Source organism: Polypterus senegalus, chromosome 14 (genome assembly GCF_016835505.1).
Source record: "Polypterus senegalus isolate Bchr_013 chromosome 14, ASM1683550v1, whole genome shotgun sequence".
NCBI classification, from domain to species: domain Eukaryota; kingdom Metazoa; phylum Chordata; class Cladistia; order Polypteriformes; family Polypteridae; genus Polypterus; species Polypterus senegalus.
Genome location: NC_053167.1, coordinates 29,634,787 through 29,778,965, shown reverse-complemented (window position 1 = coordinate 29,778,965; position 144,179 = coordinate 29,634,787). Strand labels below are relative to the sequence as shown.

At 39.4% G+C, this 144,179-nt stretch overlaps 3 protein-coding genes and 2 long non-coding RNA genes across 10 annotated transcripts in view; 2 read left to right on the top strand and 3 right to left on the bottom strand.

The window, feature by feature from the left end:
- Positions 1-24,132: 24,132 nt before the first annotated feature.
- Positions 24,133-50,874, bottom strand: irf10 (interferon regulatory factor 10). The gene is made up of 8 exons (XM_039735794.1): positions 50,047-50,874; positions 46,518-46,707; positions 45,595-45,689; positions 38,096-38,198; positions 36,566-36,673; positions 36,049-36,435; positions 25,294-25,412; positions 24,133-24,395 (listed from the first exon to the last, which is right to left on the bottom strand). The coding sequence occupies exons 1-8, from the start codon at positions 50,218-50,220 to the stop codon at positions 24,264-24,266; spliced, it is 1,308 nt and encodes a 435-aa protein (XP_039591728.1). The 5' UTR covers positions 50,221-50,874; the 3' UTR covers positions 24,133-24,263.
- Positions 50,875-58,063: 7,189 nt separating this feature from the next.
- Positions 58,064-90,539, top strand: LOC120515077. 2 transcript variants are annotated; one of them, XR_005630580.1, is made up of 4 exons: positions 58,064-58,301; positions 71,062-71,239; positions 73,544-73,705; positions 90,414-90,539. It is a non-coding gene; the product is annotated as an uncharacterized LOC120515077 (long non-coding RNA). The 2 variants fall into 2 exon arrangements; XR_005630579.1 differs by lacking the exon at positions 90,414-90,539 and having other exon boundaries at positions 58,066-58,301; positions 73,544-73,808.
- LOC120515076 lies at positions 90,539-109,654 on the top strand. Of its 2 annotated transcripts, none has more exons than XR_005630577.1 (4): positions 90,539-90,580; positions 101,319-101,444; positions 107,637-107,784; positions 109,315-109,654. It is a non-coding gene; the product is annotated as an uncharacterized LOC120515076 (long non-coding RNA). The 2 variants fall into 2 exon arrangements; XR_005630578.1 differs by lacking the exon at positions 90,539-90,580 and adding an exon at positions 97,080-97,153.
- Positions 98,432-118,241, bottom strand: LOC120515074 (dual specificity protein phosphatase 15-like). Of its 3 annotated transcripts, none has more exons than XM_039735798.1 (7): positions 118,048-118,241; positions 116,620-116,653; positions 110,805-110,887; positions 110,371-110,420; positions 110,066-110,140; positions 104,704-104,875; positions 98,432-99,923 (listed from the first exon to the last, which is right to left on the bottom strand). In XM_039735798.1, exons 1-7 carry the CDS (start codon positions 118,066-118,068, stop codon positions 99,861-99,863), a joined length of 498 nt encoding a protein of 165 aa, XP_039591732.1. In that variant the 5' UTR covers positions 118,069-118,241; the 3' UTR covers positions 98,432-99,860. The 3 variants fall into 3 exon arrangements, with proteins under 3 accessions (XP_039591732.1, XP_039591733.1, XP_039591731.1); XM_039735799.1 differs by lacking the exon at positions 98,432-99,923 and adding an exon at positions 100,326-100,499 and having other exon boundaries at positions 118,048-118,239; XM_039735797.1 differs by lacking the exon at positions 98,432-99,923 and adding an exon at positions 100,326-101,633 and having other exon boundaries at positions 118,048-118,238.
- A 23,011-nt stretch (positions 118,242-141,252) lies between these two features.
- bmp7b (bone morphogenetic protein 7b) overlaps positions 141,253-144,179 on the bottom strand; it is an 83,328-nt gene continuing 80,401 nt past the window's right edge. For both annotated transcript variants that reach the window (XM_039735795.1, XM_039735796.1), the window contains one exon: positions 141,253-144,179. This exon is cut by the window's right edge and continues 597 nt beyond it. The gene's annotated coding sequence lies outside the window, so the exon portion shown is untranslated.

The following is a 144,179-nucleotide window of genomic DNA, read 5'->3' as shown; positions in this document are numbered from 1 at the left end:
TGTGTATTTGAGTTGTAATTCCCACAACTAACAAAGAATTTTCTCCTGTCGGTAGGATTCAAACCAATTTAAGACACTGCCAGAGAGGCCCACCCATTGACTAAGGTGATTTCTAAGAATATTATGATCAATGGTGTCAAATGCAGCACTCAGATCTAAAGGGATGAGAACAGATAAATGACCTCTGTCTGCATTTACCCGCAAATCATTTACTACTTTAACGAGTGCAGTTTCTGTGCTGTGATTTGTTCCAAAACCCGACTGAAATTTATCAAGAATAGCAGGTTTATTGAGGTGGTTATTTAACTGCATAATGACTGCCTTCTCCAGAACTTTACTTAAGAAAGGCAGGTTAGAGATGGGTCTAAAATTTTCAAGAGCCAAGGGGTCGAGATTATGTTTCAAAATGTTAGTTGATCATGGGCTGCTTTATTACCAGACAAGCAGCCCTATGCCTAAATTTTATCCTATTTTACCAAAGGTGAATATACACAGAAAAAAGACATAATTTGGTAAATTACTTTGAATAAAAACATCTGTGTAATTTAGTCCGATAGGTTTCCCCTGTAAAGGGGCATATTTTTGTTTCAATCCGATGTGAACTATCCCAATTGTTTTGACAGCGGTTTGGGGAGTGTTGTTTAAAATATTGGGCCAACTTATCAGCACAAAATGGCCCACTGACGTTAATTGAAACATTTTAGATAAACCAAAGATTATATACAATTTAAAAATATTGTATTTAAATACACATCAATATTAAAACCATTCAGTTGCCTGGATCTTATTAGTGCACTTATTAATTCTTTGGAGACAACACTTCTAGATCTACGGCATCTGTACTGAGAAGCAAAATTTTCTACAAATGGTCTGAAAGCAGCAGTTTTAAACTCGACCTAATTAGAGGAACCCCAGTGGAGTTTTGATGCTGGGTGTGAGGGGGCTGTCCATATATTTTTTTCTTTTAAGCTGGCCCTAATACGCTTCCGTAGAATGGGTAGACAGCGGGTGGGTTCCGATTTTTTACAGTCAAATGTTTGTTGGTGGGCAGCGAGGTGGCGCAGTGGGTAGCACTGTTAGGAGCCCCGGGTTCGCTTCCCGGGTCCTCCCTGTGTGGAGTTTGCATGTTCTCCCCGTGTCTGCGTGGGTTTCCTCTGGGTACTCTGGTTTCCCCCCACAGTCCAAAGACATGCAGGTTAGGTGCATTGGCGATACTAAATTGTCCCTAGTGTGTGCTTGGTTTGTGTGTGTGCCCTGCGGTGGGCTGGCGCCCTGCCCAGGGTTTGTTTCCTGCCTTACGCCCTGTGTTGGCTGGGATTGGCTCCAGCAGACCCTCATGACCCTGTAGTTAGGATATAGCGGGTTGGATAATGGATGGATATATCAGTACAGAGTTACAGCAGCTATCCCATTAGTACAGAGTGCAAGACAGGAAACAATCCTTTGTAGGTCGGGCTCATTCATTCAGCATATTCTGCATGTTCTTGGGATATGATATGAAAGGAAAACTAAATAACAGTGGACATACACACATTGACATGTGGTGAACCTACACCAACGCTCACTAAGCTGGGAATTGAACCTCACATTTTTAAATTGTAAACTATTAACCATTACACCATCATGAACCAAACAATGGATGGATGGATGTTTGTTGGTGCTAAAGTTTGCAACTTCGAGTAACCAATTGTAGACGAAAGTGCTGCTATTGTTTAGCAGCAGCACCACCATTGGGTTTGGCGGTGAAGGCATGTGTCTCCAAACAGTGGAAGCGGTTGCTTTAATAGTGAAATAACCTCCATTCATACTGGAAGAATATAAGCAATCTTAAGTGTATCTTTTTCATTTATTATTGCCTAGCTATCTACAGAACAGTGGCAGCTATTCAGATCTGGGCATCAACAATTTGGGTAAGTATTACTTAACTATCTCATGAATTCCTGTTTTTTAATGTTTATAAAATAACGGAAAGCTGAAATTTGATGCCCTTTTCACCCCTACTAATTTCACATTCTTTTCAACACTGTTACTTTTAACTGCAGTCATTGCTTAGCAATATGGCCTTTTTATTCTTCTCTTTAAGGAAATCCTGCAATATTCATATTTTTGCCAGAACTTGAAATGTTTAAGTTGATTTTACCATTTTCTATACTCAGCTCAATAGAGTTTAGAGTTTATACAGCAATTGTTCCAAATGTTGACAACACTGAATGCTAAAGGACAGCTGTGGCCTGAGTGCCACATTCACTTGTCTGCTCATTTGTAAAAAAAAAAAATCTTGAAGGAACACTTCAACCGAAAATGTTTTGATATTTTACTTAACCTGTGACTTATTGACTTGAAGACCCCAAGCATTTGCTTTGACCAGATAACTGACATGTGGATTATGCAAAACAAGTAACGTGAGATTTTTTTTCGTTTTTTCATGGATTTTTTTACATTGTTGCCATTGTACAGCACTGGCCACTATTGAATTTGGCTATGTCATAAACTTCTTTCTCTCCATTCTGCATGAAAACATAAGATTTAAAATATAAAATATTTTTGAGAGGCGTATTTCTTTAAGAAGCAGACAAGTGAAAATGGTCATTAATAGTGATCAGCATTTGGATGCAATTAAGTCAGCAAACTCTATAGAAAAGAATAAACTAAAAAGAAAATGGAAAAAGAAACATGAGTATTTGCATTTATGGCAAAGCATACAAATATTTAGGAATTTCATAAACACATTTGTAAGACAGACAACTAAAAACAACAAGATCAATTAAATGTAAAAATGACACAATGATTTTGAAATTGGTGGGAAGAAAAACCTCAAGGACTGAACTAGAAAACCACTCGCGTAGACTACTTTGCTAGCAATTCCATATCACTACAGTTCTGTATGTAAAGAAATGCTCATTTGAAGCAAATGAGTTGTGGAAATTTCTTTTACCATGAACAGGGGTGTAACTATGTAATTTACCGGTCTAAACGTCAAGCAAGTATTACCATACATAAATTAGAAAACAGTGTTGAAATAATAATATTTTATTTACAACACGTCTTCAAAGCATAGGTCTAAGGTATAGAAACAGCCAAAAATGAAGAATTAATAAATAAATAGAAGTAAAATATAACAAATCAAATAAAAATAGGCTATCACAAATATATATGTTTTAAATTTGCTTTTATAGGTTTATGGAGTCATTTTTGTCACGTGTACAGTGAAATTCTTACCTGAATGAGGCAAACATGCAACATGTCACCACTATCTGGCGTCGTGACTAGTGAGTGTAACAACTTACCTCCAAACCTTTGTCTTTGTATCTGAAAATTCACAGAACAATATCAGCATTATAGGATAGAAATCCAAAATTGCTTGAATTAGAAGACTGAGAATGGTTTTTTTTTTATTTTTGTGAATAAACACAGGGGAATTTAACTCTGATAGGACCGTACATTAAGAGTTTTGTGTAAAAGTAAAGGTATATTCAAGTTCATTATTAGATTTAATTTGAATTATTGTTTACTAACTATTCGTGACATTTTGAAGAGTTTGTAACTACAGAAAAACTACAGAAAAAGAAAGCTTCTTCACTGGTCATTCTACTCTAAATTTTTAACTAAAGGAATACCAAGGTTAATTGTCAAAGACAAAAATGGTGTACAAACATCAATATATATCCTTCCATCACTCCTAAGGAGTAAAAGTTATTGTGCTTGTTCGCAGCTGATGTGCGAAGAACCTTGCTGAAGGTAAACTCCAGACAGCATACAGGGCAGAGCAGTGAGGGATATCTTCAACATTTCCCTGATGCAGGCATTCATCCCCAAGTGCTTTAAACCTGACACCATCATACCCATGCAGAAAAAGTAATCTGTCTTGTGCCTTAATGACTGAATTGCCATACAGCACTCATACTGATCATCATGAAGTGCTTAGAGATTCTAGTCTTGGAACACCTGAAAGCCATACTTCACACATCACATGACCCTCTGAAGTTTGCATATCACCCAAACTGTCCCACTGAGGAAGCTATATCATCTGCTGTTCATCTGACCCTGTCCTATGTGGACAAAAGAGACACTTAAGCTAGAATGCTGTTTATAAACCTCAGTTCAGCATTCAACACCATCATCCCTCAGAGGTTTATATGGAAGTTGAGTCTGCTAGGCTATGACACTTCTCTATGAATCTTGATCCTGGATTTCCTGTCAAGGAGACCTCAGATGGTCTGCATTGGAAACCTCATCTCCAGCATATCACACTGAGTACTGGCTTCACCCTCGGCAGCCAATTTAATCCACTTCTATTTTCTTTATGACTATACAATTGCATACAGCTCTAACATCATCTCCAAGTTTCCTAACAACACAATGGTGGTGCTTATTCTCATCTGCAATGGGGATGAGCTAGCTCACAGAATGGAGATACCTTTTATTGGCTAACTAAAAATATTACAATATGCAAGCTTTCGAGGCAATAAAAGGTGTCATTTTGCTTGGTTTTTCTCTACATTCATAATGGCTAACACAGTACAACACCCTAGTACCACAGAATGGAGATACAATGATTAACAGACTGGTGTAAAACCAAGAATCTGCCTCTTAACATCAACAAGGAAAAAGAGATAAATATTGACTCCAGGAAGGCCCATGTTGCCCGCACCAGATTGCACATTGAGGATTCTTCTATGGAACTGGTCAAAAGCAACAAACTCCTGGTAGCTAACATTAATTGGACAATTAATACTAACTCTTCAGCTAAGAAGGCACAGCCGAGTCTCTATTTCCTTCGGCAATTGAGAAAGTGAAGCCTACCTCCTCTCATTCCCACCACATTCTACACGGATACCATCAAAAGCCTTCTGACCAGCTGCATCACCATCTGGTCTGGGAACTGCAATGTCTCTGAATGTAAGATGTAGCACAGCAGTAAAGAGCATTGGATCCTCTCTAACTTCTTTTAAAGACAACCTTTTCAAGTGTTACACCTGCAAAGCTTATAGCATTGTGACCACCCCTCCCACAGTCTCTTTGTCCCAGTTCCATCTGGCAGAAGGTAGTGCATCATCAGAAGTAGTGCTGCCAGATTCTGCAACAGCTTCTGCCCTTTGGCTGCCTGGACCCTCTCCTCAGAGCTGCTGCTAGTGGTTTATTTATTTGCAGAATATTTGTTACATTCGCTACTACTGTTGTTTTTTTAATAATAGTTGTTGCCATTTATTTCTTTATTACTATCTATTCTTTTACCTTGTATTTATTTATGTATTTATTTATTAATCTATAATGTTATAGTATGGTTTGTTACCTGCCTTGCACTTGTAGTGTGTTTATGTACGTAACCCAGCGTTTCTCAACCTTTAAGTATTTGCGACCCGAGTTTTCATAACAGTTTGCCCCCCCTAACATTTTTTTGAAATGTAGATGCATATTTTATTATACCTACTTAACTTTTATCGACATTTATCTAACTCTATATTTATTGTTCTTGTTTCAGAATGTAGTTTAAGTTAATTTGTTTTGGTTCCAACAGATATTTTTTTCATATTTTTGATACTTCGTGCCCCCCTTTTTGTTACTTTGTGCCCCCCTAGGGGGGCCCGCCCCACAGGTTGAGAACCACTGACATAACCATATTTCATACTACTTTATACTGCACTATTTTATGCTGCAATACTGGATGGTATGATAATAAAGCCACTTGACTTGACTCTGAAAACTGCAAGTGAGTTGACTTTGCAAAGGCTTTGAGGAAGAGATCCCCAAAAGGTATCAGCAGAGACACACAAGTCTCTATTTCCATATAATATTTCTTTCTTTTAGAACAGTGAGTATAGAACCAGATTCCAAAGTCAATAGTTGGCTGGCAGGAGCATAAAAGTGTCAGTTAGTCAGTCTGGAGCCAATCGAAGCCAGCAAGGCAGGAACAAATTCCAGCCCACCACAGGGAACACACACACAAACCAAGGGACAATTTAGGATCGCCAATGCACTTAACCTGCATGTCTTTGGACTGTGGGAGGAAACCGGAGCACCCAGAGGAAGCAAACCCAAAACAACTCGGGATCACTCACACCCACCCTCCGAAAAACAGTTTGCAAAGGGAGTATCTTAAGGAAAGAAAGTAAGACACAGATAGTTGAAAAGCAGAATCAGAAAAGGCAAGAATTAATAGCACAACATGGACCACTGCTTACCAGCTCCCCACCAGATCTCTTTACTGCGAGGCAGCAGCGCTACCACTGTGCCACCTTGCTGGCATAAAAGTGTAGAAGATCCAAAAGATAGCATCAAGCTCGATCTTTTTAAGGCTTTGTAAGTTAGCCAAACATTTTATAACGAGCACATGATTTAACTGGCAGTAAATGTACTTCCCTTCTGAGTTGGCGTGATGACTTGGTGTGAGTCAGAACCTTAGCAACAGAGTTCTACATATACCACAGTTTATTTAGAACTGACTTTGGAAGTCCATACAATAAACCATTACAAGAGTTAAATATTCAGTATCTGCCAAAGTTAAAGATAGTGTGAGATGAGTTAAATTTCTTACACGAAAAAATGATGTTTTCACTATATTATTAACTTTTGGAATAAATTACACAGAAGAATCAAATGTAAATCCCTGACTTCCAACTACAGCTGAAGTCTGGACAGAAATGCCATTCACCTCTTCTGTAAAATGACGTCTCCTAGTCATCTGAGACTTATTGAAAATAAAGAATATTTCATTTTTTTACTGTTTGATTTTTAAAACAGATTTCAGCCATAGCTTGATAGCATGCATGCATGCAGGCCATAATATTAGGGGGTAGAAGAAATGTGGATGTTCTATACAACCCTGAGTATATTTTTAGAGAATATTTCTTTTGTTTGACTTTAACAATAACAAATTACAACCCTGAAAAAAATAACAGCGACAATAAGCAACAACCCCCACAGCACTCACTCACACCAAGTCAAGTCAAGTTGGGGAGCATGCACTGGTACAGTGTGTTGCCGCAGCCACTACATGACAAAACAACTCGGGATCACTCACACTCACCCTCCGAAAAACAGTTTGCAAAGGGAGTATCTTAAGGAAAGAAAGTAAGACACAGATAGTTGAAAAGCAGAATCAGAAAAGGCAAGAATTAATAGCACAACATGGACCACTGCTTACCAGCTCCCCACCAAACGCACAGTTGATTGCCAACAGGTATGAATATCAAATGAGTATCATTAGCATAGCAGTGACAATCAGCACACAGATGTTAAACAACAGAGGCTTCAGTGCTGAGACATCCTGGGGAATGGGTACCATGGGAGAATTTTGAGAACCCAGTACGATATACAAGACCTAAACCATTTTTCAGTAGTGTCACTACTACATCAAAGTGACTGCAAGCATTTAAAAGTTTACCTTTACACATAGCTGTAGTCACATCTAAAACAAAAAAGTCCAGAGCACAAACATTGACCTTTGGTTCAGCTTCTAGTTTAGAACACTATTTAGCAATGTCCTCTGGGAAGCCCAGGTGAGAGCAGCTGACAGTCATGACAAATGAAGTGAAGCTCAGATGCCTTCCTGACAGTTGGCACTATGACTTGACAGTGCAGATAATAGGGAAAATGGGAAAGGGCAGCATGGTCCACATAAATGTCTGTACATGATGTCAGGAGATAGATAGATAGATAGATAGATAGATAGATAGATAGATAGATAGATAGATAGATAGATAGATAGATAGATAGATAGATAGATAGATAGATAGATAGATAGATAGATAGATAGATAGATAGATAGATAGATAGATAGATAGATAGATAGATAGATAGATAGATAGATACTTTATTAATCCCAAGGGGAACTTTTCCAATGTTTTGTTATGTATTTTAACCAACATGTGAAGTGACATCAATCAGAACTAACATATCTGTCCTTAAATTTCTTAAGACAGTTTGGCAGATCATTCTTGAGCTAGCTCATTTAGAAGTGTATCATATGAGGAACTAGCACTACTTTGTTTTAAACAAAAAGACCAAACTATCAACTCGCTTTGGCTGCATCCAGAATTCATCTACAGTACTTTGATTTACTCCTACAGGATTCTAACTGTTTCTACTGATCTTTGTCTACATTCATTTGTTTTTGTCTGGTCACTTAGCAACAAGAAGTACATGCTGTGAGAGGTTTGTTCAGAAATGTTGAAGTGGTGCATAAGCTTTATCTGCAGGTTTTCAAACTGTTTTGTGAACAGCCCCCTAAGCAGAAAGAAAATGCAGTCGTCCACACAGAAACTACAGAGATACACGCTGCTCCATTTGATAGTATACAGTAGTGATATTGTTTATTAATAGGTCACATTTGTGTGTATTTAGAATAAAAATTAGATGTAACATTCTGAAAAATACATTAAATAATTATAATTGTTAGATACACCAGCAGTCAAAAGTTTTAGAACACCTCGGTTTTTAAGTTTTTATGAAAATGCATTCAGTTTAATGTCTTAATGTTTTGTGAAATCAAGGAATCATTACGTTTATAAAATTGTACTCACATTTTTGATTCATCAAAGTAGCCACCTTTTGCTGATATAACAGCCAATATGTGGTAATCCTTTTGATTCAGAATTCCAGTAATTCTGTGCCAGTCACCAACTCCAAGAAAAGAACTCCAGACCTTCTCTCCTCCTTCCCTATGTTTGACAGATGGCGTCACACACTGAGGAACCATCGTTTCACCTACTCAACAACATACAAACACCCTGCGTGATGAACCGAAGATTTCAAGTTTTGATTCATGGGTCCAGAAGACTTTCTTCCAGTCTGCAGTCATCCACAGCTGGTATTTCCAGGCCTTGTTTTGTTCTTTAAAGAATGGCTTTCCCTGAAGAAGGTCCATTTGTAATACTCAATTTACAGTTTACCTTTTCACCATTTTAGGTCATTTATTGCAGTTCAACTGATTACATTTACAGAAGAAATGGAAAAACTGAGGTGCTCTAAAACGTTTGAATGGTAGTGTAGATAGATAGATAGATAGATAGATAGATAGATAGATAGATAGATAGATAGATAGATAGATAGATAGATAGATGGTGTTCCAGATCTAATTATGCAGATCGTCTGGATGACTTTGATTTATGCGGGGACAATTCCAGTTCGGCGCAAAGACGGTTCTTCATGTCGTCAGTTCGCACACTTCTCGATGGTCCAGGATTTTTTAGTTGATTTTCTATGTAATTAACTTAATAAGTTATAGCATAATGAAAATTGCATAATTAGATCTAGACCACCCTATAGATAGATAGATAGATAGATAGATAGATAGATAGATAGATAGATAGATAGATAGATAGATAGATAGATAGATAGATATGCTTAACTTATCCCCAAAGGGAAAAACGTTCACATGACGTTAATTATGATTCCAATGTGTTGTGAGCAGGAACCCTTATAGAGAGCTTTCTATGAAGAAAGATGTAAATGAATACAAACTTACAACAAAAGTTTTTGTTAAATAAAGAACAAAGAATACTATGACATAAACAGCACCAAAATAACACACAGTAACAGAAAAAATCTCTCCCACCTGTCTGAACGTACCTGTACATTCACCTCTGTCTTAATTGGTGCACCACAAATTTCTATCTGACTCTCTCACAGTTCTGTTTTTCCTTCTGCTACTAATCCTTTGCTGAATTCATGCATTGACTCTGGATGTCAACAGGCTACCAGTTTCAGGTGACTTTAGACATTATCAAGGTTAGTCCTGGGATTGGAACTTGTTTGAGAAGCTTTGAGTTTCATCCTGGAAAAAAATAAGCAAGATAAATATATATGTTATATTTTTTTTATTCTTTATTTTATTTGAAGAAAGTAATATTAAATACAATAAAGTAAAAAATACACAACAAATGACTTCATAGTCCAACTAGAAAAAATAAAAATCAGCTATAAAGTTAAAAAAGAAAGCAGGAACAAAACAAGACAAAACCTAACCAAACTGGATTCAATTCCATTCCCCCCATGGGTAAAAATAGGAAATAATAAAAGCGGAAAATGTCCTTATCCCCGGATAGGAATGCTTATTATATAATTTTGTTGATTACAGTTGCTTTGGTGCATTTTTCACAAAAGACTTAACATTTGCATGACAGTGAATGCATTTATCAAAACACTTAGTGCAAATGGCAAAACATCATGGATGACCAGCAAAAGCAGGTAACCTCTTCAAAATCCTTAATCCATGCCTCAAAAGCAAGTATTTACATTGCTGAATATGTCAGTGCCATCAAAATGCCAAGTCCATGAATCATCGTCCACGGACATGACAGCCAAAATGTAAAGTCATGTTATCAATATCAAATTGGCACAATCTAAACATTTTCTGATGCACAAAACATCTGAATGACAAGGGCAGGAAACATAAAAATACAAAACACCGATTGTAGGAGATTGATTCAAGAAGAATATTTTATTGACTGCACAGGTATATGGTGACATACCATGCACTGTACTTGGAGTCTAGCAAATAAATGCATTTTAATACTTTATGCATAACATATGAAATGAAGGAAAAAAATTAAAACATTGAAAACAATATATACATACTGAAATGTGTTTTGTATTTTGATGATGTTTTGCCATTTGCACTAAGTGTTTTGAGAAATGCACTCGCTGTTATGCAAATGTTAAGTCTGTTGTGAGAAATGCACCAAAGCAACTGAGACTGATTGATCTAAGATCTCACACACCTGCCCCGAATAATGTGTCACCTGAGAGCAATTTGAGGTGGTGCAGGAATCATTAGTATTGTGAATACAAACCAAAAAAAGTTTTGTAGAAACCTATAAATTACACTTGACAGCCAATGATATCTTGTTGAACACTTTTGACTGCAATGACTTACACAATGAAAAAATGACAAGTTTGTCTGGAGTGTAAGACTATGCAAAAGAGGGCTACACAATGCATTTTGATCATCATGACATAAGCAACCGCTGATGTGTGATATAGCTGAGAATTGCACATAAGCTTCTGCCTGAGTGAACTAAAGCAATTGCAAAATGACGAAATTGCTGTTATGATGTGCACAACTGACTAAAGGTTGTGGGAATTGAACGAGCAGTTTTGAGAACTGCAATTCTGTTGTGAGAATCCACCAAAGCAACTGAGAAAAACTGTAACTCTTGATCCATCCATCCATCCTCTTCCGCTTATCCGAGGTTGGGTCGCGGGGGCAGCAGCTTAAGCAGAGAGGCCCAGACTTCCCTCTCCCCAGCCACTTCCAGCTCTTCCGGGAGAATCCCAGGCATTCCCAGGCCAGCCGGAGACATAGTCCTCCAGCATGTCCTGGGTCTTCCCCGGGGCCTCCTCCCGGTTGGACGTGCCCGGAACACCTCACCAGAGAGGCGTCCAGGAGGCATCCTGATCAGATGCCCGAGCCACCTCATCTGACTCCTCTCGATGCGGAGGAGCAGCGGCTCTACTCTGAGCCCCTCCCGGATGACTGAGCTCCTCACCCTATCTTTAAGAATACAAGCGGCTGAAATGAGTTTCCTCCGCAGGGTGTAACTCTTGATATATTTTAAAAACGTTTTGAACAAAACGTCTAAGCAAGAATTTGATTTTTTCCAATTTCAAATAGTATAGAACATCAGTTACCCAGGTGGGTTCGGATTCTTCCAGTTAAGCAGGATACTTCTTCGTGTTAGTAATGTGGTATAAGTAATTCCATTTAATTTGTTCTTCTCCACTTTAAGTCCATCTGGGGGTACACCGAATGCAGCTGTTAGTGGATTAGGAAAGATTGTGACACCAAGGCTGTCAGAAAGGCATTTAAAGATTTTAGTCCAGAATGATGTTAATTTGGTGCACTTCCAAGACATGTCGCCCATTGAGGCTAGAGCTAGATTGCAATGCTCTCAGGTTGGATCTTGGCCTGGATACATTTTGTACAATGTTAAATGAGATAAATGTGATTGGTGAAATATTTTAATTTGAATGACTTAATGTTTTATGCATATGGAGCTAGAGTGTATTCTGTGAAATGCTGCCTTCCACTCCTTTTCTGAGATGTTAATTGAAATGTCCTTTCCCACCATACTCTAGAAACTTTGAAAGGAAGATTCTTTAAGATGCTTTTATATATTTGTTGAGATGCTGTCAGAGTCTTCAGGACTGATCAGTATTTCTACTGGAATAGAAATGAGTGGGAGGTGTGAAAAATTAGTAGGTTTCCTTTAGCAAAAATACTAATTTGAAAGCAGTGGAAAATTTGTGCTGCTGGGAAGTTACATTTGAAGTGTAATTGTTCATAAGATGCAGAAACATTATCTGTGTACAGCTGTCTAAGTGTTTTAATCCTGGACATTTTCCAAAGATTGAATGCTGTGTACATCTGAGAAGGTTGAAAAGAGTAATTAGTGTGTAGAGGAGCAACAGAAAAAAAAATTGTCTGCCTTGAAGTGTATCCTGCATTGGTTCTATATTCTGAGTGACTGATGGTATGTTCACGATAATTAGTATTTACATGGGCAATTTTCTGTGTTCTAATTGGTAACTTTTTTTCAGACATTTTCAGAATTTGATTGTGGCAAGACACATCCTCTAGAGCCAATATGCTTCACTGTAATGTGCAGGGTCTAAAGTACAGTCATTCAGGTTTATAACGGACAGAGCCGGCCTAAATCAGGTCCCGAATTACAGAGTCAATAACACTGTCATACTTGGAAGATGGCAGCTTGTATGTTATCTTGCATATCAAGTAAATAAAAGACACACCAAACTTTGTCTTTTTCCCCCCTGTGATTCTTTATGCTACTATGGCCCACAAAATAGTTTTGGCCACATTTACTGTGGAAACTATGAAGTAATGCAGAAATGACACAGGAGGCACATGCTTTTCATGGAACTGCACATCTTTTATTTAAAGAAACAAATTATGCAACTCTATTTTTACATACAAGTTCCAAAATGTGAAAATAAAGATACCAAATAATAACTTGATATTAAAGGCCACTGTAGTATTAGTATTTGTTTCTAGTTATATTAACAAGTATTATTGTATTATTAGATGTTGAGAAATTCCAGTTAGAGTTTTGGCAATGTGTATAACCCCTTCCTGTTTTTCTGAACCAAGGATATTGATTTCATGGGAATCTTCCACCAATGACTACAGATGAGTAATATGTATTGAATGTTCAAGTGGGCAATTATTATTTACATAAATAAATCTGTCTGCATAGTAACTGGAGAACAGTGAGATCATGGAAAATCAAAGCATCACTTCCCAGGACATAAGCATTTGTGTGCACTATAAACTATCTACTGAAACATCAAGAATATCTGAGGAAATTGCCAGGAAGTCCACAGTACAATATTATCCCGATCCTTATGTCACTGATGTTTTTATGTTATGCAATATATTAGGTACTGCATCTCAGTTGCACAATAGTTTATTCTCTATAAACTATTAGTTTAAAAGTTGAAGTCACAGGCAAAAAAGGCCAATCTGTTACACCTGTTCATAGAAACCACTTGATGTTTAAACCATGGAGGTGAATTTCAGGCATCGAGTAGAAAACTCTGGGGAATATTTACTTACTGTACTTAATGCAGACATTGGTACATAATCTGTGCTATGCACTGGATAAATCCCTTTGAGACGAGAGATCTTGTTTGCAGGAGAGACATTTGAATATTTCAAATTTAAAATACTCGGGCCTACATACATGTACATTGCCATGCATTACTTAAAGAAATAATTAAACTTTCACACACAAGCAAAACATACTTACCATTACTCAGTTTTCAATTATTGATAACAATTCTGTAATAATTACCCATTATGGGAAACCAATCCTATGATGCCTTGCATCCATTTACCTTTTTATTTTAAGTATGCTTGCCTTCTTTTCATTTGCTCATGGAGCTTACTTTTAACTCAGGCAGAAAAAAAAATGCCATTCTGGACAGGAATGTGTGTAAGATACATCTTCTGGATGCCTTGGGACACATCTTCAGCAATGTTCCTGGGGTCAAGGAATGTTTTGGGTCTTTCAAAATCAGACACCATCACCCACGTGACCTCCAAATCCACTTACTGGCTTTCTCTGTGGCTTCACTCACGGATTTAATGGCCCTTCTCCTTGCCTCTCCTGTAACGCCCATTTGATTGATTACTTTGCAGAGTGGATGTTCTGCAAAACCACTACAGGTAACCTCTGTGGGCTCACAGAGCATTTTCCAGCCTCTGTCCCAACACTTCTCCACCAGATCCTGGTACTTTACATGTTTTTTTCTTGTTCACTTCTTAAATACGCTATTCCCAGGGCACTGTGATTTATAGCATGATCAAGTGTTTTGTAACCTCAGAAATTATGATCTTATCAGGCTGGAGTGATGTCATAACAATATGTTGCAGAAACTTCAGCTGTTTGTCCAAGTCAACATGCTGCTGCCAGTTGGGGTCCGTAGAGAGAAGGCCCTTCCTCATTTCTGGTTGTTGGCAGAGTGTCTCTCCTCCTTTCATGAAGGAGATCTTCTTTATGGTGTGATGGTACTTGCTGTACGGAATGGCAGTGGCAATACTCTTGGCAACCACCCGGAGCACTTGGCCATATCAACAGTGATAGCAGCCTTCCCCAAGAGCCTTTGGGGAGATGCTGAGGAGATGCTCTAAAGATATTCTTCCAGAGCACAGAGGATATGTAGGTTTAATGGGTTAGGTAGGGCATTATAGATAACTTGCACAGGGAATTAGGCACAATGGAAGTCTTCCCACTGCTAAATTCATTTTTTCCTTAGAATTCTACACACAACACCCCATAATGACAACGTGAAAAAAGTTTACTTAAGGTTTTTGCAAATTTATTAAAAATAAAAAAACTGAGAAATCACATGTACATAAGTATTCACAGCCTTTGCTCAATACTTTGTCGATGCACCTTTGGCAGCAATTACAGCCTCAAGTCTTTTTGAATATGATGCCACAAGCCTGGCACACCTATCCTTGGCCCATTCCTCTTTGCAGCACTTCTCAAGCTCCATCAGGTTGGATGGGAAGTGTCGGTGCACAGCCATTTTAAGATCTCTCCAGAGATGTTCAATCGGATTCAAGTCTGGGCTCTGGCTCGGCCACTCAAGGACATTCACAGAGTTGTCCTGAAGCCACTCCTTTGATATCTTGGCTGTGTGCTTAGAGTCGTTGTCCTGCTGGAAGATGAACCGTCGCCCCATTCTGAGGTCAAGAGCGCTCTGGAGCAGGTTTTCATCCAGGATGTCTGTCTACATTGCTGCAGTCATCTTTCCCTTTATCCTGACTAGTCTCCCAGTTCCTGCCGCTGAAAAACATCCCCACAGCCTGATGCTGCAACCACCATGCTTCACTGTGGGGATGGTATTGGCCTGGTGATGAGCGGTGCCCGGTTTCCTCCAAACGTGACGCTTGGCATTCACACCAAAGAGTTCAATCTTTGCCTCATCAGACCAGAGAATTTTGTTTCTCATGGTCTGAGAGTCCTTCAGGTGCCTTTTGGGAAACTCCAGGTGGGCTGCCATGTGTCTTTTACTAAGGAGTGGCTTCCATCTGGCCACTCTACCATACAGGCCTGATTGGTGGATTGCTGCAGAGATTGTTGTCCTTCTGGAAGGTTCTCCTCTCTCCACAGAGGACCTTTGTAGCTCTGACAGAGTGCCCATTGGGTTCTTGGTCACCTCCCTGACTAAGGCCCTTCTAACCTGATCGCTCAGTTTAGATGGCCGGCCAGCTCTAGGAAGAGTCCTGGTGGTTTTGAACTTCTTCCACTTACAGATAATGGAGGCCACTGTGCTCATTGGGACCTTCAAAGCAGCAGAAAGTTTTCTGTAACCTTCCCCAGATTTGTGTCTCGAGACAATCCTGTCTCGGAGGTCTACAGACAATTCCTTTGACTTCATGCTTGGTTTGTGCTCTGATATGAACTGTCAACTGTGGGACCTTATATAGACAGGTGTGTGCCTTTCCAAATCATCTCCAATCAACTGAATTTACCACAGGTGGACTCCAATTAAGCTGCAGAAACATCTCAAGGATGATCAGGGGAAACAGGATGCACCTGAGCTCAATTTTGAGCTTCATGGCAAAGGCTGTGAATACTTAAGTACGTGTGCTTTCTCAGTTTTTTTATTTTTAATAAATTTGCCAAAATCTCAAGTAAACTTTTTTCATGTTGTAATTATGGGGTGTTGTGTGTAGAATTCTGAGGAAAAAAATGAATTTAATCCAATTTGGAATAAGGCTGTAACATAACAAAATGTGGAAAAAGTGATGCGCTGTAAATACTTTTCGTATGTACTATATGTATATAAAATATATGTTGTCATACCTTGCATAACTGAATAACCTTTATGGCACAATAACAATTCAATACATTTATGGTCACTACAGTATTTGGATTTAATAATCTTCCTGTGGGAAAAGGCTGACTCGTATAAATAAGTAGAGCCGAATAATGCAGTCAAAGAGCTTTTGAATTCAGCCGAGTGAAAAATGACAGCTGCCCGATTTAACTGCGATTTTAGTTCCCTCTCTTTTGTCTTTTTCAGATCGCTTTTCAGAAGGAAGTCAGTTTCGTAGTTTTTATGAACAGTTCGAAAGTGCCTTTTCACATTTTCCTTCTTTGGAATAGCAATGATTGTTGGCGGGGGTGGGGATCGATCTGTTCTTAACTCAATTTTTCTTTTTGTAAAAACTTGATTGCTTTGTATGGATTGCAATAAAATTAATAAAAAGGGGAAAAAAAGGATTAGCAATGATTGACAGATCAGACAAACGCACTTCGATTGTGACATTGTGAGAAAAAACATCCTCTTCCAATTCCACATCCAGCCCATACCCTCCCCAAACATTTTTTTAAAATCCTTTCTTTAGTCGATATAAATTGGAAGGCTAACTAGATCACAGCCGGAGTTTTGCAGTAACTCGCACGTTTGATTATGCGTGCGTGATGATCAGCGTGTTAGAAGAAAGGAGATCTCAGACTGGCCGCCCTGTATGTCAATCAAGTGGCAAATGCCATAGGGAGGATATAAGAGACTAACGTTTAAAAAAAGATTTTTTTTAACGCAACGCGATCTACCTGCATTATCTGCATTGGGCACCCCTGTTTTAGTGCATGTGTTTGTTTTGAGCAAGAGCTGAAAAACTAACCTATTTTCTCCCACTTCAGCACTTTCTGTTAGCCAGCATAGGAAACAGAAAGATTTTGTCTTTTTGAAAGTCCTTCTAATATGTATGTGAATCTGTCTTCTTTATTACCTAATCATATCAAGCGTAACATTCTGGTTTTGTGTTAACACTGCACTTTAGATTAATCATTTAGTGTAATGTAGCTATAACACAAAAATATTAATTTATAGCTATAAGTCTCACATACATTCATGGTAGGTGCACCGTAATTAAACGGATATTTTTTCTTTTCTTTTTTACCTGTCTGTCGCAATTCCACAGAAAAAGGCAAAGTAAATATTCTGGTCAAAGCAATTTATAAAGAAAGACTATTAAAGATTGCAAAAGCACGTTAAACATTGCAACAAAATAAAAATCAATGAATGAGGTTCAAAAACTAAGCAAAACTGCAGTAATGGCTAGCAGATCGCATAGAGAGTGCACAGAAGCCTGCGGCAACCTATAAACTCCACTCAAGGTGCACATTCTTTAGTTTGAAATAGAAGGTGTAAAGTATTGCTTTAATGGCCTAACTCTGGCTTACATTGCTGGCAAGTTTGAATGTGACAGTTCAAACTGTGTTTACTTCATAAAACAGCAAGAAAACACATTTAAAAAATTACAAAAAAAAAAAAAACAAACTAGTGGACCTGCACTTTTTGCAAGTATATTAAGCATATTAAAATTTTACCTGATAAAATGTGCATACACACTGGTATGAAAAATTAAGTACACCCCAGGAAAAATATGTATTCTTTGACCAATTTGCATGTAAAGATATAGTATATGATTTTCATATACAATATATACAATAGTTTAGTTATCTAATTTAATAAATAACATTGAAAATTATTCATTGCAATCAATTTTTCAACATAAAAGTCAGAAATGTAATAGTATCTCATGGAATACTTTCAATAGAGGGTGTTTCCTCCTTTGGCAGAAATAACTCTTCATATCATGGGCTATCAGTCTCCTTGGAGAAATTCCTACCCACTCCTTGTCATGTTTGTGGGCTTTCTTGTGTGTTCACGTCCACCAGCAGTATTCCTTCTAGGTAAAAATCTGGGCTTTGACTTGGCCATTCCATAACCTTCTTCTTTGGTGGATTTGTTTGAGTGTCTTGGGTCATTGTATTGTTACATAGTTCTTCATTTAAGGTTCAACTTTTTACAGTTTGCCTTACATTCTCCATGCATACTCTCTGGTAAAGTGTGGAATTCATGTTTGAATCTATTATGGTAAGGTGTCCAGGCCTTGAGAAAAGCAGACTACAATTGTTTCCCCACAGTGCTTAACATTTAAGTTTTTACCAAACAGGACTCAGGAATTGACAGCATTGCCTTCATCTCATCCGTGCAGAGCGCATTATTTCTATTGTCCTGTTTTTCATTTAGGTGTTGTCTGAAAACCTCTAGTCTATGTATACACTACCTGCCAAAAGTTTTAGAACATCTCAGTTTTTATTCAGATTTAATCAGCTGAAATGCAATGAAGGATCTAAAATGGTGAAAAGGTTGCAGTAAACTGCCAGATTTTTAAATTTAAAGTTTAGGGTAGCAAAAAATTAAAGGAAATTTCAGAATACTATAAATGGGCCTTCTTCAGGGATCAACTAATAGGTTACAACCTACTGTGAACAGAACCCGGGCACAGACAGGCAGACTGTACAATATATACAAGTTAACAGGCCACACAACGCCTTACTCTCTTCAACGCCTCCTCCAGCAAGATCAGTCCTTCCTTCTCTCCCGACTCCAGCCTCGAATGAAGGGAGGTGGCCCCTTTTATTCACACCCGGATGTGCTCCAGTTGCTTCCCGGCAATCTCCCAGCGACACACCCCCGTGTGGAGGAAGTGCTGGCTGTACTCCCGGAAGCACTCCAGGTGTCCCTGCTTCTCTTCCCCCCAGCACTTCCTGGTGTGGCAGAAGTGCAGAGGTCCAGGGTTCCCAAGGCCTCGGGGCGCCCCCTGACGGTGACCACAGGCCCCTACAGGATTGGGCTTCCAAGCCCTCTACCCGTGGCCTCCAAAGCAACCACGGTGGCGGCCCCCACGTAGTCCAAGGTGAGTGCACGCCCTCTTCCGGTCCTCCAAGGCGTCCCGGCCGGGTCGTCGCCCCTGGCATCCCTGACACTACATATGTATATAAATCAAAACTTTGAATACAGGGTTGTACAATTAATGATTCCTTGACTTTTCCTTTTTTGCCATTTTATTTGTTCTATACCAGTTTAGTATTGTCCAAGTAATACTTCAGAGGGCGTAGTAACACAGTCTGTTTCAACTCTGCTTTAAGGCAGACGGGGTTTTTAAGTAATCAACAGAAGTCGGGACGCCTGTGCAAGTTGTTTGCTTCAACTTGCAATGCTTACTTTACTTTAATTGTTGCAGAACATCTGTAGGTTGTAACCTATTAGTTGTCCCCTTTGTAATATTCTGAAATGTTCTTTTTTTTCCATTTTTGCTAACCTAAGCTTTATATTTAAACCCCTGACAGTTTACTGCCTACCTTTTTTGCCATTTTAGGTCAGTCATTGTATTCCAACTAATTAAATTTGAGAAAAAAACTGGAACAGCTGAGGTGTTCTAGAAGTTTTGGCCAGTACTATATATACACAGTGTATGTTCAAGGATCTCATCTTGATACGTAATGGCAGTCAGGGCGCTGTTGTCTAGCCTGTACAGGTCTGTGCGGCCCTCTATGGATATGCCTCCCCAGACCATCACTGACCCACCACCAAACCGGTCATGCTGAATGATGTTACAGGCAGCACAATGTGTTCCACGGCTTCTCCAGACCCTTTCACGTCTGTCACGTGTGCTCAGGGTGAACCTACTCTCATCTCTGAAAAGCACAGCGTGCCAGTGGTGGACCTGCCAATTCTGGTATTCAATGGCAAATGCCAATTGAGCTCCACAGGGCTGGGCAGTGAGCACAAGGCCAACTAGAGGATGTTGGGCCCTCAGGAGGTCATTTTGTAGGGCTCTGGCAGTGCTCATCCTGTTCTTTCTTGTCCAAAGGAGGAGATACCGGTCCTGCTGATGGGTTAAGGACCTTCTTCAGCCCTATCCAGCTCTCCTAGAGTAACTGCCTGTCTCCTGGAATCTCCTCCATGCCCTTGAGACTATGCTGGTAGACACAGCACACCTTCTGGCAATGGCACATATTGATGTGCCATCCTGGATAAGTTGTACTACCTGTGCCAGCTCTGTAGGGTCCAGGTATCGCCTCATGCTACCAGTAGTGACACTGACTGTAGCCAAATGCAAAACTAGTGAAAAAACAGTCAGAAAAGATGAGGAGAAAAATGTCAGTGGGCTCCAACTGTTAAACCATTCAATCCTGTTTTGGGGGTCATCTCATTGTTGCCCCTCTAGTGCACCTGTTGTTAATTCCATTAACATCAAAGCAGCTGAAATTGATTAACAACCCCCTCTGCTACTTAACTGACCAGATTAATAGCCCACAAGTTTCATTTACTCTGTAATTTAATACTGACTGGGCCACAACTTATGTGTAATCTCTTACAGGGAGTTCTTGTTGACTTTCCATAGCATCTTTGGACAGTCTGGTCACAATTGATTGCCAAATTAAAATTTCCCCTATGTAGATAAGATTTTGGACATTGAATCCCTGGAAATAATTTTTAAAACTTTATAAATGTACATGTTTGAACAATCAACAATCTTTCTTTTGAGAGCTAGGAAAAACTCTGTGGACATGGCATAGCTGTATAAATCAATTGCCAAGACCAAACCACAGCACAGGTTTCAAATATTTACATCAGACACGGCCCTCCAAGTTACTTGTGAATGGTGTACCAGTCATTTGCAGCTGTCTGGGTGTACCGGAGTCTTATTTTAGTTATTTAAAGCAATTATGAAAGTATGGATGTACATTATTAAATCCTTCTGTACAAGGACATTGATTAAAATAATACTAATAAGTGAAAAATGGAGTTTTTTCATGTTTTTTTTAATTAAATCACTTTTATGTGTTAGTATTGTTGAAATGACAATCAAATAATCTTTTGCAATAAACTTTGAAAAAATGTTTAAAAAAAGACAAATATTTTTCATTAGGTATACATACTTATTCACATCATTGTACCTAAACTTGGACTTTAGTCTGCTTCTGAATCCTGTAGACATAATATAACATAATGAGTGAGAAACACTGAAAAGGTTTTGGATAATGCAAATGACTGTTTTAGAGGCTTCCAATTTCTCAAATATTTTTTAATACAGTAAACAGCATATTAATATATTCTGGACTGTTTTATTGCAGGGCTTTATAAGATAGTAGCAAATCCTTGAAAATGTGTCTGGGACATTTTTTCTGCTTAAGACATTATATGAAAAAGCTTTTTGGTATGTGTCAGGATTCTAGTAGTAATATCAGTATTGAAGTATTTCAAAGCACATTCCTAATGAAAACTGCAGACATGAGATGTTATATTGGACTTAATTACTCTGGTATTGCCTTTGCTTTAAACAAGTTGTATCTAAACAAGTCTTAAGCGACTTGAGTGCTGAAAATAGATTGAGTTTGCCGTAGTGGAAAATGTCTCATTTGATTTAGTTATCACATCATGTCACAAAGATATAGGGCAGCTCAGAAGGACAACTGGAGAACAGAGAGGTAAGACTTGTGGCAACACAGGTTAGCAGACTAATCAAGCAATATGTAAAACTAAAGAGTGAGCAAAGCCATGGCCAGGCTTCAGCACAAAATACACAGAAGCTCTCTGTGTTGTGGTAGACCCTGGACGTCTCAGTTAAACGAAAGACGATTCTAGATGCAGGAAAAAATATACTACAAACCCTTCTCTGTTCTCATTTTACCTAAAAAGATAAAACAAATAAAACAATAAACAAGTTTAAAAAGAACATTACACAGAAAGATTAAATATTTGCAGAGAACATTCATTATTGTTTAGATATTAACAATAAGCTATTATTCGCAACAAATGAGTAGAAAATTTATTTTCAAAAAACTAAATGTTTTATAATAATTGAAAAAATGAAAGAGAGAAATTTAGAGAGGGAGAAACTTAAACTGGAGACAAATATTAACTCTGTATTAAAATCTGTACACATTTCCACATAATATTAATTATGAATCAACATTTAAATATCATTATTATGAATTAACAAACTAGAAGTTAACATTTTATTTATTAAAGCATTGAAACAGTGTTGTGAGGTTCCAGACATGCCATCCATGAAACATTGATTGAAGTTCAGAGACTTCTTAAAAGAAAATGAGAATCAGAACACAACCTATCCCTCATTATTCACTATGCCTTATCGTTTACACATCAATGAAAAATAGGATATGGCAGAGCATATAGATTTCTTGTATTAACAATGTATACAAATTCACAGCTGATTTTGATTCTACAAAAATTCTAAAAGGTAAAAATATCAAAATTACATTACTGTCAGTGTTTTAGATAAGAACTGGTAAGCCAAAAAACAATACAATAAAATCCCACAAAGAAAACAGGAAGTTACTTTTAAATGAAATGGTCAACCTGATATTTATGAATATTTTTGTGTGTTAAATGAGAGAGATGAATGTAATCTTTAATTTCACTTTCGATTAAACAAAAATACTTTTGAATTTCGTGTGTTGGCCTGCTTTTCAAATGTGTCAAAGTAATTCTAAGCTAATGCATGATAAATATTCAGCACAATTTAGTCAGGATGATCTGATTTTAGGAATTATGACAAGAAATACTACTTTATATAGAAGACGTTAATTTTTCTTTCAGAAAGTAAAAGCATAACCAGCTTGTATGAGCACTTGAGGATCACTAAAGAAATACAGCCACTGTCCTTGTATATAAAGCTGGAGTTCTTGTTGTTTTGAACGAAAGACTAGATCAGTGCTCTAGAGATTCTGTCTTTTCATCTTTAACTGTGTTTACAGAAAATTTTACTTCTTCATTGTAAGCCATGCTGTTGATTTCCACTCCTTTACATGGGTCTGTAAAAATCTTCAACAGCAGGGAGAAACAGAAGCATTTCCAGGCCAAATAAACAAGTACACCAGGAAACATGCTCAACATCCCTGGATGCGTACTTCTTTTTAAACATATTGCCGAGACTATAGCATTTTCAATTTTTAAAACTAAAGTGGTTTTGATAACTGATAGTATATGCACAACTAATTTGTTTTCAATATACTACAGTACATTCTCTGTCTTCCACTCTTCACCTCTCTTATGGATGTTTAAATCAAAAACATACAATTTTACAGTATCACTTTTTGTTTAGTCAGTAACTAATTATGGTTAGTATTGCAATAACATTTTCTCCTGCTTCTAAGCAATAACTAGAAAAATAAGCAATGTAACACTATAACATTCACATTCTTGTACAGGGAAACAGGACTCCCAATATATAAAATGTTCACAGTAATTGGACAAGATGATTCCTCAATTTTTATTGGCATGAAAAGTGAAAGCTCCTCATGTAAATTCACTGTAGTCACAAAGGAAGGTATGCCAATAGCTGTCAACAAGGAGAACTTATTCATAACATGAATAAACTACTTTAATATTTAAATATTTTTGTTTCCTATTATTTTTACACCCTAAAACATTTAACTGTTAATATTACAGAGAAAACATGGGAAAGAAATGATTAAATAGAGCAGCTACTAACTATAATAGTTTAAGGGAGCTCCATGTGTTCTGCTGACTAGAAATTCTACGTTGAAATTAACATACTAAAATAAATGAATTATGGTTGTTACACTGCTCACAACTATTAAAAAAATACAAAAAATTAAAGCCAATAAAAAGGAAAAACATAAAAAAATAGATTTTCAATATTAAAGATGCAATAAAAAAATAGAATGTTATTTTATAAACTATTTTAAGTTATTTCAAAATTTTAAAATGATGTTCAGAAAAGAGTTTAACTGTCCAGTGATTTTGAGAAAGTTTTGAGTTATGATGGCTGTTAAATCCTGTTGCCTGGAACAGTATTTTATAAGCATGAAGTCTCACATGTTCCAAGCTTAAATGTAGTAGTGTTGGGATGATGAAGTTCATATTTGTGGTGCTGAGTTATATTACTGTTGGATCACACACTTGAGGTTTCCATGAGGCCCACTCTCGCCATTTGACTTTGTCAAAAACTGTGACCGGCCAGCACTAATAGATTTCCTATTCAGGTACAGTTCCCTTGCAAAAACAGGCTCAATCTGAAATATAAAAAAATGATCAAATAAAGTATCAGAATTAAAAACTAATTTATTTTCCTTTGATTCCACTTGAGTAAATGCTTATGATAAATAGGTTTGTGTGATATCCACATTTTATTAAAAAAAATAACATTGAAAACTAACACTGTATGCAATAATGCAGTATTACTATTTATTTGTACAGTACAATGGATGGTAACATAAATTATTATGGTATGCATGAGTCTACGCTGACAATACAGAAATATGTCACCCTGAAAAGGTCACAGTAGATTCCTAAACTAGTTATTCACCTATTACATTTAGTTTTCTACAAACCTAATAAAAATAACATTAACTTGTTCATTTCCCAGTGCACTAGTATTCATCCCAGTATTGCAAATGAAATAAACATCAAGCTAGTTTATGTAGAAGTCAGTGAAATAAGTTAAAATAAAATGGTGGGAAGAGTTAAAAACAATTAAATAAAAATAGAAGTAGAAACATCACTCAATATTTCAGGAAAGGAGTGGAAAGAAGCAATGCAGAGAATCCACTCGAGCTCCATATGCACAAAGCATAGAATTATTCAACTCAAAATTATATATCGAGCACATCTGTCTCGCTTAAAATTGTCCAAAATGTATCCAGGGCAGGATCCAACCTGCGAACATTCCATAATATTTTGTTTAATAATACCATGTTGTGTGCTACTCTTTATTAGCAACAGGTAAGTAAACTACATGTAATGGGTGCAGACAAAGATATGGCCAAAGGTGCGGTATTGGACATGTCTAATGTTGTTTCAATAATAGTGCCATTTTGCCCAAATCCAAAGAACAGTTAAAATTAGTGATGAAGAAAATTATTAAGCATGTTGTACTTGTCTAATAAGTAAAGCATAATAAGTTTCACTTACATAAGCAGTTATGAGCTTTTTAGATTTGTCTTGAGCTGGATCAGGGAATTCCTCTCCGAAGCACAGGATAATTTCAAAACGAGGACTTTGACGGCCATTTCTAAAATATTCTTGTAGTTCTTAGTAAAAAAAAAAAGGCTATTATTATTATGGTTAATAAAAAATAATAAATCTGAGACAGAACATATTTTATAACAGTTTGAGAATACAAAGAAAGATTGGCTGTATACAAAATTCACACAGAAAAATGCACAGTCTGTGTAACTGTAATTTGCCAAATAAAACTCCCTAGATCTACACGATGCTTAAATGGATAGATGGATGAAGGACTAAGTACTGCAATTAGTATTCAACTCTCGTTAGTTTTGATTTCTATATACAGAGTAGAAGATTTTTTATTTCCTAAATTGTAACACAAAAAAATAATGGTGTCATATTTTGGTAAACCTATTTGTTCCTGTTCTGTTTATGAAAATATAATTCAAAAACATAAATTATTCACATTTGAAATTGCAGTCCCCATGTTGTGATTATCCCCTGGGTTTATTTATTGGATATTAAAAAAACTTTCTCGATGCAGAAAAAGAACAAATAAGAGTTTACTCTAATTATTCCTTATAAAGTCAATAAACATTTGCATTTTAATAAATTATCGTGCTGATGAATTTGTTTAATAAACGATATAATTAGGAAGTTAGGTAATTGTTTTAACTGATATTTTGTTTAGATATTTTTAGTTAATACAGCCTTAAATTTATATTCAAGTAGGGGAACACATTGTATTGAATATTTTATTAAGAGCAGGAGAGATAAGCAAGCTTTTTTTAAGAGCTAAGCAAGAGACTTGTCACAGTCCTGAGTAGTTTTTTTTTTAACATGGAAGCTTATATTAGTGATTACCAAGACAAAAATACAAAACCAAATATTATAGTCTAAACTAAATGGATGTCAAAATGAGACTTTCCTTTTACATAATTATTTCAGTTGCTTGAACACTAGTATGTATCCAGGGTTTTTCTTCCAAGGGGCCTTAAAGTTCAGATACTTGACTAATGGCCATCTTACTGTATACCTCATGGCCACATACTGTCATGGGTCAAATGCCATTATCAACACAAACCCAGCAAATACACAGAATTATACTGACTAGACACAGAAAATGTCAGTACTTGTGAAAACCATATATACAAAATGGCAATATGATAACACCACAGAAACAAAGATGAAGGATATAACAAATGAAAATTAAATTAATGTTCCATTCATGATAAATATTATTTCTTTTTCTATGTGGAGATATACAGCATCAACAGGAAATGTGTTAAACTCTTAGAATGTTTTTTTTTTTACATATGAATATTCTTCTGTAACTCAAGCTACAGGGGATAACTGAAAAAATGTAAAAAGAACATTCAGCATTTAAGTGTTTTGTTTATTACAAACATGAAAACTATGAATAGTAGACTGGGAATCTGATTTCATGCTGTACTATTCACACAGAAAGGTATATTGGGGCTGTAATATATTTAGTTACAACTGCCCAAACGACTACTCATCTAGAGCTCTTTCATAATCAATTATTGATAGTGTAATGATAAAATATCTTTCCATAAAAGTCAGTAACATCTTTACATATTAAGGCAAATTTATTTTATTGTCACCAGCCAGGGATAGAGTTACAGGATGAAAACACACAGTCAAAATTAGACTTACTGTAAGTATAAAGCCCACATCAAAAATGCCTTGAAATAATTTTGTTAGTACCTCCTTTTCCACTGTAACCCTCTCCTTAAAATAATCAGGTTTCATATTTGACACAACATAAGCAGAGCTTCTATGTTAAACAAAACTGTCTTTCGTACAGTGGATTGCATGCCAGGTATGACCTTTTTGTATGGTCTGTTCCTAACTAGATGGAGTACTACCTCTTTCATTAACAGAACTAGGCAGGCAATATTTTTTTCCCTTGACTTTCCATTTCTGTCTCTACCAATCTAATATTTAGCTGAAGCACTATGTAAATTAGCCTGTCTCCATCATTCTAGAAAAGACATTTTTTCTTCTAATTTTTCTGAAACACTGTTTCGAAACCCTGATATTAATGTTTCTTTGATGCAATGGAGGTCTACATTCATGTTTAAAACCAATACAGTACAGCCTGTCTTTAAATACATCAATCTTTGTGAAATAACTACCCATCTTCTTTTATAAAAAAAAAAAAATTGAAAAAGGCATACCATTTCTACCAAACAGAAGCAGCCCAACTCAAAGCCTGACAAAATAATAATGCATTTTTGGCTCCATCTTGAGGTAATAAAAATATTGAATCATTTTAACTTTTCATATCTAAACTTAAAATTCATTTTTTTAAGACTGCCTTTTGCCTTTGATTACAATTTCTCTGTCTGACTTTAATTTTTGTATTTTAGTTTTGTTAATAACTTGTGTTTTATCTATTGTTCGGTGTCCTTGAGTGCTTAGAAAGGTGCCTACAAATAAATAAAATGTATTATTATTATAATAGACATGTAAAGTTCAACAGTTGTCTTCAAATTATTCAGTTGTAAAAATATTAGATGCCTCTGCTGCATCTCAACTTATAGAGTAGAGCTAGTTTAAGCTGATCATTAACTTAAATAGAACACTTAAAAAAATAAAACATTTAAGCAATGTACATCTGCCTAGAATCATTAAGCAGCCTCTGTAAATTTCCTAAATGTGTTTCCTTTGCAATGATAGTAAATTATAACGTGTCATTCTTGGATAGATCTCTTTATTTTTATTTTGACTTATGTCGAACTTTGTAAATTTTATTCATATTTGCACCACCTGAGGAAGTATTCTTCATAAACAGGAGTACAGTAATCCTAACTTTTACATTGAGGTTTCTGTAACAAGTTCACCTACATTTCTTAGTTTAAGACAACTAATCACATTCCACAAATGAAATACTAAACTGAATGTCATGGAAATAAAAGAGAACTTCTGAAGTGAGTGTGGGTGTGTGAGTGAATGTGACTTGCAGTCAGCAAGTGCTGACTGAATGGTTACTGCCTTGCACTCAAAGCTGCTGATATAAACTACTGACGTCCATGATCCTATTACTGTATTGGAATATATGGGTCTGACAGACAAATATGCTTTCTTACACAGAGAAGTACACAAACTATTTTTAAAGAATAATTCACTAACTCAAAAAGCAATAGAGTGGTCCAGATCTAATTATGCAATTTTCATTACGCTATAACTTATTAAGTCTATTACATAGCAAATCACCTGAAAAATCCCGGACCATCGAGAAGTGTGCGAACTGACGACATGAAGAATCGTCTTCGCGCTGAACTGGAATCATCCCCACTTAAATCAAAGTCATCCAGATGATCTGAATCTGCATAATTAGATCTGGACCACCCTATATTAATTGTCAGAATTAATAATAATTTCAGTAGCTAAAGATCAAATCAAAACAGATCTGTACTCATGTACTTCATTTTGCACTGTGCAATCTATAAATTACTGTAATTTAGCACCTAATAACTCAAAGTAAATTGAGGAATTGGAAATATATGGTCATATTTCTTTAGAAAGTATCACTTTAAATGTAGAGTAAATACAAATCAAGACAGTATTCTTGTCATTTTACATATGACTAATTACATATAGTGCCTTACAAAATTATTCAAACCCATGAAAAGTTTTTAAATGATGCTGTATTACACAGCACTGTACATTCTTGATTCAAACTGTGTTTTTACTGGAAACACATGATCTACAAGGAAATTTTCAAATACACTATTGGGTATCGTAAGTAAGAAACTGAAATATTCTTTTTAAGTTAGTATTTAAGCTCATGTGCTCTTCACATATGAATGAATATCCTTAAAGGGTATAATTGCCTTATCTTTGACTTCTGTCTATGCACAAAGTCACTGTAAGGTTTTATTGGCTAAATAATCCAACTGTGTATAAAATATTGGTGAAACACTGAATCTGTGGTAAATGTATCAGAGTAAAGAACATTCTAAGCAAGTCCACGGTAAATCGGTAAAAATGTATAGAAACTGACCTTTGTGCCTTTCTTGGACACCAATATTCCTTGTCAATTTCCAAAGTAATCTTCAATCTTAAACCTTCTCTTTCTTCTATTACTTCTAATACAGTATATCATTTATAAAGCAAGACTAAACAATGGAGGGAAAAGAAGTATCATAAACATTCACACCACTGCCTCATGGATTCCGTGTCCTGGGTTCAAACTCCCTCCCTTTAAGTGTCACATTTAGTTTGCACATTCTCCCCATTGGTTGTCAGTTCCAAATTACACCAATGTAGGAGTGTGGATGCACATGATTGAATCTTATAATTGACTTGTGCCCAGTCTGGGGCTGCCTCTTGGTTTAGGCCCAGCTCTCCTTCTAAGCACTTTTAGCTACATAATAAAGAAATGACAGCTGACTCACACTGCCCCAAGCCGGATGTCAGTTAACACTTAGCCTCAACAGAAAGAAAAGGATTTGTGAGAAAAGGGTTTAGGACCCGAGAGTAGAGTAAAAGTGTATCAGCTAGCTATATCAAAAGTTCTTTGTAAAAGTGGCTTGTACTAGATGATGGTTAAGAAGAAACCATTATTCATCAACTTAAGTTCTGTAGTTCTGCATAAAGCTTGAGCTTATTAGCATCATCACTATGTCACTCTCATAGAGGCTACTCTGCCGTGGCTACCCCACAAGTATAATTATCAAAGTTCTGTGATCATTTGACTCCAATCTGACAATGCGGTTACAAGTAAGGGAAAACCTTCTAAAGGCAGGTTATTTGCACCATTAAACCTAAACACAAATAACTGGCAAGTTTTATAAAACCTGATATTACATGTGTGCATTGTGACACTGAGTAATACAACACAGCAAAAATAGCTTGTTATCTACAGAGGAGCAAACCAGTGTGCATGAATTACTGTCATTCTGCAGTTTCACATGCCAAGACCATCTGCCAAAACTAATCAGAAATTACTGACAGGACCATCTATAAAACCCTAAACTTGTTTAAAAATTTTCACTGTCCCTGCTAAAACCCTGAGCAGTTTCAGAATAAAAAGAATATACTGTATAGGTGTCAAAAGGAAACAAATACAAGTTCAGAGGCATTTCCACACAATGCAGCCTCCCTCTACAAAGCATGGAAAGCCCATAAACAGTACAAGAAAGTGATATCAGGCCTTCCTTTGGAATCCTCTCTTCATAAGATCACAGTGCAATGATTCACAGACATATGCAGCCTCTGTGAAGATTCAAATAATGTGCCTGTGTCCATGGTATCATATTCACACTTTATTATAGAAAATGATTTGCTTCATTGTCTAGCTTACTACAAAAGAAAAGCTTCTTATATCACCCCAATCAAAACAGATTTTATACAACTAGTGCATGAGCAGTGAATAGCTAGTCATTTAGTAACTGAAAATACAGCTAAGTGGTTAATATTATAATTCTACTGACCAGGATTAAGAATAGATTATTGTGCCTGTTGTCCCAAGTGTCAGCCTACTTAAATTACTGATGTACCAAAAAGTTTCCCTTTCTTTAAGTTGATATTCCTTTAGAGTGCGTTATGAATTCCTTTTAACTATATGTTATGAAGTAACTCTGCAAAGGGTTTGGTATATATAGTAGAAGTGGGATGCAGGGGATTTTTGCTACAACTATGACCAGCCTTTTGAAGAAGATGTGAGTGAGTGGTCACTCCCCCCAAAAAGCAATCAAGTCCTTGTCAAATGCCTTGAAAAAAAAACAGCAATTGGATTTCAATTAAAAGGAAAGACAACAACTGGGCTGCAAGATGAAGATGGAGGGTATAGAACTGAGGGAGGTGTACCAGGGAAAACGTTAAAGAAGGAGGGTGCCCACCTGATGTTCTCAATGACGTACCTACCCTCATTGTCGCCACTCCAAGCCTAATGATACCACTGAGAGTGCCGACTTACCACAGGGCTAGGAACATCATGTCCTAATACCTTTACTACATTAATTTATTTATTCAATAAACCTAACAGAGAGCAGAAAAAGACAATTCTAAGTTTACATAGACATAGATAAGAAAGACAACCAGATAACAGCAAATCATCCTACCGACTGTGAAAATACACTAGGAAAGTTAGAAACTTAAAAGTACTCAACATATCACATAATTCAAGCTACAACATGTTTTAGGTAAATCCTTTGATCTGTAATGGCAAAATATATATGAGAATTATGAACAACATGCCTATGTATAAATCTTGTTATATATTTTATTTATAGTAACAGATAGATTACTTTGGAACCCAATAGTTTATGACATTAATCTGCATCCAACCCTGCAAGCAGGTCTTCCAACTTAAAGAGAAAACACTCTGACCACTGTAAAAAAAACTCACACTGTTCCCATGTGGTGCTGAGGTGTCACCTGCTGCACTCAGGTCCTAATCCAGGTGGGTTGATGTGTGGTGGGTGTGGCAACGTGCTATCAGAGCACCTAACCTCCTTCTCCTTCAATAAACCCTGGTTGCCCCAGTGTTTTTTTTCTCCCTGTGTGCTACAGTTTGCACACAAGTGCCACCTGCTGGCTCAGAGCAAGTGAAACAGCTGAACAGACTGAAGTCAGACTAGCAAACAAAATGACCAGAGCTTAACATTACTTACCCAGGCAACGTCATATGCTGCTTTTATCCACTATAATATAAAAAAGAGAATCATTTGCTCTTCCAGGGAGGTGTTGGGTGAGGCTTGATCAAGAATGGAAGTCCAGTGTAACACAAAGGAGAATTAAAAGGTTTTGTTTAACTCCTGCTTTGCCAGCATTTATTCATAATTTAACCACTACATACTGTTCACCTTGAACTAACAGGATGACTCAGACATGACAATGTTCATGGTTACAACCCAGCAAGGACGTACAGCAATTCTTGAACTCAATCAAACCCGAAATTCTCCATTCACTAGCGCACAGACATTGATAGAAAGGCAGTGTGGATGACGGATGGGAGAGCTAACAATAATAGCAAGGTCACGATTTAAAAATCACATAAAACTTTACATTCTTTCTTAGCCCATTCTACAATTATACCCAGGCAGCGCTGGGTACTTCATCTAGTCTATATAAACAGCTCAATGTGGGTGTATTGGTGTATGTGTGTGTTTATGCTTTATACAATATCAGACCCTTGGTACAATCTCAACAAAATTTTATATCTAATACCACTTTAACAGGAACAGACAATAGACTATTTGGAGCCTAAATCTTTGATGTTAGGGGTAGCTTTGGGGTTGTTCCTTTTAACTACAGCGAGTTTTAAGGACAGTGTCTTTTCATGGATTTTGAGCCCAGAAATAAATTAATATAGTTATCTCTAGGCGGATATACTTTAAGAAACAATATTTATAGAAGTTAGCACTGCCTTATATGTATAAATAAATAATATACATAATTTCCTTCACAAGGGAAATGCCCTGGAGGTATCAGAGCTTATTTTAAGACTGGTGTGTGACCACATGGATTATACTACCTAATATTCTGACACAGCCTCCTTAAAGACAACAAAAGTAAAAAACGGTTACTTTTCAGAGTTAATGCCAGGGTTGGCTTTCCTAAAGTGAGCCTAACAAATACAGGAATGCCGTTTATATTAAATCATGCTGAATTATTAAAAACTGCATTTTTGACTTGTCTATTTCTCATTACCAGTGTGATGAATTGGTGGAAACATTGAACATAATTTTAAAACAGCTGTAGAAGTGATTTATGGCAAAGAAAAGGGCCTGGGTCCAAATTTTCTTATTTAGTCTTACAGCAAGGTGCCACATGTTTTGGGTTTAACCATTTTTAGTTGCTATATGTAATGCAAAAATGAGGAGTCTTGGAGAACGACTGAAACTTGGACTAATATACTTGAGTGTGTCTCATTTTTTCCCTATGCACTATAGTGAAAGAAAATTTGGAGGCTGCTCAACACAAATACTTATGAAAGAAAAACTGTGGAACATCTCTCTGAGGAAATGATCACTGGTTCTAGTTCTCATCTCATACACACTGTTTCTAGTACACTGGAAAATCACAAGAAAGATTTAGTAAATTGTGTTATTTTCAATATACTAGAAATAATAGAACTAAAATATCACGACTGCTGAACCAGAAGATGCAACATTATTAATGTGAGTTGTCTCTGATGACCTAAATTAAAAAAGGGCTCCACCTGAAAGAAAGATTAACTATGTCTGTTAGTGATTCAAGAATGTAAACGGGGAACCACCTGGTTTCCAAACCCCTTTCCTGTGTCTCCTTCCAGATTCTTTTGATATGAGATAAGAACATTTCTTTTAAGTATATGTGAACAAGACTGAGCTTTTTCAGCCAAAGTATATAGTGTGGTGTGTGGTATATAAAATTTATAACACGTTCCATTCTTCAAGAAACAAGATCCTTATAGTGAAGTATTTTGGGAGCAGTGCTGTGCATTGGATGCATCTTTTCCATAAGAATTGCACAACATGTTTGAACACAAGATAAAGTGGATGGAAATGAGCAGTTGAAAATATTCTAAGCATGGGAAAGGTGCTCTATAATTAAAATGTATTATTATTAAGCAGTTATTTCACTCTGCTAAAATCTGAAGCCAGGGAAAAGATGTACCCTTTAGCATGTTATGATCAGATAGAGTGCAATGAAGTAGATCCCAGAAGGACACCAGCACAGTCCAGGTAAGAAAAAGGAAAGAATTTACTATAAAACATAAGCAGATATGGGCTGGTATAATAGAGGCAGTGAACACAATACAAAAAGATCGGAGAAATAAAACAATTATGCCAATGCTCCTTATGCTCCCCTGGGCCTACCTATATTTTTTGGGCCTATCTACACAAATACATAATGTCTCACCTACCAACTCCAAATTTATCTGACTAAGGAGGTGGAGGCAACAGAAATATTTGTACTTCAGGTATATCAGTATATCAGCTGCATCACTGTCTCTTATGGCAACTACAACATATCCGACCACAAGTGCCTGCAAAGGATAGTGAAGACAGCAGAGAACATTATTGGGGTGCCTCTCCCTTCACTACAGGACATATTTTACAAATGCAGTGTCTGCAAGGCCTGCAGCATTGTGCAGGACCTCTTACACCCCTCACTTGGACTTTTCACACTTCTGCCATCCAAGAGAAGATACTGCAGCATCAGAGCCAGATCTGCCAGGCTGCAGGATAGTTTTTACCCCCAAGCTGTCAGACTCCTTAACACCATGCTACCCCCTGGGATCTTCCACACTGCCTCACCTCTAAAAATAGACTTTTATACATGCCTGCCACTTTCCCACAAAGACTAGTGTGCATGTAGAAAAGAATTGAAAATCTCATACTGACCTATAAGTATTTTGACACTCTTGATATGCTTCTGCTGTGACACATTCTGACCTGTCATTGTTTACACATGTCTTAACTATTATCATACACTGATAATTTCTGTATTATCTATATATTATTTATTATATTACATATCTATTGACTATATTTATGTATCTAGATTGCAAATACCATACATTGCATCAATGTTCATATTGCTAACTACATGTCAATATTGCTGCTACTTCTTTGTCTTGTCTGCACAATGCCTTGTCTTGTTTGTGTTTTAATTTTAAATTTAAATTTTAATTCTGTTTTTAATATATTATTTGCACTTCATGTTGTTACACTGTGGACCCTGAGCTTCACAATTTCGTCTATCTGTATACTTGTATATGGTTGAGATGACAATAAAATTCACTTTGACTTTGTAACTTTCACTTCTAGGTCACCTCTCTTTCCATACTGACTTCCACAAGTACTACAATTCCCAACTCCTCTGCAGAGACCTTACCTCTTTCAGTAGAGGGCTGCAGCCCAGCAGCTGATTAAGATTCTATGCTCTAATACAGTACAATCCCAGGGAACCGTCTATTGTGGCTTTTTTGCTGAAATTTCTCCTACCTCACTATTTTTTCCATCCTCCTGCTCTCCCTTGAAATGTAAATGATCACAAGCGCTGAGCTAAAGCAAAACTGATGTGGCTCAAGGTCAAAAAGGGACAATTATAATACCAAATTTAACTCCATCAAGAATCTGTAGTATGATTTGAAATTGCCATTTCACACCTGCTTTTTTAGAAACTTCACTTAACCATAGCCACTAACTTGTAACCAGTGTGCAATACTGGTAAACACCTACCTCAAAAAAAGAAAAGATCTTATTATGACAAAGGGTTTCTCAATCAGATATTAACTTGTGGAGTATAATTATGCAAGAAGCATATTTTGGTTTAGGATTTATGACATCTGCATGCATTTCATCTTTAAACATTTATTCTTGATGCCATGCAGCTTTTAAATAAATATACTGTATTTCAGCAACATCTGAAAACTTTTAAAGGATGTCAATATTTTTTAAAGAATTCCATTTACAAATGATATTAGTATAAATAAAACATAATAGCATAAAGATACAACTGCAATTTTTCTTTTACAGATATTTTCTTTACAATGACTATAAATTGTAGTTTGCTTAATTTCTTCCTTAGGAAGAATTATACCAATTCAGTAAGAAACACAGTGGGCTGGAAGGAATAATTAATTCCACATGTTATCCGTCTAGAATGACTATTTATTGCTTGATTCAGTGACGACTCTGAAAATTTCAGTGATTTCAAGAATAGGTATTGTGTTTCAAACAAGTAAGTAAATGGTACCTTGAAAAAACTGTTGAACATCCAACAGCTTGCATGTCCTCTCCCGTTCTAGTTTATTTGGTCGATCAGAATGTTGAGCCAGTGGGCCGTTCCAGTAGACACGTCCTTGACAAAGACGTTTCACAAAGACGCCATCTGGAGCAACCCACAACAAGACCCCTCTCTCCAGGTGGGGCAGGAGCCGATTCATGGCATCTACAACCCTTTGACCAGCTCGTGACTGCTCAGGTGGGGGAAACTGAACATGCTCCATTGCTGATGGGCCATAAATTTGTTCATTTTCTATTGGTACTGTGCCATGAAGGATCCGACATCCATCGGCAGTACTTGTAGTAAAATCTCGAACCAAAATGCCTTGGTAGAAAATGCGCACATTCAGCCGAAAATCTAAACAACAATAATGAGAAAAATCACAGTATCAGAGCTGTTAGTTCTACAGCATTCGGAACTTGGCTGAATATTTAGGAAAAGTATGCTTCTGCAATGAAATTTTTATTTAACAACTATTCCTTAATACCTGATATCGGAATCTGTGTTGGCAAAGTCAAACTCTGTAGAGTTTGGGTCTGTGTAATTTGGGCTCCTGGTAGTGTCCAAGTGTAGAATGAACCTTTAACATGACCATCTAAGGATAAAAGAAAGACGTTGGTCAACAGCATGGCAAAATATAAGGTACAAAAATACAAAAGCATGGTAGAACACATTTATTGTATATGCTGAGAAGGTCAAGTATGACATAAAGTATATAATACTAGGTATAAGAAGGTTACTCAAATCATTATATAATTTATAAGTGCATTATTTTTATACATGATACGCCACATTTTTATGCAATCTTTTTGTTCAACCCACTGAATTAAAGCTGAAAGTCTGCACTTCAACTGCATCTGAGTTGTTTCATTTAAAATTCATTGTGGTAATGTACAGAACCAAAATTAGAAAAAAGTTGTCTCTGTCCAAAAATTTATGGACCTAACTGTAACTTGCCTTGTGATGACAAATTCCTTTGTTATATTTCCATTATGTTTTTTTAATATTTTTGTCCAACAATTCAATAACATCTGATTTCTTCTAAATTTCATATTATCATCATCATCATTCACTTCATAGTGGACTTTCAGATTAATACCCTTTAAATATTTAATGCAATATCTTCATGTCTAAATATTATCAAGTTGACATTTATGTAATTGTTCATAGTGTGTTAATTTAATTTATATTATATGTAAACTTATTATATAACATATCTTCAGTTCTTTGTTTGCAGAAACCCTTCGTTACATTTGGGCACAATTTACCACAGCGTACATCAGGCAAGATCAGGCCAGTGTGAGAATATTAAATTATATTATGTTATCCTTCTATATTAAGCTTGTTTCTTAAGTGCTTTACAGATTCAAAACTCTAATACAATTGTTTGTGCAGGGATATTTAAATAGTTTTTTTTTTTGGAATTTGAAAATGTTATATCTCTTTAAATAAAAAATTGATTATTGTTTTACAAAATGTTCAAATTGTCTACACCTTGATTGTCTGTATATCTGGGAGTAGATTACATGTTGCACAGAAGTGTGCATCTCAGACTATGTGCCTCCAGATTTTTGTGTCCTGCGTGGGCCTGTGTACAGTACTGTGCACACACATTGCCTGAGACCACTCAGTTTTTAAGTACAAATTTGGCTTTAGTGTGATCAATGACCTTGCTAGACTCCCAGCCTGAATGACTGCTACTGCCTCCAAGTCCTCCACCCACTTCAGAATCTGGACTGCTCACACAGTATTTCAAACTGAAATGTTTTATTATGTGTGATTTTAAATAAAGGATTATCACATGGTTACAATGATAAAACATATATATACTGGGGAAACAGGTCATAGCCAAGATGATTAGCACAGACTGGTAGGGCAGGATCACAAATATGAATACTAAAAACAGTACAATACAGATATTATGAAAGTCTGTCTTAATAAAAACGTGATCTATCACTATTCACTACTAAAATGGTGAAATTACTTTAATCTTTAAGGAGCACGTATCACTGCTTACCACTTTCCATAGAATGACTGGAATCTTGTACATGAGCTTTCACTGAAGCAACTGGACGGCACTGAACTTGAGAATCTTTCCATTCCGAATCCACCTGCATAAACTATGATTGAAGAAAATATTTTGATTGGAAGAGTGGCATAAAGAAAATATTACACCCTGGACTACATTTTACATTTCTTATCCATCTGAATGTATGTGCTTCTTTATACACATTTGTATCATTCGCTTAAATTAATAAGGGTATGACCAGGATACTTCTCTAATATATCTTTGGACAGTTTCTAAACAGCAGACACTTTCTTAGATACAGTCTACAAATCGCTACAAAATCTTTTTCTTTTCTGTCTGTTCAATTTCACAATTTGCACAAGAAGAGGTGGAACTATAAACTATCCTGGCAGCAAATGATTAAAAATAACAAAAGTTAATTTAAAAAAATGTATTGTTCTCTTTTAAAAGAGCTTAACATGCAGTGAGTTAAAGGACATGCTTTATTAAATTTAGCTAAAACCTGTGTAAACCAAGCCAGTGATATGATATGGGGTGTTAAATAAAAGGGACTATACAGTGTCTCACACACATGCGAGTAGGAGGAAGCTGTATGAACAAAGTGAGGGTAATTCCATGCCAGGTCAGGGGGTGGCGGGATGCTATAAACCTTCTTCTTTTGTCTCTGCAGACCAAAAACGGGAAAACCTGTCTGATTCAACCTTGAAGACGTCACTTCTGGTTTTGGTGCCTAAAAGCATGTCACTTCCAGCTCTAGCGCCCAGAAGAACGTCATTTCCGGTTCTGACACCCAGAAGAATGTCACTTCTGGTTCTGGTGCCCAAAAGCATGTCACTTCCAGGTCCATTACCGGTTTTGGCATGTAAAGCTGCCATCTTACCAACTGTTCATCAGTTCTTTCAGTTGTTTGGACTCCAATGATTGCACAACAGTGCCAGTTTTCAAAACAACTTGAAGCCAGGGATATTATACGGGTAGCTGCCCCAAACCTTTTTAAATGTGTCAAGTCTAATTATTTCACAACAGTCAGTAAGCTGCAGCCACCCACCTTGATTGTCATTATCTATAATCTTTATTCACCAGTCATACACCCACCAAACCTGCTTAATACAGTTTAGGGTCTCATGGTATTGGGTACATGACCGGAGTACAAACATGAATGAGCAGCAGGTCCACTGCATGCTCATGCATAGTGTGGAAGAAAAATTTTAGTGCTTTTGCCTTAATGGAAGTGATAGCATGCTTTAGCACAGTGCAGTAGCCCGCTAAGAAACTTTAAGGTTAAAAGGTAATGTCTTTGTAAATTGTATTGTTCAGCATAAGAAAGAGTGGAATGCTAAACGTGTTAAAGTGCACATACACAGTCTGGATTTTAACCCTTTAGAATAAAGACGATAAAGTGGACAACAGAGGAAATCAGTAAATAAACAAATCAATGAAGCATGATTAAATCATGCCTCTAAAAGGATCAATCAGTAAAATGTTAACTTTATTTAAGTGCTGTGCAAGCGTATTCTGATAACGAAGTGGTTTTAAATAAAATGTTCTGCCTCAGTTCAAGGACCATCCTACCCGATACACAGCTGCCACTGGGATTCTCCCTTCTCATGAGAAGAATATAATTACATGCTGACAAGCTTCCTCCTGCCTGGGATTTTGCCCAGCTCACTTTCTTCCACAATAGATCCACATTTACATATTAAACAATACATTATAAAGTCCAATATATCCAGTTCAGGATTGTGGGAGGGTGGAGTATTTCCTAGAATGTTTGGGTGCAAAGCAGGAAAAGGTATTATAGCACATTTGTGCCTAAAATCTGTCATCAGAGAGACTCACTATCTTTCTCCTATTTTGAAACAGTAGTTGTAATTTTCTTGACTCTTTCGTTAACAGTGGTTGAAGAATATCATGCTTCATGTTAATTTTAGGGTCTATTGCTGATTTTAACTGAAGCTAGAGCTGGATGGAATAACCTGACAATGACATCCCTAATAATAAAACATTTGAGTGGTACAAAACATACTGTAGATAATCCTTTGTTTTCATCTTAACAAAGAATTAAAAGAATTAATTATGAACTAAATTAGAATTACAACTAAATAAGAACTAGAACTAAAATAATTAATTATGCACGTAAATGAAATGTTTTATAAGTAATCAGTAAGAAATAATTCAATAGGTTAGAAAATAGCAAGTGTTTAAAAAAGAAAAATAAACAACATACCTTAAGTATTCATTTTTATACTACAAATTTTATTGCCACAAAATACTCCTAAAATAATACAGACTAAGGCTTGAAATTAACAAGTCTCCCAGTGACTACTTGCTCCCTGCTGGATTCTAAGCAAAAGGCACATTGAACCCATGTGGTTTCCTCATTTCTTCATATTGTTTTTATCTGAGGTGATGAAAACATTTATGGTACTAACACCTTTAATGGAAAAGAGATTTGAACAGTTTATGGATATTTCTGCTTTGCTATGCATGATATTTCTTAAGGTCCGGAAATTCCAAATAACAAATGCAACATTACTGTTTTTGTAGATATTTCATTCTTATGAAAAAAGGAGGGTATTATAAGTCTTAGATGAAGGGAAAATGTGTTTTTCTTGCTGCTGTGGTCCTGTTTAATCGAGTTCATAAGCCAAAACTAAATGTAACATTCTGAATTCCAGTTAATTAATTTTAGGGTCATGTTGTATTACAGTCTATCCAAACATTACTGAGTGTAAAGCAGGAAGCAACTTTGAACAGAGTGCTTGTCAGGATCACTCATGTATATACCCACAGCCACATGGGGTCAATTTAGAATCTGTATTTAACCAAACTCATGTATTTTTCAGTAGTGAGAAGAAAACCAGAGAACTTAGAGAAGATACCATTCAGGTTAATTATGTCAATAACACTAGTTATCCCCTTGCTACCTAGAGCAGCTAAAGGGTTATGATAAGTGATAATGGGCCATAACTAGATTAAAAAATATATTCTAGTTTTCCACCCAAATACCAAGGACAAGCATCTTGGCATCAAATTTCGAAATTAGCTCTATGTAACTGTGGATGCTGATTGGTACTACAATGGATAGTGCTGAATCCAGGGTTAGTTTCTGCTTTACGTCTGGTGCTTCCACGATAGGCTGCAACATCCGGGACCCAGGGTTGAGAATATTATAATTTACTTTTAATATATTTCTTCAATTGCAAAATGACATAATGTTTGAACTGCTTGAAAAACTGTTAAAGCTAAAATACATCTTTTACTTTTCATTAAGCAATTCCTGAAATCACCATAAATATAAACTTTTATTTCTATAGTGCTGCACAACTGCTAATCAGGAAATATCTGTTCTGTGATATGTTTGTTTTGTGCTAATACATTAAATGTTTCCTGATTTTGACCAATTTCAAGACTTAAGTGCTGTTTATGCAGAGGTCCATAAAACAGATAACTGAATGAGCACAACAATGAAGTGCATATATATTTACAAGTCTGGATTCTCACAGTGTAACTTACTGTGAGACATGTAAGCTTGGGGAGCGTTTTGTGGGTTTTGGGAAATAAAAACATATATGTGAGACTATATTGCTAACACATGCTCCTTTTCTGTCCTTAGAATGGAGCAGAAAACCCAAGAAGAGCCATAAAATCACTGCTCCTGCAACAATTTAAGCCCCACCCCTTACGGTTCTTCCAGTATTTAAGTCCTCATCTGACTGGAAGCCGGTTTATTTTATTATTGGACGTGCTTCTGTGTAAAATGGAGCTCCACCACCAGAAGCCTCCATTTCATGTAGCTATTGTGGTCATACCCCTGTGTTGCAAATTGATGCATTTTTATGTTGTCCTTTGAATGTCATTAATTGAATAAACAAAATTATTCAACTCTAACTGACACTGTGTGAAAAGTATCTGCTCCTTAATACTTAATGCTGTTTGTGCCACTTTCAGCTGCAATGACAGTAAATCCTTCCTTTAATTCAACATCAGTCTTTCACATTGCTGTGGAGAAAACTCTTCTTTGGATATCTGGATATCTTAATTAAGAAATACTAGGGGGCTTTACCCCTGCTCGCTTCGCTCACCAACCCCCTCTTTACAGTTTTGCCACTCACGTATGGGGATGTGGATGTACAATTTAAACAGATTTTTATTTTCATAGGAACTGTTAAAAATGCATCAACGCAACATATAACTGCTGATTGAATTTCGTTTCTTCCTCTCTATTGAATAAAGCGAGTTTTTCGAATGTTTGGCCCTGAGATTTGTTAATTGTCTTTGCAAAAGCTATTTTATCGGGAAACTGTTAACGTTTTAATACGAATGGCATATCAAGTACTCCTTTGTTGTCTAATGTTATCCACAGAAGATGTACTACAGTACCATTTTTGGATACATCCTTCTTTCTCCAATAATTCATGTGATGGCAGAACAGAAGGTAACAGTTGTAGTTATTCTTTGGGATATTGTAAGTTGTTCTCATTTTCCGCACGACCACCACCAACTGTTTCAGCATAGTCTATTGATATGCATGTACCCAATTTGCCGTGTATCTGATCGACATTTTTGGAATTAATTCATTTGACTTCCTCGTTTCTAAGTGCTAGAGGACCATGGTTTTGTTTGAAAATGCTTGATAGGAGGGCATGACTTGAAAAAATCTCAACGCAAAAGTCTTGTCTCGCGGGACTTGAAAAAATCTCTCTTCCAAAACGTCTCGTCGCATCAAAGGATTTTTTTTATATAACAGAGAGATTTCAGATTTTCAAGCATGAACTCATAATTTATAGTCCTGCCATCTCACAGTTTCTAGTCCTAGCATCTATATTGAGTTTAAATAAACAAATCTAAAATTTAAATTTTGCTTCTGTTCAGCCATTCAAATGCGTGTTTGTTTTTATAGTCTGAATCTTTGACTTACTACAGTTAAGCTTTAGTTTCAGCTGACAGCAGGATGACCACACATCCTCTTTAAGAATTTTTAATACAGAGATGAAATCATAGTTCCCTAAATTGGTGTTCATGCTATGGAATGCATTGTTAGCATAACACCATTCACAATGGAGCTCATGTCATCAAAAACACTAAACTATTGTCTTACCTATCCATAGAATATTCTCCCAAAAGGTTGGGAATCATCCATGTGCTTCGCGGCAAATAAGTGATAACTATTTGTGTTCTTCTTGGTTAGCAGTGATTTTAAAAGAAGCCAATTTTTGCCCAGTCTTTCTGATTATAAAGTCATGAATACTGCCCTTTGCTGATGCAGGAGAACCGTGGAGATATTCTGATTTTTTTGTGACTTCCTAGATCAGTGATGGCGAACCTTTTAGAGACCAAACTGCAACCCAAAACCCACTTGTTTATCACAATATGCCAACACGGCAATTTAACCTGAATACTGAGGTTTTAGTTTAGAAAAAACAACTCATACATTAACATCTTTTGTCTTAAAAGAAAAAACACAATAACAGGGCTTTCAATGATACAAACAACTTTGTATTGAAAGGTAAAAGTTTGCATTTGGCATGCTTTTGAACAATTAATGTGATTTTTGCTGATGTATGCATGCTAATAATTTATTTAACCTTGGCTCATACTTTGTAAGTTTGAGAGCAACACATGCAACACTCAGGTAATCTGCTGGAGAGGGGGAGGGGAGCAGCCCGGACCTGTGTCCCTCTGGCTTTCTAGTAACGAACTCTGTGCTGGAGTGATGGCGTGTGTGCCCACAGAGAGGGCTCTGAGTGCCCCCTCTGGCATACATGTCATAGGTTCACCACCACTGTCTTAGATGATTTTACACAGCACTCTTAAGAGTAATTCTGAAAAACTGGCCTCCACAGAAAGATTCACTACTGCTGCAAGTGTTTTCTGTTTGGGAATTATGGCTATTACTGTGCTTAGGTGAAGTTCCAGAGCCTCAAAAATTGCTTTTTAGATTTTTTCGGGCTGATAAATACATTTTTTTTTGATTACTTTATCTTTTTCCATGTTGCATTATGTGCTTACTGAGTGGTTGTGCTGACAACTTGACTCTGAGACTAAAGATTAAAAATAAGTTACTGTATATGTATATTGAACCAGGCAGGCTGTAATCACACATGCCTTTGCTAAATAAATTGACACTGGTTATCTCTTTAATTATAATGCTTTAAATGACGGCACTTACTTTTTCACACATTTCAATTGTTGTTAAAAAAGATATGTTCATTAGATAAATTAAAATAGTTTTTAAAAATATCTCATTTGTTCATTCTGGTGTCTTTTATCTGACATTAGATGTTGGATAAAGACCATAAAGACAACTCACAAACGTTTGCAATAACTGAGGAAATCAGGAAGAGGGCAAGTTATTTTTCAGAGTATTTTAATTACTAAATTATATTCAAATTTTCTCATATAATATTTTGGTGATGCTTGTTATTATTTTACCCTAAATCAATTTACTAACTTAAAAACAATTAACTATTATATTATAATTAAGACTTGCATCTTCTCAGATCATCTCTTAAAACAGGTAAATGTTATTTACTCATAGTATTAAAAACCCAAACTCCTAAAACATCTAACGGACAGATTGATGATACTAAAACTGTTTGGCACATGGCACAAAAATTAGAATGTTCTGATACAGCAGCAGAATCACTAGAATCTTCTGATAGATATTTCAGAATGCCTGATGTACCTCTCATCCATTTTACTCTCAGACCATTCTCAAAATTCATCTGAACACTGTGAATATAATTTGTGAGTTATAATCTCTAACAAAACTATCTATTTTTCCATGTCTCTCTTTTCTATATCCATTATGTATGAAAAAGTACTTTTGAAAGCAAATTTTTAAGCTACTGCTAATTTGTTTTAAGACTTATACTAAACATTTAATTTAGTGAACAAATAATGCACTCTGCCAAAATTATTTAAATAAGTTAGACTAATTAATGCATTATTTTGCATATTTATGTTGCTGTTTCCTCCAAATATAAGGTAGAATAAAAGTTTTGCAACCTGTCCTGGCATGGTTGTTTCAAACATCATGTAAACTACACAAAATTCAAAGACTTTGGTCATTCACAAGCCTATAATCATGAAAGAAAAAAAATGAAAGACAAAAATAACAAGTGGCTACTTGTCCATTCTATTACTTCATTTGTATGTTAATAATTTTGTGAATAAAAATAAACTGTGACAAAACTTCACAGGCTAAGGCTACCAAAGGTTCGTTACAATTCATCAGAACTCCCCAAACAGATAAAGCTCTTCACATGCTAACACATCAGAGCATATTGCCACCAACAGACTAAGAATCATTATCAAATAACAATACCTAATTTGAAAATTGGCCCATGTTTTCTGTGTACTGTAACCCCTGAGATCTACACAACCATAAACCAGACTAAACAAAGTGTGATGGGAGAATGATGCAAGGTGGGCACAAACCTTTACAAAAATGTAAGGAATTAAAAGGGAAAAGTGGATTTTACCTGAGGAGACAGAACAGGAGAGGCACCTTGAGAATTCTTTTGGAGGCTTGTAGAAAAGACTGTTGGCGTAGCAGTCTCTGGAGTGCATGGTTTATCTGTGGAGAGTAAATGAGAGCTATAAGTGTAGAATCAGTTTTGAAAATGCACATTTCTGTTTTCATAGCTACCAAAAATATGCGTACAGCATAACATCCTAAAGCACCCTTAAGCCAGTTCTGTACTGCAGAAGATCAGAACAATTCACAGCAAAAATGGATGCAAGGTAGGAACCAACACTGTAGAGGATTTTCATTTATTTAAGTTATTGTAAATGTTTACTTACATACCTGTCAGACTTTTTATCTGAATATTCCTCAGTTTACTACAGATGATTTATGATCTAAAGACAGCTACTTTAATAAAATTAGCCAATCAAAAGGCAAAAGAGCATTTTAACACAGATTCTGATGACTGCATACACATACTATTCTTTTTGGCAAAGAGTTATATACAATACTAAAAGATTCTTTGGAGGACAGCAGTAATATTAAAACATTCTTATAAAACTGTGTTTTAAAATCAAAATCACATATTTCTGTGAATAGGTATTGATATACAGCAAACCAGCAATCCCAAGCAGCTAAACATCTCCAGAAGTGATGAGAGAGAAGTCACTGCAGTATATTTCTACGTGTTTAACAAAATGTGTTAGATTTCTTTTGTTTATTCAATATTTGACACATACTGTAGTCCACATAATTCGGGACTTAGTAGAGTCACTCAGGATGTACTTACTTAAAGTATCAACAAATAAAAACCTGCAATAGTGGGACTACCCTTGGAAGAAAGCTTCTTGACTTAAACGATGTGCACTTAAACAAGTAGCAAAGTTATTCATGGTTTTCAAAGTTTGTCCCTACAATTAACTTTTTTGTCAGTCATACCTGTCTTTTTTCCACCCTCTTGCAGAATCTCATACACTTTGTAGGGTTCTGAGATATCCAGCTGACTTCGATCAGGCACTTCCTGGAAGTCAGTACTTTTGTTCAGAGCGCATCTCAACCTTGTCTTCCAGGCTGAAGGGTCTGCTTTGTCTTTCCCTTCTCGAAACTTGCCTTTGTATACAGCCCAGGCCTGTCACATGATAAGATGTACTTTAATTAATTTGTTAAGAGCAAGGCATCAAAATTTTATATTCATTGGTTTTGAATGAAAACAGTCTATGCAATTGCCTATAGTCTAGTATAGATAATATACAGTAATTAGCAATATAGTTATAAGTACTTAGACTTTTATCACGTATTTATAGACCACATATTAATTTCAATCCACAAGAAAAGCAGTATAAAACACATACAGCTGTTTAGGTTTAAATAGTGCTTTTCTACAGTAGGCACAATCCTGAGGCATTATGCAAGTACTTCACCACAGTTCTTTATGAATATTTTCTTTTTATTTTAGATCAGAAGCAAGTTAAGGCACTTTCTCAGGGTCATACAGTAGTGCAGACTTTAGAGACTGGTAATTTCATGGATTAAAATTAATCAGCTTAACCACCAGGCCTCAGTGATGCCAGGTTCAAGGAGCAGTGAGAAAGATATGTTGTAACACCTCTCATTTACTTCTTTTCTGACAAAAAGGATGATTGTCATGACTGGTTTTATGCCAAAGAAGACAGTGATGAAAAGGTTATGTTTTTATTAACAATTGCTTGATATATCAAGAACAGTTCATACAAAGGACAGATGTATGTGAAAACAAAACAGAACTGAAAAGAAGACTTGATGAACCCATAAGCTGATTTACTTCAACACCATTCTCATACAAAATGACTATAATATGCAGTAAGTAGGACTAGTCCACCTATAGACCTATAGAGGTGAGATAAGCAAGGAATATGATTTATAGTACACTAAACATTGACAGTATGTTGTTCTAAAGGTTTTGATCTGCCTGCTGTGCTTAGGTGGCAGGCATGAACCTTTGGAAAAGGAAATGTATGGCTACTATAAAATAAAAGCACTGGAAATGGCATAAATTGTTAATCTGATCCAATTAAAAACTAGATGCTATGTGTGTTTAGTTAAACTGCTCACAAATCAAACATACACAAACTGCTGGGATAGCTGTTAGTCTGCCATTAACCATTGTGTGTATGCTTCCAAATGTTTATGTGTTCTTTGAAAGGCATGAGATACTGCACTGAAGCTATGAAGAACATGTGTGCTCTTTTAATTCATCAGTTACTCTCACTTCAGAATATATACAGTAGACAGAAAACCAACTAGATATGTTTATCTTTCCAATTAGTATTCATTAAAATGGGTTCACTGGTTTCAAAGAGGGTGTTGGAGTGTTTAGTGCTTCCACCTAACAACTCATGGTGAGCAGGTCCAAATCCTGGCCTAAGCCCTGTTTGGGGCACGTTTGCACATCCCCATTTCTGCATGCATTTTTCTCCAGGTACTCTGGTTTTCTTGCTGTAGTCCAAAGACATTTGTGTTTTGTGGAGTAGTGACTCTAAACTGACCCAAAATGAGTGAGCCCAAGTTTGTGCTCTGAAATGGACTCTGGCCCATCTACAAATATAAGCAGGATTAAAAAATGGATGGATTATTTTACATGCAGTGAATGTGGACATGAACAGGAAGACATAATAAGTTTGTTTTTCAAGAAAACACCAATCCAGCCATATTCTATACTCATCTCTTTCATTACAGGATTATTTGTTGCCGGGGCCTGTTTACAGCATTTGGCACAAGGCAGGATCAAACTCTGAGAAAAAGTCACACACCAGTACTTACATATACTGTACATGTAAAACTTTGCCAATCCCTCAAAAATGCAAATCTTTGACATATAAGAGGTAAACATAGTACAACAAAACACCCTCAAAAAAATGAGAAGAACCTGAGCAAACAAGGATTCAAACCAGCCAGGGAGAGTGGTATACAAGTCAGAATACAATTCAGCCTCACAGCCCTAGAATTGTGAGACAGAAGCATTCAACAATGCGCAAGTGTCCTGTTTGTATTCCACAAATACCCCTTTCCTTTGTGAAGTTCAAGAAGCTGGGTTAGCACCTATTCTGCAAGCGCTGGTTGAAAGCTGGGCCATCTCAACAGCATCATAGGCTCCCGGGCAAAGTAGTGCACTAGGGCCCAAGTTTTGATAGTAAAACAGAAACATACATAGGCATCGGAAACATTGTGGGTCCCTTTGCTCCAGGGGACCCCTGCCAGTTCCCACTGTGCTCATAAATTAAGACGACCCTGGATGCAAGAAGCAAACCACCCTAAACTGGGGCATTAATTTTTTATGGGATAGGCTCACACAAACCTATACTTAGTCATACTGGGACAATTCAGATTGAAGAGAGGATGAGGATGAGGTTAGAAGCACACACTGATACACTGCATTGCTGTACCCACCGCACAACAAACCAACTCAGGATCCAGATTCGGGACCTGAGTGTAGCCAGGCAATAGGTGATACCTCAGCACCACACTAGTTCAGATGGAATGGAACAGTGCTAGGTTTTTATGGTGGATACCTGAAGAAATTCCCACACGGTCACGAGGAGAATGCAATATATTCAGAAATCTTTGGGCCTGTGTGTCACAACTACCCATGGAGAAAAAATACCAGCAGCAATAAAAGGGTCTGAACTAATTTAATTGTTTTGGGGATAAAACTCAATATGCCTATATATGCCAGAGTTCCTATTTTGCTTTTAAAATCCTTGTGTTAAAATAATAGATGCAGCATGTAAAACTTTAAAGCACTGTTTAGAAAAAATGGGTCATTAAAAATGAATGTTTACACTTGCAGCAGAACACTTTGTGTAAAAGCCCTGATACTGCGATCTTATCCCACGCAATAAAATACATTTTATACACTTCTAACGCCACTATGTAGACTCTTGTGGGTGGCTTATTAAACTGTATGCATTACCATAATTCTGTCATACAACCTAATTTTAAATTAAAATCGCTGATATCTAAATCCTACTCTGAGTGAGTTATATTAATAATAATAATACATTTATACGGCGTCATTCCCGTACTCAAAATGAGTCATAAATATTTACGATCGATAGTCCTTACTTTGAGTACAGTATTGACCTGGCCGGGTTCAAATAATGAATGAACGCATTCTGTAAATCTTAAATCTCTTCCGCACTAGAGCTGCTAAAACCACGTGGCCAGTCTCTAATCATAAGCAGACGCTGTACATGGGGTTCAGCCTAATACCTACCCGATTGTACATGGATACCATGAAACGTATGCATGTTTTTTACTCACTTGCACGCACACACAATCATCCTCAATTGTTTTTATTTTAATCGGAGCACTGAAACTTCGGCAGACATCCGAAAATGTCGACCCCGGGTGACCTGCTCTCCGAGTGGGGGCGCCCTAAGCGCAGTGCTTTGGCAACAGTTACAAACTGTGAGTACAAGAGAGATTTTACCTTAAAAAGCGCAGCGTCCTCGTTTTGGTTGTAGTCTTGTTTGGCAGCGTGTTTCCATGGAATCCTAAACATGGTCTTTTCAAGATTTTCCCAGCTTAATCCCGCGTACTTTCCGCTTTCTATCTGTGCAATGAGCCACTCTCGCAGTCTCATATTCTTGCTGTTGTCTTCCATCTCAAAAATGTGCAAAAAAGTGAAAAAATTAGAGAAAAGATAGTTAAACAAATAAAGAAAGCAATGTCCAGAACTCCTTAATGTCCGGTGAAACAGAACTTAAAGCGATACAAAATAAGTGCCTGGAAAAATCGCATAAACTGTCAAACCGTCTGTGCCCTTCAGACGTGCCAGTCTGCAGGGTTCGGACACCTGGAGCGTGCCAAGCAGCAAACCACGTTATGACTCGCCACCTTCATCGCAGAACACGGCCTCGAGAAGCGCCCACTCTTTGCAGGGTCTTTTGCAATGCGAACTGACCGAACGCTTGAATTCGAAAGTAACCTGGAACACGCTTTCGGTTTCTCAGACTCCGATATGAAAGCCGCCACCGTCGCCTTGTACTACTCCCGCCTCTCGATCTCGAAGTAACTATTAGACTCGCGCGCTCGGTACCTCCATCCCGCTTTAGAAATGATAAAGTGTCAAAAGAACAACAGTCGCGTTAAAAAAAAACAAACTATTAATTAAAAAAAAAGATCCGAGCGTCGCGCTATCGACTCGCAAGTGGATGGCTGAAATGTGACGTTTGCTTGGGACCTTATGAAAGTGAAACTGCAAGTTAGTTCCTGGATTTGATGCGTTGAGTGCGGCCCGCGTGGCGCAGGGCTGGTATGGAGCACTGAACGCAAGGTATTCTGCTACGATTAAAGGTTCAGTTAAACTTATTGCATAGGCGTAAAATGAGAAGCCTGGTAGGAAACAGCTCCCACTGGTTAGATACATACAGAAATGGTACCTTATTACAACCTGAATAGGACATGGGTGGAGATTTGTGTATTTTAAGAAGATGACTTACTGTCTGGTGACATGATAATTCATTATAGCGATGTGGGGGCTGTCAGGCAATTTGACACATTTTCATGTATCATATGAACTAGCATGTAGGGTACCTAGTGTCATAATGAGAGTATGGGACTAACAAAGTGTCATCCCAAGGCTCCAGATTGATGACAGTGGAAGGTTTCTGAACTTAAATGTTAAGCCACTTGTCTTCTTGGTTGAAACCTTGAATATTTATCCATCCACCCATCCATTGATTTGGATCCATTTAATACATATTAGGGCTTTGAGTAGCTTGTCTGGCAGAATTAGATGCAAGACAGAAGACAGCAATCTATGAGTTAAACTTAGAAAGCACTCTAAGTTAGAAGTGTTCTTTTTTTGCTATTATCTATCTAAATGTTGTAACACCTCTCACTATTTTATTTTCTGACAAAGAAGATGACTGTCATTAAAGATTTCATTCTAGAGAAGTAAATGATAAACTGGTACATTTTACATGACATTTTCTTGATACAGTACTGTATATATGAATAGTTCATGCAAAAGATGAATGCATGAGACAACAGAACAATTGAAAAATCAAGAATTGGTGCATCTATCTGTCTATCTGTTTTGTAGCTAGCTACAAAATGCATGGGTATCTTTGAGTTCATCTTAGTGAACAATTAAATTGACCTAATGACATAGATTCAGCAATTCTTCTAGAAGAGGTTCCCAAAAATCATGTAAACACTGCACAGTTTATGTTCCATTTGGCAACCAAATGACACCACCCACTGTGGTGCTCTGTCGTCATGTCATAATGATATGTTATGAGTCAGTCTGTGACCCTGACTCATTTTTCTCTGATTGCAGCAAACAAGAATCTACACAAGCAGCTTTGGGTGCAAAGCAGTTACCAGCACTGAAAGGAATAATGCTGATTAACTATTAATAACAACTAATTAATTACTAGGGTCCTCTAGTAATTAATAATTAGGAGTGCCCGCTATCTTGCAGCTGAGCCGCTCAAAGGGAGTTTTGGGGCGCCGCTCCGTTTGAGAAAGCAGTTGTATTTAAACAGTTGGTATATAGAAGAGTATGCGGAGCCTGAGAGGAAGTTTTGGTCCTTAATTATTATAGACAGAAAATCAGCTACTTGAGTATTTCACTACAACTATCTATTTTAAATACTAGTGCATAATTAAGCATAGTAGAAAAACAAAACATAGTAAAAAGTAAAAGTAAAAAAGCAAACCATAATAAAAAGTAAACAATAAATTAAATTAAATTAACGCCTCAACAAAAACAATATTATGAATTACTTTATACTCTAACTTGCATCCTATAAACATTGCATTTTTGTTCGCATATTGTTTGGGATTTTTTTTCTCTTTCTTAATAATTGGACAATTCTCTTTGTTCTTGATTTTTATTATATACAGCTCTTTTTTTTCCATTTTCTTTTTTCAACATTCATTATCAGCTCTTGCTGCTGTTTTTCTATTGCATTCTTGAATACATAATTTTGTGCCTTGCCATTATAACCAACAGCATTGAAGGGAGATTTAGCACTAAGAGTGTCACAGGATGGTACAGAGAGAGAATGTGCGCAGTAGGAGTAATTATTGAGAGAGTGGTGTAGAGGGGAGTGGTCAAGGCTGAATAATGCAGACACGATGGAAAACCTTTTTAATGCAGCTGTGAGATAATTCTAATAATTAATAATAATAATAATAATGCCAAAGGCATCCTCACATACAGTATACTCATACGGAGTTGTGTTCAGTTTTGAGTCATCATTTAACACAGCACAAAGGTGTTTGGGATAGTAGGAGAAAAAGGAGGGTCTAAAAAATCCACACAAGCAGGTGTACATTCCATGGGCCATGAGGCAGCAGTGCTAGGCATTGTGTCACACCATGAGGGGCATTCCATTATTTTAGAAAATACATATAATGATGTAAATTATTTTCAAAGCAATTGTAAAACATTCAGAACTATTGATTGAAAGTATTTTTTTTATCTCAAAAATAATTTTACTCTCAGATAGACTACCAAAGCTATAATATATACTGTAGTTCACACTGAAAGTCAGACTTAAATATTGAAATCTCACAAGAACAGAGCTAGGATTTGTGTATGTCAAGGTAATTTTCTAGGAAATAATATTGATGTTGCCAAAATGTAGTCAAATTATTAAGGAGAAAGCTCTTTAAAAAACTATTAGTCTTAATAGACATATTTTGTCCAAAGTACAGTATCTGTATACATAGAAATGTATTAAAATATGGACTACAATAAAAAGGCAAAAAATGATGAGACTAAAAATAAGCAACATATAAGTTAATATAAAATAAGAGTAACAGATAACAATGGTAGTATTAGTTTGGTAGTGTGTCACTGAAATGTTACAGTGCATTGATTGTTTAAAAGGTGAACTTGTGAGAAAATTTAGTTAAGAAAGAGACATGCCACATGAAGAATATCAACAGCAGGTTAATAACAAGCTCTACATTCTAGAAAAAGGTTGTTATATAGTCCCACAAAGCAATCAATGCTTAATTTGATTGAGTTTTAAAGAACAGTCCAAACATTTTGCATGTTTTTATCAATTGCAGTCTAATTCATCCTTTGCTTTGAGTATCAATGGCTGATATTGATCCCAGTAAAAGCCATAAATCCTTAGGATCAAAGCATGTGAGTGGATGGCCAACCAATCATATGAAGAGAAGTGTGGATGCAGTGTTTGTCAGTAACGAGTCTCTTATTGGAGTAACAATTAGATTAATTTGCAAAAGCCCACATTTGCACTTACTTGGTGAAACTGGAATAAACTAAGACTCAGCACACAATTGATTATACAGTAGAATCATGTAATATGTAGTTGATTCCATGACCAGTTGTTGCTGCCAAGGTACAGGTACAACATTTACAATCACAAAAAAAAAATCACTGTATCATAGACTACTACCACCTCTTATAGACACACAACACCCTGCATTGTGGTTTGAATGGTGCTAGGCTGCACGGAGTGTTGCGTTCATGGTCTGTACTCCTGTAGGAATTTATGTAGGAATTTCTGAAGGCTCACAAAATGTGTTATTCTCTGTGTTTCTGGCGGGACCACAGGCAGGGCCACGCGGAGGTTGCTTCTGGGCCACATGTGGCCCACTGGCTGCTGTTTGAATAGGCCAGGTATAGACCTTTGCATACCAATGTTTTGTCTTTTGCATGTACAGCAATTAATGGCATGGGTACAGTTCTGTGCTTAATGTTTCTGAGGCAAAATATTTTAGTTTAATTACAACTCATATATGGCTTTGTATTTATTTGCCGTTTTAGTGTTAGTTTCACAGTTTTTTGAAACTTTGCATTACATATTGATACATGTGCTTTACATTTTCTTTTATTGGCACTCAGTCTTGTGATTCTGGCCTCCACGGTCCTTGGTTCAATAACATATGGATTGGTTTTATTTTTAACCACTTTAAATATAAAGCAGCCTCATGGAATCACTTCACCCAAGAATAAAATAAGCACTTCTTTGTAACAATGTGGAATTTGTTGGTACTGTTTTAAACATCTAAGAATGAGTACAAAAGAGTAAGTCATAAACAAAAACCCTGCTGCCTCCTTGGATCCACCTTTACAAGTTATTACACCTTCTTCAGAAAGGGGTTTCCCATTTGCCTATCATTGTATGAAATCACCACTTTCTCACCTCCTTCTCTCTCTCTCTCTCACTCTCTTTTTGTTTCTTTTTCTGTGTCAACCTTTGCCGGTGAGCATTTGCACCAGACTTATTGTTTATCTGGTTTTCCTGGTAAATTCCAAATACAATTAATGTTAGGTTAATTGATAGTTCAAAGTTCCTTCCATGTAAGTGTGAATGTGTATGTGTGCAAGTCTTGGAATAGACTACTATTCTGTCCAGCACTCTTTCCTACCTCATATGTACTGCTGCTGGGATAGACTCCACAACCCTGAATTTGATTAAGCAAGTTTGATAATATTATGTTGTATCATGAAAAGAGTGAATAGATAAAAACTGTATCAGTTTACGTAGTCAAACTGAATATAATATAGAAATCCTTACTTTTGACAGTCGGAGTTGGATTGACAAAAATTTGTCTATGTAAGAACTGTCAGAGCAACTTGACCAGGGATGTGAATGTCAATTGAACTTTGGTCCTGCCTTTTCCTCCTCTTCAAGCTAAACCAGAGCACTAAAATAAAATTTTAAAAATAAATTTCAATTCCAAAATAAAGGCTGCAAATACAGTTTAGTAGCATCAGTAAATTCAGTCTTATCATTAAAGTAAAAAGCCTGAGTACAACAAAATCTCCTTAAACTGAAAATATATTATTGGCATCACCTCGGAATTTAATTTCTTTGTTAGTTAGTTTTGCCTTACAACATGCTGCATGCTGAGATGCAAAGACAGCTGGGTTTCATTGGGAGCCTACGTGTATTTTACTTGTTCCTTTATTTGGTGGTGGTTCTCATGTTATCATTTTGTTAGTTTGAGTTTTTTGTGATACAGTAAGGTTAAAATGCTTCTGTAATACCTATGTATTTTACTTACTTCTTTAGTTAAAATTTAACATAAACACTCTGCCTCAGATAATGTATTTACTTAGCACAATATTATCTGGAGCATTTTTACATTTGACTTCAACATAAGAATCATTTCCATTATTAAACTAGATAGTTATTAATTATAACAAAACATGGCAAGTGAACCACAGACAGAGTCACAGAGACACAGAGTCAGTCAGTTTGCAGGTAAATATTCAGAGAGCTTTTGTATTTATTAAATTCATTGGTTTTTTTTCTCGATATTAAAACAATCTGAATGTTTTAATTGTGATACCAATTAATCAAAAGCACTTTTTTTAAATTACAAGAATGGAAAAAGGTGAGTGTTAAAGCTGGGCATATATAGTCATAAAAAATTTGGGCACATAGTCATAAAACATTATCTGTGAGATACTAAACTAGTAAAAGTAACACCTGCAATGATTTCACAAAAAGCTTTCATATCCACATAAAAGAGCCACTGGGAAATTGTGTTATGTGCCATTGAGTGAAGTCATATCAGAACTTCTAATCTGAGGTGCATTAGTAACTTTATATGATTCATAAGTTTCAAGTGGAAATTAAATTTTAAAAAATTTCGGGGAAACCCCTATATGTACAAGAGCAAGAAATGTTTCTCTTTTTCTAAGAATAATCATGCAAAGGATTCAGAAGACAATGCTAACAGAAAAGAAGGTTGCTGCCACTAAATAACAAAAAACTAGGCTTATGTCCCATTTTATTATATTATAAAGAATACACTTTTAAACATCTCTGGATATTTTCCAATAAACACATTTTAAGTTAATTGAACACTTTGTTTCCCTATTCCTGTTTTATGGTAGATAGATAGATAGATAGATAGATAGATAGATAGATAGATAGATAGATAGATAGATAGATAGATAGAAATTCCCCGGGGGGTATTTGGCTTTTTACAGAAGCTTTTCAAATACACATATAAGACTAGTAACTAGTAAGTTAAAACAGTGGAAAATACTATTATGCTAATTAATTAATGATGTTTTACTTTTCTAAGGAATTACTGCTTTGTCATTCAATGTGCATAATCAGTTTAATTTTCCCTGGCTTGCTTACTGATACTTAGCTCTCATGTTTCTTTAAATTTAATTTTAAGGTAACTCTTATATGATCAGTGCACAATTCCAAATGAAACTGAAGTTAAATTGTTAAATTGTCATTCTTTTCGAATTACCAAAAAATCAGCCTTTAAAAACGGGATCAAATCTATTATTAGTGTTTATAACTAAAATTAAATTAGGTGTAATAAAATTATTTTTGAAGAAGCTCTGATTTGTACATTGTGTACACTAACTAACAGGAAATCCATAGCCAAAAATACATAGTATCCTGCAAAGTATATCTGAGTATAGAATGATAAACTGGTCATCAAATTGATCAAATTATTTAGTTAAAATAAATATTTAACCATTGATTAGGCAAAGGGATAACATGAAAATCAGCATCCATGCATGACCATTAGGATCAAGTCTGATGTACCAGTGTAAAAATGTATATTTTTTTATGGAATACTGAATTTGCATCACCTTTAACTGCTAACAACTAAAAGAAATCTGGTAATTTCTGTCTGTGAAAGATCTTTATTTCCAAATTTATTGCTTCTAAATTTTAATGATTACAGCAAGCCAAATGAAAGTTTAGAGCCTGTACAAGCTGATTTAATGGTATCTTCTAATGAATTTTAAATACTGTATACAATTGACACTCTTTTAAATCACACATACTGTACCCAGTGAGATGTGAAATCTGTCCATCCATTCATAATTGATTGTGTTTAATCCAGTGCAGGACAACAGAGGCTAGATCTTAGCCCTACAGCATTTGATTAAAGTAAGAACCAGCCCAGAAAGAATTGTTAATCTGTCACAGTGCACCGTAACACACACGGACCCACACTCACTCATTTCAGCTCAATTTAGGATTGCCAATTAACCTGTTTGGGTTTATAGAAAGAAAAACTGGAGTATTTGAAAAAACTCAAGCAGCCAAACCTTTCTCTCTGTATTACTTTATGATGGTAATAAATGTGGGGTTGTAAATTATAAAGTATTTTGGCTCATGACAGTTCACTTTTTAAATATGCCAGGATGCACATTTTATCATTCCATTATCACAGAGCTTTTTAGAAGTCCTAGAAGTCCTATAGTGCCTTTCTTCCATCTCTCAGTCTCTCAATTTGTGGTGATTATAATTTCTACTGTTTATGTGTCATATAAGTAAGTGTTATCATAAAACAACATATACACTTCTTCACAATTTATATGCATTTGTAAGCATCTGTTTATAGCAGAAATTAAATGAACTTGATTCTTGACAGAATGCAAATAAAATTGTGCTAATTATTAAACCAAATAGAAATTCATGTATTCATTTGTTCATTTTTATTCTGCATTTCTTGTAGCGGGCCATGGTAACTAGGCCTCCCTATTCTTGGAAACATCTTCCAGCACTTCCTGGGTAATACCAAGAGGGCTTCTAGGAAGTCTGAGAAATACTATTCCTCCAGCATGCCTTCATGTCCTGGGCCTTCTCTCAGTGGGCTATGTCTTGCACAGTCCCAGGAGAGACCACAATGGACAACCTATCTACCAGCCCAGAACGCCTCACCTCACCTCTTTCTACTCAGAGAACCTCCCAAAGCCAACTAGAAATGGTATGCATAATGTAAAATATGAGCAACATGGCAGACTGATGTTTTGTGGTTGATAAACACAAAAACAATTTTAGTACTGAATATAAATTTAAAGACAGTGAAACAGAATGGGCAATCGAATCAGTGTTATTAAGAACAATTCCATTAGCTCATGATAAATTTGAAATTAAATAGTAGTCTAGTAAAATCTCACACATGCTTCTTTATCATAGGCTTATAGTAATTCTGATATGATGTTTTAATGATGAACAGGAAAGTTTATAAGATGAGTTGCTTCTAAAACTGAAAGTAGAATGTATACAAATGTATGTATGTACAACATTGTTATAAGAGACATATTGAAATGTGATATGACAAGAATTTTAAAGAATATGGATAAAGCATCTCTTTGATGAGCAGGATTTTATTAATCATTTGAAATGAAATGAGACAAATCTACATTTCCAGATAGGATTATTTAGTAAGGTAAAACTAAAAATAGATATCATCAAGACAAAAAGATAATGACGACAGTAAGTTTAAGGGTTAGTTAAATTAATGAATCCATGTCCTACCATTTTGTTAACTTAACATTTATAACTGAAGTGTAGTTCCATAGGGGCTGATAGCTTTGAAATGCACGACTACCAACACAATGTAGCACTACTACTTCATTATCAACTTTCCATAAGTTGTAGCTAGGCTGACTGGAAACTCTTAAGCATCCTCCACATAACCTGCATTCACCTTTCCACTAATATTTAATTCAATACAAACAAGCCACATTTCAGAAAATGAAGAATCCTCTAAGTTTGTGAAACAATCCCCACATTGTAGAACATTACTCTTTAGTTTGATTATTGCTGTCAACAGTGCCTCAAAGCATGTAATGACAATGCATTTGCGTTTCTTCACAGTATGCTACAAGAAAATTGTTCATAGAAATTATTTGGTTAGCCTTTATCCAAAGCACCTTACCACACTAAAGATGCAATTGCTTACATTTCTTTTCTTGTTCCAATTGGAGCACCAGCACGTGAAGGGACTTAACCATGATCACACAACATGAGCAGCAGGAGTTGAACCCACAACCTCAGGGTTTAAAGTCCAAAGCCTTAACCACTATGCCACACTGACTACCTTTTTCTGAGTTTTGTAATTAGTCAAATATATTTTTATGGACCTTTTAAACTAGTGATGTACTTTATAACTGGATTCTATAACTCAGAATATTCATCCATCCTTCCTTCAATCCTGTGTATTGAAAAATGTTCACTGGATGAGGATAAAGCCTATCCCAGCAGGTAAAAACCCTATATGAAGTACCAGTCCATTTCAGGGCACACTGCCACACACTTCCATACTCCCTCATACAGGGCCAGTTTGGAATTGTCAGTCAGCATAACATGCACATCTTTGGGATGCTGCACAAAAACTAGAGGAATATATATGCAGACATATAGAAAGTATGCAGGCAGTGAATATGCCAGGGTTTGAGTCTAATCTCCTGTATGTGAACCCACTTGACCCAGTTAATGATTGGAAAGCAAATTTCATTTGACGTTTAGGCTAAATAGCAAAAGAAAAGAGAGGGATGACTGAAGAGAGAAATAAAAGTAACAATAAATAGAAGAATAAAGGAAACTCTGCTGCCAAAATGGTCATGGCTTTTTCTGCACAAACTGTAGGAGTAGATCATCTGACTTCACCCCAACAGGCTTTCATCTTTAGATTCTTGATTTAAAACATACTGATATGTGGTCACCATTTGTCCTAAATTTTACACTTAAGTTCAGGACCAGAGATTTTCAGTGTCTTACCATTAAAGAGCTGCTGTTAGTTTCTGTGACTACTTCCATAACAAAACTGGCAGCAACCCTTTAATTGTAAGTTCTTACCCTGAACTTAATTGCAAACCTTTGTATAAATGGTCACTACATCTCAATAAGTTTTAAATCAAGGATCTACAGGTAAAAGCCTTGTTGGGGCGAAGTGCTGAAGCTGACCACTGACAGCAACCTTTTAATGAATCATTGGACAGGAATATACTGGTTCCCCATGACACTACAGTATCTTTTCTCTAAATACTCATCCTATCTATGGTATTACATATGGCAACAGATTATGCCAACCCTTGCAGCACGTGTTCAGCTACATCAGTTCATGATTCAGTTTCTTTGACCAACAAAGCTTTTTCTACTATTGTAAAATACTTTCCCCTATATTAAGCCAATGTGAGGCCCATTTTAGTGCTGCTTGATTGTAAGTCTGTCAAAAATCATACAGTGTATACAAAATTAAAATATATATATACAGTAAAAATAGTTACCTTTCCAGTCAGAGAAAATACTGTACAACAGAAATTTTATTTTCTATAATAGCTAACAAAATCTCATTGATCTTTTTCGTGGTAAACCACCCTGGTGTTTTTTATGCAGATTTGTAGGTGGATTCTTAAGCAGCATAGCTTCATTTTGAAATTAGAGTTCACCCTAGGTTATCTGTACATTACGATTACTTTAGATTAGATAAAGTTTATTAGTCCCACTGGGAAATTTAGAGAACAAGAGAATTAACAAAGACCATACCATACCTATCAAGGTGTGAACCTGACTATTTTAAATTAAAACTAGATATTTACTTAGCTACATATTGGTGTCAACATTTCAACAAATGGAAGATTAAATGTTAAAGTGAATGAAATCAAGCACTTTTGAAAAAAACTATCTTTCAAGAAAATCAAGCTAACATACCACTGAGAGATCAATGCAGAAATTGTAAGCATTTTTGATATTTACACTTTCACCTTGTTAATTCTGTATTATAAACTGAGTCAATGAAACTCCTGTCATTCAAAATACACACATTTATCCAATTTCTTGTTGTTTAAAAATAGTGTGGTTGTGTATGTTTCTTTTTTGTCCTCCCTCTGCTGTCAGATTCATGTTCTTTTCTTACCAGAAGTCCACGCCTTATTATGATGGATGATTCTTGATTCAGTACTTCTTACTGCTGTAGACGTCCACTTTTTGTGAGCTGTAGGAAAAAAGTTTTGCTTCTTTATAGAGGCTGGGGAATTCCTGTTAGTCCACAGGAAGTATCATCATGGGGGCGATTCTGAGAACTGAGACTTTATTGCAAGCACGTGTTCACCTTCATTTCTTCAGGTCAGAACCCCCCTCCCCCTTCACTTAACTCTGATCAATATGCTCCATGAAAATGTGATGTAAGATTAAATTTGTGCAGGAATGAAACAACATGCAGTATACTCTAATCCTTAGTAATGAACAACAAATGTGACTAAGAACCTATGTGTTTAAATATAAATGATTATAGCTAAACATAATGCGCAATAGCAATGTTTTAAGGTAATATTTAATCAAATGTTATCTCTGTGTTTCAAATTTCAATAGCAGCCAAACAGATTAAGGAAAACTGAGTGTGTGTTGCGATAGACTGGTGATCTGTCTGGGGTTGCTTCATGCCTTGTGCCTCATCTTACCACATTAGACACTGGCACCCCATGATCCTGAAGTCAAAGAGCTGGTTGGAGAATGGGAAGGTGGATGAATGAATGAATGAATTAAATACGTTATAACTACCAATAATTACATACAGTATTTATGACATTGATATTGATATGTCCTTTTTTATTTTATTTTTAGTTTTGTAAATTAATTTTCCTGCTTCATAATACCAGCAATCAGACTTGCTTTCTTTTTTAGCAGTCTCTATTTCATTTTTCTTCATACCTACTGTTCTTTCAAAAATGTGTTGATTTTGTTTACTTGGTGACTATGGAAATGTGCAACTTTCATTTCTCCATTTGTGTTTGCAGATTATATATTATTAAAATAAACCCCTATCATCACTCAAGTATGCCAAAACATCAACTTTTACTAAAAGGAAAAAACTAATAATGGAGAGATGGTCATTGTTAAAAAACAGTACAAAATAACAAAGAAATAGACATGAAACAAAGTAAAGCTAGTATTCTAACTCAGCTTAGCTCAAAGGGCTCTTCCTTTGATTTGTGATTTAGTGTCCCAGTCCATTTCTCTTGTCTCTCTATTTTTTTGCCATTCTTTCTTGCTCCCTGGAACAATGGCTAGAGGGGACCATTAACTCCTCCTCAGAATTCTTCTACACCAAGCCTTATCCCTATTTCCAATGTTGGGCTTCCCTCTACTATTCAGGGAAATCACACTATAGAGTCCTCTGGCAGTGACTGGCGTCTTTGTACCACTGAGCCTCAATTAGCTTTTAAAGTTTTGGGTCTTCATTGTAGTTCTGTGTTACCTCATTTTTGATTTGGGTAGCATAACCTCACTCTCCTGGCTCCAGAGGGGGGCCCCGGTGACCCGCGTCCGGGCAAGGGAAAACGTTGTCCACAGTTTTTATTTTTCATTGGAGGTTTATTGAACCGCTCTTTGTCTCATCCCTCACCCAGGACCAGTTTGCCTTGGTGGTTCTACCAGGCATAAAGCCCCGACAACATAGCTCCTAGGATCATTGGGACACGCAAACCCCTCCACCACGATAAGGTGACGGTTCAAGGAGGAGCCAGGCCTGGAGGTGGGGCTCGATGGCGAGCGCCTGGTGGCCGGGCCTGCACCCCTGGGGCGGCCGGGCACAGCCCAAGAGGTAACGTGGGTCCTCCTCCCCATGGGCTCACCACCTATGGGAGGGGCCATGGAGGTTGGGTGCAATGTGAGTTGGGTGGTGGCAAGGCGGGACCTTGGCGGTCTGATCCTCGGCTACAGAAACTGGCTCTTGGGACGGGAATGTCACCTCTCTGAAGGGGAAGGAGCCTGAGCTAGTGCGCGAGGTCGAGAGGTTCCGGCTAGATATAGTTGGACTCACCTCGACGCACAGCTTGGACTCTGGAACCAATCTCCTTGAGAGGGGCTGGACTCTCTACCACTCTGGAGTTGCCCCCGGTGAGAGGCGCCGAGCAGGTGTGGGCATACTTATTGCCCCCACTGGAGCCTGTGCATTGGGGTTTTACCCCGGTGGACGAGAGGGTGGCCTCCCTCCGCCTTCGGGTGGGGGGAAGGGTCCTGACTGTTGTTTGTGCGTATGCGCAACAGCAGTTTGGAGTATCCACCCTTTTGGAGTCTCTGAGGGGTTGCTAGAGGGCATACCTTCTGGGATTCCCTCGCTTTGCTGGGAGACTTCAATGCTCACGGGCAATGACAGTGAGACCTGGAAGGGCGTGATTGGGAGGAATGGCCCCGATCTGAACCCGAGCGGTGTTTTGTTATTGGACTTCTGTGCTCACACGGATTGTCCATAACGAACACCATGTTCAAGCATAAGGGTGTTCATATGTGCACTTGGCACCAGGACACCCTAGGCCTCAGGTCGATGATCGACTTTGTGGTCGTGTCGCCGGACTTGCGCCATATGTCTTGGACACTCGGGTGAAGAGAGGGGCGGAGCTGTCAACTGATCACCACCTGGTGGTGAGTTGGCTTCATGGTGGGGAAGATGCCGGTCAGACCTGGTAGGCCCAAACGTGTTGTGAGGGTCTGCTGGGAACGGCTGGCAGAGTCCCCTGTCAGAAGTAGCTTCAACTCCCACCTCCGCAGAACTTCAACCACGCCCCGAGGGAGGTGGGGACATTGAGTCCAATGGGCCATGTTCCGTGCTCTATTGTTGAGGCGGCTGACCGGAGCTGTGGCCGCAAGGTGGTCGGTGCCTGTCGTGGCGGCAATCCCCAACCCGCTGGTGGACACCGCGTGAGGGATGCCGCAAGCTGAAGAAGGAGTCCTATAGGACTTTTTGTCCTGTGGGTCTCTGGAGGCAGCTGATAGGTACCGCAGGCCAAGCGAACGCGCTGCTTCGTTGTTGCTGAGGCAAAACTCGGGCATGGGAGGAGTTTGAGAGGCCATGGAGAACACTTTCGGACGGCTTCGAGGAGATTCTGGTCCACCGTCCGCGCCTCAGGAGGGGAAGCAGTGCAGTGTCAACACCGTATATGGTGGGATGGTGCGCTGCTGACCTCACTGACGCTAGGGTCGGTGGGAGGAGTACTTCAAGACCTCCTCAATCCCACTAACATGCCTTCCACGAGGAAGCAGAGCCTGGGGACTCTGAGGTGGGCTCTCCCATCTCTGGGACTGAAGTCACCGAGGTGGTCAAAACTCCTTGGTGGCAGGGCCCCGGGTGGATGAGATACCGAGTTCCTTAAGGCTCTGGATGTTGTAGGACTGTCTTGGTTGACACGCCTCTGCAACATCGCATGGACATCGGGACAGTGCCTCTGGATTGGCAGACCGGGTGGTGGTCCCCTCTTTAAAAGGGGACCGGAGGGTGTGTTCCAACTATAGAGGGATCACACCTCAGCCTCCCTGGAAAAGTCTATTCGGGGTTCTGGAGAGGAGGGTCCGCCGGATAGTCAACCTCGGATTCAGGAGGAACAGTGTGGTTTTCGCCCTGGTCGCGAACAGTGGACCAGCTCTTCACCCTTAGCAGAGTCCTGAGGGTGCATGGGAGTTTGCCCGACCGGTCTACATGTGTTTTGTGGACTTGGAAAAGGCATTCGACCGTGTCCCTCGGGAATCCTGTGGGGTGCTCCGGGAGTATGGGGTACCGGACCCCTGATAAGAGCTGTTCGGTCTCTGTACAACCGTGTCAGAGCTTGGTCCGCATTGCCGCAGTAAGTCGAGCCCGCTTCCAGTGAGAGTTGGACTCGCCAGGGCTGCCCTTTGTCACCATTCTGTTCATAACTTTTATGGACAGAATTTCTAGGCGCAGCCAGGGTGTTGAAGGGGTCCGTTTGGTGGACTCAGGATTGGGTCACTGCTTTTGCAGATGATGTTGTCCTGTTTGCTTCATCAGGCCGTGATCTTCAGCTCTCTGGATCGGTTCGCAGCTGAGTGTGAAGCGGCTGGGATGAGAATCAGCACCTCCAAATCCGAGAGCATGGTCCTCAGCCGGAAAAGGGTGGAGTGCCCTCTCAGGGTTGGGGGAGAGATCCTGCCCCAAGTGGAGGAGTTCAAGTATCTCGGGGTCTTGTTCACGAGTGAGGGAAGAATGGAGCGTGAGATCGACAGGCGGATCGGTGCGGCATCCGCAGTGATGCGGCTCTGCATCGGTCTGTCGTGGTGAAAAGGAGCTGAGCCGTAAGGCAAAGCTCTCAATTTACCAGTCGATCTACCTCCTACCCTCACCTATGGTCATGAGCTATGGGTAGTGACCAAAGAACGAGATCGCAATACAAGCGGCTGAAATGAGTTTCCTCCGCAGGGTGTCTGGGCTTTCCCTTAAAGATAGGGTGAGAAGCTCAGTCATCCGGGAGGGGCTCAGAGTAGAGCCGCTGCTCCTCCGCATCGAGAGGAGTGAGATGAGGTGGCTCGGGCATCTGATCAGGATGCCTCCTGGACGCCTCCCTGGTGAGGTGTTCCGGCACGCCCAACCGGGAGGAGGCCCCGGGAAGACCCAGGACACGCTGGAGGGACTATGTCTCCGGCTGGCCTGGGAACGCCTTTGGGATTCTCCCGAAGAGCTGGAAGAAGTGGCCGGGAGAGGGAAGTCTGGGTCTCTGCTTAAGCTGCTGCCCCCGCGACCTGACCTCGGATAAGCGGAAGAGAATGGATGGATGGATGGATGGATGAACCTCACTCTCTTATTGGAAGGTCAAGCACCCTTAACATGAGTTGGACTGCCTATTTTGTAATGTATTGCAGAAATAATGCACAGTTTGCCCCAGGCTCACAGATTTTCTATTTCTCACTGGTGCTGTTGAGTGGCTTGTTGTCATGGCACCATTCAGAAAAGCAAGGAATAATTCCCCCCAAGCAGCACCTTTCTACACAAACTAGTAGACAGTGAGCCTGGTTATCCGTGTGGTACTGTGGATTTTAGTCTCTGCACCCCCATCTCCCCATACAATCCCCCCAGGCTTTAGTTGGTTCCTACTCCGGACATGACCTAGACTGATCACTTGCGAGCTGCATAATGTCTAAAATACGCCCAGAACTCTACATATAACAGACTAAGAGACAGCTAAAGATTTGTCGAAAGGGGAGAGGAAAGAAGAGAATGGAAGAAAGAGAGCAATGTGATGAGAGACATTTCATTGACCATACTTCTCTAACAGTCTTCCTCTCAATTCCTTGTATTTGTTTCTTTTTCTCTTGTGCAGTTTAAATCAATGATGAGGTGTACATGGGATGGGGCTAGTCCTCTGTGGGTGTGCCTCCACTGAGGAGAGGACAGACCCAGCAATAATACTTCTTTGATATTTTCTGTGTTCCCTTGAAATGTGTCAGTAAGCAAGGGGCAGGGCCTTTGGCATGCTGCAGGGAGATATGTCATTTGCCAACATTGCCATACACTAAAGATTAAGACTGCAGTCAAGGTTTGTGGAGACTGACAGGAAAGATGACCATTCAACATTCAGTTGCTCTTGTATAGCCACACTGGAGGAGGGTGAAAACATCAGATTAGTCCATCTGAGACTATGTTTCAGATTTGTCACCCATATTGCTGATTTGCTGCCAGCTACTGTGTTACAGCTACATTTGTTTTTCCATAGCTTGTATTTATTTTCTATTTTATTGTTGTTTTTTATGTTTGAATGATTATTTTTAATATTTTGTACTACTAGGGCACTTTGCACCCTGCTCGCTTTGCTTGCCAACCAAACACACACACCCTCCCCCCACCAGCAGTATGCGCCTTTGTGAAGAGGGGGGCTGAACGCACCCTAAGGAGACGTGGCCGTTCCTCTGAAACCCCTCCTTAACGTTGATACAATTGGAAACAAATACAGTTTTTTTTACCTCCTCCTTGCTCGATCAGTTGCTGCCGTGCCACGTGATCTGCATTTCGTGTGGTGCTTCAAACGTTAAAAAGCCTCTACAGCACCTGTCCTTTTATCCTCAAACACTATGCGATCTCTTTTAGCTGTTCCGTTATTTCACTGAGTAATATTTTCCATTTGTTTGCACTAATGCGATCTTTGCTTTCATTTTTTGAGACTTTCAAATTTTCCTACTTCCATTATCTCTAACCTGCTCAGCATATGTATTACGTGACTTGAATCCAAAGGTTGTAAGTATGCCGTGACTTGACCGTCTCTCAGGACATGAAAGTGTTTCTCTGTCTCTCTTCAAAAGATCACGCCTCATTGCAGGAAAAATGTTTTGTCTTGTCGTAAGATTTTTTTTTTATAATAGAGAGATGTCAATAAACAATATCTTGTTTATTATTTGTTAGTTATGCACCATTTCTTTAAATTGGCATCCATGTGTTATGTGCATTGAAACCTGAAAGTGGAGCCACCCTGACATTCCTACTGCTATTTAGGTCAGCCAGAAGAAATGGTCCACTAGTGAATCATTGAATGTACTGGAGTCTTTTTGCGTAAGTATTTCTTTCTTTCTGGTTTAATGGATTTTACTTGCTTTAGTAAATTATATCAGAACTTGGTAACCTCAGATTGCCTTTTAGACAAATTATTGTTTGCTCTCTTGGGGATTTTGCTCAGTTTTTCTACTTGTCAAATAGATGTTCAATTTATAAAGATTCTTTCTGGGTTTTGTTTCTATTAGCCAGAGTGTGTTGGTTTTTCTCTATCATTGAATGTACTGGAGTCTTTTTGCGTATTTCTTTCTTTCTGGTTTAATGGATTTTACTTGCTTTAGTAAATTATATCAGAACTTGGTAACCTCAGATTGCCTTTTAGACAAATTATTGTTTGCTCTTTTGGGGATTTTGCTCAGTTTTTCTACTTGTCAAATAGATGTTCAATTTATAAAGATTCTTTCTGGGTTTTGTTTCTATTAGCCAGAGTGTGTTGGTTTTTCTCTATCATGAGGCATTTTTCAGTATATTTTAACTTTTAAAACCAGATCCCCTTTTTTGGTATGTGTAGGCCAAAACCAGCAAGTAGCAGTTGGGGACTGATTTTGGGGTGAATCTCTTCTGGGCATGTCAGTGAAGGTCCTGGTCTGCTTTATGGTGTTTTGGAAGCGTTGCTCGCCGTTGCATTGTGTTTAAGACTCCATCACACTGTACCAGCAGAAACAGTGCTTATATAAGTAATGGGATAACGTTTGGCAGGCTTCAGGCTGCTGGACTTAGAGCAAGATGGCCTATCATAGGCCTTCTACTCACACCATCGAGACATCTGACCCTAGAGAAGGACAATGCAAAGACAATATAGAAGGCCAAACACAGCTGCTGAGAAATTAATGCAGGTGTGCAGGTTCTACATTATCTCCTGACCTTAACTCTATAGAACAGCTTTGGGATATCCTGAATTATATTATTATACTAGCAAAATACCCGTGCTTCGCAGCGGAGAAGTAGTGTGTTAAATAAGTTATGAAAAAGAAAAGGAAACATTTTAAAAATAACGTAACATGATTGTCAATGTAATTGTTTTGTCACTGTTATGAGTGTTGCTGTCATCAAGAATTTGATTATCATTATTTCTTTTAATCAGGTTCGTATTTGGAGAACGTGTTGTGTTCAAGTTACATTCCGTGTTTGTCAACCGTTGTAAAGATAACAGGTTTCATTCATCAAAGTGTTCACTACCCAAATCACTACTCGTGAATCTAAGATGTTTAACAGGCATTCCCGGTATTAAGTTGTGGAATTGCCTGCGAGTATTTAGCGACAGCACGTCTATTAACTTGTGGATTTTTCTGCGAGTATTTAGCAACAGCGTCTCTATGAATTTGTGGATTTGCTCATGAAGTATTTAGCGACAGCATGTCTGTTAACTTGTGGATTTTTCTGCGTGTATTTGGCGGCAGCGTCATGAAGTTGTTTCTGTCTAGCTGCATCAGAAAATGTACCACAACATCTGACACACCTTTTTACTGTTTTCTCACAGCTTGGATTGCCGCTGTCATAATCGGTTTGAGTTTCATGGTTTGTTTCAATTACGTTAGTATTTGCAGGACTTGTGTTGAAGTGACATTTGCCATCTGTCAAGCGTTGTAAGCATACAACCAGCTTCATCAATAACTTCGAATCCAGCTTTTGAGAGTTGAAACATTCATAAACATCAAAGTTTCCACTACTCAAATCGTCACCTGTGAATCTAAGATATTTAAGAGCCATTGGCGGTTCTCCAAAGGTGTAAAATATTTGGCCATTTCGGTAGACTTGAAAGCAACAACCGAACAATTCAGCGGCAGCCATCAACTCACATGCAGAAGCATAGGTGAAGGGCTTAAGCATTTCACTCTTATAGTGCTCCTGTGTAGTATATTTATCTCTTGTACCGTCATCAGTCCACACCTTGAACCTGTCCCAGTCATTCAATACACAAGACACAATGTTCCTCTGGATGTCAAGATTGAGCCTGATATGGCCGTGCAATATGTAACACAGAGAATGTAAAAGGCAAGCGGCATCTCCGGGCATGGAAACCACTCGGTAAGTGACAGTTCTTTGATCGATGGTGATCACCTCGATAGACATCTCACTACCCAAATCGCTACTCGTGAATCTAAGATGTTTAACAGGCATTCCCGATATTAACTTGTGGATTTGCCTGTGAATATTTAGTGGCAGCGTGTCTATGAACTTGTGGAATTGCCTGTGAGTATTTAGCGACAGCGCCTCTATGAACTTGTGGATTTGCCTCGCGAGTATTTACCGCAGCGCCTCTATTAAGTTGTGGATTTGCTCAAGCAGTATTTAGCGACAGTGTGTCTATTAACTTGTGGGTTTTTCTGCATGTATTTGGCGGCAGCGTCACAAAGTTGTTTCTGTCTAGCTGCATCAGACAATGTACCATGACATCTGACACGCCTCCTTTTTACTGTTTTCTCACAGCTTGGATTGCTGCTGTCATAATCAGTTTGAGTTTCATGGTTTGTTTCAATTACGTTAGTATTTGCAGGACTTGTGTTGAAGTGACATTCGGCATCTGTCAAGCGTTGTAAGCATACAATCACCTTCATCGATAATTTTGCATCGTAATAAACGAACAATAAAACAGCGGAGAAGCCGTGGATTAAATATAAAGGCTGCAGGGAGACGTGAATACCGTGGCAAAGCAAAGAAGGGAATGAAGAGAACAGAGCGACAGACAGCCTGGAGATGGGGGACCCAATATAGGCAGGCAAGCGTGGGGATGGGGACGCAATGCCGCCTCACACGGCGACCGAGCTGCAGGCTATGGATGTATATATGTACGTAAGTAGGATTCAATTATGACCGTTATGCATAGAATTTCGAGATGAAACCTGCTTATCTTTTGTAAGTAACCTGTAAGTAATGAGCCTGCCAAATTTCAGCCTTCCACCTACACGGGAATTTGGAGAATTAGTGATGAGTGAGTTAGTCAGTCAGTCAGTCAGTGAGGGCTTTGCCTTTTACAGTATTAGTATAGATTACATTACTGAAATTCCCCAAAGTTGTGTTTGCAGTTAATATACTGTCTCCCATAACTACCTTATTCAAAGAATATTGTCCTGGAAATTTGCCATGCAGTCAGCTTAGACAAACTTTTTATTTTTCTGAACCCATGTAACAGCCAATGTTGGGTGGTAGAGAACCTTTAATATATAAAGCTGATCCTAATAGTGTGCTAAAAATCAATGGACAATTTGCAACAGAGTTTATTATATACATTTTAGAAATTTCAAAAATGGAAAGCATTGCGAAATTTTCAAATTCATCCCTCTTAAAAGAAGAGAAACTTCTAAATGGCATCAATTACTGAATAATAACTTAATTATAACTGAAATAATTTATTGTTTCAAACATTTCTTAGGAGTCATTATTTCAACCTGTACTGTTTATATTTTAGAATTTCCTCTTTTACTCATCTGAAGGCTGCCGCTGATAGAAAAACAGATCTCAACACAAATTAATGAAAGAGCAGGAGAGAAATGAATGTGCACAGCAGGGAACACAAAATCATATCAGCAGCTTGCCAGGACTCTGCAACACCAAGTCAGTTCACCTGTTGCTTGAAGTCATACCAGGTCAGTTAAACTATTTTTGTATCTGTAAAAGCAAATGGCAATGCAACTATAGTCAACTTATAGTGACAATATATCAATATGAAACGAAGTGTAACCAGGAATTATCAGCAACAAGACAAAGATATATAATGCCATTTGTACTGCATACTGATCTATGTGTAGAAATATGTACATTGCCATGTGGAGTAAGAATTTGGTTCCCTCTCAGTGCATTATTATGACAGCTAAAATAAGAACAAGGAAAATGCTCATGTGACTCTCATCTAAATTATTATTCTTTCCTTCACCTTTTTTATAACTGTTTCACCTTGCTTTTCTTAAACATGCATACTTTATTAGTCAAGTTTACGATATCAATCCTTTAAAAAGATGTATTTAGTTTCTTTTTTTCTCTTTTCCCCATTATATCAAATACATATTCTTACTTTTTAATTTTAGCTTCATTTTAAGAAGAGTGTCTTGTGTCCTTAAAACACTGTAGCAATTTTAATTTGAGACATCAACAAGGATTTTAACTCTTCATCGAGTACTTCATTTAAAAATTTTATGTTTAAGAATTATGAAGCACAAATAGCCATAGACTGTTCACAGCCAACAACTAACCATAGTAGATCATTAGATGTCATTTGTACATTACTTGGATTGATATCTGGTGTCTTTGAGCCACCACAAGCCTATTTGGCCTAATTTTTTAACTACATGATTTGGTAAAATGCTTTACGGTATGTATTTATTGTACTCAACTAATATTCTGTTATTTTAATTGCATTGTATTATCACTGTTATTTTTGGATATGCCTAATTGTCAAAGAATCAAATGAACAAAACTGTGATATCTGTCACTCTTAAAAATGCACCATCTTTCAAAGCAGTTAACTAAAACATTTTCTAACTTGTTTAATTATTATACTAGAGGTCTGCATTCTAAACTGGCTACACTTAAGCGGCTGTGAGGTGTGAGTTCCCAACTAAATGTTGCATTCGAACACTAGTGGGTGGATAATCCAGCAGACACTCTAGAAACTTGGAGAGAACAAACGCGGGCAAGAGGCAAGAATACCGCTAGACCAATAGTGGGTAACCCAAGTTGGAAGAAATTAAATCTTTTTGTCATTTAAAAATTAAGGCCAGCATCATGAGCTGGAATGCAGTCATTGCTCTTCAGTCCATTAGTTGACCCTGATGTCTCAGGGTTTTGGGATACAGGCAGTCTTTAGAGGGGGCTTATGTGTGTCTTTTCTTTAACCAAGTAGAACTGCACCTATCCCCAGATACTGCAGAAGTTAATCAGTTCTGAAGCTGATAGGAGAGTCAGGGCAGACTCTCACTGGAGAGTGGAGGAAACCAGGGTTAAGAGAGCAAGAGATGCGTGGTCAGCTGGTGTGATAATTGAGAGCTGGACAAGCAGACAATCCTCCTCACCAGATGGGCAGTAGTTTCAGTCTGCTTAACATTATTTTTGTACTTTGAGTTCTTTTTTTCCCTTATTTTAAATATCGGTAGCTTCTTTAGCATTTTTTCTGAAGTGTGCATCTCATCCTTTGGAAATGTGCATGTGCGTTAATCCAGTTCACTGTATGTAAAGTGGCATGTATTTGAGCAGGAAAATATCCTAGTAAGTTAAGTAAATATGCAAAAGTGTTACAACAATCGCATGGTTAGGTTTGCAAATGCAGACCTTAGTTTGCCTTTCTGAGGTCCAAAGAATATAGACCTGGAGTCTCCTTTATAACACTTTGCAGGGATTTGAGTGTGAAAATATGCAAATGGAAAAAAAACAGGAAAATTTCATACGACAAAAACAATATGGTTTGTTAAATCCGGCATACACACGTTTCCACACAATTCACCCATATACTGTAAATCACAGTCAATTTGTAACTGTGCATATGCAAGCACACCTCGAGCTCAGCCAGGTTGCTGGGCTGAAACCACTGCTAATGGAATAAACTAATGAATCATGTGCATTTGCAATCACGATGCTGCAGAACTTCATTGACTGGGACAGCCTCCCCCCTGAAGCCTTGAAGAGTATCTTGCTGTGCTTCTATGCGTTCTTATGCATTAATCCTTTTAAAAGGGAACTAAAATAAAGTCTGTATATCATATTCATCACTTTGAAGGTGTTGTAGTAGTGCTACTATTAGTTAAAACTGCCTCTCCCAGCAGTCCCTGCAGGGGCTGTTGAGGTCGAAGGTGGTCAGAGGGGTTTAAAAGGAGGGCAGGTGTCCAAAATGAAGGAGGGTGTTTTTTATTGTTGTATTTTGTGTTCCATTTTCCTGTCGGACTGCCTTCTTAATTAAGCCATACTGAGTCGCTGTGTCCTGGATTGTATTCATTGTTGGGATCTGGATCGTCTTCTGTCTAACTGTGTGCTAAGGACTGATAGTGGATTCATTGGATTCCCCTCAAGAAAAGGAGCGCTCCTGAACCATCCATCCATCTTCACCCTTACAGTGTCTACTGGTAGGACTGTTTTTTCATTCCCTTTCAGCATGCTGATCTCTGGACTTACTATCATCATCTTTCATTGCATCCGGTGTTGTTTTTCATGGACTTTGCTGTGTGGAGTTGTTTGTGTTTATATGTTTAATGTAGGGGCACAGAGGTGGTATTATTGTTTTCATTTATATTATTTAATTTCATAATATTCTTTGTTGTTAGTTCCCAGTGTGCTTTATTTTGTCTCTGTTTGTGAGTGTGTGCGGGTCGGGCCAAGGCTGGGAGTGTCCCTGGGATCCTCTATAAAAATAAATAAATCACCGTCTTCTTGATGATGTGAATCTTAGCGGCACCGGACCGCTACAGTGTAATGTAGTTGTAACGTAAGCACACATTCTAATAGAGGCTCGGCTATATGAATAATAATATTCAGTATGAGTCGTCATTTAGCTGGTTTGGATGCATTTCCCTGCATGATCAAGCATGTTGTAATTTCCCCGTGCCTCCAAAATGTTGCGTACGGATGGGTCAAATTTACCATAAATATATGCAGATTGTCCTGTAAAGTATTCTTTTTGAGAAATACTGTAGAAGATTGCAAATGCACATATCAATATTCTCTTTGTGCATATGCAAGTTTTATACTTCTGACCCCATCACAAAACCTGGAATATGAAAACGACAACCACACTACCAGGCCCCTTTCTGTACTCCATATTCACCGATGACTGACCAAACAAAGCTCCAACTTTGACTAGATGGCTTACAGAGAAGAGATCTATCTGCTGACTCACTGGTGTCAGGACAACAATCTCACCCATGTGTCAGCAAAACCATTGAGCTTGATACAGGCCACAGGAAACAGAAGGCAGACCACACAAACATCTACTTATGAAGGGATGACGTCGAGAGGATAAGAAGCTTTAAAATTTCTCTTTCTGTTATTAAAAATCCTGCACCCACCACAAATCTCTGACACACTGTACCACACTGGCATACTTTGTTTCTAGGTCTTATTAAAATTTTAAGGCTTAGTTTTTGAGCTTCAGCTTTCTTTTTGAGTTTTTTGTGGTTAGATGTCATTACAGTATATAGTATGTATGTGAATATGTATTGTCAAGCACGTGCAGCTAGGTAGCATCTTGGAGGTCCTAATCCTGTAGAAATGATGCAGGTTGAGAGTGGAATAACACCAGTATTAGCTGCCTTTCCTTTTTCACCTTGAGAACAGAGGAAATTGTCAATTCAACATGACACCGGAAGTCCCTCCCCATCTGCTACTACTGCTATTTAATGATGACATGGATCAGAAGTTGGGGTTCAGTCGTGTACTGGTGTGCAAGACATTCAGAGCTGTGTCCTTGGAAGCTCAAACCCCAGAGTGAGAAAACTATTTTTTCAAACTTGACATTTACATTTAGGAGGCGGTATAGTGGCACAGGTGCTGTCTGGCAGTAAGGAGACCTGGGTTTGTGTCCCAGGTCCTGTCTGCATGAAGTTTGCATGTTTTCCTTGTGTTTGGTTAGTTTACTCCGGGTGCTCCATAGTCCAAAAACACACAGATTAGGTGGATTGGCGATACTAAATTGGCCCTATTGTGTGGTTGGGGTGTGTTTGTATGTCCACCCTGCAATGGGCTGGTGCCATGTCCAGGGTTTGTTCCTGCCTTGTGCCCTATGCTAGCTGGGATAGGCTCCAGCACTCTCTGTTTTGGACTTAGTGGATTAGAAAATGACTGATTGACATTTGCATTTATTTGCTTAGCAGACACCTTTATCCAAAGTTACTTACAAAAGAGGTCAACATAATTGAGTGAACATCAATCTGAAGGACTGTTTGTGAACAAGTATTACAGGACAAGGTTGCAAAATTGATCACTAGTGAACAGCTCACAACAAAACACAATTCCTTAGTTTCAAGTGGTATTCACCAAACAAGAGAGTCTACAAACATTGTATCTTTTTTTTCTTTTACGTGAAATACATATATGTTGCTTTCTATGTTTTTCTGCTTGTCTTTTATTAGTATTGTGTCATTGTCACTTTAATTCTGTACAGTTTATGTGTGTATGTCCACATGACAGTGAACTTGAACAAATCATGGGCCAGACAAAATGTAGCATGTAACCTGGTGTGAGGTGGCGTAAAGAAGTATCGAAAGGAGATATCAGAATTTGTAAAAACAGCAATACTATGGTGAAGGTCGGGTTTCCTCTTTTACTCGACTTGACAAACATTCTTGTACTTTCACCCAAAATGTGAAGTTGACGTTTTAGCTGTGATGTGGCTAAAAGTTATCATTTCCTTTTCTTTGTTTCGTGTTTTTCAGCTGTTTATAATACTCTGCTGGTTTGACCTTTGCTTGAAAAATTTAGTTCAAATTAAGATTTATTATTAATGGCCATAACACAATATGGCCAAAATCAGGAAAAGTCCAGTTTCAGTGTCATTTATTTCATTTGATTTCATGGTGAGAAACAAGAGTTGTTGTTTTTTTCCTCTTTTTAAATGAAGTTCATTCCATGGAAGGTTTTGTGGTAACGGAACTTAAAAAAAAAAATAAAACACTTGTGCAAAACAAAAAGCAGAGCACATTGGTGTGGTACAGGGTAGAACTAAGAAGTCAGATTTTTTGCAGTCTTTTTACTGCTGTCCTTAATGTAATATTTTTTTGAATGTGTATTTTTGTACAAATGTTTGCATTTTATTAAAATCATCTAGTAAACTTTCATGGGGATTGAATTGATAACAAGAATAAACAAATTTGACTCTAATAAAATGAAAATATAAATAAATAATGAATATATTTAAATACTAGATGATGTTTGTTATATTGTAGGAGAAACCTAGGATTTTGCATGACTGCATTTTACTTTTAATTTGATTATTTCCTATCAGTACATTAATTACATTAGACCATTTTATATAGTTAATGCAAACATAGGATTTTCTTCTAAGACAATAAACTGCCCTGAGATCAACTGAAGACCACAAGTGAAGAGTGATTAGTCCCACAACAATTGATCATTTAAGACATGCTTTTTTTGCATTTGGTTCAAAACTATTGTCTGTATCGGATAGCTTCTTTGTGTACAATGTTCTTTATTTGTCAGTCTGATGCACAGAACCTCAAATTATCTAGTGATAATTTGGCTCCATCACTGGTTGATTTGGGACCATGTCAAAAATAGTGAAGGAAATGCTTGTTTAAAGATAAAGATAACTATAATTGGCAGTAATATAACTGTAGTTTTTTAGTTGAAAGGTAAGCATGTTAATCGTCTTGCCACCATCACAACCTGTGTGGTGCTATTTCTCTTTTGATATCCCACACTGTAGTATTTCAATTCACTCACTATTTTCGAGTTGTAGCTCGGTTTCCTGGTATTGCCTGAATAATATTTCCAAATTTCACTTTAAATTTAAAGTGGGAAAAAATAAGAGTGCTTAGACCAAGTACAATTGGTGATCCTATTTCATTATGAGATTCTAGAGAGTTATATGGTTGTGATACCATGATTGCCGGCATCTGCCATACTCTCCTTAAACCTGGACATTGATAGCCATGTACAGACTAGTGCAGTGAGGACTCAAACAAGTCTACCTGTGTGTATAGCAGTTGAATAAATAAATAATTCTTGATAGAACTGTGTCAGTCTTCTTCTTCTTCTTTCGGCTGCTCCCGTTAGGGGTCACCACAGTGGATCATCTTCTTCCATATCTTTCTGTCCTCTGCATCTTTTTCTGTTACACCCATCACCTGCATGTCCTCTCTCACCACATCCATAAACCTTCGCTTAGGCCTTCCTCTTTTCCTCTTCCCTGGCAGCTCTATCCTTAGCATCCTTCACCCAATATACCCAGCATCTCTCCTTTGCATATGTCCAAACCAATGCAATCTCGCCTCTCTGACTTTGTCTCCCAACGTCCAACTTGAGCCGACAATCTAATGTACTCATTTCTAATCCTGTTCATCCTCGTCACACCCAATGCAAATCTTAGCATCTTTAACTCTGCCACCTCCAGCTCTGTCTCCTGCTTTCTGGTCAGTGCCACCGTCTCCAACCCATATAACATAGCTGGTCTCACTGCCGTCCTGTAGACCTTCCCTTTCACTCTTGCTTGATACCCGTCTGTCACAAATTATTCCTGACACTCTTCTCCACCCATTCTCACCCTGCCTGCACTCTCTTTTTCACCTCCCTTCCACAATCCCCATCACTCTGTACTGTTGATCCCAAGTATTTAAACTCACCCACCTTCGCCAACTCTACTCCCTGCATCCTCACCATTCCACTGACCTCCCTCTCATTTACACACATGTATTCTGTCTTGTTCCTACTGACCTTCATTCCTCTCCTCTCTAGAGCATATCTCCACCTCTCCAGGGTCTCCTCAACCTGCTCCCTACTATCGCTACAGATCACAATGTCATCAGCAAACATCATAGTCCACGGGACTCCTGTCTAATCTCGTCTGTCAACCTGTCCATCACCATTGCAAATAATAAAGGGCTCAGAGCCAATCCCTGATGTAATCCCACCTCCAACTTGAATGCATCTGTCACTCCTACCGCAGACCTCACCACTGTCACACTTCCCTCGTACATATCCTGTACAACTCTTACGCACTTCTGCCCACTCCCGACTTCCTCATACAATACCACAGCTCCTCTCGAGGCACCCTGTCATATGCTTTCTCCAGGTCCACAAAGACGCAATGCAACTCCTTCTGGCCTTCTCTAAACTTCTCCATCAACATCCTCAGAGCAAACATTGCATCTCTTTCTTGGCATGAAACCATACGGCTGCTCACTAATCATCACCTCACTTCTTAACCTAGCTTCCACTACTCTTTCCCATAACTTCATGCTGTGGCTCATCAATTTTATTCCCCTGTAGTTACTGCAGTCCTGCACATCCCCCTTATTCTTAAATATCAGCACCAGTACACTTCTTCTCCACTCCTCAGGCATCCTCTCACTTTCCAAGATTCCATTAAACAATCTGGTTAAAAACTCCACTGCCATCTCTCCTAAACACCTCCATGCTTCCATAGGTATGTCATCTGGACCAACGGCCTTTCCATTTTTCATCCTCTTCATAGCTGTCCTTACTTCCTCCTTGCTAATCCGTTGCACTTCCTGATTCACTATCTCCACATCATCCAACCTCTTCTCTCTCTGTTCTCTTCATTCATCAGCATCTCAAAGTACTCTTTCCATCTGCTCAACACACTCTCTCGCTTGTGAGTACGTTTCCATCTTTATCCTTTATCACCTAACCTGCTGCACATCTTTCCCAGCTCGGTCCCTCTGTCTAGCCATTGGTACAGGTCCTTTTCACCCTCCATAGTGTCCAACCTCTCATACAACTCATCATACGCCTTTTCTTTAGCCTTCGCCACCTCTCTCTCACCTTGAGCCTTATCTCCTTGTACTCTTGTCTACTTTCTGCATCTCTCTGACTATCCCACTTCTTCTTTGCCATCCTCTTCCTCTGTATACTCTCCTGTATTTCCTCATTCCACCACCAGGTTTCCTTTTCCTCCTTCCTCTTTCCAGATGTCACGCCAAGCACCCTTCTTGCTGTCACCCTTACTACATCTGCTGTAGTTTCCCAGCTGTCTGGTAACTCTTCACTGCCACCCAGTGCCTGTCTCACCTCCTCCCTAAACTCAACCTTGCAGTCTTCCTTTTCAACTTCCACCATTTGATCCTTGGCTCTGCCCTCACTCTCTTCCTCTTCTTGATCTCCAACGTCATCCTACAGACCACCATCCTATGCTGCTTAACTACACTTTCCCTGCCACCACTTTGCAGTCTTCAATCTCCTTCAGATCAACTCTTCTGCATAGGATGTAATCTACCTGTGTGCATCTTCCTCCACTCTTGTACGTAACCCTATGTTCCTCCCTCTTCTTAAAATACATATTCACCACAGCCATGTCCATCCTTTTGGCAAAATCCACTATCCTCTGACCTTCTTCATTCCTCTCCTTGACACCATACCTACCCATCACCTCCTCGTCTCCACTGTTCCTTTCACCAACATGCCCATTGAAATCCGCTCCAATCACCACTTTCTGTCCCTTGGGTACACTGTTCATCACTTCATCCAACTCACTCCAAAAATCTTCTTTCTCACCCATTGCACACCCAACTTGCATATGCACGAACAACATTCATCATCACACCTCCAGTTTCCATCTAAATAATCATTACTCTGTCTGACACTCTTTTCACCTCCAAAACACTCTTGACATACTGTTCCTTCAGAATAACCCCTACTCCATTTCTCCTCCCATCCACACCATGATAGAACAATTTGAATCCACCTCAGATCCACCTGGTCTTACTCCCTTCCATTTAGTCTCTTGCATGCACAATATATCAACCTTCCTTCTCTCCATCATATCTGCTAACTCTCTCCCCTTACCAGTCATACTGCCAACATTCAAAGTTCCTACCCTCAGTTCCACTCTCTTTACTTTCCTCCTCTCCTCCTGCCTCCGGACACGTCTCCCCCCTCTTATTTTCCTTCTTCTTCTTCGGCCAACAGTAGCCCAATTTCCGCCAGCACCCTGGTTGGCTAACAGTACTGGTGGCGGTCGTTGTTAACCCGGGGCTCGACCGATCCGGTATGGAAATTTGTATTGTTGTCCTCATATTGATTTGGCAAAATTTTACACCGGATGCCCTTCCTGACGTAACCCTCCCCATTTATCCGGGCTTGGGACCAGCACAAAGAAACACACTGGTTTGATAGAACAGTGTCAATATGGAAGCTAAAACCCATCAATAACTAATTCCATAACCAGATAAATTCAAGAATAAAATTACAGGATCAGTTCATTAAAGATCATAAGCCTCAGAATGTCATTCCTAGACCTTCCCTTTGCTGCTCTCCCACGAGATCTACACAGCTGGCAGAGATGCACTATGACAAGCACGGTCAACCCTCTCGTCCCCACTATCATCCTTGGGTGCCCTTAGAGAGCACAGGAGCCCTGCTGTCTTGTCCCACCACCATTCCTCGGCATCTGTAGGACCTCTCACAGTGATCTGCATCTGATGGCCAGTGCAGTTGTCTATGCTGTGGTGTAACATCATTTTAAGAGTAGCCCACTGGATCAACAGACTGAATCATTAGACAGGTTCAATTATGGGACAACATGTCGACCTGCTGGAGATAGTAGTTGAGATGAGAATAAAGATAAAACTAATTGTGGTTATGATCAATGCTGTACATCGTCTTTATGACACACTAGCAGTAAGTACTTTCAACCAATGAATTATTTAGCAGAATTGTGTCTAGAAACACTACGGGGCTCCATTATACTAACTGCAAAACAATAAATAAATATTATCTATCTATGTCAATACAATAAATAAATATTAATCTATCTATCTATCTATCTATCTATCTATCTATCTATCTATCAGCACTAAAATACCTTGAAAAACTTATAATGTGTTGGATCTTAAGAGAAAATGTTGTAAGGCTCAATGTAAATGGAGAAAAACTGAATTAACAATACATTATTTTATATCAGAGTACAATGAATTAGTCCGTTTTGAGGGACAGTCCTGTTTTTCTGAACTTATAAATGATTATGCAGGAAACCAAAGAGCTTTATTTTCTACTATTGGTCATCTTCTAAACCCAATTCAGCCAAAGAAATGCCTATTGAACACTTCTAGTGGAACATATGAGGCGTTTGACACATTTTTAAAACACAAAATAAATTATATTAGAAGTAATATAATACATCCCTCCAAAATGAATCCCATTGAACCTGAGCATGCTGTTTTTAGAGAATGAAGTTCCTTTACTTAAATAAATAGATAGATCTATCTATCTACATTGTGACCCCAAATTGAAATAATCTGAACCACCAGGGTACATACAGCCACCCTAAGCTGACAAAGACAGGCAGAGACACAAGTGTTACATAGCACACGTTTTTATTTCTGTAGGGAAGTACTTTTCTTTGCTCCTCACAGCAACAAAGTCCAAAGCACCCAGCACAAAACACACTCTTCTTTCTGTCTCTCCCTTTCTCTCACCTCCACTCTTCCTGCAGCAAGCTTTGTGTTCTTAAGTCCGACTCTGGCTCCCTGAGTGAAGTAAGGTGTCTCCTTTTAAGCTGGTCCCAGAAGTGTTCTGGGTGGCTCATTAATCAGACCTTGAATCACTCCCAGGTTCTGCAGCTTGTCCTGGCGGCCCCCATGGAACCTAAGAGGGCTGCGCCAAACTCCAAATCCCAGGGTGCCCTGTGGGAATCCATGGTGCCATAGCCACCCAGGAGAGCTGCCTGCTAATGTCCCAGGGGAGGTAGTGCCTTGCAGATGTCCTCTCCCCGGTCATTCCATCCATTTTTTTTAACTATCCTAAAGGAGACTGTTTAAAATCATACCCGTTATATTGTTATTGTTATTATTGCATTAGGGTTTGCTCTGCTTATCCAGGGCCACTTTTTAACACCGCTCCCTGGGTTTACTGTCTTAATATTTCAAGACTGCTGAAGATTATATTTTAGACTTTATCGGCAATAGATATTTCTACTTTTTAATCCTCAAATGCCACTGCTCGGGGGCTTGTTTTGGACGTGCTTTGTCTCTAAGTATGTCAGAGGACTGGGACTTTGTGAAGTGGGGTCTAGACTCATGGTGGGGAGGCAAAATGGGGGTGTGGGGTATAAGGGGGGAGAGAAAGAGAGCAATCTATATCTAATCTATCCTTTTAATCCTTATAATTAAAACATACCAACGTAACAATAGGCTGCATGTCGATAACTCTTGGGAAAACTGGAAATTAAGGTTAAAGTTGTCTCACGAATTAAAGAGAAAGAAAGGATTCTCTCACCTAACAGGTTTAAACGCTAAAATAGTATTTTTACAGGAGACCCACTTACTAAGCAAGGATCAGGTCGATGATCGACTTTGTGGTCGTGTCGTCGGACTTGCGGCCATATGTCTTGGACACTCGCGAGAAGAGAGGGGCAGAGCTGTCAACTGATCACCACCTGGTGGTGAGTTGGCTTAGATGGTGGGGGAAGATGCCGGTCAGACCTGGTAGGCCCAAACGTGTTGTGAGGGTCTGCTGGGAACGGCTGGCAGAGTCCCCTGTCAGAAGTAGCTTCAACTCCCACCTCCGGCAGAACTTCAACCACGTCCCGAGGGAGGTGGGGACATTGAGTCCAATGGGCCATGTTCCGTGCCTCTATTGTTGAGGCGGCTGACCGGAGCTGTGGCCGCAAGATGGTCGGTGCCTGTCGTGGCGGCAATCCCCAAACCCGTTGGTGGACACCGGCGGTGAGGGATGCCATCAAGCTGAAGAAGGAGTCCTATAGGACCATTTTGTCCTGTGGGTCTCTGGAGGCAGCTGATAGGTACCGGCAGGCCAAGCGGAACGCTGCTTCGGTTGTTGCTGAGGCAAAAACTCGGGCATGGGAGGAGTTTGGAGAGGCCATGGAGAATGACTTTCGGACGGCTTCGAGGAGATTCTGGTCCACCGCCCGGCGTCTCAGGAGGGGGAAGCAGTGCAGTGTCAACACCGCATATGGTGGGGATGGTGCGCTGCTGACCTCACTGACGCTAGGGTCGGTGGGAGGAGTACTTCAAGACCTCCTCAATCCCACTAACATGCCTTCCATGAGGAAGCAGAGCCTGGGGACTCTGAGGTGGGCTCTCCCATCTCTGGAACTGAAGTCACCGAGGTGGTCAAAAAACTGGATGAGATACGCCCGGAGTTCCTTAAGGCTCTGGATGTTGTAGGACTGTCTTGTTTGACACGCTCTGCAACATCGCATGGACATCGGGACAGTGCCTCTGGATTGGCAGACCAAGGTGGTGGTACCCCTCTTTAAAAAGGGGTACCGGAGGGTGTGTTCCAACTATAGAGGGATCACACTCCTCAGCCTCCCTGGAAAAGTCTATTCGGGGGTTCTGGAGAGGAGGGTCCGTCGGATAGTCGAACCTCGGATTCAGGAGGAACAGTGTGGTTTTCATCCTGGTCGCGAACAGTGGACCAGCTCTTCACCCTTAGCAGAGTCCTGGAGGGTGCATGGGAGTTTGCCCAACCGGTCTACATGTGTTTTGTGGACTTGGAAAAGGCATTCGACCGTGTCCCTCGGGGAATCCTGTGGGGGGTGCTCCGGGAGTATGGGGTACCGGACCCCCTGATAAGAGCTGTTCGGTCTCTGTACAACCGGTGTCAGAGCTTGGTCCGCATTGCCGCAGTAAGTCGAGCCCGCTTCCAGTGAGAGTTGGACTCCGCCAGGGCTGCCCTTTGTCACCGATTCTGTTCATAACTTTTATGGACAGAATTTCTAGGCGCAGCCAGGGTGTTGAAGGGGTCCGTTTGGTGGACTCAGGATTGGGTCACTGCTTTTGCAGATGATGTTGTCCTGTTTGCTTCATCAGGCCGTGATCTTCAGCTCTCTGGATCGGTTCGCAGCTGAGTGTGAAGCGGCTGGGATGAGAATCAGCACCTCCAAATCCGAGAGCATGGTCCTCAGCCTCAGGGTTGGGGGAGAGATCCTGCCCCAAGTGGAGGAGTTCAAGTATCTCGAGGTCTTGTTCACGAGTGAGGGAAGAATGGAGCGTGAGATCGACAGGTGGATCGGTGCGGCATCCGCAGTGATGCGGGCTCTGCATCGGTCTGTCGTGGTGAAAAAGGAGCTGAGCCGTAAGGCAAAGCTCTCAATTTACCAGTCGATCTACGCTCCTACCCTCACCTATGGTCATGAGCTATGGGTAGTGACCAAAAGAACGAGATCGCGAATACAAGCGGCTGAAATGAGTTTCCTCCGCAGGGTGTCTGGGCTTTCCCTTAAAGATAGGGTGAGAAGCTCAGTCATCCGGGAGGGGCTCAGAGTAGAGCCGCTGCTCCTCCGCATCGAGAGGAGTCAGATGAGGTGGCTCGGGCATCTGATCAGGATGCCTCCTGGACGCCTCCCTGGTGAGGTGTTCCGGGCACGTCCAACCGGGAGGAGACCCCGGGGAAGACCCAGGACACGCTGGAGGGACTATGTCTCCCGGCTGGCCTGGGAACGCCTTTGGGATTCTCCCGGAAGAGCTGGAAGAAGTGGCCGGGGAGAGGGAAGTCTGGGCCTCTCTGCTTAAGCTGCTGCCCCCGCGACCCGACCTCTGATAAGCGGAAGAGGATGGATGGATGGATGGATGGATGGATGGATCAGTTCTGGCTGCAAAAAGACTGGACTGGCCAAATGTTCCATTCCAGCTTTACAAAGAAAACTAGAGGTGTGGGAATTCTCATACATAGAACAGTCTCATTTGTGGTATCAGATGTACTATCTGATCGTGAAGGGAGATATGTGATTGTCATGGGTAATTTATTTAACTGTAAAGTGATTTTGATAAATGTTTATGCATCCAATGTCGATGATAAGGAATTCATGCAAAATGTATTTGCATCCATTCCCAATGTGAACACTCATAAAATTATAATGGCTGGAGACTTTAATTATGTTTTAAATGCCCTCTTAGATAGGTCTCCTGTCACAGGGGGGATGACATCTAACACTGCAAAGACAATTGCACAGTTTTTAACTGACCTCAACCTATCAGACCCCTGGAGATTTCTTAACCCAAACTCAAGAACATATTCCTTCTATTCACCAGTGCATCATTGCTACTCAAGAATTGATTATTTCTTTATAGATAATAATTTCTTGCCTACAGTTAAATCTTACAAGTACAATGCTATTGTTATTTCCGACCATGCCCCTCTGATCTTGGAGCTAAAATTATTATGCCCCACACACTCATCTCGCAGATGGTGTCTTAACCCACTTCTATTAGCAGACGAGAACTGTACAGAATTTATATTCAAACAAATCATTTTCTTCCTAGAGACAAATTCATCCTCATAGGTCTCAGCAGGAATACTCTGGGAAACTCTAAAGGCCTTCTTAAGAGGACAGATTATTTCATATCTTTCCCACAGAAATAAATTAGAAACCAATAAAGTATCAGAGCTAACCAGTGAAATTACTAGAATAGACGAAGAACATTCTGCATTCAGAGCTCAACCTCTTAACAACCAACGAAACTGAACAACTCATTTTTAAATCAAGACATCATTACTATGAACATGGAGAAAAAGCTAATAAGCTCTTAGCTCAACAAATCTACAAGCAAGAAGTTCGCAATGCAATCCCAGCAATCACCAACATGAAGAGAGATAAAATCATTGACCATAAAAATATAATGCACACATTCAGAGACTACTATAAATCCTTATATTCTACTGATTTTAAAGAAGACAACACACAATCTAATGCATTTCTAGATACATTACAGACACCACAAATAGGTACTTTTAATGCATAGGAACTGGATAAACCTTTGGCACTTTCAGAATTACTAGATGCTATAAAGTCACTTCAAAGCGGGAAAGCAGCAAGCCCTGGTGGCTACCCTGTAGAATTTTATAAGAAATTCTCCACTCAGCTAGCTCCCCTCTTATTAGCAACATTCACAGAAGCTAGAGACAATCAAATACTACCTCAAACTTTTTGCCAAGCATTAATCACCGTCTTTCCTAAACAAAATAAAGACTTATTACAATGTGCATCATACAGACCAATTTCACTTCTGAATAATGATGTTAAGATACTCCCCAAAATCCTAGCCAGAAGGATGGAGAAAGTGCTGCCTTCAGTAATATTAGAAGATCAAATTGGATTTATTAATGTCTGACACTTCCCTTCCAATCTTCGACGCCTGTTTAATGTAATATATTCACCAGCAAAGTCAAACACCCCAGAGATATCATTATCATTGGATGCAGAAAAAACATTCGACATGATTGAATGGAACTACCTTTTCACTACATTAGAGAAATTTGCAATCACCACTGAACCACTGTCGAAATGCTTATCAGATAAAGGGAATTATCAGAGAAGGACTTGAACAGAAAATGTCTCTATATGCAGATGATAGTGAATTTTCAAGCATACAATATCAGATTGGACACCTTCCCTTTTATCATTGCAGATCAGTTTAAATACCTAGGAGTAAATATCACAAGTAAACATAAAGCTCTTTATCAACACAATTTCACTGTCTATATTGAAAAAATAAGCAAGATTTGAATAGATAGTCAACCCGTCATCTCACTCTAGCTGGAAGAATTAACATTGTTAAAATGAATATCCTTCCTAATCTTCTCTTTTTATTTCAAAACATTCCAATATACATCAAGAAATCATTTTTTAAGCAATTAGATTCAACCATAACCTAATTTATTTGAAATTCAAAACATCCACGTATCCAAAGAGTGACCCTACAAAGACCTAAGGCAGAAGGTGGCATGGCTTTACCTAACTTTCAGTTTTATTACTGGGCAGCAAACATACAAGCTATAAAAATATGGACACAAACAGATGAACATGCATAGGCTTGGTCAGTAACAGAAATAAAATCCTGCAGTACTTCTTTATATTCCCTGCTTTGTGCCCTTATAAATGCAAGTTATTGCCAATATACTAACAACCCAATTGTGCTTCACTCACTCAGAATATGGAACCAATGTAGAAAGAATTTCTCTGCACCTCTGCATGAGAACCACCTTTTTCAACCCTTGCAAACATAAGCAGCTTTTAATATCTGGAAAACATTTGGGATTAAATTGCTTGGAGATCTTTATATAGACAACATATTTGCATCCTATGAACAATTACATTCCAAATTTAACTTTCCAGCAACACATTTCTTTCACTAACTTCAAATTAGAAACTTTGTTAAACAGAACCTGCCCAATTTCCCTCATCTCTCACCTTCCTCTATGCTGGAAAAAATATTGCTCAGTTTTGAAGACTCAGACAGCATTTCTGCAATATATACAATAATTTTACAGTCCCTCCCTTTCAAAGATCCAAGAGGACAATGGGAAAAAGATCTCTCACTCAAAATATCAGAAAAGGAGTGGAATTTAGCAATGCAGACAATTCATTAGAGCTCCATATGTGCAAAGCATACAATTATTCAACTCAAAATTATATATCGAGCACGCCTGTCTCGCTTAAAACTGTCCAAATTGTTTCCAGGGCAAGATCCAACCTGCGAACGCTGCAATCAGGTCCCGGCCTCACTGGGTCACATGTTTTGGGCCTGCACCAAATGAACATCATTCTGGGCAAAAATTTTTAAGTGCCTTTCAGACAGCCTTGGTGTCACAATCCCTCCTAACCCATTTACAGCTGTATTTCGTGTTCTTCCAGATGGGCTTAAAGCGAAGAAGGACAAACAAACTGTGATTGCCTTCACTATACTATTGGCACACAGACTTATTTTGCTAAACTGGAAGAATCCTAACTCTCCACTTTTAAGTCAGTGGGTAACTGGTGTTTTATATCATTTGAAATTGGAAAAAATCTAATTCTCACTTAGAGGATCTGTGCAAAACTTTTTCAAAACCTGGCAGAATCTAATCAATAATATTTTAGAATAAGCTCTTAAAGCATTGAGGAAATATATTCTCTTCCCATTTCTTTTTCTTCTCCATGTATCTTTATCCACCTATTAAACTCATCAATTTATGTATTTTTACAAGCTTTAAGCTTTACTCCATTGTTCATGCTGTCTTTCTCAGGGGTGGGGTTTGATTTGTTTTCAATCCCATTTTTTGTAAAAATGGATCTATCTGTATGGAATGATTACAATAAAATCAATAAAATAAAAAAAGAAAAAAGAAAGTGTGCCACCATCCAGCTTCTGACCTTGATAATAATACAGATGGAACTGTTTGAATCAAGGAAACATTAAGCATAACAGACAGGAATCAGATCAATGCAAGTGTGCTACTTCACCACATCATAGCCTGTGTGGTTCAGTTTCTTCATACAGTTTGTCTCTTAGCACTCACTCTGCCCCAGAATTACCCTGCCACCTCCTGGGGGATCAAGGACTAACACTTGGTTTAGGATGAGAAGTACTTCTGTGCCATATTTTAAATTTGTGACTTTAAAAAACAAAGCTGTACATAAAGAACAAACAAACAATTAGGGTTATTATTATTATTATTATTCATTCATATGTATTATATATTTATAATTATGTCATTAATGTTTTGGAATTTATAAAGTAATGCTTTATAATTGACTCTTAATATTCATTTCAAGGCATGAGTTGATCCAGCAAGCCTTTCACTGCATATTGTACTGTATGTGTAATGATAATGAAAATTTATCGACCTAAGACATTTTAACTGGTTATTATTAAAATTCATCTTTTTTGTACCTTTCAGTTTCTTTGTGTTGAAGGTTATTTAAGTTCATTGTCTAACTCCTATCGCAAAGTCTTTTCAGCCACACCATTGTTGCTGTGGGAGACTGTTTGCCAAGCCCCTCGAAAATGAAAACAATCTCAATGACTGTATTTACTTGCTCTCATATCAAAATCCCCACCTCAGAATACAAGCAGAAACCTGCACTGACATATATCTTTCTCAGCTAGAAGACTCTGTGTCATTGTCCTCCTTATTGTATCAAGTCTGATATAATATTTAAATTAAATAATGGTGAAAACAGAAAGACATAGTAATTCTCAAAGGCTGTGCTATTGACTCAAATGATAAATTGCTCTTATGTTGTGAATTTTCTCCAACTAATACATTTGTTTCATTGCTGCTACCATTCATATACCAAAAATAAAAATCAAACTGATTTTGTGATGTAAATTTAATCACTTAATGTTTAAATATTTATGTCAATAATGAAAATACAACACAAATAAGAAGAATGCAGTGATCCCTCGCCTTATCGCGCTTCGACTTTTGCGGCTTTACTCTATCGCGGATTTTAAATGTAAGCATATCTAAATATATATTACGGATTTTTTGCTGGTTAGCGGATTTCTGCGGGCAATGGGTCTTTTAATTTATGGTACATGCTTCCTCAGTTTGTTTGCCCAGTTGATTTCATACAAGGGACGCTATTGGCGGATGGCTTAGAAGCTACCCAATCAGAGCATGTATTACGTGTTAACTAAAACTCCTCAATGATATACGATATGCTTCCCACGCGGTGCTTGATTGTTTGCTTTTCTCTCTCACTCTCTCTGACATGCTCTGTGCCTGATGGAGGGGGTGTGAGCAGAGGGGCTGTTTGCACAGAGGCTGTTTGCGTAGAGGATACGGACGCTCCTCTAAAAAATGCCGCTTTATCGCGGTGCTTCAGCATACTTAAAAGCCCAAAAGCACATATTTATTTTTTGATTGTTTGCTTTTCTGTCGCGCTCTCTCTCTCTGACATTCTCTGCTCCTGACGGCACTCCTTTGAAGATAAGATATGTTTGCTTTCTTTTAATTGTGAGAAAGAACTGTCATCTATGTCTTGTCATGGAGCACAATTTAAACGTTTGACTAAAGGGTGTTATTTCATGTCTAGAGGGCTCTAATAATGTTAACAGTGTGGGAGAGTTTATAAGGGCTTAAAATATTAAAAATAATCATACAAACATATGGTTTCTACTTCCCGGATTTTCATCTGTCGCGGGGGATTCTGGAACGCAACCCCCGCAATCGAGGAGGGATTACTGTAAATGCATAATCTAGTTGAGAAAGTGCAATGTAAATGTTCATAAAGGTCAGACTGTCCTATTTATCTATGAAGTGCCTTTCAAATATTGGCAGTGGAGGAAATGTACATGTAGTGATTATAATGATGATTGTATTTACATAAATAATGTTCTCAATCCATTTCAGAGTCACAGAGAGCATGCAGCACTGGACACAAGGTGAGAATGAGCAGTGGACAAGGTGTCAGTCATTCAGTCAGTCCACGGGAAATGAAAAAATGAACAAGAACAAAACCCGAAAAAAGAGTTTAACTTCAAAATAACTAAATAAAAACTACAAATGCAGCTGTAAAGGTGAGCCATATTAGGGTGACTGCACATTAGCTGTATTTGTTGTCTATTGAGGAAGTCTGATTATTAGCACTTTGATATATGAGTTTTCAAAGCAACATGAGGTAACTAACAGATAAGAGGCCAGATAGTTGAGACCTGAATTGCAGATGCATCAGTTACTAAAACCCCAAAATTACTGCATGTATCTATGGGAGTAGTCTCAAAAATAATGATAGCATATGCCAAACATGGAGAAACAACATCAGCAAAGAGAGAATGTGGTTGCAAGTCAGAGCTCACCAAGACAGATCAACGGACATTCAACAATCACTTCAATAGACAAGTTACTATTATACCGCAAAACATCACCTCAAAATTAAACCAGCACTGCACATCATGAGCCTCCCAAAGCTGGCATTTATGGTAGTGCTACCATCTGGAAATTGTTAGTATCTAAAGTCAATGCACAATGAAATATAACCTCATGTAAGAAACAGGAAACCTGTACCATTGAATAACAGAAAATATAATTTAGTCTGATGAGTCAATTTTCACACTTTTCCCTTCATCGGGACATGTTCACATTTTTATAAAACCAACAAGTAATGCCTGTTCCCAACTGTAAAATATAGTGGGGAATCTTCAATGGTAAGAGCAGCCATCTATTGAGTGCCATTGAACACAATAAGTGCTCTGCATTATCATTAGACTTCTAAGAATGCTGAGGTCTGTGGCGTCAATTAATTGATTAACTAAACTTCTCTTTCTAGAATTTTACTTTAAAAAAAAAGGTTAGAAATAATTTTACGAATGTCACGTACAGAGGACCAGATTTTTTAAGAAGAGTCCTGTATATAATGATCAAGTACACTATCAATAAGCATATCAGAGACTTATTTGAAAAAATCCTGATAGATAGATAGATAGATAGATAGATAGATAGATAGATAGATAGATAGATAGATAGATAGATGGAAGTTCTTTAAATAAATAAATGAACATATTATGCTCTGGACATGCACAGAATGACTTCAAAGCAAGAAAATTAAAAAGAAAACCTCTGACTTGGCAGTCCCAGATCACAGTGAAGCATTATGCAGGCGTATTGCTGTTGGTATATAGGAGCCCCAGTAGCTGAGACTGGGAAAGGACACACATGGAAAGTTTTAGTTGAGAAATAAATCTACGGAGTTCAGGTAAACCTAAATTCCTATAAGTGACGGAATTTCATTTTCTAAAAAGAGCATGCTGAGGTGCAACAGGATTTGTTTTGTGTTTAAAACTTTGACAAAAGCCCCGTAAGTTCTGCTGAAAGTTTTCAGTAGGCATTTCATTGACTGAACTGGGTTAAGAAGATGGTCAGTAGTAGAAAATACAGCTTTTGGGATTCCTGCATGATCGGTTATAATTTTAGAAAATAGGAATGTCCCTCAAGATGGACAACTTTGTTATACTGAGATATACATGCCTTTAATATTTCATAGGGTACTGTTAATTCAGTTTTTCTCCATTTACATTCAGCCTTATGACATTTTCTCTTGAGATCCAACATTCTATGAGTATTTTAGTGGTGGAAGATTTCTTAACAATATTCTTCAGGGGCTGCTGTGTCAGCTGCAGCTCTACAGACAGAGCTTTTTTAACAATGTTTTGAACACGCACCCCAGGAAAGCATGACACAAAAGTCTTCCAGCTAGAAAATCCTAGTGACATTTCAAAGGTTAGAAAAAAAACAGCAGCAGGCTAACAGCCTCTTCTATTTAGTCTCCAGCCAAGAGAGCAAAGCCCACTGATGACACTTGCGGCTTGGCCCTGAAGCTCCTCAGGGCTACTTAAACAACCGTCTTGCTGGAAGTCAAGGATCACTTGCGAACCTGACACCAGCAAGCAAGGGGCTCTCTGAGAAGAGTCATATTTATGAAGCTTAAAGAAGAGAGGCACCAGAGGACAAAAATCTCTTGCACTTTTCATTAACAACATTTTTGTTTGTTCTTTACCACCTTCAATGGAATAAATAAGGTGTTTTAAACCTTGTTATATCTCTCATGTCTTTTCCTTCATTACACAGGACAACATTCCTACACTCACCTAAAGGATTATTAGGAACAGCTGTTCAATTTCTCATTAATGCAATTATCTAATCAACCAATCACATGGCAGTTGCTTCAATGCATTTAGGGGTGTGGTCCTGGTCAAGACAATCTCCTGAACTCCAAACTGAATGTCAGAATGGGAAAGAAAGGTGATTTAAGCAATTTTGAGCGTGGCATGGTTGTTGGTGCCAGACGGGCTGGTCTGAGTATTTCACAATCTGCTCAGTTACTGGGATTTTCACGCACAACCATTTCTAGGGTTTACAAAGAATGGTGTGAAAAGGGAAAAACATCCAGTATGCGGCAGTCCTGTAGGCGAAAATGCCTTGTTGATGCTAGAGGTCAGAGGAGAATGGGCCGACTGATTCAAGCTGATAGAAGAGCAACTTTGACTGAAATAACCACTCGTTACAACCGAGGTATGCAGCAAAGCATTTGTGAAGCCACAACACGCACAACCTTGAGGCGGATGGGCTACAACAGCAGAAGACCCCACCGAGTACCACTCATCTCCACTACAAATAGGAAAAAGAGGCTACAATTTGCACGAGCTCACCAAAATTGGACAGTTGAAGACTGGAAAAATGCTGCCTGGTCTGATGAGTCTCGATTTCTGTTGAGACATTAAAATGGTAGAGTCAGAATTTGGCGTAAACAGAATGAGAACATGGATCCATCATGCCTTGTTACCACTGTGTAGGCTGGTGGTGGTGGTGGTGTAATGGTGTGGGGGATGTTTTCTTGGCACACTTTAGGCCCCTTAGTGCCAATTGGGCATCGTTTAAATGCCACGGGCTACCTGAGCATTGTTTCTGACCATGTCCATCCCTTCATGACCACCATGTACCCTTCCTCTGATGGCTACTTCCAGCAGGATAATGCACCATGTCACAAAGCTCGAATCATTTCAAATTGGTTTCTTGAACATGACAATGAGTTCACTGTACTAAAATGGCCCCACAGTCACCAGATCTCAACCCAATAGAGCATCTTTGGGATGTGGTGGAACGGGAGCTTCATGCCCTGGATGTGCATCCCACAAATCTCCATCAACTGCAAGATGCTATCCTATCAATATGGGCCAACATTTCTAAAGAATGCTTTCAGCACCTTGTTGAATCAATGCCACGTAGAATTAAGGCAGTTCTGAAGGCGAAAGGGGGTCAAATACCGTATTAGTATGGTGTTCCTAATAATCCTTTAGGTGAGTGTATATGTAACACATTAGTCTTATTAATGACTTACTGTATTGCTAATTAATGTTAAGATTTTATTGTAGAATATAATGAAGTCATAAAAACACAATTCTGTGTGCTGTGTATAAAGTTGTGCATACTAGGTTCACTTTTACAACATAAACCACAGTAGCACTGTCTAAGTATTAATGAAGCTACAACACAGCATAGTTAGTTTATAATGTGATGACTACAGCATGTATCCATTTCCTCGCTCATTAAGGACTGACCCACTGGTGAAAAGGATGTATGAACGTTAATGTGTTGCTGTTTTGGAATTGTGTCAGTTCTTATGTACAGTAATAGCTTCTGTGAGAAGTTTCAGGGTAAGATAGGTATCTAAGCCATATGTTTCAAGGTAATGTAGTTATATTCATTAACTATGGCACCAGAGAGTTACAATGTGTTGTACGTATATTGATTAGCACATGTAAGCATGGATTCTGTATACTTGATACAGTTGACCCCTGTGAAAAGAAATCACCCTCGGACACACAAAAAGATTTGGGGCAGCCACTCATATATTGTACCCAGCTGCAAAAGTTAATTGAAATAGCACAGATGTGCTCAGGACGAGTTCTCAACATGAACCGATGAGTAGTGGAAGAGATGGCGGCTTAAAAGGCCATCAAAGTAAGTGATGTCATCTATGTCGGAACCGAAAGTGAGATCACTCTTGGGGCCGAAACTGGAAGTGACATCTTTCTTGGGGGCCGGAACCAGAAGTGATATCTTACTGGGAGTTTGGAACCGGAAGTGACATCACTCTTGGGGCCGGGGCCAGAAGTGACATTGGTCTGCAGAGAAAATAGAGAACGGTTTAGTGCACTCCGTCCCCTGGCGTGGCATAGAATTACCTTCTTTCGGTCCACTCAGCTTCCTCCTACTCGCACGTGTGTGACACCCCATAAACCTATTCACATTGCTAAACTAGTTCATGAGTGGTTGCTTGAACATCAGGATCAACTTAAATGTCTTCCACGGCCACCCCATCGCCCTGTCTAAACCTTTAAGAGAGGTTGCGGTGTGTTGAATGCAAAGGAAAATTCCACATCCTTCATCCCTCAAAGAAGTACAGGCTTTTGTACTTGAAAAGAGCAGTGTTCACCTACACACAGTTTCAGGACTTTACGACAGCATTTCTGAAGGACTGAAGCTGCACCAAAGGCATGTTAGAGTTTTTCTCAATCGCTCTGATGCAGTTCTCATATCAGGAACATCATTCTCCTTACTTTAAATAGTTCTCAAATCAACTAGTTATGCATTTCCACCCCCATATTAGCATTTCTCATTGTGTTTGTACACATTGCTGTTGCTTCTACACAGACATTTTATCACTGTGTTGATGCATTTCTCATCTGACAACTCATCAAAACAGTTTGTACTTTTGTCAGTCAGAACTACAGATCTTTCACTCTCCTTAATACTGTCCAGCATTGCATTCATGTTTTCAATCAAATCACTTTATGCTTTTGTCAAACTAAGAGGCTTTGCCCCCGCTCGCTTCGCTCGCAAAAAATCTCTCTTCCAAAAAGTCTCATCTCCAAAACGTCATGCCACAGTGAAGGATTTTTTTTATATAATAGAGAGACATGTATGAAAGAGCAAGGCCAATTACACACTGTCAATGTTAGTAGTAAATTGCCCTTCAATTGAAAGCAAAGAAAGTCTAAGAAATGTAATGTTCAGATCTGATTGTGACCACAAGATGGCAGGAAGGAGTAAAACTTAAAAAAAAATCTAAGCTGCCTGACAACTTTTGCAAATGTGAAGTTTCAGCAAACAAGATCACAGGGAGTGCTGTGGCACAGTTGGCAGTATACGGTGCCAACACAGGTGACAAGCTCCAACAGAGGCAAAGGTTGCATGTGTGACTGTCTCTTAGCATCGTATTTGGACATTGCAGGGATGCAGAGCACTGAGTAATTATCTCACAATGAGAATTGCATGTGATTATTGAGAAGACATTTGCTGGAAGATTTCTTGACAGTAGAGACAAAGTTGTTTTCTTCCATAAATTTACCAAGTCATTGTTAGTCTTTCATTTGCACAAAAATATGTTTAATTTTGTATTTACAAAAACAGACATCTGAAAATGCCGCAATTCACCTTAATTGGCCAGTGTTTTCACACATTGTAATTTCACCCTCAAGAAAATCAGAAAGCATTTTAATTTAAACAAACTGCATGCAAGGCAATAAATAATAATGAATACTGCCTGTTATGATCTTTGTAAATACATTGTTACTTGCATTTTTCCTTCATTTTGATCCCTGATGTATGAACAGTAGAATCATACACAGTAATTAAATTTACAGATTCCAGTACACTAAAGTTTTAGTAAGCCACCTCAAGAAGCAGCAGAAGACCATATTGTATTTCTGCCAGCAAGAAGCAAAGATGATCATTTAAAGTGTCAAGTTATGTAACATGACCTGGCATAACTCCAGAAAGTATGAAAGTAAAACACAGGCATTTCCTCTCAGCCTTACGTGTCACACTCAAAGCAGAACTGAGCTGAGACTTAGAGAGTCTTCGGTGGGAGGACACTGATGATAATGGCTTTCAAAAGGCACAAATGCCTGTCTACAAAGATCTGGAGGCCTCAGGGGGTGCATTACCTTTGATTATTGCCAATACCTGGATACCCAGGCCTGCTTTTTTTTTTTTTCATTTTGTTTTCAGACTTGGCGCCCATATGAAAAATAAGATAATAAAAAGAATAATAATTTGGTGGCTACTGAGTAGAGCCACATTCAGTTTAAATAGGATACCTATAGACGGAAATACATCTTAGCCTCATGTCAGCCTTTCTTGTTTCTTCACCCTCTATGGTGTATATTTGAAAGTAATACATACAGTGTAACTCTCAAACAATGTTTATGTTTTCCAGATGTGAACAATACACAGAGTGATTATTTTCATCCATTCATTTTTTCCATTACTAACCAGCTTATTCCAATGCAGGGGCCATAAGAAGCCACAGTCGATCCAGCAACACTGAGCATAAGGCATAAACCTGGCCAGCCCAGCACAATTCATACTCACCCACACTCACACTGATTGTCCACTGATTCAGTTCAGATAAGCCTGATAAATTAAAATGTACGTCATTGGAAGGTGGAATAAGACACTGGAGTGAATATGTAAAAATGCAATCTGCACAGAAGGTGTGACCAGAGAGGAATTCATTCACATTCTGATCACTGGAAGTGTGAGGCAGGAGCACTGACTGCTTTACCATCATCCCGTCCTCTGTTGCGTGAGTGAGTACAAGTATTTTCTTAGTTAAATGTCATCTGCTGAACTTGTTACAGTCTTGATGGATCAGTTATACTGATATTTCTACTGCAAAGATCATTGCTCATTTCCACCATTAGCAAATATGATTAGTTGTTATGAGCTCTTTACAATATCTATATTATTCATTTTAAAAGAGACGATTCCTAAGCTTTTAATAATTGCACAAACATATCCTAGTAATAGAATTCACGCTGGTGCCATTTATATTCTTCACAGTTGCCAGTTCATTTTCATTTTCAGGACTAATAAAACAAGCCCTCAACGTCTGAAATGAAATGCTTTTGAAATCCCACCAGTTAGGACTTTTGAAATTTGTGATCCTCTAAACGCTGTCTCAACCCTCCCACAGAGCTAATGCAGACATTAATTTTGAAGCCAACTTCATCCAATTTAGGGTCATTGGCACCCTCAACCTATCCTGGCAGCATTGGGCACAAGGCAGGAAACAGTCCTCAGCAGGATTTTATGCCAACACAGATGACCCACACAGGCCAATTTCAAGTCTCCACTTAAGTAACCTGTATGTGTATGGGAGACAAACCCAGACAGAGGTGGGAGAATGTGTAGACTCCATACAGTAGTCTTCCAGCTGAATGGGGGGGGCAGAGGTGAGTCTTCAGTTCAAAAGCTTGATCCCTTGTGAACAAGTCTTCTTGTGTGCACTGCTCTGCTTTTCCAGAAAAATTCATTTAACTTTGTTTCTTGGTGCAGAAAGAATTGTCTGCAACTTGACATCAGCAAAACCAAGCAACTGGATATTGACTTTTGTCACACCATCGATCCTCTATGTCTGGTCATTATTCAGGGAGTGGATGTAGGGATGGTTCACTTCTACAGGTACTTGGGGGTCCACATTAATGACAAGTTGGACTGGTCACGTAACACAGAGGAACTATAGAAGAAAGGACAGGGCAGGTTCATTTTCCTTAGGAGACTGCGTTCCTTTAACGGTGGTAGTGACATCCTTCACATCTTCTAAAACTCTGTGATGGCCAGTCGGATTTTTACGCTGTGGTGCACTGGGATGGTAAGGCTTAGTTATGGAACACACTCTGGACCCCCTGGAGGTCGTAGCAAAGAAGAGGATTAAAACAAAACGGAGTGCTGATATGAACAATGCTAAACATTCTCTCTCTGACACACTATCACTGAGGACTTTCAGCCAATGAATCATTCAACACGAGTGTGTCCAGAAATGCTACTGGGGCTCCTTTACACCAACAGCAATATGCCTGCAAAATTCTTCCTTTAAGTCATTCTGGTGTGTGTTCAGACCATTTGGACCAACTTTATTTTAGGGAAAAAAAATACCTTTGTTTTGCCTGTTGTGCACATACGACTAGATCACTTAAATTGCGGATTATGTAACATGAGTGTACTGAGTTTTTTTCATGGATGTGTTTTTTTTACTGTTTGTGGTGGTCCAGAGCTGCTCTCGCATAGACATCCATTCTTTCAGAAAGTTTCTTATCTCCATTGTGCATGAAAACATAGGAAACTCGGCATACTATAGGAGATTATTCAGTTCATCAGGCTCGTTTGTTTAATTAATAGCTATGTTGCCTCAATGTCTCATCCAGACACTTCTTAAACATTGCTAAGGGTTTAGCTTCAACTTCATGTCGTTTATGCCACTTTCCCACAACTCTTTGCATAAAGAATTGCTTCCTGACTTCAGTCTTACATGCACTTCCTCATAATTTTCACAGCTATCCTTCAGTATGTGATTCGCTGTTATTAAGCTGAAAGAATTCTGCTGGGCTTACTTTATCAATGCAGTCCCCTCTGCTTGAGACTAAACAGGTTTAATTCTCCGAGTCTGTCAGAGTAGGATATGTCCTTAAAGTTCTGGGATGCACTTAGTTGTTCTCCTCAGTACAAGTGTTGCCATGCCTTTTTTGTAGTGTGGAGACCAGAATTGCACACAATATTTCAGATGGGGCCTCACTAGTGCATTTTATAGTCGGTGGTAACATCCTTTGATTTGTATTTAACAGTCTTTACAATATAAACTAACATTTCATTTGACTTGCAACATTGAACTTTTCTATGCTAAGATGGTTTTGCCAAGTGTTCACCCAGTTCTGAAGCTTGTCCAAATCTTCTTGAATTATTTTTCCTTCCTCCTCAGTGTCTGCCAATCTTTCAATTGTAATGATATCTGCAAATTTCACAAATTTACCAACTATACTGGAATCAATGCCATTAACATAAATCAGAAAAGGTAACAGCCCCAGAGCAGACTCCTGAGTGAAGTTCTCTGTCCTGGATGCAAAGCTAAAAACCTGGAAGATCTCTGGCTTTTGCACGTCATACAGGCCCCGTTCCATTAATGGGTCTTGATTCCTCTCGATTTCCAAGGGGGAATCTGTTCAACATCATTCATACTTACCAACCTCTCAGTTCTTTAACTGCTGCTAAATAGCAAAACTTTCAATGCATCCTCCTTTGTCACCTTTTATGGCCTTCTGTGTTCTCCTTTGGCAACTCAGGTGTCTGGCAACCATACCCCTGAGGGACTACACTGATGACATCAATCCACATGGAGCATTCTCCTCTTATCTGTACTCTTTGTCTTCTGCTGGTTAACCAACATGAGATCCAGTTTTATAGGTTTATCTGATGCCAACCGCTCCTAGTTTTAGAATTAATCTTCAATGTGGGACTCTATCAAAGGCTTTTTGAAAAACTAAGCACGTCATAAGTTTTGCTTTTGTCAACTATTGAAGTCACCTGTTCAAAAAAAAATGTAAATGGTTAGGCAAGATCTTCCTCTAGTAAACCCATTCTGGCTGCTCTTTTTAGTGTAGTATTTTCATATACGTCGGTACTTTCCTAATGTATTTCTTATTATAGTTTCCATGCATGGCACGGAAGTAACATGAGATTACATTACCTTTTTCACAAATCACATGGGGTAAGTAACAAATATAGTAAGAGATGTCTCTTTTGAGTGGAATTGGATTTTAAATTTGTTTGGTGTATATTGCAGTATTTCTGTATTGTTTTATCAGTGCCATTTATAGCATTATGTCATTTTTTAGTATCAGCCATTCTGCATTCTAACATTCTAACTTGCACTTTTACTTTATACTACTAAACAGCAGTGAAATAAGTTGTCAACAGTAAAACACATTCTGTAATTATCATTGTTTTAATAATCACCAAATTACAAATTGTTATTTAACATAGACAAGGAAAAAAAAAAAAACTAAACCAAACAAACATGAAGCCTGTATTTGCACTCTTCTGGATGGACAGGTATGCCCAGATTCCTATGCCATCTTTTTGATTGACAGGAGCTCATGACTGTAGAGTAAAGAAGATTTCGTTTCTATTAAAATGTTTCTAAGATGTGTCGTGTGTTTATTACCCAGTTCCCAAACCTGTAAACTTCCTGTGCCTTCTCTGTTGCTCTTCACATCTCTGGGGACGTGTGTCTAGAATTCTGCTTTGTGCCCATTAAATAAGGGTTTTCTAATGCTATGCCTTGTTTGTCACCATAAACTGTACATTTTAAAGCACAAACATTTTGCTTGTGTCTGGCAGAAGGAGCATAAGGTAATGGAGTGCAGGCAGGATGTAAGACCACAAATGCTGGCTGCTGAAGTTCAGAAGGGTTGCGTCTTCCTCCTTGGGGAGCACAAAGTTGTTTTTGTGTTCTGTACTGTCGCTTTCAGGAGTTACAGTGCTGAGACAGATGAGAGTGACACTTGGCACCTTCAAACATCCTCCATTCAACTGTTGAACTGTTTTCTTTTATGTGCAGTTGCTGAAGGCCAAAGCTTTTGCTGTTCATTCAGAAGGTGTTTATGAGATTTCAGTACAATTCTCCGTCTATTCCATCAAATCCCTTTTAGTACATTTTCTTTCTGTGGCTTCTACTTTCTTGCAGGGTTGGCTTCATTGTTGGGTGAGTGTTGTTTTCAATAATGGATGCTGGGCTTGCAGAGGTTCTCAAAGTATCAATTGGAGGTGGAAATGTATTATTTAAATAGCATATAAGAGACCAAACATGTTCATTAAATGTTTAATATTTTTAATTAAGAAATTTATGTGGTTGATATTCTCTGCAAGTGTATCCCTCTTTTATCTTCTCTTGTGTTTTTATTTTTTTTTTCGATACAGTGCTTAATTGGCAGATCACCACACAGTGATCTATCTTAAACACTTTGGGGTCCATCCTGCAGGGAGACACAAAAATCTCCTACGAAGGCGAGAAGCAGGGAAGCCTTCAGTACCACAACCTGAATGGTAAGTTTTAACAAAACACAGCCCTTTATTGGCATGGTATGCCACAGTTCCTGCATGGCCTGCTTCTGGGCTATGGTCGGCAGTGTTGCTTAACTTGGGATTTTTGCAAGAGCAAGTCATGGCCTTTTTCTCCAGGTCACCATCACTGCTAGGGCTATTGCCATACCTCTCCATAAGAAACTGGTAAACCTGAAAACAAGACGGTTGTGAGTGCAGCATTTCAATCCTGTGAATGAGCATCAGTTTTGTAAGATTCATAGATTTTATCACCAAGTTACTGAATTGGTTTGGCCCATTTTTAAATGATAGTGCCTTTTGGATTTACAGTTTGAATCTTTACATAGGAATGGCAGAGACAGGTCAGCCCACCACACCACCCTTAGGGAGAAGACACCCCATTATCTACTTCATGGTCCTATGGGTTTTCTTTCCTCTCTTAACTTAAGGATGTGCAAACCAACTATGGAAAAAGGAGACTGGCGTCTGGTCAGTGTGGCATCACTTACTGTAATTCTTACATTAATAGGTCTTGTGTGGCTTAATTGTGTGACTTCCAGAGAATTGGTGTTATAAAAGGTAGCACATGAAACAATAGCCAAGAGCATAATAAGGAGCTCTGGATTGGCTTCGGCAGCCGAAAAACTACGCAGGTGGACGCTAGCATAAGTGTTGCACTTGGTTAGTTTTGTTACACTAACCATGGGCTTGCTGGAGAGACAAAAATGCTGTACTGATTGGAACAGACTATTTCAGTTGTGGAGCTCTACGTTCACACAGGCTCATCCAAGCTGACACTTTGACAAGTTGATTTGTGGAGCGATATTCTGTTATGACTGGTAATTGGTGAAAAAGTGGCAGACTGCTGGTTCTGTGAGCACTGCATCAAAACCAAGGAAGCCTTCCATTCCAAACCTTTGGAAAGAAGTCCTCACAAGTTGAAGTGGCAATTATCATAACAGTGTGTATTGAACTTTGCATTACTTCTGGTAGAGCCCTTTTCAATACAGCGTTTAAAATGGTTAGCAACATCTCCATTATGATATAATGTGTGTGGCAAGCGGCTGGGGGCGGTAACCAGCTGGGACGCCCAGAAGGACCGAAGGAGGGAGTACGCCTCCTCCGATCCACGAGGGCCGCCATGGTGGCTATGGGGACCATGGAAAGGGAGCATGGAAGCTCAACCCTATAGGGGCCCATGGTCACCGTCTGGGGGCGCCCAGATGGCTGAAGAGCCCTGGTCCTCAGCACTTCCGCCACACCCGGAAGTGCTGGGGGATGAAGACCAGGCACACCTGGAGTGCTTCTGGGTGCACAGCTGGCACTTCCACCACACCAGGGAGTGCCGGCAGAAGCTCATTGGGAGGCACCTAGGGCACGTCCGGGTGAGGATAAAAGGGGCCACCTCCCTCCTTTCGATGGCTGGAGTCGGGTGGAAGAGGACGGAGTTCGGAGGAGAGGAGTGGAGGCGGTCAGTAAGAGAGAGAGAAAGGCATTGTGAGAGGCCTGGACTGTGGGAGATTAGTACGGGAGTGCACTGTAATAATGTACAATAAACGTGTGTTGGTGCTTGAACCATCAGTGTCCACCTGTCTGCGTCCGGTCCAGGCTCCACACGTGTTATTATAAAATTCTTAATGACTTTGACATTAAAATGGAGCTACTTTGTCAGCCCTACATACTTGATGAAGATTATACTGTTGAAACATTGTGTCCTTAACCTTATTTCTTCTCAGTGTGAAAATATTGCAGCCCTGTGTTAAAATCATTTAGCTTCATTTTTGCCCTCATCAAACAATACTCAATACCCCAGAATGACAAAGTAAATGCAGGATTTGAGGAAATGATACTTGAAATTTGGCTCAGGTACATCCTGTTCTATTTATCATTGTTCAGATGTGCCTATAACTTTTTTATAGTCAAGCCATGGGGCTGAAGGAGTTGCCTGCAGGGCTCAGAAACAGGATTTTTTGAGGCACAGATATGGGAAAGGCTAAAAAAAAATGTTTAACAACACAGAAGGTTCCCAAGAGCATTAACTGGAATAAATCTGAAACAACACTGAGTCTTCTTCGAGCTGGGAATGCAGCCAAACTGAGCAATTGGAGGAGAATATCTTTAGTAAGTAAGGTGACCATGAACCCAATGGTCATTCAGGCTGCGATCCAGAGAACCTGAGTGCAGATAGGAGAAACTTCCAGAATAACAACTACCACTGCGACACTCCACTAACATGAGCTTTACGGCAAAGTGGCCAGACAACACGTGAAAGCCCCGCTTGGAGTTTGCAAAAAGGCACCTAAAGAACTCTCAGACTATCAGAAACAAGACTATCTGGTCTGATGAAATCAAGATTGAACTGTTTGGCTCATCATCTGCACAATGCTGTTCCAGTGATGAAGCATGGTGGTGGAAATGCTTCTCAGCAGCAGGGCCTGGGAGACTAGACAGGGTTGTGGGAAAGCTGAATGGAGCAAAATACAGAACATCTCTGGAGAGACATGAAAAAAGCTGTCCACTGATGCCATCTATGCAACCTGACTGAGCATGTGTAGAACTGCAGAGAAGAAATGCAGAAATTGTGGAATAATCATTTTAGGGTAGTATAGCTTTCATCTTAGAGAAACAGCATATAGGGTTAGTAAGTGTCAGAAACCTTTGCAGGCATGTCAGGAAAACAGATAAAGGTCAAATAAACAACAAAATGGTTAAAGATGACTAAGAAATCCGCAGATGTCCTATAATACAACCAGAATGGACAGCTGGTAAATGTACAGAAATGTCAAGGTTGGTGGCTCAACTCATATTTAAGAAGACTAAGAAGTGCTTCAATGAAGTACTAAATAAATGGTCTGAATATTTGTATCAATGTGATATTTCCATTTTTTTTTTTTTAGTTTTAATAAATTAGCAAAAAATTCTAAAATCTTGGTTTCTCTTTTTCATTCTGGGGTATTAAGTGTTGTTTGATAAAGGAAAAATGAATCGAAACACTTTTAGCATAAGGCTGTTGCATAATAAAATGTGTAAAAAGTGCAGGGGCCTGAATGCTTTCTGATGATACATAGGTCTAAGTGAAGTTACTGTATATACCAATGTGTGGAGTCCATCAACTGAATCAGAGCCTTCATCAATGGACTGCAAAATCTATTGTTTCAGACACTTCTGAACTAATAATGTACTGTAAGCTTATCATCCATCACTTGACAGGACTTAAAATGCAGCAAATACATGTAAGCCTCAAAAGTTAGCCGATCTTTACCTCTTTGTCAGGACCCTTCCCGAAATCCTCCAGCTGCTTCAGAAAGCCAACATTGGGCTTGATGGTGGCTCGAATGGTGCTGATGTGACAGAGTGCCTCCTGCCACTTCACGCCATGCACCACCATCAGATAGCTAGCGATGACCGTGGCACTGCGGGAGTTGCCTTGTAAGCTAAGAGGTCAGAAACACAAAGTGAGGTGAGCCATGTTTAGCAGGTTTATTTGTGAGATAAATTCAGAGAGGAATGACTTGAACTCCTTGCTTTACTTAACTCCACTAGTGCTTCATTCTTAACAGTTTCAAAATGGTTTAGTATTTAACATTAACTATAGATACTGTCAGGTTAATGACCTCCTGACAACTGAAAACCTCCTGAAATTATGATTCACCAGTATCTTCTACTTGTTTGGCTTTATATTTTACATTTCACTTTCTGTTCTTAATACACTTCACTACCTCCTTACATTTTGTTTATTTGTGTAACCATAAAGGAATCTCTTTGAGTTATCATTTGTCTTTGTATCAATACAGTTTTCTTCCTGGTATTTCTACTTTTGTTTTTAACATTGCCTCTCCTTTTTTGATAAGCCTTTTGTTATCACTTGTATTATTTATTTTATACATGTTGTAGTAATCACACTGTTATATCAGCTCATTCCCAGTATCCAGTGGTTTGTCAAATATATAATTTATTTAAGACAAATAACCGAAGGCAAATGTTGGGAACTCTACCAGCGTGGTGAAGAAGGAGGGTCATACAAAAATGTAAGGGCTAATATATGAAAGACAGAAATTTAAATTTAATACAGAAACACGAAAGAGCAACTAAATTTATCAAACAAAAATTAATATCACAGCTTCTTAAATATCATCCCTTAAATATTGAATATTCAAACTCAACAGGTCAAAGCATTTTTTTGCAGTGAGTATGCCGTGCTCACCAGTGGCCTTGTTTGCCCCATGAGACTTTGCTGGGCAGTACCCCAATGCAAGAAGAAAAAGCCCCATCCTGCTTGACATTGGTGCATGATATGGCTGTGTCTAACGTCACTCAGTTCCCCAAGGAGAAACGTCACTCTTCTACTGTGTTTCTACCCTCTATTCTCACCTGCCTGAGTTTAGGATAATAAATAAGTAAACTTGCAGTAATTTCATTTGAGGGGTGGTACATTGGCTGACCATGATGAGAATAGTGAGCATACCGCCACCAGATATACAGTACAACAATGATCAGTGCGCCATGGCTGTTGCAACACCGCATGGCTAATTATGCAGGCAGATTATCTATGTGCTCAGCTAGGAACCCAAACAAAACTCAAAGGAGCCTCACTCCATCTGCAAATACAAGACCTGCTATTAAATAATAAAAACAAGAGAGTTATTACTATTAACAATGCATTTCTTTCTTCCTTTTGAAAGTATTTACACAAATAAATCAGAAACTAAACTGACATTCTTGCTGGGAAAGGAACTCCATCAAACAGTGGAAGGAGCCAGTTCGATGCCACTGCTTAGTGGCACACCCAATGTGTGCACCAAGAGGAGAACTCTGTGAGTGCACTGATCTAGAATATATACTGTATACAGGGTGGTCCAGATCTAATTATGCAGATCCAGATCGTCTGGATGACTTTGATTTATGTGAGGATGATTCCAGTTCGGTGTGAAGACAATTCTTCATGTCGTCAGTTCGCACACTTCTCGATGGTCCGGGATTTTTCGGGGGATTTTCTATGTAATAAACTTAATAAGTTATAGCGTAATGAAAATTGCATAATTAGATCTGGACCACCTTATACTTATGGGTACTCCGTATATTCCTTCCCTTTGCGCCTTTTGTTGTCTGAGGCGTGGTGGAGCAGTGGTTAGCACCGCTTCATCACAGTTTAGATCACATATCAGTCTAGCATTGTTGGAAGACTTTTCCCTAGCACTCGGGGACACTTTAAAGACCAGTTCAGTTGCTCCACTTTGACTTCCATGCATTTTGCAAGTTCAGGGAAGTTCATGAATGTTTCTGTGATTTGCCTGATCTTACTGCAACATTCACTCATCACTAGTGGCCAGTGCCAAACGATGTGAAAAACATCCATGGTGAAAAGAAACAAAATTCTCACATAATTTGTGTCACATAATCAACATATCCAATATCCATTTATAGGATCAAAAAGTGAAAAATGTGTGCATTTTGTACTGACATATTATTAACATTGAATGTAAACAGGAAAGAGGTCATTCCCCTAATGCTGTGCCTTAGAATTGAAGTGCTGTCTCTCTCCCCTTCATTCATTGGTGAAGTAACATGTCTTTCATTCAAATGCACAGCATTGTGGGAATGACATCTTCCCTATAAGTGACGCCTTTCCAGGAAGAAACTGTTAGTAGTATTTTAGCAAAAAATATTGAACAGTTTGACCATACAAATGGATATGTGGATTACGTGAGTTTTTTTTTTTCTGTTTTTACCATGGACGTTTTCACATCATTTGGCAATGTCCAGCACTGGCTACCTGTCAACCCTGTTGAGTTTGAATATTTAATATTTCATTTCTGCATGAACACCGTGAGATTAAAATATTTTTTCGGCCATCACTGCAATCTACATAGGGTAAGTAACGTTTTAAAAAAATCTCATTTTTGGGAAGAACCTTCCTTTAATTTGGTCAATTTCAATGAAAATGGCTTTTATTTAAATAATGCAAACAAGTTGGAATATTTCTGTTGCCCCATCCTGGGCTAGTTCCAGTCTTGTGTTCGATGCCCTGTCTCCTTTTAAGTGGAAGATATCTGCTAATTACAATATGGCAAACTTTATGATATTAATAATAAACTATAGATGTAGAAAGATCAAAGAGAGACAAAGCTAAACTAATCATTTTTATTTATTTGTTCACTTGTTTCTTTGTTTGTTTCATGCCACACTGCCTTGTAGATCAACGGTAGGGAGTTATTAAAGAGGAAATAACACAGGACTATCCACAAGATGGCGCCAGAGAGTCAAACTCTTCAGCCCTGTTTGGGTGAAGGCAAATCGTTCTGGATGTATGAAGAATGTGCAGAATGTGATCCTATCAAAATAAGTTAGTAATTATATATATTCTCAGACTTGGAAATGCATAATAATACAATATTTGAATACATTTATGATTTACTTTATTTGATTAGCTTTCATTTTAAATGATTTTTGTATATCACATAAGGTATCCGTACCAATGACAAACCATAGATATTGTATCAAAATTATTCCATATCAGTTCATATCTATTAGGAATATCTTTTATATATTTTCTGGCTCAAGCATCGTGCAGTTAAAAACAAAGCAGAACCAATAAAAGATAATCCTGCAAATGACACTGCATGGAAATGAGCATGTCACTTGACCTGCCTGTGCTCCAGTTGGAAAATCAAAAAAGAAATGTAAGCAAATGTATCATAAATGTTCTAAGTCACCTTGGACAAAAGGCATCAACCAAATAAATACATGGAAATGGAATAAATTTCCATGTCACTTTGAAAGGTCACTTTGTAGGGTGACCTCCTGCTTGGGGTTTGAGGTTCACAAAGCCCTTAGAGAGCCATGTGTTTGTGGCTTAACAAAGTTATTGGGGAGGACAGCCAATCAGGTGCTCTCTAATACACCAATGCAAAGAGGCTGACGTGCAGGAACACTTGTGGCCACTAGATGGCGTTCTGTCAAAATGACACCAGAAACTGATGACATCATCCAGAACCCCTGAAGTGCTTATATTAGGGTAGCCAGAAGAAGTTCGGGGCAGCATATGAAAGGGTCTTAATTCCTCTGTTCCTGTGAGTTTAAAATGGAGGAGAAGCAGTTGGTGATAAGGGCTCGGCAGGCCACGGTTTTGTTGTACTTTGCTGTTCCACTATATTGTTTCTTCAAGTTTTGTTAATAAGGTCTTTTTTATGATTTTGGACTGCTGTGTTGGTGTCTTTGGGTCAGGGGCAGCTGAACAGTCCCCCTACAATTAAAGTGCCCAGGGGTGGCGGGAGGTGAGTTTGGGAGTGCTTTATGGGTGAGATGATGGATGAGTCACTGCAAGAGATACATACTGTATAAATTCATGGCCTTTACAGTTTCTTTCATTCTCTTTCCCTCGCATTTATTTATTCATTTAATACATTATCTATTTTTGGCATATTTTTGCTTCCTTGGTATTATCTGAGTCAGAGAGATCACTTAAAGAGTGCCCTTTCTTGTCGTTATAGTAACTATATAAATAATAAAAAAGGTTGAGAAGCACTGTACTTTTAGTTTCTGAGATTTTATAAAGTCATATCTTTATAGTTGACGACTGCCACTTTGTGAAGACGATTAAACAATTGTCTCTTTCAGTGACAAACACGTTGTAAGGACATTTTTGGTGATGATGTAAAGGGCACTGCTGTCTTGCATCTAGATTTGTTTATATTTTTTGCTTTGATTGGTGGTGCTGTAACTTATGCCAAAACACAAAATTAAATATATATATATATCTTGTCACACACGTGCACAAGGGAGGCAGCTAAAGGGCTTGAGTAAGGGCAACTCCCAGTCAGTCAGTCCTGGGGTGTGGCAGAGTGCACTGATTCTTATTCTCGCTTTCCTGCAGACCATCCACGGGAGATTCCACCTGGCCCTGTTGACATCACTTCCGGGTCCGAGCCTATGAAGGAACACCTTGTCGGCTCCAGCCCCTTTAATGTCACGCCCGGGTTCAAATCTATGGCTGAAGACCTTCATGAGCCCAACCCATCTGACTTCACTGCCCGTCTTCCCCTTTAAGAGCCTCCATCTTTCCCTTATTCCCTCAGTTCTGTTTTAGACTCGGCTTTGTGCACATCAGTGCTGTATAAGATATTCACGATTTTGCAGCCAGGAAACTAATTATACAGGTGGCTGACCCAAAACTTGCTATGGCTCTGTACATGTTTAACAATTATATTAATAAATCAATATACAGTATATACAAAGATGCACATTTAACTTACATTTTTATGACATATTTCATTTTTTTTGTTTCAATAAGTACTTATTATAACTTTTTTTTATTAATTAGCTTCCTAAAAAAGGGAAAATTACCTCATATTAAAAAGCCGGGGCAATGCAAGACAAAATGCTAAAAATGCCAAAAACTCCTTAATGTCTAATGAGCGAATGACCTACATGCTTGAGCATCATTTCAAAGCTGAGAAATGAGTCAGACACACAGGATTTCGTCACATAGTTACCCTTGTAAACCAAGTCGCACACACCCCAAACAGAGTTTTGCAGCTGCAACCTTTAGAAATGTTCAAAAGCAACATTGCTTGGAGGGAAACAGACGGCCGCTTTGAATGTGAAGAATAAGAGAGGTAACGTACCAGTGTACCAGGCAGCTCCCGCCATTCAGCCGGCAGTAGTGAATAAAAGTGATGCATTCCTGGAAGTGCTTCATCCTGAAAAAGAGTGTTTTCGATAGCTGTGACTGGTGGTAACTGGGGTGGTGGGAGTTTTGTGAAAACGGCTTAAACTACAGCAGCTTCATTGGAGCTTTAGAGCATTAGGTGATCACCATGTGAAGGTACATTCTGTGAATGGTGCTATAAGCAATCAAATACTTGGGAGTGGATGATTAGGCAGCATCTGCTTTATTATTTTTTATTGTTATCTAATACAGTTTACTCACACATTCTCATTTGGCATATCTCTTAATGGAATGCACAAGTATATCACGTCCTAAAAAACAAAGAAAACAAGAAGAAGGTTAGAAGAACATTTATGTCATTGCTTATTTCTGTTCTTTAACAGTTCAGGTGAAGCTTCCTAACTCAGTACTCCAAGAACTGTCTATCACAGTAAAATGGTCCAGGGTTTCATGGCACAATGAAGTTCTCCTCATCTCCCAACTCCTGCACTGGCTCTTCTTCTCTCCATGAAACTCAAGTCTCCTAAGCTCCCAAGTGAGTCACCTTCTCCTCCTCCTCTGTGCGCGCCTCACCTGCTATCTCAGACGGTGAGACTCAGAGGTCCAGCAGTAAACAGGAGCACAATTCAGGCTAAGCTATACACTTCGCAACTGATCACACATGAGTTCCCCGCTCAGATGAAAGACACCCTTACCTGAAGCACAGGTTGAGCAGTTTGGTGAAGTGACAAGATATGGCTGATTTTGTTGTTTTTGAGCTGCTCCCAGTCCTTTGCATCTAAAAGATGAAGCGATAACAATGTAACCATGCAAAATGGATGGAGGAGCACCAAAGGTGTTGGTTGCAGCCATCCTGTTGTATAACATAACATAACATAACAAGCAAATATAAAAGCTCCAAATAAAAGTCTCGCCCATGCACTGACACCATGGAAAGCTCTCATTTCAACCATTAACTACAGTACTCAAGTGCCAAGTCATACTGTTGCATTTGACATTAGATGTTTATGCAAGTGCCAATGCAGGAGCCAAGGTCAACTGCTGGCATGTCACAAATGTTCATTTAAATTGTTTATTTCAGTTTCATACCTGCCTTTTAATACAACATGGAAGGAATTACAATATTAGCATGTTCCTTAAGTCCTGCACACAAACAGACCAGATGTCATTCTTTCCGACTAGAAAGTCTTACATTGTGGCCCAGATGTGACTTTTCGCATTAAAGGGTACAATAGTCTCTTTTATTTAATGTTTACATGTTAGGTTTTACATTTTAATAAGAGTAACACTCTCAAATGCCACTTTGGAGGCACTGCCCTGTCCCCACCCTTTGCCACATGTGCCAGGACTCAGAAGACTCACTTGCAGGGTGGGGATTTTCAATGTGCGACACATTTTTTCCTTTTGATTTTTCATAGATTGAGTGCGGTCAGCTGTCAATGTGAGCTACTCCCTGACAGGAAAGTTGCTAATGTGGATTTATAGCCAGTCTGTCTACAGACACAAAGAACTATATAGGAGAGACATGAAAGGTACTGTGTTACTGTATTGATAGATAGATAGATAGATAGATAGATAGATAGATAGATAGATAGATAGATAGATAGATAGATAGATAGATAGATAGATAGATAGATAGATAGATAGATAGATAGTGTGGAACGGGCCCCGGACACAGACAGGCAGACATGTTTAAATGCACCACCACACATTTATTTACACTACTATTTACAATTATAAGTGCACACAATACCCCCAAGACTCGCCAAAGTCCAGGCCTCACACTCAATGCCTTTAGTCTTCAGGCCACCTCCACTCCTCTCCACCAAGCTCTGTCCTTCTTCTCACCCAACTCCAGCCATTGTATGAAGGGAGGCAGCCCCTTTTATAATCACTCGGACGTGCTCCATGTGTTTCCCGGCAATCTTCCACTGACACGCCCCAATGTGGCAGAAGTGCCGGCTGCATCCCCGGAAGCACTCCGGGTGTCCCTGCTCCTCTTCACCCCAGCACTTCAGGGTGTGGCGGAAGTGCTAAGGTCCAGGGCTCCAAAGGCATCGGGGTACCCCCTTGGCAGACCCCAAAGCAACCATGGCGGTCGCCCCCTCATGGTCTGGAGGAGGCGCAAATCCTCCTCCGGTCCTCCCAGCCGCGTGCCACAATAGATAGATAGATAGATAGATAGATAGATAGATAGATAGATAGATAGATAGATAGATAGATAGATAGATAGATAGATAGATAGATAGATAGATAGATAGATATGTTAGGCACTGCATATGATAGATGCTTTATTGATCCCAATGGGAGGCTGCGGTTTGAAAAGCCTACAATATAAACTGCTGTCAGATATACAGTACAGGTTTAAACGTCTAAATAACAAATACATGTTTATAATACCTCTTTGTAAGATTGTAACTTGGGTGTAGTGGCAGTTAGAGGGGATTTATGTGTCCTAATGATCCTTACAACTCTGCTGGTTGGATATATGTGCTTCAGATAGCATTACTCAGACTGGTCTCTATTGGTCATGGAATTTTAATGAAGGACACCATGTTAAAACACAAAGTTGCTGATAAGTCTTCCCAGCACTAAGGTGTACCTTATTGTGAAAGATCAGTGATTGACTTTATAATGTAGCTGTTTCATCTGATTTAAATCCAGTAATCTGGAGAGTCAGATAACATTTGGTGAGTTATCAAGTTATTGATCATCGCATGGTGTTGAGTCATTTCAGATGAGCCGAGTGCCTGTTAGACAGACCTCAAAGACCAATTCAAGTAGCAAGGTCCTCCTGGAATCAATTAGTTGGACTCCAACAAGAGTGTTTCCAGTCTTCTATCTCTGCAACTTGCAGGTAATGTTGTCCTCTAGGCCTCATCAAACTTTGATCTTCAGGGCACAATGGAACAATTCACAGCAGAGAAGTTTTATGGTCATGAGGATTATTACAACCTGCAGATCTGAGGTGATGGCCCATTTTAGAGGTGATGCTGTTTAATAAGGTGGGGGCCAAGTGACAGAGAGAGAGCTCAGGTGACGTCACAAGGAAGCGCTCCACTTTTTCAGTGCTAACAGAAGCCCCTTCAGGAACAGCAAGCTGAATTTAGCTCACACTGTAACAGATTGCATCCAAACGCCTTTGTAATTCTGATGTTCCAGGTTCATGGCTGACTGCCCCCCGTTACCCCAGTGTAAAATATGCAGCCTGGGATGGATTGTGGTGTGGTTCAACAACAAAAGACTCGGGACAATCGTCAGGATTTGTACTCTGCGTGAGCAGCATGTAGAGGCAGTGCTGCGCAGTAAGATGGGGGCTGTGTGAGAGAGAGGCAGCTAAGTTGGCATGACCAGAAACTTCTCCACTTGCCTGCACAGGCAGTGAGGGGAGTTCTCCCTTTAGCTCACACTGCAAGGGACTACTTTGGAAGGTTTTTGTAATCCAGATATCATGGATTACGTTGGATCATTTGATGGGTTCACAGCTGATCACAGTTACTGTACTGCAAAATGTTTGACCTGGGATGGTTTGTGGTGTGAATATTTTCTGCATTTAAAGGATGAATGATTGCCCCAAGTGGAAAAGGTAGAGTACCTCACTTAATCACAAGTGGTAGTAAAGTTAACTATGAGAATGTGACAGTTCGGGTTAGCTCCACTCTTCATCTTCCATTCGGAAGCCTCTTGAACCCGGATCATCAATAATCATAACTGAGATGAGTTGGGCAAATGAGGACACATACATCCAGACAAGGGGTAGGTGGAAAAGGGAATCAAGGATTGTATCCATCAATATAAAATGACATGCCAAAGTGCTGTGCCATCTTCAATAAATAAATAATGCATAAAAAGACTGAATGTGGAGGTTAAAATTGAGTCAAATGAATAATCCATAAAAATTAGGTTAAAATCCCATGCAGGAAGCTGTCTTTTAAACGTCCTGAACTATGGTGCATCTCTTTAAAACTGATGTCTACCCGGCTTACCCTATTCAGGTCTCGCAGCACAGAGAAACATCAACCAACAGGCACGGGCAACCTTTAATCCTTCCTGTGTCCCAACCACCAATCCCATGGCATTCCAATGGGTGCTGCTGAGCCTTATACCTTTCCACTCCCGCTACCATTCCCCTGCTTTGCCCAGAGTACATTGGTTGCACCTGCTCCCAGGCTGCTCAGCAGGATCAACCCTCAGCCCCCTCCTGAGCACTGGCCACACGCTTCATCCCCGGAGTTCCATTCCCTCCAGTTGCATCGGATCTCACTTGCTCCTGCACTTCTCTCCATCTAACCTCCACTCTCTTTTTGTCTCTCGAACCTTTTCTCTATTCCCCCTCTGCCGTGCAGGCTCCTTTTTATCTATAATCTCTCATTGGGTGTAGGTGCAACAAGCCACTACCGTCAAGGCACAACTGAGGCTCCCGACTGACCCACGTGCCTTTACTCAGGTATGCTGCGTGATCAGCCAAGTACCTCAATTAACCACGGAGCAAAGCGTACCTGCACACAACCGCATTCGATTGTTTATTTAAAAACTCAGCCGACGCCACTGACCACTTATCATGGAGAATGACCAACAGACAGTGCAGTGGCCACAGTTACACAGGGTGGCCCACGACAAAGTGGCCCGCCTCCACCGAGATGACTCCCGTCTTGCCTGCCGCCTGATAGGTTGCTGTGGTCGTGTCGTCTGCCTTGTTTCCTTGCTGTCTGACCCCTGAAAACCACTTTTGTGGTGGCAGTGCACTTGTTACTTCCAGCAAGATGGTGCAACTTGCCATACTTCTCGCATATCTATTGCTATTATTCAGGAGCATTTCCCTGACGAAAGGATTATTAGCAAGGGTTTATGGTCCCCACAATCACCTGACTTCACAACGTGTGACTATTTCTTGTGGGGTCATTTAAAGGGATGTGTGTATGAGACAGATCCGCGGATTGTAAATGAACTGAAGTTGAACATAGAAAATGCGATACAGAGAATCGATCCCATGATGTTGTAAAGAGTGTACATTAACATGCTGAAATGGGCACAGAGATGTATGGATGCACAGCACAGCATCTTCTGTAAATGTAAGTACCAAATTTGATCGTTTTTTCTCTTCACCACATAATTCAGTCATCTCGGTGGAGGTGGGACACTTTTTCGTGAGCCACCCTGGTAGAAGTATACCGATCTGTATTGATGAAGCAGGAGCTTAGCTCATTAGAAAATAGATGCTAATTTCCTGGTGAATCTATTTATATTCTCATTCTCTCTTACATGTATGGTTACAAATTCTAGTTAGCGAATATTAGAATGAGCTTGCAAGTGGCTACAATGAGTCTCTTGCAAAGATGGATCTCTGAGTAGACCTGCTAGTTCCCAAGATCAACAGAAGATAACTGTGGTGGTTTGATGGCCTCCAATGTATTTGGCTCACTTGGAGAAAACTAAGGATCAGACCCAAGACATGTTGAAGGGATCAGATATCTCAGGTATCCTGAGAGAGTCTGGTATTTCCTATGATGCTCTGGGAATAGAATGGCCTGGTCAGCCCCACAACCCTTATCAAGAAACACAGGGGAATAAAAGGTGGCCGTGTTTGTAATTTATTTAAACTTCATTAAATGGAAGAGAAATATAATCTAACCAGAGAATGTATTGTAAAGTCTGAGCCAAGCTGGTAAAAACAATAAATAAATCAAACAGCTTCTCAGAGCATCCTCATAGAATTTATATTACATTTTATTAATTATGCATTCCCTGAATAAACACACTGATGAAGCAGAGTAGAGGCCACTTTGGAACTGGTCAAGATGTCACCTGTAGTCATGGCAAAGATGAATGTTGGAATTCCACCTGTGTATCTTAGATTGACGTATTTATATCGACTATGCCATATTCTGTACCTGCAACAGGGGAATGAGAGTCAGAATGTTTAACTGCAGGTCATGATGGTGGCAAGTTACCCTAAGATGTTGATCTGCTTAGCCACTTAGCCACAGACACAATGGAGGAACAGCATCTGGCTACTAGACTGGATCAGGCTGCTCTTTTTCACGTGTCCATATCTTTCTAGTTGAAAACGACCCTAAACATTCTGATCGTGTTCAGACATTTTCTTTGCCAAGGTGCGCTTAAGGTGTGAAGAAAGATTTTACTAAACATCTGTCTTGATTTTACTGATTATATACAAACATCCTTCCCGGCTGGCACTGTGACAAAGTAGTAAGTGCTGCTTCCTCAAACCTTTACAGTCCTGGGTTCAATTCCTGTCATGTTGGTTGCCAAGAAGGAGTTTGCATTTTCTCTTTGTGTCCTTGTGTGTTTTTCTATGTACACTAAGTTCCTCAAACATCCTAAAGATGTGGACGTAAGATTCAGTGTTTAGTCTAAAATGAGTGTGCACACTGACTCCCGGAACGCTATCCTCAAGCCCAGTACTTCCTAGGTAATCCCCGTCATTCTCACGGCCCTATCGATGAGTTAAAGTGGACAATTTTAATGAAAGGAATTCTTTTCACTTACCTAGGCAGCTTCCGAGGTAAAGTCCAGGCATGATCTGGTGGAGTAAAAAACAAAATAAATAAGTGGAAAAGAGTCTTATAGGATTTCTACACCTATTTGGAAAACATCAAAGAGTGCGCAACAAGAGTAAACCGAGCCCAACGATCCTTTTAGGAAAGGCCAATCATCATAGCAAAATGTCTTTGGATGGTGAAAGGAAACCCAAGTCCCTAAAGAAAACCCACCAGAAAATAAACAGAATTCACAGCAAGGCACCATAATCAGGACTTAAAGCAACATCCAACCCTCATGCTGTACCACCACACTGCCTTACAAAGAAGGCAATGCTTCATGGCAGAGTGGCTTCAACCCAACTTAACTTCATCCTGATGGTGGCGGTTTTTGGGTGAGCCTGAGGATATGCAGGGGTGTTCACATGCTGACCACTCACTAGGCACAACTATTTCTGCCTTTCACTCTGTTTTCAGTCTGTCTCCTTTTATTCTCATCATCATCATCATCATCATCATCACCCAAGCCATGTATCACCTAGGTCAAAGAACACCCCCTTCCCCACCACCATATTCCTAGCACATATGCTTTTTCTGGCCTACTTTTCCATTAGCAGCCCTGCTCCACCCATCCTCATGCTTCTGTCACTAAAGCATCTTGGAGCTGCAGCAGAACCTGAAGAACTGGCCGCAGTGTCACCATAAAGCAGGAAGCTGTCACATTTTCCTTTTAGGGTTCAGTACAAGTCTGCCTGCTTGTTGCAGAGTGACTACTCATGTAGTATTGATTTGATGTATGGACAGAAATGGTGCTGCATACACTGCCTCATGAGTTTCACAAAGATGACAAGATGGCATCTTATGTACTGTGGACCCTGGGGATGGCATCACTGTAACCTACTGCAGTAAACTGCATTCTTCAGGTTGTGGCAACCACCTTAAAGGGCACCAGCTACCAGACTGAGCATTTCACAAGCCACACGTGGGGCGCTCTCTGTACCCTACTGTATTGCAACATGGAAAATGGAATCCTCCAGAAACAGATAATGTCCCTTCTAATGTTGTGTTTATTACTTTTCATGCCTGCCTAAGAATAAAAAATGATGCAGTAAATCTTGCCATTCGACATCAACTTACCTGAAACACAAGACTTGGCAGAGCAAGTCCAAAATTTGTCCCAATTCTTATTTTCACTTTGGAGTATTTTAATTTTGTTAGAAACAGCAGGATAAGGCCAGATTTTGAGGAAACTGAGGTTTAGGAGACATAGCAAAATGGATATCAAGTAAAGAAATTATTTTTCCACAGCCATGTCATCCATCACAGCTCTACAGACTTCACCCAAAGCGATGGCACAAAAACAAAGAAAACCAAAGACAGCTGAAGCCAGTCAAAGAGGCAAACATATCCTACAGCAAGGTGAGAGGTGTAGCATTACCTGACTCATCCCCTGGCCCATCGTCAAAGAGTGCCTCTGCTTCCCTCTTCTGTCACATCCACTTTCAGCTAAGCAGCTCAAAACAGAATGGACCTAAAGAAATGACCAGAGGGGCCGAGCTCTCTGAATCCCAACTGCATTACAGCTGTGCTGAAACCCTTAGTGAGGAAATGTGTACCAAAGTATTCAGTTTGCAAGCAGGCTGCACTCCCTTTCCTCGGGGCAAACCTGCTAAGAGCCGCCTCCTGTCTGGCACATTACTGAGGGCAGAGAGCCTGGCATAAAAGTCTTTTTATATCTCTCACTGCAAAGGCTTTTTTTCTCCTCAATTAGTTGCATCACATATATTTTCCATTTTTTGTTTGCCCTACCCTTTATTTTACCATCTAGCAGAGTGAAAATATCACTTCCTTGAAAACAGACACTTTTATTCCTTTAAGGGGGAGCCATTGATTGAGGCAAGAAAACTAAGAGCCGGAGTGTGGTGCTGGATATCACTGGGCGATGCTTAAGATGGCATGGCCAAGTCTTCAGATGGACCAGAACCGTATACCTAACGTTGCTCTGAGCTGGACATCACGTGGGAGGCACAAACAAGACCGGCCTAAAACAACCTGGCAGCAAACAGCGATAAATGAATTGAAGGAGATGAATCTAACATGAGGCGAAGCAGAACATGTAGCACAAGACAGGACCAGATGGAGACAAATTGTCAATGCCTTATACAGCCTTTGGCATGAAGAGGATTAATAAATAAATAACATAATAAGGCCACACCTCTGCTAAGTAAAGTCTTGAGGAACTTCTAATCCATGGATTGATCTTCCATTATTCTGAGACCATGCATCTCCCAATATTGGCACCTTAGTTGCACTGTGGCCAGTGCTCTTCTTGGGAAGGCAGCCTTCTGTTCAGGTCGATGCAAAACTAGCTACAGGTCTGGACCTGACTCTCACTAATCTTCATTTTCCCAAGAGGACTTCGATGGAATAGCTGCTCTCTTATTTATTTATTTGGTAGACACCTTTATCGAAGATGACTTACAAAGTAAGTGATAATACATACAAGGAAGAAGGTGCAAACATCAAAGCAACAGAGGACAAGATAAAAAGTACAAGGGAGTAGAGTTGCTACATTATTATAGCTACAGCTAGACTAAAAGAAAAATCAGTATCCTAAACTCTTTGTCGGTGCAACGGCAGCTGTCTTGTAGAAGAGAAGCCAAGCAGATCTAAAGTACAGAAAGGTGTGTTTTCAAAAGGCATCTAAACACAAGTAAGTCGGGTGTAGTTTGAATGGATAAAGGGAGATCATTCCACAGCTTTGGAGCAAGAACAGAGAAACATTGTCCAGTCTTGGCACACCTGGCAAGAAGAGGGACAGTCAGTAGACAGGCAGAGGGAGATCGAAGGCTTCTTGAAAGGTTGTACGGAGAGACCAAGGATTGGAGATATTTGAGGAGCAGACCCGATCTAAGGTCAATTGGATTCTTGGAGCAAAAGGAAGCTAGTGGAGGACAGAAGGTTGGAGCAGCTGCATTCTAGAGGAGCTAGAGAGGTCTGATAGCTGCTGAAGGAAGTCCTGTCAGGAGGGAGATGTCATAGTCCAGACGAGAGAAAATCAGTGCCTGGACAAGGGGTTGTGTGGCATAATTAGTGAGGAAAGGTCGAATCTTCTGAATATTATGAAGAAATATGAGGCTAGACTGTCATTGAAGAAATATGCTTGATGAAAGAACGCTATAAGCCCAGAGTCTCGCCAAGATTTCATGATGGATGGTGAAGGGGTGTCATCTTCAAAGGATGCTTAAAGACAAATCTGAGAAAGCAGTATCAGAGGGCAAATACAGTATCTGATTTTGAAAAGTGAAGTTTGAGGTGATGGTCATTCATCTAAGATGAGATGGCAGAGAGACAGCAGAAGATCTGGTGCTGAAACATACGGGTTGTAAGATGAAGTGAGTGGAAAATCTGTGCATCATCAGCTTAGATGTGGTAGGAACAGCCGTGAGAAGAAATCACACTGCCTCAAGACCGAATGTAAAGAGGCAAGAGAAGTGGGCCCAACTCATATTGTTACAGTGAAAAGGATTCAGTAACAATTAATTACACCCCAAAATCTCTGATATTAATGCCTTGTCACGTTACACGATTTTTCAAGTGATTTTCGGTCAAAGGCTCCATTTACATGATCTTAGTGAGTCTGAGGCAGGCATGTAGTCTGACAGTCTAACCAGTGTGGGTTTTAAAGCCTGTGGCACATTACACAACTTCTAGTTGAAGGGAATGTCAAGCTTAACAACTCCGGTTGCTGATCTCGTCACCTGAGGACAACATGGTGGACATTCTCCAGATAAAGATTCAGTACTGACAATGCTGGACTCAGGCTAACTGGATCTGTCTGAAATATTTCTTCTCATTTCATTTTCCTTGATGAGGGATGAAGCAAGCCTGCCTTCCTTAATGGTATTGTTTTGAGTTGACCGATGCTTTACTTTCATTTAATTGCTGGCTGATTGCCTTTTATCCTTCTATTATAACTAGAATTGGTCATTTCTGTAGTTGTAAAGGCTCTGCTTTGGTTACCAGATGATATAAAGCCATGACTGACTTGTCCTTCAGAACATAATAATGTGATTGTGGACAATCTGATTGCCTAGATTCTTAGAGAAGATAACACCTGATTTTTACAATCTTGAGCTGTATATCCTCAAAACTCTGTATGGTCTTTTTGACAATATGGTGGATGTCCTGTTGATCTCAGCATTCACTTTGAAGCTGAACACTGACACAGTGTACTCTCATAGGACTACGTTGTTTGTTATGAGTCTTTTCATATATTTGTCTGACCCTTTTTTATACTTGTAATAATCATCATGGATGTATTTAATCCTCCCATGTTCCTGTAGTTCACTGCTAGTTTGACCAGGTTACTCACACTGGCCCTAAGATAGCACCTGAAAGTGGATGACAGAAATGGCATCACAAGCGGCATACCAAACATCAGACCATTGCACGATTCCACCACAATCCTGGCCACTTCCCTGCACCTTAATACACTGGAGAACGCTCAGACTTGACATGAACTGAAGTTGAATAAATGATAGGTGTGAAAAGCATCCTGCCATCTCATGTGGTACTGAAGTTGGTAATCCAACCATTCATTGTGCAAGTTGCCTAAAACCGTTTCAGGAGTTGGTGGGACAGAGTCCATGCCAGCATAATCAGGGGCAAATGGCGCTTGATGGCACTTACACAGTTCCAATTACCATTCAACCTAGCAAGGATTTCTGTGGAATATGGCAGAAAAACCGCAGTGTGCAGAGGAAAACCCACACACACAAACCCAAAGTCCCCCTACTCACTAACCTAACCTGCAGAATACACCAGAGATATAGTGGACAGGGCGCCCATCAATCACAGAGCCCACTTGCACATCCTCACTCAGCTTTGGTCACCTAAAGCTAACCGAAGTAATTCATCTCCACATATATAACGGGATTTGAAGTATTTATTAGTGCTGATGACCTGTCTTTGAAGCATTGTCTATGTGGAGCTTGCATGGTCTTTCAGTGTCTATAAGGGCTTACTCTCATTTTTGGTTCTTTGCTGATTGCCTGTTTGCCCTGTGAAGGTGCGTAACAAGTGGGCTTTATGATGAACTATATTTCAGTCCAAGCTTGGTTCCTGTCATAAATCCGATCCTGCTAGGATAGGTTCTGGAGTGTCACGAAGCTGCATTCGAACTAATGAAATTATGAAGTTATGTTATGTATTCTTTTAGGGTTTTTTTTAGGATTATGGTATTCTCATATCACCCTCCCTTTCTTTGTTTGCACGAGTGGTCTTAAATGATGCCATTATGTGGCAGCTTTGGTAATATGTATGAGAGCAGAAACAGGAGGGCTCTTTTCCTTGGTGGTTTGAGTTAATTCAGTCATGATACGCTGTGCCAGACTCTGTGCTGACAGTGGCAGTGTGATAGATTAGCACTAAGAATGTGTTTCATAATAAGCACCTGTAATGTTACCCGTCAAAGAAAAGTAAAAGAATACATTTTAAAATATTTGACATCTCTTCACCTATATGTACCTTCAGTGCCTTTTCTCGGTAACCTTTTGAGTCTGATCCTCTCTTGACCAGAGCTCCCTCTCTCACGCGCATTCCCATAAATCCTGCTTCTTGTACTCTGCCATTTTGAGGCGACTTGCTTGTCTCCTGTCCACTTTTATATTTCCCCGTTTTTGAAGGGCACTCTCAGCGTGCTTTTACTCCACCTTGTGTTTCTCAGACTCACTTCCTCTTTCGATGTGTCACCAAAGCCAAACTGACCAATCAGATTGCTCACTGGACACACACATAGACCTTAGCGTTTTATTATGTAGTAGATAGACATCGGCACACCACTTGTTGTCTGATTTGTCCATCCAATTGGTTTTATTTGAAATTCTGTCATCTGGAAAGGACTTTAATAAAGGCCACCACCTATTCTATTAACCGCTCTGAGTTGTGCCTCTCAGTAAAAAAATATTCACTTTCTTCGCCTACTTTATGGTTTACTGCTGATGAAAGTCAGGAAGAAGACAAGCGAGACAAATCTTAAAATGTTACATGTGTTTATCTCAGGCATGTAATTTACTGAAAACAGTATGAGCTGCGGACACAATTACTCATGAAATTCCATAGCTAAGTATTTATTAGCTTTCATTCCACCATAACCAGCAGCACAGATTATCATTCATCCAGGCTTAAAGTGTTTTCATTTGGACGATTTTCTTTTCTTTCATAAGCACTCCAATTGTGGCACATGCGCACAACTCCATAATACCGCACTGTATGTCTCGCTGGCATCTGCCATACTTTATTCTAGTCATAACTCATTGAGTTGTTTACAGGCAGATTGTTTCTGGCTAACTGAGATCTGAATAGAAGCCCCTCAAACCCGGCCTCGAGCCCTCATTGTCTGGAATTTTCCCTTGGTTTCTTCTCAGCAAGTTAAGGTTGCTCAAATTCAAAAACTGTTATTAAGAAGAATCTTTATTTGCCTCACAGAGTGAGATGATGACTTTTTTCACGGAGCAATGTCTTTTGTCAGTTTCAGCAATCTGGCGACACTGTGGTTGTGGCTTAGGCCAGTGTCACACTAACAGACAGCATGTCACACTCAGCAACTGCAGCTGCCCGATGTCACTGCCTTGAGGATGTCAGATTACATGAATTGTGTCATTTCTCAGCCAGCGTTCTTTTCCTGGCTAGGATTCACATTCATGATTTAGGTCTTTTTTTGTTCATTGTTGATTCTTTGATTTATGTTGTTTATGTGCATCATTCTTTTCTTCGTTTTGTCTCTATATATAAGCTGCCTTTGGTATGTTCCATGTGTGTTGTGTTTGGGCCGCCTGCCAATCACCTCCAGGAGCTGCCCTCCATCCTGTAAATCCTGGAGGTTCATTTTGAATTTGCTGGGGAGTTTGGTGACTGTTTCTTAGTTTAGTTTTGTGCTTTTGGGATTTGTTGACCATTTTATTCTGTTTTTATTGGCTCCACCATTGGATTGTGTATTGGGACTTGTTCGCCTTTGATTGCCTGTGCAGGCAACTCCTTTTTGCTTTGCTTAATTGTGCTCTGCGGAGCTTAATATATTTTCTTAGCTTTTTGTCAAACAAACCTTTTTATTATACAAAGATTTGGTACTTGCCCTTATCACTAGTTAGGGGTTGATGGTATATCCCCCTCTTGTGGGCATCATTAGAAATGTCTGTGACTCCTTGTGTGCTTTGGAATTCTAAACGAATCCCAATTGATTGTCCATTGTCTTTTGAGTGTCTGGCTCTTAGATTAATAACGGAATCGGGTCCTGTCTCACTCATTGTTCTTTATCATCCTCCAAAATACAATGCATCCTTCCCATCTGATCTGACTGAACTTTTAACGCACTTAAGTTCCTTTTCCCAGAGAGCTATCCTTCTCGGTGATTTCAACATCCATATTGACACTACTACATCTAAACTGAGAAATGAATTCCTATCCTTACTGGACTGTTTTGACTTGACACAACATGTTGATTTTCCCACCCACTCTGGTGGTCATATATTGGATCTGATCTGCACTTCTGGACTATCTGTTGCCAACATCTACAGCACTGATTTGGGACTCTCTGACCATAAAGCAGTATTTTTCACTGTCTCATTACCTTTCCCTCCTCTTACCTGTAAACGACAAATTTCTTACAGAAACCTTAAAAATATCTGTCCCTCTATCCTTTCTGGATCCATTTCTGATCTTTTACTGTCTTCACCTATTCTATCAACACTAGATAGTCCTGTTGACCACTATAACTCAGCTCTTCACTCAGCATTAGATAAAACAGCTCCTTTAAAACATGAGGAGGTTTCCTTTAAGCGTTCAGCTCCTTGGTATAACTCAGAATTGCGATCTATGAAAGCAGCTGGCCGACGCCTTGAGACAATGTCACGTAAGACTGGCCTCACCGTGCACATCCAGAGAAGCACTAACTGCTGCTAAGAACACCCACTATGGCAGAATAATAGAAAGTGGCCACGATAACCCAGGGGTTTTGTTTTCTGTAGTTAATAAACTAATCGAACCTGCATCTGGCCCAACTACCTCTTCTACTGAAGTCTGTGAGGAATTCCTCCACTTTTTCCGTAACAAAATTAAAGATCTAAATAATTCAACTAACATAAATACATCATCTGTTTATATCTCTCCCTGTTTTCCCACTCCATCCAGCTCCTTCTCTAAGTTCTCACCAGTCACATCTGCTTTTGTTAATGACCTGCTTTGTAAGATGAGGCCGACTACTTGTGTACTGGACCCCATCCCCAGCACACTACTTAAATCCTGCCTTCATGCCATAATCCCGACTGCTACAACAATAATAAACTCATCCCTTGACACTGGCTTTGTGCCGCTCACTTTGAAAATCGCTTCAGTAACCCCCATGTTAAAAAGTCTGGTCTTGATGCTGACAATCTTAACAATTGTTGGCCTATTTTTCTCACTTACTGTTTCTGTCAAAGTTCTTGAGCGTGTTGTAGCCTCCCAGCTCACCAATTACTTAACTTCCAATAATTTGATGGAACCCTTTCAGTCTGGTTTCAGAGCACAGCACAGCTGTGAAACTGCTCTGCTACGGGTAACCAATGATTTGCTTATGGCAGCAGACTCTGGACAAACCAGCATATTAATTCTATTAGACCTCAGTGCAGCATTTGACACTCAGGTCAGACATGACATTCTACTGTCCAGAATGGAGAACATGCTGGGTATCTCTGGCACTGCCCTCCAGTGGTTCAAGTCCTATCTGACTGATAGGCAAGAGTTTGTTAGTCTTGGCAACAGCAGGTCCAGCACAGCGCCAGTCATACAAGGAGTTCCTCAGGGCTCTGTCCTCTGTTCTTCTGTACAGTATTTATATGCTTCCCCTTGGCCATATTATTCGTAGCATCGGACTGGGTTATCATTTTTATGCAGACCATACTCAACTCTATTTCAGTGTTAAAAGTGGAACTTCATCAGAGCTTTCTCAGCTCACAACCTGCCTCAGTGAAATTTAAACCTGCATGGAGCTGATAGCAACAAAACTGAACTCCTGCAAATTGGGACTAAAGTGCAACTTAATAAAATGAGCTCTTTTCAGTCAATCTTGATGGTGATCTCATCAGACCTGCCTCTACTGCAAAGAATCTTGGTGTCATTTTTGATTCCTCCCTTTCTTATTCCGCCCACATAAATCACATTAAGAAACTTTCTTACTTTCACCTCCGTAACATATCCGTGTTCGCTCCTTCCTCTCCTTTTCTAACGCTGAGAAACTTGTCCCTGCTTTTATTTCCTCCCACATCAATTATTATAATTCCCTACTGGCAGGTGCCCCTTCTAATCTTATATCACTGCTCCAGCTTATTCAAAACTCGGCTGCAAGAGTCCTTACGAACCAGCAGCAGCGAGCACATCACATCCATCCTTCTTCGCCTTCACTGGCTCCCTGTGTCGTACAGAATTGAATATAAAATCCTACTAATAACCTACAAAGCCTTAAATAACCTCGCGCCAAACTACATCAGTGACCTTCTCCATCACTATGTGCCTCCCCAACCACTAAGGTCATCTAATTCTGCCAATCTTGTTGTGCCCGACACTAATCTACATCCATGGGTGACAGGGCCTTCAGCTGTATAGCGCCCAGACTCTGGAATGACCTACCGAAATTAATTAGATCAGCTGACTCCATGAATTCTTTTAAAAAACAACTCAAAACTCATCTGTTCAGGAAGGCTTTTAGCTCTGCCTGACTTTATTACTCTTCTCTGAGTTTACCTCTGTGTCAAGATGCTCACGTAACCTGTGTGTGTGTGCTAGACCATCAACTATGTTGTCTGTTAGGCTTTTCTCTGAATTTACTATCCTACTCTTCTTTATTTATTTATTTATCTGGTTTAGTAGAATGTTATATACTGTATACCCTGCCGTTCTTTCTTAAACTCTGTGAAGTGCCTTGACCATGGGAAAGGCGCTATATAAATGAAATGTATTATTATTATTATTATTATTAAGTTCCTTGTGCCTGCATTGTACACTTTGTACTTCCAGGCGAAGCACTAAGCTGGTTGTCAGCTGTCACAGAAGCCCACCCCAATGACCCAAAACAAAATCAAACCTGCAGCTTTGCAAGACACACAAGTTTAAGACTGATATCACAGAGATGGCATTTTTGTGTATCTCGGTACAGTATATCTTAGGACGTTTAAGGTATATTTTTAACGTTAAAAGCCAGGGCCACATTTCAGAATTGTGGAGTTGGGGGCTACCATGGGTGAGGCCTATATTTGGGCAGACTAGTAAAGGTCCTAGTTCTGCTTTGTGGGACACTTACAAGGCCTCATCCGCATTTTCTGTGTTTGTATGCCTGACATTGCAGTGCTTTTTAGTCCCTCTCATGAGTTTATATTTTGTGATCGTTTTGCCACTTTGAAGGCTACAGTTATGAAAATCTTCCTACCTGCCTCTTCATGGACTCTTTGGATCAAAGGTGTATTTTCAAACCTGCTGCAACAGGTTCTTTGAGTTTTATTACTCTCCCCATGCTGCGAAGGTTTAGTGGTCACTCGGTAGTTAACTGCTGGTTTGCGGTGAATGCTTTAGGCACAATACTGCTAATTCAGCTCAATTTATTCTTGTTTAGACGTCCTCACTGAAACCTTTATATTCTTTTACACATTTACAGCTATTGTATGATGATTGCCATCAGTCTAAAACTCGCTTACTACAATTCAGGGTAACAGGGAGTACAGGAGCATATCCCAGAAGCACTAGGTGCAAGGCAGGCTGGACAGAGTCCACTTGCAAATTCACACTCACCCTCGGTCAGTTTGGAATCACCAATTACGATGAACTGAATGCCTTTGGGGACGTGGAGGGGAAACCCATGCAGGCAGAAGGAGAACATAAACATTCCACATATACAATGACCATTTATTTATAAACACACAAAAAGAGGCTTGTAATCTGCGTACAAACATCAGGACTTCTAAAAGAAAACTTGACAGGGAAGCCTGCGTGTATTTATGGCAACTCTGAGCCATGCATACGCAACATTTTGGAGAAGCCAAATGACAACCCCTTCAATTAAGTAGGGAGATGCAGCGAAACCTGCTAAATGACAACTCACGTGGTTACAAATTCATATCACCAACCTGATATTATAATGTGCACTGACGTGACATATTACACCTCAAATGTGATGATTCTGATGTACACCCTGTATTTTAGTTCCCTTGTAATAGGGCCAATGCTATGTATTTGCACTTTTTTGGTTTTTCCTCAGTTTGTATCAGCTACCTACTGTCACTTCTCAGGGAACTGTCTGACAGGTCAAGAATATCTCATTCAAGCTTCACTGGCTGGGCTGCAAGCCAATAATGGACCAGTGAGGCACTACATTCAGTTTTCATATGGCGTGGGTACACATACATACATAAAACATGACATAGCCAACATGAAAGGGCTTCTTGCAGCAGTTTCTGGTGTTAGAAAAGTAATCATAGGAATTTACAATACTCATATTGAAATAATGGAATCTAGCAAGGATCACGCTGCTTTTGTTAACTATAAGCAAAGCCATTCTGTTAATGCGACAAGTGAACAAGTCATCTGTGATGCAATAATGTGGCAGGCAAACGTTGTGTCTCAGTGGCCTGGGTCAGCCCGTGTTTAATTTATTTTGACAGGCATGATGGTGCTGTACATGGTGAATGGCCTGTTAGTCAGGTAACTGGTAGAACCCACAGTGTTTCATACGGCCTGTACTATTTTATTGTAACAGCACTCACGTCATTAGATGTGCTCAGATGATGGTTCCGTACACCTTTCCTGGATCCTCAGAGTTAAAAAGAGAGGCACTATGACGCCACTTATGGTCTTGTTCTCTTGAACGCAGATGCCAGTGGTGGGAGGCTGCTCAACTGGCCAATGAAGTTCCGCAACATTTTGATTACATATGTATGAGGTTGATTAGCATGTTCCATATATGGGTATTTCCTGTTGGTGTTCGACATGCGCTCCCATACACACGTTTACAATTTATAAAGGGTAAATCGCATGGAAATGTGCGTATGCCAGGTTTTATAAATCTGATTTTCTTTTTTGTTTGGTATACGCATTTTCCTGTTTTCTTATTTTTTTTATACATGAGGCCAGACTGCGGTGGGCTGGCGCCCTGCCCGGGGTTTGTTTCCTGCCTTGCGCCCTGTGTTGGCTGGGATTGGCTCCAGCAGACCCCTGTGACCCTGTAGTTAGGATATGACAGGTTGGATAATGGATGGATGGATAAATGATGCCAGACGTGTGAGATTCAAACTCAATATGCTGGATCCAATGCTAACCACCGACCAGTCATGTTAATAAGATAGCAAATATAAAACTATACTATCCATACATCCTGAAGGTAAGCAAACAGAAATCAGTCTAATTTACTAGAATATAAGCAACACCATGTAACTGTAAATTCTTGCTAGAACATATTCCATTGTCTGTGTGTGTGTGTGTGTGTGTGTGACTTTTCAAGTACTGATAAATGACAACGCTTTGCATAAGTAGAAGATGATGGGCCCTTGAAGCAAAGTTGAGGAATCCTTACTTATGTTTCAAGCAGCCATGTTTTTCATCTTTGCTTTCCCCTTCTTCCTCCTTTCTTGTAAAAAAAGCAAATCTTCTCCAACATCATTTATCTTGATTTTGGGGTGGTTGTTCTGATTCTTGCCCCTTCAATCCAAAACCCATCTTATCATACAGTTCTTTCAGGCAGCACTCCGCCTCGGACTTGTACTCCACACACCGTGCTATATAACTTACCATTCTGTTAGGCACCTTAATGGCTTCTGAACACTGTCTGGAAGATGAGAGCGATGAGTTAGTCTCGCTGGGCCAAATGTGTAATATATACATCTGGAGACCACTCTGAGGGAATTTTGTTTAAAATTGTGGGAATAATTGAATGACTCACTGACTGTCACATTTCTAAAACAATCCAACGCCTCAAAATAGCGGTGGTGAGTCTGAGCTGCAAAGAGTGATGGGTGATGGTAGTCTCGTTAACTTAGTCCACTGCCAAAGTGTCTCCTAAAACAGACCCCACTGAACTTATAATTGTGTGTTCTGTGAGTGGAGATCACTTTGATCATCTTAAAAATAAATCTAAATTGCTGCAAGCAAAAAAACCTTTCTGTAATATTAGATTATACATTGGTTTTAAAAGATATCAATGATGAATTTGAAAGATGCAGGCTATCTGTTATTCACTCTGTCAAATGGTGTTTTCATTTTGAGTTTTAAAACGTCACTGGTTTGTCTGTAGTCATCTCTGTGGTGCAGTTGAGGTGTTTGATACAAAGTGACACATCATGATGGCTGTTGTATGAATAAAGGGACAGAGCCCTCAGTAACAGAAGCCCAGCAGTTTCATTTCATGTGAGGAACAGTGTAGGTCCTCAGTGTCAGCCCATTGCTCTGACGTTGAGTTAGGTACAGTAGATACCATTTGGTCAGAGTTCGCTCCTCCTCTTCTTTGTGACATCCAGGCTGTCCCATGGGTAGTAGTAGGCGAGGATGTCCAAGAGCTAAAGACTAAGACCCAGGCACTGTGTCCAGAAGGGACACCAGGTGCCAGTGTCTCAGGGACCACCCTATGAGAGCAATAAGAAAGGCTAAAAGGCCAACCTAAGGTACAGGCTTTAGGGTTTCTGAAAGATTTGTTGTTAAAACATCAAGTGGTCCTGTAGAACACGAGTTGCTCACCTGCTTGACTGAAGACCACACCATAGACACCCATTGTCTGTTTCTCTTGTGTATCACACACCCCAAAAGTTGGGGGTTTTTTTGCCTCTTCTTGCTCTGCCACTGACACCTTTCACCCTTTCTTTGTGAAGATTTTTGTATTCATTCTTTCAGAACGATTTTATCTGTTGTGCCGTGAGACTAAGACTGACAGATTGCTAAGGCTTAGGGCAGAGATTCTCAAACGTTCGGATTTCGTGCCCCCCCTTTTCTACCTGGAATAATTCTGCACCCCCTGCATAATATAAAATAGATGAGAATAACCCATGATACAACCAACAAAGGTATGATACTTGTGCGGTGTCGTGGTATCCTATCATTTTTACATCCATAAGATTTGCATGTGTTCGGATAACTTCGATAAAATATTTGCAATTTATTTTTATTAAAGTGCTTTAATAACTGTTAAAATGCCTTGTGTGGTTTTTGGTAGTAATTCTAATCCCAAAAACAAAGAATAAATTATTTATTCTTGTTTATTTATTTTTTTTATGTAAAGAACGATCAAGTATGTTTTAAATTTTTGAAAATCTCATAAACGAGGACACTGATGAAGTCAATCTTCGCGAGACAATCGCATTTTCATCCGACAAATATTATACTGCTGTTAGTTGTATCATGAAAATAACCAAATACGCAGTAAATTATTTAACTCAATTTGGCAATATTGGCTACGCTGCCAATGTGGTGCAGTCGCGCTGTACTATCACGTGGTCTACTGTTACCCGAATGTTTGCGATGCGTCTCGAAGTTTCTGGATTGAAAATACGCGACTATAAAAGCAGCAGCAGTGGCGCCGCTCGTCATAGAAACAAACTTCAAATAGAAAAGGAGCTCAGAGTGTCTACCTCGAATATCAAACCAAACCTGGACAGGCTGTGTACTTTAAAGCAGGTACATATTAGTCATTAGATCTATGTCTTAAACATGTTTTATTTTAATTTTAGTTATAATTCATTCGTCGTGATTATATGCTTGCAAATTTAAATTTGAAATAAAAACGTAAAAGATTAATTTTGATGTCTTGTTCATTTATTCGATGCCCCCCTTGCACAGCTTCAGCGCCCCATCAAGGGAGCGCGACCCACAGTTTGAGAACCGCTGGCTTAGAGGAAGACAACGTGAACTGCTTGCAAGTGTACACACTGCACACACACACGCGCGCGCAGCGCGCGCACACACCCAAAGATGGCTGCTGAAGTATTATCCTGGCACTGTTTGACATCAAATGAGGCTAACAACTAAATCTCTCTATTATAATAAAAAAAATCCTGGGACGAGACGTGACTTTTTCAGAAAGATACTTTCACGTTCCACAAGACGAGACTTTGTGCCAAGAGATTTGGAAATAAAGGACACAGAGTAAATGACAAAGTAGAACAACATAAAGAATTCAAAGACATTGGTGCGATACACATGCAGAGCAGGTTGGAGATAATGAAAGTAGTAAAATTTGAAAGTCTCAAAAAAATAATAGTGCAAACAAACGGAAATTGTTTCTCGGTGAAATAACAGAACAGCGAAAAGAGATCGAATATATAGACATATGTGATATGACAGAAGTATATAGTTATTGTTCAGCTTTAAAGTTTAAGTCGGAGATTTGTAGATCGTCTAATTCGTGTTGCCATCAGGGAAAAGTAGTTTTTCTTCCCAATGAAGAGGCGTATCTGCAAGAATGAAAAGATTTGTTGTTTGGTGACAGTGAAATCCACACACACGTGCGGCAGACGCACAAAGTGGCTGGCGCAGTGGTTGGTGAGTGAAGCAAGCAGGGGGCAGAGCCCCTAGTACAGTATTAGAATATTCTTGTTATTAGTGTTGTAATGTTTATCTGATGAAGGCGCCGAACCGCCATTCTCAATATGCAGTGGTGTGAGGCACCAACTACCCTGTAGGCACTTTAAATACAAAAAGTATTTCTTGGGAGATGAGACTTTTTAGTGTGGGACGAGACGTGACTTTTTCAGAGAGACACTTTCACGTCCCACGAGACGAGACTTTGTGCCAAGAGATTTAACCACGCCTGGGGCCGGAAATAAAAGACAAAGCGTAGATGACAAAGTAGAACATTTTTAAGAATTCAAAAACGTTGGCGTGATACACATGCAAAGCAGGGTAAATATAATGAAAGTGCTAAAATTTGAAAGTCTCAAAAAAATAATAGTAGTAATGATCTCATTAGCACAAACAAATTGAAATTATTACTGTGAAATAATGGAACAGCAAAAAAAGTGAATATATCGTTCTGCTTTAAAGTTTAAGTCGGAGACTTGTAGATCGTCTAATTCATGTTACCATCAGGGAAAAGTAGTGTTTCTTCCCAATGAAGAGTCGTAGCCGCGAGAATTAAAAGATTTGTTGTTTGGTGAAAGTGAAATCCACATACGTGAGCAGCAGAGACGCGAAGTGGCTGGCGCATGAAGCGAGCAGGGGACGAAGCCCCCTAGTGGTACAAAATATCAGTCGGCTTAGGTCATAGGAGTTTGGATTTGGACAGTGGGCAGCCATCTCATAACTGAAGGTGGGTGCTCAGCGTCATTCTGGGGCTGCCTGTCTGAACTGTGGGAGGGAATGGAGATCGTGTTAGTGACAGCGCCTCCTCTTGCTGTGGGGTGGTACCGCTTACCTCACTAGAGCCAGAAGGATGGCCCCCAGGCACACATGCATGACAATATCTACTTTTGTTACATTTATTGTAAATGCTTTCATATCTGTCAAGTTTATCTTTCCTCAGTTTATCTGACTGTCTACTGTTTCGCAGTGCTAGTTTGACCAGCTCAGGCCTTGATTATGGACTACTGAATGTTAGAAGAGACATGTTTTATTTCTTAAGTGTACCGAAAGGCTCTCATGGCTGAAGAACAGTGATATTGGGCTATGACATCAAAGGCTATGTGACCAAGTGGCCAAGTGACTCCAATCTGATTTTTTACCTTAATGCGACATAAATCTGTTGCTTTCATAGCTGTGTGGACACAGAAATATGATTTTTTCAAATCAGATTTGAGTCACTTTCATAGACTGGATGCATATCTGATTTGTGGCCATGCGGCATGAATGAGAACGGTCAGATCAGAATTCTTGTGTTTTTTGCCTGATAGAATGGGCCGTTATCAGCCAGCATGGTAAAAAAAAATATATATATACAATGCAGGGGAGCTACAGCTGTGACAACAGCCACCGTCCCGACATTGCTGGCTCCCTTCTTGTACCCACACATCTCTTGGGACAGCAGTGCCAACTGCACAAGCTAGTCAATGGGTTTGTTTTCACCTCATCGGACGAACTGTTTGCCAACCTCCAGAGCAAAACATGATGCATGCGCTTGCTACTAGCATGTCCATTTTGTCAGTTTTAATGCCACACATGAGTCGTCTCACAGATCTGAAGCTTTTTGTAGTTGGTGACGCAGATGACTTGGGCACAAACGTATCAGAGTACACACGTGTGCCGTCTCGGAGGCCCATTACAGTTAGACACACTGAAGGTCACTTGTACTTTGAGTGTGAACCGTCTAGGTGGGCAAATCCGATCGGAGCAAAACCTCCACACTGAATGATGAGGCCTGTAATGTGAACGTAGCACAAGCGGCTTTGGCTACAGATGTGGTGATGGGGACAGCAGAGGGAACTCAGTTATTGCTATTATACCTATTCACATGGATTTGCTAAGGTGCAGAGACTCCTGTAACAAAGCAGATTTCCTCCAAATTATCAAACATGACTTCATGTGATCTGAGGTACGCCTCAGATGGTCCCATCCAACTCAGAACTCATGTCTGAAAGCAGTTCTTCCGCTGGGTTACCATCGTGCTCTTCCTCTTGCACCGTGTTATCATACTGACAGTGAAGACAAACTGTACGATGTGATAAAGACATCATGTCAATAATTTAGGGACTAGATAAGTGACCACTGTGTCCTTTTTATTAAATGGAGTGGAGGGATTTCAGAAAATCAGTTGATGACCTTTTTATTAGACAAGTCAGGAAGTAACCCTAGATGGGTTGTTGATCCATTGCAAGTCCAGCAAACAAATAGTTTGGAGAAGCAGCTTCTAAAATCTGTCATCTGTCTTGATTGACTGGGCATGAGTTATCATCTGCACCCTTAAAGTCTCCTTTCTACAAATTCAATAATTATGTTTTGCTCATATGAGGAATATTTTCTTCACTTAAACTCCGGAGTTTGCTCTTGCTAGTGACACTAAGAAGATTTGTTTATTCCCAGACTCTGAGAAAGCACCAGGCATGCATGTCAATCAATAGCTTGTGATAATGCGGGAGAAAAATCAATAAGCTAAATGGAGGTTTACTGGGGACAAAATCCGCTTCTTGTATCATGGTGTGTAGATCAATATTTGCTGCTAGTTTACAAGCCGGCCTTTGATGTTCAAATCCATTTTCAGTTTCAAAGTGCTGGTTTCACATGGAAATTGATTTACATTTTGAAGTACGCCTTCAACTGGCAGACTGCTAATAGTTTTAGTTCAAGTCAAGTTAACTGGTATTTTACTGGGGTTTCTGGGTATGGAGATGAATGTGCAAGTCATGTCTGTCACCTGCAAGTCATTTTAGGGCCACTTTCACTCACTTTTGTATTTTTATCCCCTTGTTTACTATACGCTTTCCTTCTTAGACTAACTCTTTTTATATTCATTTTGAAGCACTGCATTTTTAATCCTTTAACAGTTCTGCAATGCATAAAATAGTGTGCTACATTTTACAATGGAAAAATTTTCAGCCCTCAATATTTTTCTCATTTTGTTGTCTCAGGTTATGTATTTAAAAAAACATATTTTTAGTAATAATAACTCTTTGCATTTATACATCGCTTTTCTCACTACTCAAAGCGCTCAGCAATTGCAGGTTAAGGGCCTTGCTTAAGGGCCCAACAGAGCTGAGTCCCTATTGGCATTTACGGGAATCAAACTGGCAACCTTCCTATTGCCAGTGCAGATCCCTAGCCTCAGAGCCACCACTCCGCCACCTTTACGAGTGACTTTGAATTATCGCTAATCAACTTCCAAAATGCTCTACATCATGCTGTGTTGATGAAAAGGCCAAATAGTCAGAAGTTTTACAAGAAAAAATCTAAAAACATCAGATAAAACGGTACATGTCCCCCCTGTGAACTGAAACCTAAATTCACTGACACAGCGTGCAAAACATAGCAATTTCTTCAAAATCCACATTTATGTGCGCAAGTACACTTCTGGAGTTCTCAAATCTCCAAAATCATTAAACTGCAAAAAAAGAGTTAACTGTGAGTCCAAAAAATGAGCATGAAGCCTCTGATAATTTACTTGTGTTTCACAAATACATTTAGCCCTTCATGTGCTCTGAAGTAAGTTACATCCATGGCCTTTTTACATGTCCGACCTGAGCCCCTGATGATTCACAGTATGGACACTGGCTGATGTGCCACCTGTTTCAACATGTCGATAGCAAATGGATGAAAAAAAACTAAACTGACACTTTATTGACGAGTCTCTGCTACCAGATGACAAGCAGCACACTGAAAAACAGCAGTAAAGGCGAAAATGGAAACAGAACTGAGTGCCATTATGAACAACACTGCACGTCGTCTCTGTGTCACACTCACACTGAGGACCCTCAGCCAACGAATTCTTCAGCAGGAGTGTGACAATGCAATGGGGCTTTTTTATACCAACAGCATCAGGCCTGCGACTGGGACTGCCAAGTCAGAGGTTTTCTTGATTTTTAAATTTTCTTCCCTTTAAGTCAGTCTGGTGTTTGTATTTATGTATTTCTTTATTTAAAAAGTTTCAGTAAAAAGAAATGTCTTTCTGGGGACAAATAAATCTATCTATATATCTATCTATCAAATAATGTCTTTCATATCTATCTATCTATCTATCTATCTATCTATTGTATCATGTGTGTCATTATTATTTGTTTAAAGGCTCCCTGGTTTCAGGTTTTTCTTTATTTGCTGGTTCCTGATGTTTTCCCTGCGCGTGATTTTTTTCTTTCTTTATTTGATTGTTTCTTTCTCAGTTTCTAGCTTGGCTGGTTTTCCTTGACCTCTTTCTGTCTCCCAGTTCAAAAATTCAACTTGCATCCCATGCAGTTCAGCACAGTTTAAGGTGACAAGACACTATGAGGAGCATTGCAGCTTTTCATCTCCTCATTTATTGTCTTGTTAGTTTGGTTTGACTTTTGCTTCAGCCTCTTGGACCTCTGATGTTTTTGGGTTTTCTCAATTGCTTCTGGTAGTCTCTTTGGGTACAATAACCCCTTCCTACCCTTAGATGCTTTAGTCTGCCACCTGATGGTTTATTCATCTCTTGGCCAAGTCTCTGTCAGCTCACTTTGTTCCTTTTGCTCTAAAAATAATCAAACCTGACCAGTCGGACTTGTCCTTTCCTCCAGTTTGCGTGTTACCCTCACTAGCTCAGTTTTCCTAGGTCTCCCATAATGATTTGCAAATGTAATGTGGACCACCTCAAATGAGTCATTGCTGGTGGTTTTAGGTGGTTCCATTGGTGTTGATCCAAGAAGTTGAGATTTTACGGCATCCTTTCTTCCTGGGGGCACATTGAAAAGACGAATATGTGACTCAGAAGAATGCATTTGTCCGTTTCATGCGTGAGACTTTTAAGAGGTGCAGGTCAGAATGCTTTTAAAGACATTGCTTGTGAAGGGTTGCCCCATTTGCAGACCAGGATTGATTATTTATTTATCGTGTGGCACAGATTGTGACAGTATGTTTCATTAACATTGTGACACTGATCCCTCTGTATTTCGTTTAGGTCATTTATTTATTATTAGGAGAAGCAGTTGCCGGCCCCGTCCTACATTCCTTTCAAGGTGGAATTGTTTCCTCCCCGTTGCAGTGACGCTCAGGTACAAACACATTTTTTTGCTACCGTTGATGCTGCTGACTCACTAGCATGTCTCCTTTTTTTTTTCTTATTTTTATTGTGAAATGTTTTCCTGATGTGAAAACCATTACCCAGAATTTTATTGTTACTATGGAAGTTGTTAGCTCGCATGGTGTACACAGTGGTTGTGATCTCACAAATGTGAAATTTAAACCCAACAGGACCACTGTAGAGCGTATGGTCTTACCACAAGGCATAAATCTTGCACAGCGATGGCCATTGTAGGGGATACATAAACAAATTCCTGAAAAAAAATTAAAAAAAAAAATGAACAAGCCGGCGAAGCGCACTCACATGCTTAACTCTTTTATTGAAAACACCCCATGGCCCAGGGCGCTGGATGGTGTTCAGGCTGGTGAGGACTTCAAACTACAGACCTTGAAAGAGCAGAAAAAGCCTGCCTCCCGGGGTGGGCTCCATATGACCTTGGGCTGAAGAGGCCCACTGCAGCTGAGCCCACCAGGCTATTAACCGTTTCATCTCCAGCTGAGAACTTAATCCAGTTTTGGTCAGATGTTTCCCGTCTTTAGTGCCCTCCCCTAACCCCCCACACCTGCGCCCACTGGGGCTTAGCCTATGATGAGTCCTGCCGGAACACATGTTCTTCATTTGGGAGTCTGCGGGTGGCGACTCTACAGTAATTTGAAACAGTCCACGTTGACAGGATGTTCGCTGGCAAGAGAGGATTGCAGATCCTCCCAGGTATGTACCCAATTGTAGGGTGCATAGTGCAGGCAAAGAGAACGACACATGGATGGCTGCTGCAGAAAAGGGAAATCTGAGTGCTGGGCAACATTAGGCAGTCTAACCTGAAAGTACTTTAGCACTCTGTTGCCAAATATCCCATTGTTTGCCAATCCTGGCCCATCAGCAAGACCTTGACCTTTCAGTTGGTACCTTGACCTTTTAGTTCAAGGTAGTTCTCCGTCCAGTGTACTCCAGTTCCAATGTAAAAAAGGGCGGACATCACCACCAGAGTGGCTTATCAGTTCACGAGATGCCCGACAGACGCATTTGCAGAGACACACCAAAACAGATTAAGTCCAGCATCAAGAACTTCCTACCTTGGATGTTGATTTCTATCCCAAAGCTCGAACAGGCCACTTTCATTAAAGACTGGATATTAAATCTGTGGCCATGTCACTTTATCTAACTTACTCTGGAAGCATGAAGTGAATGGAGGAGAGATGAGTCGGGAGACAAGATGACTACTCTGAGTCACAAATGGACTCAGTGGGAGAGATGGAGGATGAAGAGATCTGCTCAGCTTCACTTATGAGCCGGTGGGTGAAATGGGAGGTGAGGGCACTTCTTCAAAGTAACAAATGAAGCCAGCAGTGGGACCTTAAGAGTCATGCAGTGATTTGAGGGATCACAGGGAGGATGAAGAGACCTCCTCAAGGTTACAAAGGGAGTTGGTCAACAAGAAGATAGATGAGGGGGTCTTCTTTGAGTCAGTGATGAAGCCAGTACGTGAAACAGCAGAGGAGGTGGAGGAAGGCTTTTTAGAATCACATCAAGAGACATTGGGTCGGATGGAAGATGTATGTGAAGACCTGAGCAAGGTCAGTGAGTGAGCTGAGGGGTCCATCTGAATTTCACATATGGAGTCACTGCGTTGAAACAATGGAGTAGCCCTTTTCAAGAGTTGTCAGTGAATGAGATGTCGAATCAAGAGAGCACACATGGAGGAGGAAAAGCCCTGCATAGTCAAATCAGGAGTTGCCTTAGCTGAGGTGGGATGTCTGATCAGAGTCACACCAGCAGTCGAGGTATGAGCAGGAGTTACATTTTTGTTTTAAATCTTTGCAGTGACTACTTTGTCATTTCCGTGTCCTGACATGGCCATAAAGTTTAGAAAACGTAGCACTTAATAAAAATATGTTTATTTATGTGACGCCTTTCCCACCTACTAAATTATACTGTTTATTTGTTTCTTTCTTGGTGTCCATAGAAGGATTGGTCAACAACACTGTGAACTCCTGGAGAATGTTTGGTGAGGAAGAAACAGCGGCTCAGGTGTCTTGGCTTGAAGGGCCTTTGAGTAGAGATTTACCAGTGTGGCGCATGCCAGCTCACTGCTGGTAGAATTCAGGGGGCTGTGGCCATGGATAGGAGAATGGAGAATGGCTGGTGTAGTAGCTGTGTCTGGACTGTGAGTGCTGATTGAACTGCGTGCCGATTGCTTGCTTCGGTTATACTGGCGTTTCAGAGACACACACGAACTGTATGGGATGAGTCAGTGGTCAGCTTGATAAACACTTTACGTGAAGCCCTCCAAGGTTTTAAAAGCTGTCAACTGATGACTGAAGGGGATTCAGTTCTCGCTGGCTCTTCGTTTTAAAGGGTAGTGGTCAATGTGAGCAGTGGGATCACTAGGTCATCACGGTGACACAGGGCAGTGGGGTCTTCAGTCATGATAGAACGGGCAAATAGGCCACTCAGAAATTGTGAAAGAGTGAATGCCCAGATGATTCAGAGTTTGATTATGGAGGAGACAAGATGTGCAAGAGCAGGCCAGAGACATGTTGATTCTGTTCTTTGCAGAGGGGGGCAATATTAGATGGTGGATTTAGTTATTCACTTATTATGTTTTTTGGACACCGATAACATTTTTATGTCACTGTGTCCGTATTGCATATTCACGGGAAAGGTGCACTTGAGATTGAATTGAACTTCTGCAGTCAGTCACTGCCACACTGGTCCTTGGTGTCCTTGTCCTAAATATTTATCATTAAGACACGGCTCTTCACAATATTGTAAGACAATAACTGGTGGTGTTAATTGAAAACCAGCTCAGTGACTCTTTTGGAGCCGTCTGGGTGAGTTTACTGATGAGCTGGTGCGTCGGTGGGTGAAACAGAATCTGAGCAGGTCTGTTCTGTTTCAAACCGACAGTGAGTGAACGACTTGTGAAGAGGTGAAAGACAACCACTCATATGGCACTGGCACCAATGGTGAGAGGAGAGACCCCTACAACAAAAATGATAGCAGTCTGAAAGGAAACGTCTGGGCCTGTAGAACTTACTGTAGCTAGAAGCAGATTCCCTGCCAAGGGGAAGACAGCAGCAGCTTTTTACACAGCATAAAGTTAGTTCAAATGTTGGGTTAAAAGATTTAAAGCCCATCCAGTGATAAAGACGATTCCCACACGATGTCTTTGAAGGCTAACAAAGTAAACTTTGGCGAGTCAGGTTGCATTATCAGCTCTGTTGACTGTCTGGCTGGTCGTCTCTGCCCAAGTTTCAGAGCGGTCTATGCCAAAGGTCCCCTGACTGTACGTCATCTTCTGCTCTCCCAGTTAGCCCACTAGAAATGTTCTTAAAAGTGCTATGTCAATAAAGACGTAAAGTGCTGCAATCTATGCAAAGGCCGGTCCTCCTGTTCAGTTTGACCAGTTTTGTTGTTTATGACCCCTAAAGCGCTCAGCACACTTCTAAAGTTTAGCTTACAGTCTGTCAGTTCTGAGAGGAGCATTTTAGCATTGCTGCGTTTTTAGCAGGAAATATCCCATTCAATGTTTTGATGGCTTTGGTGTTTTATTCAATAAAGCGTTTCATTTTGATTTATTACAATTTTGATTTTACAATTGTTGTTTTCCATCTCCTTTTAACGTTTTCCAACAACAATGATTTATCTTACTATCCTCCTTTTCACATGATGTGACCAAAATATTTTATCTTCATAGTAGCAATACCAGATGATTTTGAAGTCTTCAAGTCACTGCTATGTGCAGCAATCTTACCTTCTAACCTGCTCCATTTATTTCCTGTTTTCTAAGGCCTTCCCCTTAATGATCCAAGAAATGCAATAACATTGTGGTACCTGACTTACGAGCGATAACTACTAGGTGCCTTTGTATCCACAGGGGGGCACTCTGGTGCAGAGCTTCTTTGAAGACACCTCGACTCGGGTACAAACTTTACCAAGTGACAAGTAAGAAACACTTTAACCTTGTTTATTGATCTGTTTCTGTACAAATACATCACAAATATGAGATGGCAAAAAATCTTTACTGTGCAGAAACATCTTTCCATCTCAAACTTGTTTTAATAAATATTTCTTTTTAAATAGGAAAGTGGTTTGTTTTCAGCAGGAACATTTATCTTTGAGTCTACCTTGAGTTTCCTTTTGCATTAAAACTCTTGAAGTGGCATTCAAATCCAGCAGTGGAAATAAATACTTTTTTTTCCGATTCTTAACAACTATTTACACAATATTGTACATTAACTGATGAAGAAAATCTGCCATGGACTTGGGGGGGAAAAAAGAAAGAGACAAGTGGAAAGTAGAAATGGTCAAGAAACAATCCTGGAATATACTTAATGATATTTTAACTTGTCACTTTATAACTGACTGAGCATATTACCAGAATCCTTCATTTTAAAGCAATCCGTCCATCCCTTGTTTTGAAGTTTCTTATTCTTGCACATGAAGGCAACTCACATTTCCAGCTCCCTGGGTTCAAACCCCATGCCCCGCCATTGTTTGTGTGGAATCTGCACCTTCTCCCCGTGCCTGTGTGAGCTTTCCTCTGGTTTTCCTTGTAATTCCCAAAAGTCGTGTGGGTTATGTTTATTGATTTTAAAGAGTTGTGAGATGGATATGGCGCCTCCAGTTCTACTGGGACAGGCCATTACCCTGACTAGAGCTGAGATTTTCTGTTATGCGATTCCAGTAGAGGTTCTCATGGAGGCCTAGGGCCCATCACAGCCGCACCAGGCACAAAGCGGTACTGGATAGGGTATCTTGTTCACTGCGGTACACTCACCAATTGTTACTCCTGCAGGGCCCGTTCAGAGTCACCAGTCAAACTAATCTGTCAGATGTGGGAGGAAAACCCCCAGAAAATCGTCTAGAGATACACAGAGAACTTCACACAGAAATGAGTGAATTATATTGAGGTCTGAACCCAGGTCCCTGGAACTGTCAGGCCGCTAAAAGTTAACCCTTTATTAATTTTAAAACTGCATTGAAATAATGAAATCTGTTAAGAAATGGTGAATGTTTAAGGTAAAATATATGTTTAGTGTGACACAAAAAACTGAGGTATCTTCAAAAAGTGACAAGCCCTTATGAACAAGGAGGAGTCTTGCTGGCTGACTTTGCCTGATCTTAGACTGTCTGCTGAGATATAAAAAACATATTTCTTTCCATTCTGGCCAAAAATCTAAAGAATAGACATGTGAACAACTAAAGAGTAACTGGAGCCATGACTGTAACCAGCAGAAATCCAAAGTTGAAGTGAGAGGAGAGCACAAAAGGGGAGTGAGGGCAAACATCCACGTATGGCATAAATAACCTCAGCTGACCTGATTGAACAAACACTTACGTGAGTCTAAATAGAATGATATTTAAATAAAGAATAATTCACAAATATAAAAATATCATTTTGGTAAAATAATTCTGTATAGAGATGATTTTTTTTAGCTTCTCTGAAGCACATGTTCAGCTTACTTAATATTCTAGGGTGTCCTAAAATAATGCTTCACATTTGCAAAAATAAGTATAGGAAGTGAAAGTTATAAAAAAATGACATTACAGTATCTCTAACATATGGCAAAGGGCAATGAGAGAAACGTGATGGCATACTGGTGGCAGCTAAGCACAACAACGAAAGAGCAGCATGAAAAGGGGAAAGACACCTTCAGACCATCGAAGCAGCCATTTTCAAACCCGACTGAGTCACTCAATGTGGTGCTGCTCCAGAGCCTAACACTAGTGAGGAGACAAGACTTCTGAAGGGTGCCATTTGACTTGCGACCACAGTAAGTCAATTCCAAACGGGTGAAATTCAAGATACAGTTCAATTTACAAAGGGACCGTGTTTTCAGCCTACAGCTGCGAGGCCAGTTCTTCAGAGCACTTTGAATGTTCTCAGTTGAAAGCTGCACTTGACATTTACCAAATCCTCAACGTTGTCTACTTTATCTTTACTTGTTGTTACAATTTTTTTGCAAAAAAGTATGAAAAGGTGATAACCCTTTAAGGAAACGTGGTAACATAATTGTAGGACACCCTGTTTTATATGAACAGTCTATAGTGTAACTAGTCATGATTAACGTGCACCATAAAGGTTGCCAACTCTCATTCCATTCTCACCTCCAGTTCCACCGGGAGTATATGGTAATAAGGCCGAGTTACACTGTGTACTTAGGCAGGCCATTACAATGTAAATACAGTACACTATAATAAGAGAAACCTATGTGTTGCTAATAATTGACACACCCATATACAGCAGGTGGGCATTTACACTACCTTGATATTTTGTTATTTAGTAGCAAGCGGGCGTCCTGTGAATAGGTGGTTTCCGTATGGCTACAGGATTTCATTTAGACGACAAACCCAGAATCAGAAAAAAACAACAGAAAGCAGTCAAGCCGCGTGCAAATGACTGGGATGGATGTGTTGATGATGCCTTGAAAGGGTTAGTAAAGGATGAGGTTTCATCCTTCTTAGTAACAAATGTGTGCTGATATCTGATGGTCATCACCACTCCTCTGAATTGTGTTGGTTTATATATATATATATTTTTTTTAAATAGAGTATTTTTTTTATGGCATACTTGTTTAAACAAGGGTATAACATCCACAACGTGTGTCAGTGTACCTGGGAATAACTCCTCCTTGTTTAAAATTAGAGGGTGGTGCAGGACTAGCAGAATAAAATGAGTAAGTACGCACTGATTTGAAAGAGCAGGAAAACACCTCCAGAATGAAAGCTGTCCGAGCCAAAAAGCATGGGAGCAAATCCTCCATCGTCTGCGAAGAGCAAAGATGAGAGTCATGAAAACGCAAGTGCCAGACACCTACACATACAAATGCATCATTAGCGTTTCTGGGCTGTGAGGACGGGTCCCAAACGGAGGC

Excerpts from the sequence above, each read along its gene's own strand:
- irf10 (XM_039735794.1), bottom strand. The coding sequence starts at position 50,220 with ATGGAAGACAACAGCAAGAATATGAGACTGCGAGAGTGGCTCATTGCA. Across the intron at positions 45,690-46,517 it reads AGAGGGTGGAAAAAAGACAG|ATAAACCATGCACTCCAGAG; the intron begins GTATGACTGACA and ends TACTCTCCACAG. Across the intron at positions 25,413-36,048 it reads TGTTCAACAGTTTTTTCAAG|AACTACAAGAATATTTTAGA; the intron begins GTACCATTTACT and ends TTTTTTACTAAG.
- LOC120515074 (XM_039735797.1), bottom strand. The coding sequence starts at position 118,068 with ATGGGCCAGGGGATGAGTCAG. Across the intron at positions 110,141-110,370 it reads GATATGCCAAATGAGAATGT|GATGAAGCACTTCCAGGAAT; the intron begins GTGAGTAAACTG and ends ACTCTTTTTCAG. Across the intron at positions 104,876-110,065 it reads GGGAGCTGCCTGGTACACTG|CTTACAAGGCAACTCCCGCA; the intron begins GTACGTTACCTC and ends CTGACCTCTTAG.